The sequence below is a fragment of the Sipha flava genome, unplaced genomic scaffold (genome assembly GCF_003268045.1).
Source record: "Sipha flava isolate LNK unplaced genomic scaffold, YSA_version1 73_pilon_pilon, whole genome shotgun sequence".
Lineage (NCBI taxonomy): Eukaryota > Metazoa > Arthropoda > Insecta > Hemiptera > Aphididae > Sipha > Sipha flava.
In genome coordinates, this window is record NW_020273613.1 from 3,892,825 (window position 1) to 4,037,003 (window position 144,179).

Consider the following 144,179-nt stretch of genomic DNA (forward strand, 5'->3'; position numbering starts at 1 on the left):
GTTTTGGCTCGTAAAGTGGTTTTTCTTAGTTGATAAATTTTACCAAAAACTGATGCTGTTAATCTAATATAAAATAATTTATTTAAATTAGAAAGAATAAAAATTAAATTGTTATTTGTGGTTGATACTCTTAAAATAATAACAAAGTACCTATTATTAATTGAAACCAATCCTAAATATATTAGTACATTTCAAATAACAATACCCATACGCTTTTATTTTTATTTATAATTTATATTTTATTTATATGGATATTGGAGAAAATATATGATATAATTTTAATACATTATTTATATATTTTATTATGTACTTCGTTTTTAAAATTATAGATCGCATATTAATTTGGAAGTATATTGTATAAGCTTCCCCGTAAATTCGCTCTAATGCGAACAATATTATCATTTTTGTAACAAAACATTGATGTATATACTAATGTGGTAATTTTGGTAGTTAATCGGGAAGTACTAAAACTAATCTTCTCTTATTGGTCTAAAGGCATACAAAATATAGCATGCTCCAACAGCTTTAAGCAAAACAATTACAATATCTAAGTGTAAACAGTAAAACCACTTTCTAATGAATAATAATGTAAAATAATATAGTATCCAATAGAAGGAACCTTAATAGATTTTAATTATCTTGTTATGACGTGGTAGAGTCATCGATCTGTCTCTGAACGGCTGATTCCGGTTAAGCCACTCCTTCGATAATTAGTTCTAAGATGGGTAACTATACGGTAATTTCGCAAAGCCGTGCGTCCCTGATAGGAACGTAATACCGAAACTTTTAAAAATTATCGTCAATATTTTATTATTAAAATCTTCTATATCATAGCATAAAAAATATCCCTCTTTCCCTCTGTAAATAAAAATATAAGAAGTAGTTCTATACCCGTTCAAATGTTATAGCTGTATAATATGCATTTTTGAATTTTTTTTGGTAACCTACGATATCAGCAACTAATAATCAAATTAATTGTAGCTATATTTTTTTTAAATATTTTACTTCCATTACTTTCGTCCGATATTTACTGTAATATATAATATAAAAACCATTATGTCTTAAATCATGTTATAGTGTATAATATAATATACTGTATTATTTAAAGAATACTAAGAAATCGTTATTTTACTATATATAAGTTTTAAATTTATAAAATGATGATGCATTTGAAAAACAAAAATACAAAATAAAAAATACATTTTTAGATTTATTTTTCGTGTTGTAGTTTAATCCGTTTTAGATTAGCTTTTATGCTTTTATATTTGAGAAATATTAACATTTATATAATGAATTCCTGTTTTGTGAGATGTAACTAAATGTATATACAGCGAGCATAAATTAAAATAGCTGTATCACTGTATAACAGTAAAACAGCTTAAAAATTGATACTTGAATTCAATATCATATTACAAAATATTTTGCTCATAATATTCTTATAATATAATATTAATATATTGAGTTTTTATAAAATTCAAAGAAAATAAATAATTTACAATGTTCTTTTTGTAATTAATAATTAGGGCTCGGACTTAAATGCCCTAAAAATATCAAAAAAATGCTCTTTCAAAAAATACATTTATGACCTAAAAACTCTTAAAAATGCCCTAAAAATACCAAAAAAGGCATCATTTATTAAATAAATTCAAATTATTATTAAAAAATGAGTAAAAATGAAATTTTATTTACATTACACTACAAAAAATAAAAAAAAATTAAAATCAAAAATTGAATTAAAAATTAAATTACATTTTTGAATTGCACTGTACGATTAGTATTTCTTTTAAGTTTTACAATTTGAATGATCGACGGTTGTTTGCCAATAAGTTTTTATATACTGAAAATAACCTCTCAACATCAACTAAAGTTAGTCATAATACGAGAAATAGGTCAAAAATGTCCTAAAATATAAAAAAATGCATTAAAAACGTCAAAAAATGCAAAAAATGTTTGTGGGTAGAACACGGAGTACCAGAAACCAATTTGTAGCTTGGAAAGAGATAAGACATTCCAAAAAAAAAATGCAAATGCATTGAAATCCGAGCCCTAGTTATAATGTAGTCACTGGAACATTTTATATATATAAGAATTATCATAACATTATAACAGTATTCTTTTTTTACGTGAGATTATAAAGAGAGTTATATGATAATATTTAATAAGTGAGAATATTTATAATATAAGTATATAATTTATTGTACCTTTTCGTACAGGTAAAGACATTCAGACTCCTTAAGTTCTATATTATTTAAGAATTAATCAATTACATAATAATTTTTTATTAGAAAACCTAACACTGTAAATAATAACAATCTAATACTTATTAAATTAATTTATTTGAACTTTTTATATTTCTTAACAATTATTCCTATTAAAAAAAATGTATTGTTTTATAGGATAATTTCAATCTGTACAAGATTAATGCGTTACTTTCGACATATTTTGACTTTGTGAAAATCTATCGATTATTTTATATTTTACCGTAAATATTGGAAAATAATTGATTAACTATAATTTGAACTATAGGCGTTGTTTAACATAAATCTTAGACTGAAGTTTTATATTCAAGTTTTATATAAGTGCCACAGTACTAAATTATTTGGAGATTTTCTATCCAAAAAAAGTCAATGCAAAAAATATATCGATGAAAATCCATCTGTTTTAATACTTGTTTTTCACATGAATGTACTAGAGATCAGCACCGGCCGTTTTTTTTCGGCCTGATCCGGCCCAAAACTTAAACTTACAAACTCGTCGTCCAGATCCGGTCCATATTTTATTTTTTTTAAGTCTAGTCCAACAAGGCCCGTTTGTAATTTTTTTTTCAAAGTCCAACCCGACCATGCCCGTTTGTAAATAAAAATATACACCAACTATATTTCCTTTCAATATTGACTTAGCAGTCAAAAACATTTCATAAAGACAATAAATGTATTACAAAAAAAGTATGCTAAATTTTATTAAAATTTAAGTATAAAATTATTTATAGATATAGAATACATAATGTTACAAATTAAATTAATTAGTTTTAGTTTTGACTGACCCGGTCCAATGAATAATATTACGATCCCACCAATAACCAACCTGTAATATTTAAATTATGGCCCGGCCCGGACCAAGCCTGGTGTGGGTCGGGCTGGGTCGGGCTAGTCCTGCCCGTACTGATCTCTAGTATGCGCAAACATGTTTTTAGAGAAACATTTTAGTAATCTTTGAAAGCTCTAACCATTTTATATGAATGCATTTGTTTCACTACTATCAGAGTCTAAGATATTTAATCGATTCCAAATCATTAGTATTATATTAATCGTAAGCAATTTTTTTTTTTTTTTTTTGTTAATTTAAATACAATAAGTATTGTGTTCTGGTACCTAAATAAAACAATTAATATTTCAACAGCTGAACCATAAATAAAACACATTCTATTATCGAAATGTCTTTCGTGAAAATATATTAATATATAGGCCAGTACTCATATACATTTTTTATAATTACCGACAGTAAAAGTTATATTACAAAATTTTTAATCTTAAAACAAACTGAAATAAAAATATTCAAAAACATAATACAGTTTTATAATTAATATGTATTTATTATTATAAGTAATTCTGAAAAAATTAAACTATGTGACATATATTTATAATTTTGCATAATTTGATATTTTATAGTACACTTAAGTCCACTTGTTATAATAATTACAATAAGAAGCTTATAAATTAAACTTTATACATCTAATAGATACAAAAATATGTATCTTGTTATAAACTAATTAATAAACCATATACTATAATAAATAAATTTTAAAACAAATTATTGATTATCAACATAAAAATACATTTTTTTTTCATGGTTTAATACCTACAGGTCTTATTTAAATATTTTATTTTATTGATTGTTAAATTTTCTTATTTTTACTATACATTTTACAAGTTTATTTGTATTGTAAATTCAAACGATCCGATGTACTTGTATATTGAATAGTATGCAATAATTTTGTTGCTTATACCAAGATATTATTGTTCTAATACAAAAATTAGAAAAAAAACCGAAACCAAATCCTTCGAATATTAGCTTACGAAACAAATAGAGCTTAACAAATATTAAAATCCTTAAGAAATTTGTTTAATATTAACGAAATGTGTAATAGTCATTCAAAAAATCTTATCCACGCATGTAGACAGTTCAAATGTTAATGATTCTTTTTTAGCTTTAAATCGTTTATCTGTGTAGGTTTGCTTCCACAAATGTAACATTTTTTACTTGAGGTACTTGTTATTGAATCGCATACATGCGATATGTATACATATGTGATGTCGCGTCCCGCGTTGGCACGTAACAGTGAATATACGTCTTAATGGAAATACTATTTTATGAATAAATGTAAGACATTTTTTTATAAATATTAACTATAACTTCCCATTAACCTCCATCAACCTTTCCATACATTTCTAGTGAACATAAGATTAACATAGATGCTTTTAAATTATTTGCATTAGACATTGTTCAATTGTTAGCAAGTCTTTACTCATGGTATTATATGCATGCTAGCAAACAAAGTATAAGTACATGGTGTTAATAAAATAATATATGGAATATTTTTAGGAATATAATATAGTTATCGTATATATCTACTTTACATTTAAACAATTTATAATAAAATATAAGATTTCAAATGTCATCAAGGTTATACTATATATGTATAGGTATATACTTATATTTATTTATATATTTATGTATAATTTATTTAATACTTATATATATAGTTCATATTGTTAAAATACTATTTTTTTTGAAAATAATAATTTTTCTATATCGAGATAATTTACAAGCGCATAAACTAGTAAACATTTCTAAACAGCTGACAACTAGTTTTATGTTTACTAATTATTCTAAAAATGAAAAAATTGCGTAATTTTAAGCGGCACTCTTTAAAATTTAAAAAACTCAATAAATGTTTGTTATTTTTCTTTTATAGAGTATGTAAATTAATTGGAAAGTCAGTAGATATTACTCCTAATATAATGCAGATATTGAAGTTCCGTTTTTTAAATAGATAACTAATAATTAAATCTGGGCACTAACGCGTTAATAAGTTAAAAATTAAGTTAAAAGTTAAGTTAATTTAACTTATTTCATTACCGATAAATCAACTTAACTTATTAACTTAACTAATTTCCTTACAAATTAACTTGAAATTAACGTATTATTTTTTCATTTATACCAATTAAGTTAATTTTGATTTTCAAGACCAGAAAAATATTTTTGTAAAGTACAGCATTCGATAATAAGTTCATGGAATTTAAAAAAATATAAAAATAAAAGTTTCAAAGAATTTTTAGATGAGACCATAATGTTTATCTCGGTAAAAGTACTCAACCGTTTTCAGACTATTGAGTAAAAATATCCATCCATGAATTACATTACCGTTGTCATGAAAAGTGGCCGTAAATCTATATTATAAAAATAGGTACTAATTATCATTGACTAAATAATTCTTAATAATAATTTTATTCTATTATTATTAGCATTATTCCATAATTTATGATATTATTGAATATTATTGAATTTTAAAGAAATTTAATAGCTAATCAACATTTTAAGATGAATCTTTTATTGAGACTCAGTAGGTATTTTAATCTACCTGTCCATTGTATTGTTTTATTTGTTTAGATTTTAATAAAATAAAATAATAATATTATATATTTATTTTAATGTTTTGTATCAACTGTATACATTTATTGCTTATATAATTTTATAGTTACACTTTCAACTGCAGTAATTATTTTTAGTTTTCATACTGTTATTAAACATTAAAAAGCATACTTTTTTAAATTATACTCGTATTTATTATATGTGATTTATATGAAAAACGAATAAAAACAAACGGTACAAAAATTATCATAAATTTGACATTTGAGTGCTTAAAAACAATCCCAATAAAGAAATGTATATTTTTCTAATCTAATTAGAGTCTAATAAGATTTTTCTGCATTTTAATTATTGTTAGTGCTAAATAAGATTTGTTATAAATTGTTAAAACATATATATTTCACTTATATCAGTGCTAAATTTAAATATTTATTTATTTTTTTTTTTTAATTAACTTAACTTATTAATTGAAGTTAAGTTAAGTTAACGATCTTTTTTAACTTAATTGTTTACTTAATTGATTATAAACCCAATTAACTTAAATTAACTGAGTTAAAAAATATCATTAACTTGTCCAGCCTTGCTAATAATATATTAGGTAATGAAATATGCACAAATCATTACAATTTTTTTTCTATGAGTAACTTATAAGTAATTCTACAAAAAGTCTACTTTTAAAATATTTCAAACATTTTTTTTTTTTTTTGGCAGTTTTGAATTTTGGATTTATTTTAACCGTGGTAAAAGATGGGCTTTAAGTCACATATTATGTTAAAAAAACGGAACTTCAATATTTGCATTATATTAGGAGTAATTACACTACTGACTTTCCAATTAATTTACACACTGTATACAATAAAAATTAAAAATGTGAAAAAAAAATTGTTTAAACTTTTATATTATTCACGGGTTTTTTTTTTTCATTTTATATTAAAAATATTGGAAAAAAAAATTACGTATACTGTCAAAATTTTTTTTAAGTATAATCTACAATTTGATGAGATATATATCGAAGTAATGAAAATATTTATTAAAAATCTATACAGTACATTTAAATCCTTATTCTATACCTCCAATCGTCTCGATTTTCTACATCTATATAATATGATAATGTAATATAGTATTTGTAAAGATAATTATTTTATTAAAAAAATATACTAAAATAGAAGTCTAAAATATTGACTTTTAGCCGTATTAAATTACATTTAGACCACTATGCAGTTAGACTACTGTGTCACTCTTAAATAAAAATAAGTAAAAATTATATTTAATGTTTATATATGCAGCAAAAGTATGAAAAAAACACTAGAGAATTCGTAATTTGGCCGAGTATGTACAAATGATTTATGTGTTTTTTATCATTCCAAACTGAGACAATGTATAATAGTGATTCAATTCTTAACGTTAAATAGTATAATAACACGTATATGCATGCGGAACAATTATACTTTTCTTTACGTGAAATTTTGTGAAAGTCGAATTCGCACTGCTTGAAAGATTATTAGCCGAGATCAATATTGGTAGGAATTTATTTGAAATATGGCGTTGATGCAATGCAGGATATGACTGTTGCATAGAGATGTGTATACCTACGTGACTAACTGACTAACAAGTCAGTTAGACTATTATACCTACAGTAATTTGTGTCAGAATAGAAATTATTCACTTTAATATGGAAATATAAAACATTTCTATAATAGTTATTGTTCTACACATGTGTTTTATACACATAAGTCATTCAATATTTTCCATATAGTTTTACTTTAGAAAAAGGTCGTGAAAGTAAAAATGGAAATACAACGAATTGAAGTTTTAGAGTATGGATTCGAAAAATTCAAATTTAATATTAAAGTGTACATATAGAGCAAAATTTAGTATGTTTTAAAAATATAAAAAAAAATAATGTATATTTTACAGTTAAACTTGTTTTAAAATGTATATGCTCATGTTTGTTATTACACGGTATTCTGTAGTACAAAAAAATAAATAAATAAATAAATGAATAATGATTAGTAAATTGTTTCCATATTTAGACAATTAAATAGAGGATTTTTCGCTGAAAGGGAGACGATAGATCTATATAATTAATCCACAATTGCTTGAAATATTATCATTATTTTTTATGTAATTATTTTTAGATTATTATCGTGGCATACATTAAGACCAAATTTAATACATTTGATCTTTTTTTCACATGCGAAAATATTAATTTGAAAATTTGCCATTCCGTGTATAATCTATCCCTCCGACGAATGTTTACGACTAGTTGTTCACAACACGGTAAATATAATAATATTATTTTTTTTGACTTTTTGTTGTTAAAATAAAACACCTGACACAACATGAGTATTGTTATCAAGTCAGACTACCGTAAAAATCGAACGGAAATTATTTAGTGACACCGTTAAACTAGCCGAAAAATCACCGTTCATTACTTTCTGTCTATTTGAGTACAATAGAATTTTTTCAAGTAGCAAATACACTGTAGAATAACGCGTGTACCTACATAAAAACGCAAAACGTGAACAGTTGACCGTTTTAAAATGAACACCGCGTTAGGGCCACACACGCATAATATTATGTATACCAAAATAATATATGCAAAATTATTTATGATATCTATTATATATATTATAATTTTTACTATTTATGTATTGCGTTAAGGAATATTAAATATATATATGCAATACGAATACGTATAGGGCCATATTAAAGAGACGGTTCGGGCAGATAATACTCCCCCCTGAAATATTTAAAGGGGCGAAGGGGCGGCAATATTTTTATGGTGATTCTAAATAAAACCAAATCAACTATTTTGAATTCACAATGAAAAATTAATTATGAATAAATAAAATTATATAAAAATTAATGTTCTACTATAAAATCATTCATATTATTTAGAAGCGTACAAAATGTATATCTATTTAAAAGTATTTTATTTGACATGGTATTTTATTAAGATATAGGTATTGGTTTAATCTTGATTTGTGTGGGGACGGGACATTCAGACTTAAAAGTACTAAATTATTTAAGTGTACCACCATCAGCTAACATAGTAACTTAGTTTATATAAGTATAACTCAGTTATTATTTTGGATTTGATATTAATTATAAATATTGTATAATATTGTACTGAAATGAGGAAAATGAATTACTAATGGATTTTTAATGAATAGTTAGAGGCACTTATTTTCGGTTTTACACTTTAGGAAAGAGGGTTGGCAAAATATTGTCCCTGGGTGGTTAAATCTTTAATACAGCGCTGAATACGTATAGGTACCTATTTTCAAGAATTTATTTTTAACTATTTATAATCACCATTCATTTTTAAAATAAAGTTATTCAATCACATAATTTATATTATATTCCTGTGTAATATGATATATAAAATCATTTCCGTCGAAACGAAAATATAAACATTTTTATTTAAAATAATTCGTTAATTTTCGGTCCATTTACGTTAATATTGAAAGTTTGAGATTTTATTACGAGAATCATATCTCATCACGTCATTGCGGTTGTATTTGATCAGTCCATCAAGCATTGATGAAACGAATACAAATTCCGTAAATGCTAATTTGTTAAATTTTATTTCATTGATTACATTTCGACTTATTATAGATCGAATACCACTGTGATAACTGGAATATTATCCCCAGGTATTAATCTTGAGTAAAATGTCTTATTCTTATTAAAATATAATATTGGCTTACTACAAAGAAGTAGTTTCTATTGATTCACTTGAAAATGTGAGATTACGTCAGTGCTGTTATAATAAAAAAGTTTTATTTTTAAATAGTATAAAAAACCGCCGTAAAATACCTAGGTATATCTGAATTTTTCTTTTCACAAGTTGCCATACGGAATTAAAAAAAACACGTAAAAATATTTACTAATCAAAATTATTTAAAAGTTTCTGATATTTAAAATATGTCTAATCCTGTTGCGTGTATTTAAATATTACAAGCGAAATAAAAATAATAAACATTCAAGGTAATTAATCCATTTAAATTGTGGAAATTTGACAAGCATAACTACAAAAACGAATATTGAAACTTATTTCTGCTGATATAATGATTTACGCATGTAATGTATGTAATGCAGCGTTTCTACAGTATAATTGCTTTGTACCATCCACTAGTCAAGATCTTGACAAGATCCACAAGATCTCGACCATTTGCTAATGAGAAGAAAAACAGTTATACCGAGTCCACAGTATACATAATTATATATTATTTACATTTCGAAAGAAAACTAACACTCGACGACGTGCGGACGTAATATTACATATATAGATGTACTCTGCGGGCGTGGTGTATATTATATATACGAATATGTATCAAATTATATTATAATATCAATAAAAAACATAATCGATGTGGTCCGACGTGGTGTGTGTTTGCTCGAAAAATGAACGCTCAAAAATCGTTTTGAAGTCTTAATACATATATATACATTTGAAATACTTAGGCCAGTGTTTATTAATATTTGTTAATCTCGATCGTATATTCAATTTCCAATAAGTATACATAATTTTGGCTTCGTTTCTCGATAAATATAATAATATGCGTATGCTTATGTATTACTTGGATTATATTTCTTGCTCCGTTTGCGTGGTGAAAAAAAAATGAAATAAAACCTAAATCGAGTCACCTGTAAGTTTTAGAGAGCAGATTTATTTTAATTTTTTTTTTACATTTAGAAACACTTGAATCGGGTTCGACTCGGAATTCGGAGTGGCGGCCCCGAGGCGAACTACACCACGTGAATGAATCTTATACGTTCGAATATATACGTTGATCAGCCGAGAACCCGTTATAAAACCACGACACCAATCATGTCTTATAGGTACGCGCGCGCGTATACTTACGTATATATATATATATATATATATATACTCTTCGAAATGAACATATATAATAATATGATGAAGAGAAAAATCACAAACACAGACACACATGCGCGTATGATTATTTACCGGTTTCCGTATCTAATATTTTATTCGTACTTATATAGTATATGTCTTATACGCGAGCGTGAAGTTTTCTGCTCCTTCTTTCATCCTGTACCGCCGAGCGTCGTATCCTGCACTCCGAGAAAAGATATTACGACCGCGGCGATGTTGCGTGTGGTCTTCGTGCTCACGCATTAGGGTTATCTAGCTAGCCGTCGTCGACCACGCGTCGCGGCATTATATTGTAATAATATAACATAGGACTTTTATACAATAAATGCGTTGTATGCGTTATAATATATGCTTAGTAGTATTAAACATAACATTTATTATAATATATAAGGATTCGCCGCTGGCAGAACGCGTTGTAAAAACGACGTGCGTATAATATAGCAAGTTGAGGAAGCCGTGAACCAAAAAGAACCGAAAATAATTTTATTTGTAAACTATGAAGAAAAAAACGGGACCGATCGCGGAGTCGGGGTCACGCACCTGAGAAAAAATCTCATCGCCACGACGGTATTCTAATACTTCACGTCGACAGGTTTTCGTTAACAAACCGAATGCGTTTCGGCTTTTCGGTTTAAAATGTTATCATCGCAAAAATGTGTTATAATATAATATTATACTCTTTAAGCGACGTACTATTATTGCTATCGTATCGCGTGCAATTCTTTTCAACATGGCTTTTGGTGGCCTTCTCGTATATATATTAAAAATTGCTTAAATATGTATACATACATATCTTATGGAGTCCTATATGTAGTTAATAATTACGTACAGCGCACGGGTCCGGTCGTTGAAGTCTCCGCAGCTACGTGTGCGCATAGACGTGAGCATAATATCGTTACCGTGTATGATATTGCGTCATTGATTTTGTTCATCGTGTTATTCAGTAAATAGTATAATGCAGGTGTTATACATACATTGATGTCGAATTGTTTTAGACTTATTTTCGAAACTATTACTCAACGCACGCTTTCACGTGAAGAAATTCAACTTAACATCCCCTCCACGGTGCACAATTATAAATGCATTGATTAATCATTAATGCAATGACAAAGCAAATCTTTCTCCTTTGATAAAAATATAAAAACACCTTACGTTATGAGGATTTCCACGAAACGAAATGATTCATAAAACATTTAATGCACTTAATTTAAATTATCTATACTTTTACTATTCGTTTGTTTTATTTAGTACGATTATATATACTATAGTTATTGTTACCTCGTTGATTTATAAATTATTTGGTCTAAAATATAATAAGTAGAACATTTTAGAATTAGAACGATATAATTAGGTTCTACGTATTAAATACTGATATGTTGTTGATAAAATTGTTTTGAACTGCAAGACATTTGTATTGATAATATGATTTTTTAAGTCGTTAAAAAACATAGCGTATATACAATTCAAATATCACTTTTTCATTGACTGATCAGCATACAGCTAATACTGCGTTACACATTAGATTGAAATTTCGGAGTCAGGGAATCCTCAGAGGGGAGGGTAAATAGGGCAGATGCATGCCCATGGCTTTTTTTTCTCTTTACATGTTTGTTATTTATTATTTATATCACACTAGGAAAATGCATAAAAGTACATTGTAAAATCATATGTAAAGTACACTCTCACATAAAATGATCTAGAGACGTCACTGTTTGAGAAAATTTACTTATTTATGTGTATAGGTATTGTTACACTGTTATATACATAAGAAAGGCGCTATTAAAAAATCGCATTTTTTAAGTTCAAAACAGTTATGGACTTGAGGTTGGAACATGTATTTTTTCACTTTTTGGTTACCTAAAAAATATTTTATTATGTTATATATATTTGTTTAAATAATTACCGATTTAGATATATGTAAATTAATAGTATAGTCAAATAATAAATGTCATTAAAATATATGGTAATGTGTGCTTTTTCGAAACAATAATTGCTCTAATCTACAATAGTAAAATATATCTTCAGTAAGGTTTGACAATTCGGCAGCTATTATAATAATAAAGGATTAATAGTTCGAATATTGATCGTGAAATAGCACTACAATAACACTAAATTTGATATAAATATTATTTTTCACCAGGATACATTGAGTTATGCGCTCCGCGATGAACATAAGACCGTCAAAAAGTCAATATCACAGCGCAACGACTAATAGCTGACTATCCAATAATATATCCACGTATTATAAATATTATACTGATCGTTTTCAAGTGACTAAATCGTTTCGTCACAAAGTCCCATCACCAATGTGTGTTGGGAACGAATAAATAAATAAATAAATACAGCCGAATCACAGCAATCAGTGTCGAATAACCCGACCACTGCTGTGATCGTATGACGATTCGAACTTGTTGCAATCAATAATATATCATAAATATTTATGCTACTAGCAAGATTGATAATATAACGACGTACAGGTAAAACGCGGTACGAAATTTTTGTGATTTCTGACGGTCTCAGGAGGAAAACGAGGGTTAAGGGATGAGGGACGATTTGTACACCTGCAGTGGAATAGCTACAGGTGTGTATGCAATGTCCACATAAAATACGTCGCCGCCCAGTCAACTGTACGCGGTGTATGTGCACGTATTCGCTTGCGCGACCAATGCCACAGACCGTGCGATGATGTCGAACGATAAATAGTTTTAAGAACGCGCGACCTACGTGACGCAACGTAATACGTATGAACTTCGATGTGCAGAACCGATTGTCGCATAATAATACCATAATGTATCACGCGTTCGCGTCGGAACGGTTTCGGAATGTTAAAACGCGTCTAAATGACGCGTGATGGTTATCGCGGCCAAGGGCCGGATCTCGTGATATGATACAGGAGAAAGGGACTAATTTGTGTTTACGGAAAGGTGAAATATATAAATCTAGTAAATACATATGTATATTAGTTATTATAATATATTTTAAAATTAATAAGTTTTTTTTAGTAATTTGACCAATCTTCAGTCAAAGACATAATTATTAAGTATTTGTTACATAATATATAACACGTGCGACAGAAGGGGCTAATGCCACTTAGCACACCTTTTGGATCCGTACCTAATCGCGGCCATATATCATGGTAATCAGTAACCACGATGGATTGACACCGTAACCCGTACCTCATGGTAGCGGAATGCAAGGGTCGATGTTTTGACACGTCCGTATCACCGGTGCCGTAACTACCCTCCGTGGCACCCTTGACCAATTTTGTTTAAGCGCTATTATTTCATAGAAAACACTAATTTTAATTTAACTCAAATGCGTTCCCTTACTGCGCCCTTGGAAACTTCCCATTTCACCAACCTCTAGTTACGGCACTGCATAGCATCGTGACATTGTCCGTTTCCGTCTACATTGCGGATGCACGACGTATGCACACATAGGTATAAAAAATAATTTCGTTTTTTTTTTTTTTTGTAGTTCAAAAAATGATGGTCTTAAATGATAATCAGCCTAGTCGCGTGACTAAAACCTACTCAAAAATAGAGGCAAATTAACGCGAATACGGTTCCTCATTTCATACTTTCAAGTTATACCACTAGCCGGAATACCGAACCTTTTTTTTTATTCGCAAATGTTTTCCTCGGTGGAATCGTTGAACAAGACTTCTTTTTAACGAATTTTGTATCGAAATCAAACTTTGCAGTGTACAGTTTAACGCTTTATGGGCATTTTAATGAACATAAATAATACGAAATAATACTTCAACGAACTGTTCGACAATAATAAAAATCCCACTTGAGATTTGCTGGTTGAAACGTAATACGTACACAAGTTAGATATCGATAAAAAGAGTGAAAATGTCCTCGAAACACGTCACTTCCATCCTCCCTCCCCGCTGGAGTTGTCTCCAGATACTTCGTACTGCAGTGCACGGCACTTTTATATGCCGGCAAATACGAGTATGTTTACTGAAACGTACATAGAGTAGCTATCCAGCGATACCTATAAGGATGCCTCAGCGGTGCATGCATGATGTGGACTTGTCGGCGGCGGTGGTGGTGGTGGCATTTCGTGGACGGTGAGGGGGCAGGTGGATGTCGAACGGTGATACGACCGGACGAAGTGCGCGCCTCTCGGTCCAGCGGCGGTCACAAACGTTTCGCGCGGTCCGCCGACAACAGACGTCACTCTCCTCGTCCGATCCGAAGTGCGTTCGAGTGCATCGCAGTGCGCGTGTTCAATCTATTAACACATACACACACACACGCACACACACACACACACACACACACACATATTCATTATTTTTGTGCGTATAGTTCACGTGTACACGGTAAATCGTACGTACGTGAACTACGCAAAAACTTGAGTGCACTTCCGGGACACGTCCAGCAGCTTCATTTCCGATCCAGTGGACTAGTTTTCAAGTGCCGTTCTTCAGCGTCCCTCCGAGTAGGGGTGAGAAAACATGTGCCTGCCGACCAGCGACGAGCGTCGTCGCCGACCTGACCTCTGCTAAGTCTCCGGCTCCTCATCCTCCTCTTACTCAGCTACCCCCCGATTCTTGCCGGGTTGTCCGAAGACACACACACGCACGTTGATTACATACGCAACTTTTCACGTCGTCCGCAGACCGTCCGCGTACCATGACCCGACCGACACCCATTGTGATGTTGCTGCAATTGCTGTTGTGTGCGGCAACGCTCAGATCCGATGCGGTGGTGGCCCAGGACACAGATTCTCTGGCCAGCAGCTTTTTCTCAGGTAACCTCAGATCTATATATATATATGTCAAACGTATCACGTCACGCTACTCCACAAGACTGTACATAGATTTTTTTCGGGACAGGGACGATCTAAAATATGTTTGGTAATTTTAATCGATAACGAATTGAACTTTTGGCTTTGGTCGAAAAGATAATTAAATAGTAAGATTTAAAATTTTATTTGGATTCGAAAACGACCGTTTATATTTTGAAATTATTAAATACCTATATTAAAGAATTAAATACCTAAAAGAATATTAAATACCACTTATTAAAGAAATTTAGACGAAGGGGGAACCGCGGACTCCATGGAACTCGACTCGGATACGAAGAGTATGTCCGATTCGAAAAACAGCCGTGCACGAAACAATTTATTACATCGAAAATGAATCGAAATATTGAGAAGACTCGATGAATCAGTAAAAGATAAATTATTTTAAAATCGCTGTAAGTCTATCGATACTACCGTAAATGTCCGATTCCTATTATATCAGAAAGCACGAGTTGTTGAACCGAGTATAAACGTACCTAGTATCAAAGTTCAAGTCACGAGTCCCACGAAGGTGTCAACGGAAATATGTTACACTGATCAGCTGAGGACGCGCCACGGTCGATATGGATAACAATAGTGCGGTCGCCGAGTTGCGCGTTATCTCGAACTTTAACGAGTCCTCCGGAACCGCTTCTCCGGTCGCGGCGACCGCTGAAATAATTGTTTTCGATTTATTTTATTCTTTCATTCCACTGCGACTGAACGCGACACGTGCATAATGATGCGTAATTATTAAAACGCTGTAATCGTCGTTATGCGTGTGCCGTGTGAGTAGCCGCGCCGGAACGAGGACACGAGCACCGCGCGAGCGCGCGCGACCAGACGTAACGGTACCCAGCCGACTCGAAACAATCGACGCGCTGCGCGTGCGCGTACGAGAGTGTAAGCGCGAGCCGGTGCGAACGACGTGAAGAAATCGTTTGACCCCGATCAGCCGCCGTACACGTCCTCGCGGTTGTCGTCGCAGTACTCACTCGTTAGCGATCGAAACGCGTCCTGACCCCCCCTCCTCTCCCCACCGGACGTTTTTTCACGCCCATTTTTGCACGTACACATTACCGATGCGGTGTCATTATCAAGGCACGCACCACCGCCGACCAGTGGAGCGACCTTGCCGGTTACTGAACCCGAGACCGTCCAAAGTCGCGCCGCCGCCCCCAAAATCGTCTTGTCCGAGTCCCGTCGCGATCCGTCGTAATCCGTACGGTATTTGAATATCGTTCGGCCGGGTTTATTCTAAGGATTCTTACCTACTGCTCAAACACACTGAAAAGTTTGTTTTACGATATTTATTTGAATCATAATAATTACCACCTCCCCAAATAAATGGTACATTTATATTTTAGAATTTTCACTGTCTCGTGGTAAAATATTAAAAAAAATAAATAAATACGAATCTTTTCCGTTATACGTATACCACTATTTAAATTACAATTGTATTGATTAATCAATCATCGAAGTAGTAAAGATTGTAAATTCACATAATTATTACTTATTAGGTATTAGGTTAGGGTTTATAAGTTACAAAAGTTTCAAATACTCAGTAGAAATTCAATAATTCTATAAGGAAAATTATGTTTTTGTAAAGTGTCCCTATTCTTAAAGTCAAGGGTTAGAATTAGACCCGTCGTCCGGTACGAATCGGTTTTCCACGTTTTCGTCAACGTCCGTTCCGGCCGACGATGCTTGTTGATTTCCATCGACCGTCGACTTCCGTTGTGATAGAAACACAATCGGGCGAATCCGTTTTCGACCAAACCCTTCCCTTTTCGGCCGATTCACTTTTTGATGAAAACAAAAATTTATATAATAAATTTAAAATAATAAAATAATGATATATAACAGCATTTCCTAAACTTTGGTCCGCGAACCCCTAAGGGTCCGCACGTATACCAGAAGGGGTCCGCGAATGTAAATTAAAAATACACAAAGTACCTATCCATAAAAACTAAAATACTGATATAATATTTGTATTATATGGGAAATATATTGTCGAATTAGTCGTCGTTGAAAAGTAGTTAAATTTAGAGGCAGACTGATCGCGTTGGTTTATCGTTATTTATTATAAAAATATCTGCATTTAGTTCAAAAAGTAAAGCAATCAATTTAGTATTATTTGATATTATCATTTTAATTTTTATTTGTATTAAGGGGTCGGCGATAATTTTTATTATCTTTAAGGGGTCCGGCAGAGAAACATTTTGGGAAACGCTAATATATAATGTTTGATTATGATGGAAACTACTACCTATAATATATTAATGACGATTCAGGGTTCTACTCGCGTAACGACGTTTTAGGTTTACATACAGAGTATAATCCCATTTGAAACAATATCAAGGTTTGTACAAAAACTAGGTTAGGTTTAGACTATAATTCCCCTTGGGGCGAAGCCCCAATCCCCCGAAAAGTGCCACTATGTGGCACTCGAGTTTATAATTGGAGCCGGCAGACATAACGAGCGAAGTCCTAACATTTTTAAAATTAAAATTACGATTTTTCGAAAAAAAAAATGCAAAAAATTTTCATTACAATAAGAGATCAAAAATAGACACATAACATCGTTCTCTTTTATATTAATATTTTAATAATTATTAACAAAAATTGTACATCATTATTTTATTATTTTAAATTTATTATATGCATTTTTGTTTTGTCGAAAAGGGAATCTTTTTAACCTACTTTAAATTTGGTCGAAAAGTGAATTGGTCGAAAGGGAAGGGTACGTTTTTGATTGAAATATAGCCATGCCCACACAATCGAGTCGAATTGAATTTTATACGCGATCGTTCGGAAACCATTTGTTTCGACTTATCACATTATTTCCACTGCACAGTTAAGATATATGACTGATTGTTAAACGTTTTATTTTTTGGTTTTATCACTGTTAAGTTTCATCCCGTCCAATCCGCTTGTTGCAACCCGATTTGACATCGTTTTCGCTTTCACGTACGTGAACATATTGCACGTAGCGTAAAACGCACTCCGAGTTGTCGAGAAAACCGAGACACGTACATTGAAACCACTACGTTTCTCGTTCACAACCATTGCACGGTTTCTGAACACGTGCAGGTATACCGATGGTGAACAATAAAATATCGTTTGGAGAAGCTCGTGCAATTATCAAAGTGCGATATCATAGCTTACGGGTTCAGACTGGGGTGTCGATTTTAATTCACTTAGAAACATCTGTTGTAAGTCTAGTGAACTCAGTAGCCGAATACTGCCCACCGGTAGGGCTGAATAGCGCATACACAAAAAATATTGATGTTCAACTCAATCGCTGCATACGAATCATAACTGACACATTAAAGTCCACTCCAATGGCTTCCGGTTATAAGCAATATATATAGCTCTTCCACACCTACGTCACAGAAATGCGCTGATCAAGGAATGGATAAAATGCAACTTCGATTTGAGTCTACCTATACACAATTTTGCAAAATCCCTTCAAAACTCTCCAAGACTTAAATCACATAATCCACCATGGAAATCTGACATCATACTTTACATCACGGACTTCAATATGAACGATACATGGAAAAACAAATGGGCAACTTCAAAATTGGATGAGAAAAATTAATTAAAATAACCTACAGACAAGTTTTCTGGACACAGTCTCCCCAGGATGGACTACACTAAATCGCATTCGTACAGGATATAGTAGATGTGGATACCTGATGCATAAATGGAACGCAGTGCCATCCTCGAACTGCGAATGCGACTACCCATACCAGACCATTTCGCATCTACTAACTGAAGCCCCATCAGGAAATTTAACGGTGAACTCGAAGATATGTTCAATGCATCCCCAAAAGCTATTGAATGGATCAAAAATCTTGACATTAAACTATAGCCATCTGCAAAAAACATATATTCATTTACATTGTTGTTATTTTTATTGTTATGCACATTACTATTGTTATACTTATTGTTTTGCTGATAAAGCCTTATTAAGGTTCTATTCTATTAATTGTTATAATTTTCATAAACAGTATTACTTGTTTTTTGTTTTTTCCATATGAATAAATAATAAATAAAAGTACGAGAAATAATGACATGCTACAAAACCTGAGTCCAAATGTCCCAATGCGGACAGAAAAACGGTAGTTACCCACTATTTGTACGTACGTGAGGGACCGATTTGAACATTTTATAAGTGCTACACGCCTCAATCTCATTGTGGACACCAGTTCGCATAACAGTTTTCGGGAACTTTAGTCGACATATCTGATCTAAAATGAAATAAATTCGTGATTAACACACGGTCATAAAATATGTATATGTGGTCACGTACGTGTGGACGATTAGACAACGGGCGTAAGTAGTCTCTATCATATATTGTTTGAATTATCAAATCAAAACGTAATAATAAAAAAAATACCCGAGTTCACGAGTTTCTATCATAAACTATCATAGACACAATTTTAATTTGCCGGGTGCAACCAAATTCGCCATTTGCAGACCCATTGTGTTAATTTTTTACATCTTACAAGATTTGTTTATCTCGGCTTACGTATAAAAATAATTGTATTATTAATTACTTACTCCTATCTTGACTGCCGAGAGGGAGTTTTCTTTATAAAAAATAAATATTGAACAGTTTGATGGTAAATAAATAAATGAGCAATTAGAAAATACACGTTCGATAATTAGAAGTATATATATGTAGGATTTTCCTGTACGTATTATTGAATTTATATAATATTTTCGACTGTTGAGCAATTCATATATTATATAAATATAAGAAATACGTTGTAGGATATTAGAGAATGAGAGGGAGAGAGAGATAGTGACTTAATTACCTATATATTATTCTTAATAGGTGCGTACGACTCCGGGAAAAAACTATAACGGTTCTTGGCGGGTACAATATATAATAACGATTGAAACACGTATCATCTGTGTATACGGGTTGCGAAAGGACGAAATCTGCGGTTTGAAACGTTCGCCGCTGCGTGTACACACGGTCCCCGCGCAGTCACGTTGAACACAATTTATCCGGACGACTGTTGCTGCGTATAATTCATTAGAGTCCAATGGTGTGGAGGGGGACACCTCAATATATTGCGTTCTTTCGGCCGCACCATGAGTTTTCGTGACTGGACCATTTTTTAGGAGTAAAAAATTACACTTGGGTATCTCGAAAAATGAAGATGTTAATATTTCGAAACCTGTTTGCGATCGGAACCCGTTTCCGTTATGTTTTCCAGGTGTTACGTAGTATACTACACCGATTATTTGATTCACAAAACCAACCGTTATACACGGACGAGCTGATAGTAATAATATTATTATAAATACATAACGATCAATGTATACGCCGTAGCTGTGACGCCGTCGAGGGTTATGCTGAGTAAACGTGTTTGAATTCAATTGGATACGTGTGTAACGGATATGAGACAGTATAGACATTTTTTCGGAGTTCTGTTACTGTGATAAGAATAAAAACATTTATTTCCGTGTGCGCCGGGTGGGCAGACGTATGCCACGTGCGTTATTTGAACCGTGCAGCTCTCTCTTGCTCTGTGTCAATGCGTAGAGATCGCGATGAGAACAACATCTTCAATTGTGTAATGCGTGTGTAGCTACATTACCACGGTGTATATCACATACGTTGCTGCAGTTAGTGAAGCTGTTGTGGGCAGGTATCGCAGGGTCGCTGTTGGTAAAGGAAAATATCGCATTGTTATCCATTCGTCTATAGTCGAATAGTTTAAACCGCACTATGAAAGAGTAATCGCAATTCGGTTAATTACACCTGGGTCAAGGAAAGGTAATGGAACTGCACTCGATTTAAGAATTACAATTTTAATTTAAATGCATAACTAAAAATAGCTATTTTTTTTTTTTTACTATAAACGCTTACCCCAAGGTGATATAAAAATAATAGTCTTATACCCTAAGTACCTTGACATTTTTGACATTAGTTCTTCGTATGAAAAACCTAAGACCTCGTTTCGCGAGAAAATCGCTTATTTTTCTAATACATTCTGATTTAAAACGGTAATCCGTTAAAAGCACAATTATATCATTTTAGATAATTTATTACAATAGTATAAATATCACATTTTTTTTTTTTTTTTACCTAAGTGCACTTCGACCGTCAGCTGCAGTATTCGAATGCAGTTCGATCATGTTAACTTAGGTGAGAAGTGCAATAAGTTCGACTGATACGAGCCTTTTCTCTTGTCCCTTCTAAAACGATGCAACCAGATCGCAACCAACGGGGCAGTGGTTGAAGTTCTGCAGCGAGTTAACATGATACACGAGGATTTGATAAGGGACGAGGTTCGGAACGGGGAATGTTTTAACTGTTGAAATCATCGAAGAAACGGGAAAATCCTTGGCGGAAATACTGTCCCTGTCCAAAGCGCGCGGCTGTGTCACGGGTGCGCGTGTGCGCACGACGTGTGTGTACGCTACCGTCACCGCTACGTCAGTACCGTTACGGAAACGTGCGAGCAGCGCCGGACCGTTATACGCATTCGCACAATAAAGGGAATCATCGCACCGGTGTGTGACCCGGATACCTACTTGTGTTTTATTATTACTATTATTAATGTTGTTATTGTGTACACGGCACGGTATTGTTTACGTGCGTACGTCATATTATCGCCCGGATCGTATACCGTGGAGCCCTGGGTGGGGCCTGCCAGGGGTGGGCAAACGAAGTGCCGATGACCGGTGTACAGAAATATTATGCGGAAAAACAGATTAATACTAGGTCGCACGTACGCTGATGCGCCATCGCATTAACCGTCTGCCTCGTGTCGGGCAATGGTGATGATTAGGGTTCGAAAGTTATAGGAGTTGCATATTGTTTTGTATGCTCTCGATTTACAGCAGATCAAGCTAAAAATCCGAGCTGCACAATGTTAAGTTAAAAAATTGAAAACTAAAAATTCATATTTTGCATCATGTTTCGTTAATTTTAGAGAAAAAGTGCATATTTTATAATTTCTTTTTGTGCATATTTGCCTTTTTTGACTCCTATAACTTCCAAACCCTAGTGATGATACTATTATTTTGTTGATTCGTTTTACCGGCTGTCCTAGGAGATGGCATTATATTTTTACCCGTTTACCGTATTTTGACGGTTAATTAGGAGTATATTGTGCATCTGAAGTCACGGTTCGATTGTGAGTATGCCTCTGTTTCCCCGAATTCGTGGCCAAATAATAAAAAATAAAAAGTGAAACGTTTTTATAACATTAGAAGCAACATTTTTTCATGAATTACATTGTTAGTTATATTCTGTAGTTTTTTTTTTTTTTTTTTTTTTTATGTATAAATCAAATTATCTATTGCCCGATGTTAAATAAAGGTAAGTAATTAGGTAGCACAATAAAATGCATACTTTTCTACGATGAAAACCTATGGAGGTATTATTTTTATCGGCGTTGGACAAAAACAAATCAAAATAATGAATATAAAATGAAATCATAAGTAACTGATTATTTTCAAATAAATAAAAATATTTTATTCTAAATAGTTAGTTATAAATTAATTATTCTGAACAATTTATTTAAAATAATTAGTAAATATTATTGAATTTTTCTAGAACAAATTGATAATAACAGTATTATCTTTATAACAATAACGATAATAATAATAACAATTACCATGTCGATCAGGGCGTATCTGAGTTGGGTCCCAGATAATAGTTATTATAAAGATAGACAAATAATTGATTCCGATTATAAAAAACGATAACATACTAGTTCGATCCGATAACTCCGATAATAAAAGCTGTAACTTACAAGTATTGATACACTTGTTAATTTTAAAAAATTAATAGATCTAAGTTTGTAAAAGTTGGTTGTAAACTATGGTTTAGATTTGTACTAATATTGTACTTATCAAATTGTTTAATAATTTATTTTATTTATTTACCATATACCTATGTTCTAATTATTAATACATAGTAACTATGTATTAGAAACTTTAAAAAAAAAAAAACCATACCTGTATTCTAATATATAGATCACTGACAGTCCTAAGTTTATAAAAATGAGAAAGGAAATGTTTTATATTGTATGGATCAACTAGAGTAGTACTAGTAAAATCGGCAGGGACCCTGCCTAAACTACCTGAAAAACACTGGGACTTGACTAGATTAAAGAAGGGTCTTGGGGACCCAACTAGTAAACGCCGATCGATCACAATAGTAATAATAATTTTAATAATATTAATAATATCAAGTTATATCGGTTTTTATCTATAATAATAATAACATTAACGGCTTAATTTTTAATACCACGTAACATGTTATAAATACGATTTTAATAAATTGAAACTGTAAGTTGTGTACGAAACATTCAAGTTAAATATGATATAATTATGTAGGATAACGTATAAAAAATAATTAAATAACGAATAATCGAATAATGAATAAATTGTATGAATAATATAATGAATAATGAACAATGAACATTAATTAAAGAATAATATTTTTTTATAATAGTTATTCAAATAACGTCCGATTCTGTTTTAAAATTTGTTAAATAATGAATATTTTATCATACATTAAAATTAGTATAACGAATAAATATTTAATAACTTTAAGTTAACAAGAAAATACAGTTTCGAATATCACGAAAATTCGCACGACTCATAATATGCATTACTACATCGTTGAACACCTTGGCAGAGAGTTGTTTGTGCACATGCTCGTACGTTTGTGCCAATAAATTTTTTTTTTAGTGGAGTGACAAAACGGTTAAACCGTTCGCGGAAGAGTATGACGAACATGACCTGACCCGACTCCACCCATGGGCGCAACTTGAGCCCAAATAATGGGGGGTGCTAAAATTGCTGAAAATAAAACTAAATGGTATTTAATTGTAATTATTATATATAGATTATATGATATAGATCTGAAAAAAAAACAGGAGTGCTACATTTGAACTCAGGGGTACTAAAAACCCTATTTCGCCCCCCTAGTTGCGCCTATGACCCCACCTAATGGTCGATCTGTTCGCGGTCGACCAGAGCTAATAACTCGGTGGTGTTGAATGCGCGCACTGGAGCGAAGCGATACAGTTTAATTGCAAGTCGGCCGGAACACTTCACACGAGATGGACATAACGGATGTACCACGATAGAAAGACTGGACGAGAGTGCGGAACTATCGCGACACGTAAAATATAACAGCGGCCCACACGCATACGTGGTTCACACAGTGGATTCGAAGCTCATGATGGATTCGAAGACGACCGAAAAGCTGTGGAGACAGGGACAACGACGACATGACCACTGCCAGAGAAAAAACGGCCGGCGTCGGCTCGGTATAGGAACGCGAGAGCGAGGATGATGGTCGACGGCCAACGGCAAAGTTCGCGGATAAATTCGATAAGGACACAATAACGTATTGTGAATGAGCGTTTAATAACGATTTCTGACAAGATTAAAATCGAATAAAATTCAATCTCCTCGACTATTCGCATCCAGTAGAAGACGTCTAATCTACCCATACAATTATGACATATTTGTTCGTATGTGTGTATGAAAAATACATCGATTAAATTTACCAATGATTTTACTCGGTTAATACCATTTGCGAGTGTTATTTTAATGGCTAGTCGTTTAGAATAATCGTACAATAACTTTAGGCGTAGAATAACGGTTGTACATAGTTATAGGTTTATTGTACCGCAAGCGAACTCGAAGTAAGATCCGAAAATAACTGTAGGTATATAACGACCAGCTCACTATCATTTCTCTGCAATGTCTGTCACCCAGGGCCGTTTCAAGGCCATTCGGGGCCAGGTACAAATTAATTTGGGGACCCTTCGACCATAATAATAACATATGTTAAACAAAATACTCACTTAGCATAAAAATATTCTTGCAAACGTATTTTTCCAAACCTTAACCAATCAAACTCATCTAAATTCATGTACTACATTACTATCTTACATAATAAAATTGAATATGATTCGAATTATTTATAATTTAATTGCTCAATGTAATCGAACAAGTCGGTATACGCTCAATGACTTTAATCGCCGACACGCAGCGTGTAAAATTTCTCAGTGTAATCTAGGCTTTATTATTAATTATTACACATTAAGACTATAGGGGCTCCTTAAAAAATATACCAACAATGAGGTCTGGGGAAAAATGGTCCTGTTGCCCCCCCCCCTCTGAACGGCACTGATGTCACCTACAGTTCCGTTTGTATAAGGGATGTTGGTGTTCATAATCATTTTATAAAAAATACATGTTTCAATAACGTTGCGTGTTTGACTCCGACGCAGGTTTGTTGGACACGATTACGAGCACGGCAGACAGCAAAGACTGCCCGGGAGTTTGCGTTCACACGCTGGCTACGCTAATATGCTACGAAGTGCTGGAGAACGTCAAGTGTCCGAGCTCGACGATGAGGTGCTGCGTGGAACCACCCCCGCTGTCGGCCAACGGCACGACCTCCGTGGCCAACAAGGTGGACCAGACTACGCCGGCAGTGCAGTCTAGCGCTAGGCCGCAACAAGTGAGTGCAACAGCAGTCAACTGCTGCACATAGTCGAAGGGAAATAGTAAAATGTTCCTTTTGAACGTAATTGTCATGTGTACATCAATTGATTGCTTTTTCTTTTACCGTCGCAGGTCTCCTCCAGCAGCCAACAGTCGAGGCCGGTAGTGAACACATCGTCCGCGGACAATCCGGGTAAGAAGGTAAACCTAAAATAGTAAACGGGTGATCTCTCGGTCTCTTTCCACCCTCTCTTTTTCTTTTTCTCTCTCGTTGTCTGTAGTTTATTCGGCGTGATTTAATGTGATACTAACCATTTTCGTGTTTGTTTTCGTCTCTCGAAGGCATCGTCTGTCCGGGAGTTTGCGTAGCCGAGAAGATAGCCGACTACTGCGAGGCTGTGTTGAACGTGACGGAAATGTGCAAGACGGGCCTGCGGTGCTGTGTGTCCAAAGACGCGTTCGCCGGGGCTGAGCACTTGGTCGTACTGGACAGGAACTCGACCAGGATCAGCGTGAACAACGCGCCGCACCGGCCACCACCGCCGTCGTCCACGACGACCACGACCACGCCGGCCGCGCAGTCAGCGGTCGCTGCGTCCCCGCCCGTGGGCAGCAAACAGTGTCGGGGCGAGTGCGTAAGCGGGCTGTTCGCGTTGTTCTGCGACGACGTGGATGCCGATGCGTACTGTCCCGGCGACGACAGCAGTTGCTGTGTTTCTGCGCCCGCGGAAGGTCAACAGTCATCGCCATCGCCGTTGCCACCGCGACCGGCTACGCCGTCCAAGCAGCCACCGTCCCGGCCCGCGGCCACCACAACCACGACCGAGACCGGGCCGCCGTTGCCCAAGTGCCCCGGTTTCTGTCTACTGAACTTGATGGCCGCGTTCTGCGAACGGCCGTCCGTACTCGTGTCGTACACGTCCACGTGCAAACGCGGCTCCGTGTGCTGTGACAACACCAAAGCGGCCGCCCAGTCGGCGTCGCACGCGCAGAAACCCAAACCCCGGCCACCTGCGCCAACCACGACCACTACGACCGTGCCACCACCACCGCCCGATGGACGACCCGAGTGTCCCGGCTCGTGCATCGTCCCTTACCTGTCGTTCACGTGTTTCAGTGAGTTCAATTTTTTCGTTAATCAATAATATCATATATACAGTATAACTTAAATAACTATTGATTTATAAAAATAAATACATATGAATTTGTTATGCGACTTACATTCTAGAGATGTAAAATATTATTGAGAATACGCATATAAATATTTTCTTATGAATTGTATTATTTATTCAATGTCACAGCATAAATATTTTTAAATAATGATCTTTTCCGTTAAAACTGTTATTATTTTACACGAACACATTTTTCCTAATAAAAATCGTACACTATATCGTCAGCGTTAAATTGTTTCATTATATTTTTATACTCGATACGTCTTGTTTGCTAATAATTTATTAATAATAATAGTAATCGTACCGGAGGCCCGGAATATTTTTCACCATTTAAAACCGGCATACTCGACGGATTCAAATTCTGTGTAGGTCACTCACTGGGCTAATTTGAACCTATTGTTGTTCGAAAAATATAACGAGCTACTAAACGTGCAGGGTTATAAAAAAATAAAATAAAAAATAAATTTTTGAACGCGCTCAATGTGCGAAACCGTGACCGTATCCTCGCGGGTTCCATTAATCATTCGTACAACAATCTGCCCAGCACTTAAACATAAGTAAATACGTACGAAGAATGTTGGCTGTTAGGAAAACAATATTCTGAAGATAACGAGTGGTATACGTTTGAAGACGAATTAATCAGTGTAATCGTTTGGTGGCGGGTCAATTAACATTATGTCACGTGTCGTTTTATTTTCGTAAAAAAAAAAAAAAAACGCAATTTAATAATAAATTCTTGTGATCAGGAAACGCTGAAATGACGGACGTGTTCAAATGCCGTAAGCCCGGAACGCAGTGTTGCGCTTCGAAAACACAAATCCGTGAAGTGGTCGAACAGAAGACGGGCGTCGTAAACAACGGCGTTGTTACACAACAATCCACCCCACAGACCTATGGCGGATTTACGCACAGAAATGACACCGTACCACCGTTTAGGCCGCACGTACCCAGTTCGTTGCAAGTGTACACGCCGTCACCTAGTGAGTGCTTAATAAAATATACCTACATTTAGTCAAGTGTTGTTTAAGCAATTTTTCTACAAAAATTGTTTTTTAGCAATCTTTAAAATTATAATTTAAGCTTCATCAAAAATAGGAGATAAAAAAAAAAAAAAACTATCACTCTAATTTTCATTCGGCTATAACTTTTTTTTGCACTCTTTCCGTAATGATTTCCATCTTTTGTCTGTCGTAATACTTGATTATCAATTAATCATTTACTCGTATTAGTATTATTATGTATTACCAAACATATTAATGTTTAAGAGTTTTTTTTACATTATACTATAAATTAAAATGTAACAATTAAGATTTGAGTGTAAACCTGCAGGGGATTGTTATTTTAACACTTGTTTGATTTGAAAACAATTTTGGAAATACTTTGTCCTAGATTCAGCATGTATAGTCGTGTGAAAAAAAAAATTATCGCGTCAGTTGGTTCTTTCTCATTGATCGTTCGTTCCCAAATGTATTTTGTATAAAATATAATATATTCGTACGTCTTATGGGTTAAACCCTTCGAGCGAATAATAAATTGCATTTTAATTTTATTGATATAGACATTTTAAGTATCCAATGCTCACACGCATGGATAATCAATTTTTAATGCTGATTATTTTTTAAAGCAACTCATTTTACAGGATGTTTCACATAAAGATATTATGGTAATGAAATGTTTATGTTTAATTTATTTAAATGATACCTTGGCTTGTAATGGACATCTCGCGTGCACACATGTCGAACCGGCTTCTTTGCGATGTCTGCAACGATGTTAACGCGTGGTTTTATGATTGGAAGCCTAATTCAAAGTGGGGCACCTAAATAACGCCTGTTGGCGCAGTTTAATATTTAAAATAAATCTATGATGCAAGGAAATGTGTATGGTTAAACGTATTGTTTGGTTCGACACAACGTGTGCAGTCAGTTGCATCATTGTGAGTCACAAGTTCGATAACATGAAACGTTGTTTTTTTATAATATGTATGATTTTAAGGGAAATAAGTGAAATTGGTTTTACTGTTAAAATCATACTGCTCAAAAGTATGATCCACGTGGCTCAAAACAGTAGTTAAATAAAATTAGATAAATACAAAAAATTGAAATTAAATATAAAATTAGTGGAATGTGTTGGCAAAAATGATTTTTACTCAAATCCACTCGAAACGTATTAAATACACTAATCCCTTTTCTACGTACTTTATACATCATTCCGAATTATTTTCTACATTGAGCTATATTTCATCCGACATCGTCCTCCTACTCAATTTTTGTTTTTCCTCGGTCACGTCTTTCGACCGTTCACGACCATCCTCATTTGATTAATTTTTCCCTGATATATCTGTGTCATTCATATAAATATGCTTACGTAGTTCAGGTATAGGTTGCTTTGCAATTAAACAAGAGCTGTTACAATTTTTTAATTTTTTTTTTCGTATTCAATAAAATCGTATTTTTAGTGACCGACTATCCGATGAATCCGACGGTGTCCACGCTTACCACGACCAACGCGATACCGTCCAAACCATCGACGTACAGCAAATACGTGTGCGGCGTCAAAGGGACGTCTAGGACGCGGACGTCGAGGGTGGTTGGCGGCGAAGACGCGGACGCGGCCGAATGGTGTTGGCAAGTGGCGTTGATCAACTCGTTGAACCAATACCTTTGCGGCGGCGCGTTGATCGGCACCCAGTGGGTGTTGACGGCCGCTCATTGCGTTACCAAGTGAGTCGTGTTTCGTTCGTGTTCTATCATTTCAAAACTTTTCCGTGTTCATTTATCGTCCGAAATGTTTTCGCGTGCACGCTTCTGACCATGTGCGCGCCGGACAGACTCGATCGATCGAGAGAAATTGCACAACGATTGGCCCTCGACGTCGCCACTGGGCACACGAGTGCGCGTTTTTGCCCGAGTTGCGGCTGATCGGTGTGCACCACGCGCCGACCGCGTGTAACGTAGGCCACCAAACCGTGTTCCGCGGGACAATCTCAAGTCTGCAAGAGGCAAATGGATATATCGATAACAGTCATTGTGATAAACAGCAATCATGAATGTGGGTCTTCAAAAAATTTTTCGGACTATTGGTTTTTCAATAAATAATTGAAAAATCGAGTAAAAGTTGGAATCAGAGACATCGGGACTCCGCGAAACGAAAACTGTTTCCTAAATGTTTTCCGTGGTCATAAAATGTTGGGAACCGTTGATGTAGGCTATAGCTCGGTCCGGCGTACGCATTATCTATGGACATACGGTTCTGCGGCCGCCGTGTGGTAATATTACGGTATGCCGAAGACGACAGATTTGACATAATAACGCATCGGTTGGCTTTAAGCGCGCGAAAATAACAACCGACCATGAACGAACTACGAGATGATGAATTACAATTTAAAAAATACTCCCGCATAAGTATAGACTTATTTAATAACCTAGTTTGACAGCCCCCTCTCACCACTTACTGACTGAATTCTTACGATGATTATTATAATAATTATCATAAACATTATAACATCATACGTGATATCATTACGTATTTTCTTTTTCACTCGGTGCAACTGGATATTTACATCATATTTATTATAATAACAGCACTCGCGTATCATCGTTGCTTTACAACGGTTCTAATTATATTTTATAAAACCGTTTAAAAATTCGTATTGTACTCGCGTATCAAAATAACATAAGATTATTAATACATGTTGTACATACACATACCATTCTAAATTCCAATTCGGAACGCACCGCAACCTTTCAGTCTCTTTAATCCACGACTAGGCTTTCAAATTCAATTGTTAACTTGTACATATTATTTTCTTTATAACTTCGTCAAATATAAATTCGTTCCGCCGGTGGTAAACTAGTGCGGGGGTGCGCAGAGCAACTATTTTAATATTGTGAGCGTACGTAACAGTTAAAGTCTTATTATGTTAATACGATCAGTTGCATTGCACAAGTGCACAATGCATTTGACGCGTATTATAAAACTATACCTTAAAAAATGACACTGATCACTGATCGACAATCGTTTGCGAATCGCAGCATAGTGAGGTCCGGCGACGCGATCTACGTGCGAGTGGGTGACCACGACCTGACCAGGAAGTACGGCAGTCCGGGGGCACAGACGCTGCGCGTGGCCACCACGTACATACACCACAACCACAACTCGCAGACGCTGGACAACGACATCGCTCTGCTCAAACTACACGGCCAGGCCGAGCTCAAGGACGGCGTGTGCCTGGTGTGCCTTCCGGCCAGGGGCGTGAACCACGCAGCCGGCAAGAGGTGCACGGTCACCGGTTACGGGTACATGGGCGAGGCGGGCCCGATCCCATTGCGCATCCGCGAGGCCGAGATACCGGTGGTCAGTGACGCCGAGTGCATCCGCAAGATCAACGCAGTCACCGAGAAGATATTCATACTGCCGGCCAGCAGCTTCTGCGCGGGCGGCGAGGCGGGAAATGACGCGTGTCAGGTGAGCGATCCCTTCTCCCCGAGCGTAATCCTGGGAGCACGATGAGGGGAGGGGGAGGTGAAAAATGTTACTCCGGACGTTTCGTCCAAACGGCAAAGGTATTGTCTCGCTCCGCCTACTTTGGGCAGTGTTTGGAATACAATTTTCAACTGTAGTCATGGTCGTGTGCGATGGTACAGTATCGATAATGTCTCGGTGTGATGCGCGGTCCGGTTGGACGGTCATCGCTGTCTTACGTTACTATGCGATAATACACGAAATCGACAACGGTAGTCCGATTGAACAGCATTTTCCAAACTTTATTCCGCACGTATACCGGAGGGGATCCGCGAACGTAAATTAAAAATACTCAAAGTATTGTTTATTATCGTTTTTAATTTTTTTTCGTATTAAGGGGTCCGCGATAATTTTTAATATCTTTGAGCGGTCCAGCAAAGAAAAAGTTTGGGACACGGTGCAATAGAACATGGTATAAATGGGATGGGGACCAGGGAAAATAGTTTTCTCCGTTATGGGTTAGACGAATTAGATCAAAGGGTAAAATATGACAGTGGGATCGTGCACGCGTTTTCGAACCGTTTTCGACGGATTTATGCATGGAGCAGCAAAATATGTTTCGTTCGTATTCATTTGTTCCAACGGAATATCACTGATGGTACTTGGAATTTAAAAAATAAAGGAAGGAATATATAATAATTGTTCATGCTCAAACGCAATTTTACTGACTTTATGTGTACCCGACGATTGTTAATTCGTAACCGGTCAGGTTAATATAACTTACAAATATAATAACATTCCAGATTAAGCATTTATTTATTTCTATGTATAAACAGTTTGAACATTTATTTACATATTGATTTACTCTTATCAACCATTTATCATTTTTTTTATTATTTTATTTACAAAATATTGTGTCACGCCAATAATTTTGTTGCATATTCCCGTAAACCTAGTGTTCCTCAACTTGTCGGAAAACGATCATCAGACAGGTATGATATTATATGATGATACGAATGCAGATCCCTTTGTATTGTGACCGGCTGGTGATTGGCACTAGGAATGGGCAAAAACATAGATGTTTTGGGTCGATATATCGATGTTTCGACATCTATAATTTGTTTTCGATTAATCAATTAAACATCGATGTTTATGTTCGAAAAGTTCGAATTTTTTTTTTGTTTGTATTATTTTAGTATGCAGTATACAAACATTTTTATACAGTACACACATACAGTTATAATCAGGGCTCGTAAGTTCATGCACTAAAAAACGCATAAATAAACATGCAATAATGCACTAACATTTGATCAAATATGCATTAAAAATCCTTAACTATGCCCGAAAAAAAAAAAACGTTTAAGGATTTTTTAAAATAATAAAAATTATCCATTTATATTTTTAAAAGTTGTATCTTTTCTTCGGTTATATTTTATTAAAATTATAATTAATGAACACATGTTGCAACGAAAATAGATAGATTGCAATAAACACGTCAATAAGAGGAGAGTGGCAGTGGTACGCAATTACATTATTTTCGTGGTACTGCTTTTAACTTATAAAATTTAATGTCATTAAAAAATAAAAATATTGATAAAATACTAAGATTTTATAAACAAGTTTGGAAAAGTAAATAAGAATGAATTAAAACATTTATTGATCTAATTTTTTTTTGACTTCCGCAAAAAACGATTTCGCTGAATTTACATAAAATAATATGCGTTAATAACTCAGAAAAAATCAACTATATGCCAAATATGCCAATACATACAAAACATGCAAAAACATGCTCTATTGAACTTTAGATTTTTATTACCATTGTTATGAAACGGATTTCTATCTCAATTAGCATATTTTCCGATGTAGAAAAGAAAACATGCATATGCGTGAACTTATTATAAGTATTTAATATGATTTTAAAAAATATAAAATAAACAATGTTACTTTAAATCTTAAATGTATTATTTAATCAAGAAAAAAGTACACTATACAGATAATAAGGTATGCAACAGATGGCAGCTCTAGAGGGAAAAAAAATTGTTCGATATTTTTAAATTTCGATGTTCTTAAACATCAATGGTTTTTCACCGATACATAGAACACATCATTATTTTAAAAATCAATATATCGATACATCGAGTTCGATGTTCAAACAATTTTGCCTATCCCTAATTGGCACCGTAAATTATACAAATACGGGTTTCGAATATTTTGATGTTACATTTTTTCGACTGCGATAACGAATCATCGCGTCTTTTTTGCAGGGAGACGGCGGTGGACCTCTAGTGTGTCAAGACGATGGATTTTTCGAATTGGCTGGATTGGTGTCGTGGGGCTTTGGATGCGGCAGAATAGACGTGCCCGGTGTGTACGTGAAGGTGTCCTCGTTCATCGGTTGGATCAATCAAATCATCAGCGTAAACAATTTGTAATTTTGGACTGCAGAACGTTGAAGGGGAGGAAAAATGAGAACTACCGAAACTCGTCCGGATTCAGATCGCATATTCATCGATTATTTATTTATTTATTTATTATTTATTTTATATTATGCTTCTGCAGATTTAATAAAAACGATGAACATAATATGTTTCTGTTTAGATTCAAAATGTAATTTCACCGCAGTGATCTAAGATTAAAATTTAATTGTCAACAAAATAGCGTTATTATTACTGTTTTTGTATTAAAATATGTAATCTAAAAAAATATTTGCATGACTGGAATGACTTTAAAGACAAATATTATATGTCTAATTAAATTGGAGCAATTTGTAAATATGGAAAAAATACCACAGTTTTCATAAATTATAATTTAAGTGTAACTAATTAAAAAATGTCAGTGGCATTAAAACATTGTTCTACACTAATTGAATAATATTCGTTTATTATTATCGAATACTATTCAAATAAACAATAAATATTTTCTATCTGTTTGAAACAATACCTTTTTTTTAAAAAATGTTTTTACTGCATCTATTTAACGCCTTATTTAATTTATGTTTAAATAAATCGTTGTATTGGATTTATATTATAATTTAATGCTTGTAATAATTGTTTATTTAGACATTTTATGTTTTAGAAATATTAAGCAAAAATATAATAATGAAATACATTTTTACACTAAATTGAGCAATATGATATAGAATTTATACATACGAGTAACCTATGTGATATCATTTTTAGTATAAATTACGTATCGATATTTACCCAAGAGTATACAAACGTTGCCTAGAAATAGTTTTAAGTATTATTATTCATGCGGGATGAAATCGATAATTACACTATACACTTCATTATCACTATAGGTTATTCTGGATTACAAAATTATATCGTTAATTAATTGTGTAATTGTAAGACGTATCAACATGACTCAAATATATTATACCATTATACCATTATAGTATATCATGTACAATATACTATAGTTTATCTTTCACATAGTTTAATGTAGTACATCACATGGTGTATAAGTTTTATTTATTATTTTTGATTGCAAGGTTTTATTCGAAATTGAATAACGTCAATAAAACTTATAATTATAATGAAAATTATAGTCATTTTGTTCTGAATGTGGGTATAATAAAGGAGGAAATCAGGTTCACCACGAATATTAAGATTATTTGTTTAAAAATATTGATAATAATGTTATTCTAATCGTATCGAATTCAGATTTTTATTTAAAATAAATTTTGTTCCAAAAATTTAAAATGATAAAATGGACCGGAGATCTAGGTTAATTTTGCTACTTTTTAGTGGAGTCAGCGTTTATTAGTTGGGTCCATAAAAAAAAAACGTTTCCCTTCTCATTTTCACAGACTTAAAACTGTTAGTTATCTATAAATTAAAACACTGGTATGATTTTTAAACATTTTTTTTTTTAAAGTTTCTAATACATGGTATATAATTATTAATTGAAAATTAAAATACTGGTATATAATAAATAAAAAAATTAAATATTTATAAATTATAAAAAAAATTAAAAATGTACACAATGTATAAACATTTAAATGATAAAGCTTTTAGAAACTCAAATCTATTAATTTTATAACATTATCAAGTGTGTTAATACTTGTAAGTTACGGGTTTTATAGTCGTATTGGTCGGACCAAACTAATATGTTATGGTTTTTAAGGTCTGACCGAATTCGTATGTTATCGTTTGTATGATCGGACTCAATTAGTTCTTAATCATAAATATTATCTGGGATCCAACTCGGATACACCCAGTTGTGTCACTCCACTCGCAAATCGTAAGTCTGTTAATATTTTTAATTTGAAAGCGAAATTTATGGCATTTGAAAAACGATCATTATCGAAGTTACAAGAATCAATCAAAAAGACCGAGATTTTGCAGGGAAAACTTTATTTTATTAAAATAATTTTACCGATAGAAAATAATATTCAGTTTTTATATTTCATATTTTTTACAATTCTTGTAACTCATCGTTATAACACGTTCCATTTTAAATTACTTTTTCAATTTTTTATTATGAACAATTTAAATAAAATAATTTCGTGTACATATACGAGTACAATTCAAGTTTTCATACCTTTAATACACATTTATTACGAAACGTATCTTCGGTAGCTCCTAAAAAATTATTATAAATTGCTTTATAACACCTAGTGTAAAATATTATATTCAAAAAATTGTACGCCAACAGTTTTTGAAATTTGAGACCACTATTGGAATAACATATAAACAAGCTTGTGTTAACTATCCCTTTAATTTTTTTTACTATTCATTTTGAATTAGTTAAGATCACTCACTAAAATTAATATATTTTTCGAATAACAATAAATATAACTAAAATTAATAATTAACATATTTTACAACTTCGAATAATTCATAAAAACCGTTCAAAAACTAAAAATTTTTTAAAAAACGATTTAAATCAAAATTTTTGCGTAGCTCCAAAAAATTTCTTATCAATTTTTTTTTTCATACATACACATATAAATACTTTAATTGGTATTTAAAAACTGTACAGATTTGTAAAATGTAAAATTTTGTAAAATGTAGATAGACTTGATTTACTTTAGTTATTTACAGAAGGTCTCCAGACCAGTTTCGTTTCAGGCACAACTTGTAGAATTTTCCGGTAGAGTTATCAATAAGTTTTAAATAAAAATAAACTATAGTGTAAAGCGCGATTCACACTGATATGAAATGACACGACACGATAAAAATGTGTCCAATACACACATGACCGACATCGGCAAGACGGCAACGACAATAGTACTGTCGACGCGCAATATAATATAAAATCTGTTTCTATGTACTACCTCTATAATAATTATATTATTGTATAGTATAATATAATCTTTATATATATATATAAATCAAGCGTTCGACTTGTTTTTACGTAATTCATTCTGACATTTCTCAACAAATTATTATATAGGTACTCAATTATTAATAAAAAATAAAAATAATAATTTGAGTTATACAATAATTATGAGTACATAAAAATATATATATTTCAACTAAATTGATTCCGACAGGCACCGACAGACCAACATTTTTTTGCTCTTGTCGTGTCGTGTCGTGTCGTACCAGTGTGAATCGCGCTTTAGTCGGTCCTTATAGTACTATTGGTCACGTGTTCATTTATAAAATTGATTTTAATGTATTATAAAACAATTCAACAACTTGTTCAACCACGATGCTCATATTAACATCAATAAACAATAAGTCACATAGAAGTAAAAATACGAATTTGAAACAAATTAATCTGATCCTATTCAAAATCATTGTTGTTAAATAGAATCGAAACGCACAGAATCGAATTTGATGAATTCGGATGACCCTAAAGTGTGGTATAGTATTCCATGTATACAGTCCGCTGCGACCGATCGAAACTTTTTTTGAAAAATATAATGCATTATTATTTGTTGTTTGTCTTTCAGTATATATTACTTTCTCCAGAATTTAATAAAGTCGAAATAATTTTTAACCGATAGTCGTAAAATGAAATTTTTTTTACATTTTTACTATATAATAAGTACGAATTAAGTAGTAGGATTTGTATAAAGTGTATTCCTAGTTTCTTATACCACCGCAACGTTTTCCTTTCGCAAGGATAATAGGAAAGCATTTGATCCTGTCTGTCAATGCTCGACATATATTCATTATACTTTATTATGGAAAGAGGTTTCGATTTAATTATTCCTCTTCTATTAGTTATATTTACCAAATCGTGTGAATGTTCTGAAGATATTGCGATCACATCTCGTCTGTCTTTCCATTTTACCACACCAACTCCCTTTTCTGTATATTGACAAATTGTTTCACCTTTCTTCAATTTTTTATCATTTATAGTTTTAGGATTATTTTTTCTATTGGCTCGTAAAGTACCCGTATAGTATGTTTGTTTTTCTAATAAATAATGTGCTAATTTGACACTGTTATAATAGTTGACCATATAGATTGAATGGCCTTTGTAATAATAACCTTCCATTAGTTTTTCTACAACGTGTTTAATATGACTTAACTCTTCTGATGTACCAGTACCTTCTCCTGAATAAATTAGAACTCTATGAACCAACCCCCACGATTCCGTCATCATATACAACTTAATCCCGTATTTGTGTCTCTTATTTTTTATATACTGACGAAACATAAGTCTTCCTCTAAATAAAACCATAGATTCATCGATCGATAAATTTTTAGATGGTTGGTAAAGTTCTTCCATTGTTTTATTGAAATAATTTGTCATTTTGTCGATTTTATGTAAGCGACTTGTAGGATTATCATTTTGTCCTGGATTTTTGCAAAAATGTAGGACTCTGAGCAATAGCATAAATCGGTTACGACTCATAGTACTTCGAAAAATATAAAATTGAAAAGCTCATTGGTTTTCCAATAGTCTTCTAATCTATTTACGCGAATAGTACCAGTGTGAAATAAAAGAGCAATACATTTTTTCATTTCAACAACGTCTGTATTTTTCCAAGTTGAAATACGAGAATTAGACCGATCGCTGTTCAAAAAGACTTCAACTGCATATGAATTTGCCTCTTCAACTAAAAACTCCCAAAATGTGTTTGTAACAAATAAATTAAAATCAATTGGGTCGTTACCTTTAAGAAAAATTTTAAGTCCTGGTGTTTCAGAAAAAGGAATATCTATAACTTGAGGACGAAAAGTAGACCAGTTATAATTGTTTTCACAGCTAATTTATGGTGAAGCTAAATCTGTTTCAGTAAGCGATGCAGGCGATTGATTGGCAATATTTTGTTCAACTATATTATTTTGATCGCAATCGTCATCTGCAGAATCACCCTCGCCTAAACTATCACTCTCAGAATTAAAACCAAAATCTTCGTCTGACAATAGAAAATCTCCATTATTAATCATACTGAGTATTTCTTCATCAGTAAGAATAGAAGCCATTATACTATCACTATGTAGGATTAAAATGAACAATTTTAAATGTACTTAAAAAAAACACACAAAATAATATAAATTCTAGTGACTACGACTGACTACGAGAATGTACGCACGTTGAAGAATGACTGTCAAACATAAAAGATAAAACTGTGTAATATTTCAACAATAATAATTTGATATATGTGTATTATATATTAAGATAATAAATAATATCGACGAAAGTAATAATTAGGAAAAATATTCTATAAATAATTCGAAAAATGAATCCAACTATACCATTCAATTCTATACGGGCTATTGAATCTATTAATAAATAAATAAATAACATCCGATAAAAGCCGACCCGTGACAATATATTAAAAATGGTTAGTCTTGGTGTCAACAACGTATTGACAGCGGCAGTGAACGTAATATAGACAGTCCTAAGTCTGTTAAATGGAATGGAAAATGTTAATATAATGTAGTACTTACCAAAAAATATTCAGAAACTAGTGTAATACCTAAAAAGTTCAGGACCCAACTAGTGTAGTACCTATAAAAATCCGGGATCCAACTAGTACATTACCAACGATTAGCTCCTAGTATTCGGTACCCAACTCGGATGCTCCGAAAACGTTGATTACCCATAAAATCAGGTATTACCCGGATAAACTGGTACCCGGGTTTGTGGGTTTGTGTGGTATTACCCACATCAAATTAAGAACACTAATCTATATCATTCAATTAGTTTGCTGTAAATAATACATTCGAGTGTGCTACTTTCATAAGGTTTTTAACATTTTCGGTAAACAGAATAAATATTTTTAGCCAAAGTTAGCTGTATCGGTTTCAAAGTTAAAAAGTTTCTTTAATAAATAACAATTCACTGTGTCACTGTGATATTTAATAATTTATGATGAAATTTTGAATTAATATTTGATCTGTGGACTTCAGGGAAGATTTTTAGCTTAGTTTTAATCAAAAAACGTCTACAGTATCTATACGTTATACGTATTATGTATCTGCTAAAAAAAACAATTACAGAAAATAATGATAAGTACATAATATATTTAATTTATAAAAACTTTGCAGTCGTATGTAATATTACAATGGATTATTTATAATTTTTATATATTAGACTGTAGTATGAATATTAGAACATGATTCATGAAATTCGTTAAAGCTTATATAAATTCATATAATGACTTAAAATGATGTATATTTTTATGGTAAACGTATTACATTTTTTCCCCTACTAAGTTATCGTTACAACATTAATGTTTAATTATTTCAAGTATTATTAACTCACTTATATGAACATTTTTTTTAAAACTATAATTCATATATAAATTCATCACGCCATTTTACAATACATTTTTATAGTTTATAAAAAAACTATTTTTTTTTTTTTTTTGGTTTTTTATATATACAATCTGTAAATTAGTTTTACAATAAGAATATAAAAAAAAAACTAATAACTTTTTTATAGTTTTTGTAGTTTTAGCATTCTGTTGATAAATGTTGTGATATACTAGCAGAATACATTTATTTCTCTGATTCCCCTTGAACATAAATACAAATTTTCCTTGAATTTATGATATCAACGTATATATTTTTACTTTTTTGTGACGACTGTTGAATGTAACAAATAAAGAAATGACGAAAAAAAACGAAAATATGGTAAAGTATTAGCATAAATATTAAATGGTAACGCGTATGTGTTTATTGTTCGTATAATTAATCAACGACAACGTTTGAAAGGGAAAAATACAAGTTTAGGTCAATGCTAATATCGTTACAATTTCGTCTGTAGCATTTTAAAAACCGAAACATTAATTAGTAAATTAGTTAAATAATAAGTGAAAGCAAACTTTAATTATTTACTCTCTCACTATTATTATAGAACACAAAAAACAATAAACATATTCTTATTGTATGTACTCGTACTACTAATAGCTACTGCTATCTATCATCAAAGACTACGTGTTCATTAAACTAATTTGAACAGCTAATGTAGCTGTCAAATTTAGATAGATATACCCACGATTATTTAATATTTTTTGTATATAAATTTTTACCTCATCAAGTTGTTTTAAAAAATTACTTTTCTAATTAAAATTACTAATTTCTAAGCATAATAATAAATTATATTTTTTATTTATCTGTAAGTCGAAATATGAAAACGAAGGTTCTCCATACAAGGTTTTTAAGCTGGAATTGAAATTGAAAATACGTGAGTTGATGATTGAATTAAAATATTTTGGTTTTTGTTTAATTGTTTGTAATCTTTGATGGAACCCAAGGAAATTCGTAAAAAAAAAATAACGAGGAAATCGATTTGCCACTATATATTATCGTTTTCGAATGTTCGGAGTTGCGTTAGTATTATGGAGGAGCAATGATACTCGTAATATATCATGTTTATAAATTATTTTTTAAGTGGTGTGCGGATTTAAATCTTAAATAACCTAAATTCACAGTGAACAATAAAGTAAAAATTAAAAAATTAAAATTTAATCTAGCTTAACAATTTTATAAAGTGTAGCCATTTAGTGGTTTATTATGTGTGTTCAAATTCAAAAGTATATCTATATGCATGATTATTATAATATTTAACTATGAATTATATGTTTTTAATTTTAATAAAAGTGAAAAAAAATGATATTTTATGAAAAAAATTATATTCAATAATGGATTTTTAAATATTCACCGACAGACAGGGTCTGTATGTTTTCCGTTTTTCCGAGCATCTAATGCAGAACATGGGAAAATAACCACACCAACTTACATTGTATGACATATGCTATATTCGAATAAATCAAACGATAGAATTATGTGTGAGCACAAAGCAACTATTCGGAATTTGTTTTGTTTCTTAAGTTGATTTTTCATTGAACAGTATTATAATTTTAAATATAATTGTCATACATCCCGAATTCGCCAGGACACTACCGGTTTTGTGACTTATGATAAGTAATTAAGGGACAGTATCGCGAAAAGACCTCTCGGCATGCACCTGATTGAAGTTCATAGAGCAGAAAATACCGATTTTGACCACAATTGTCGAATAATAGGTATTGTCACGAACACGTGGTGACCAACGGAAACGAGTCGTACATTTTTAAATTCTCATTTCTATTAGCACTTCTTATACTCTTCGTGAGCAAAGAGAGAAAAGAAAAAAGCGATTTGAACACGTCCCCGGTGTAGTGTTTTTTTCAAAATCTGGAAGACATAAATTAATAGTTTTAAACGGAACCCATTCGATCGAGAAAAGAAATCGTAAGCCCTAACCTAACCTAGCCGGCGCAAGCGAACGGAAAACAATCCGGACCGTCGAGGATCTCGACCGGTGATGATACTCATACGATTTGAAGTTTCGAGTTCCGGCGGTGGAATCCGATTGCGCGTCCGAAACGGCGGCGACGTGATTAATTGTTGTTGTGATGGTAAACAGGACATGTTCGTTACTCGTGCGCGTCCAGAAGATGCCGCGTGTCTCGCGCCGCGCATCGTTCAGTGCTCCGGTTCGTCCGATCGCCGTGGGTGACCGGAATCAATCGTTTACCACTCGATGGGTGTCTGCACGAATCAATGCATTCATACGGCGTACACGCACGTTTTTTTCAATAAGACCACATCCGCGCATACGTACAGCGGATCTTATCGGCGACAGTGTTGTGGATCGTATGGATTTTCGTGAAAGTCAAACGAAACCGTGACCGCGCGGTATCGTAACCCAGCGCGACCTTTTTTCTGATCCACGACCCTCGAATCAATTTATTTCGACGAGGCGACCCGATTCCACCCCCTCCTTCTGGCCAACGTTATGCAAGCGTCTAACATACACTTACCTAATGCGTACAAGCATTTTGTTCGTATGAATCAAACAGTTCGGTTTAGGCAATTTTTGTAATCAATTTAATTTAATTAATCCAAAACATAAAAAAAAAAAACACAAAATTTGAGTTTTATAAAACTTAAATATATATTTTTATAAAAGAATACATATTTTACATATGTCTTTCATTTGGTGTCAAATGACAAAGCCCGCTGATCGTGTTCCACTGTTGTAATGATTGAGCACTTCACGTTAACATTCCGTCCGAGGGGAAGTAAACTACGCCTCGAAATGTACATACGTTTTCCGCAGAACGAAAAACTGCGTATTTTTCCGCAGCATGTACAATTACGGTAACCCGTTCCCGTCTCCAACGCATCTAATGCATCCGGTGCAATATCAACACCGATCGTGTATGATTAGTCGCATCGCGTTCTCGATGAGCCACAGACATTTACCGCATAGTTTTGAACGAGAAAACATCGTTGCTTTGTGGTCGGATGTTTATAAAATTACGTATTTTGTACTCCATTTCAGTTTGTCTTACTCAGTGCTAACCTAGAAACAAATTTGATTAATGTTCTTCAGAATCTTATATTTTTTAATATTTCAGTATATTTTTGATTTTTTTTTTTTTTTTTTTAAGTACAAATTACTGTAATTTTAAGTGCATAAGCATCTGAGCCCTAACTATTACAAAATACACGATACAAAATGTTTATTTAATATACCTACAACATTTGAATGAGCTAATGCTAATCATAATAAATAATTGTTGATCACATTCGAATTGAAGTATATAATTAATTCAAGCACAATGAATTGTATTAAATTTAATATTGCAACTGTCATTAATGAAATACGATAAATCAACATACGATATAGTATTTGAATATTTTCACTATCCAAATTGAAAAGAAAACATTTTAATTGCACACAAATGTCACTAGTCACATTATCAATGTAAAAACAATAAAATGTATGGTGTTCCTAACACAGGTTAACAAGTTTTTAACAGGCAAATATATAAATTTAATTAATTAATTAATTTTCACTATAAAGATACAACATTTCTAAAATATATTAATGTAAGCAATAAATTAATGAAGAACCGTAATTGTTAAAATTCAACGAGTCTGATTAGGATTTCAATCAATTTAATGTAATTCTTCCGTCAAATTAAAAAAATATTTTATTATATATTGACTAAATTCATTCAAAAGAGATAATAATTTTAATCGAATTTACATTAAGAAAAATAATAATTATCAAAATTGTAGCCGACGACTTTATTTCTTTAAAAATGGAAAATAATTAGAAACAATAAAAGAACATCTTTTTTATTGTCTTTTGTAAATATTCTTATTATTCTTCCTGCACATTAGATATAAATTAATCGTTTTGTATTTTTACTTTTTGCCAGTTTTTTTTATCTTATACCTTAGTTATTGTATGTTTCGTATATCATCAAACCTCAGTTTCTAACTAACGAATAGGTAAAAGTGAAACTCAATTGATACATCTTTATCATTATGAAATACATTGTTATTACTTTTTGTTGTGAAAAAAATAATAAAAACATTTTTATCTTTTCTGCGAGTCTAACAACTTTTATATTATATTAAATTCTATAGTAAATTTGAAAACATTTCATTAAATCTTTTTAGTGAAGCTTAATATAGCTATCTCAAACTTTCTAACTAATATTTTATATAGAGTGTTTTCTTAGTAGTTTAATAATTGATAGTAGAGTAGTAATTTAATAAATATTTCTTCTAGCTCGACCGTCTCTCACCCATTTGAGATAGTTAATCTTTGTGGTCAAAAATCTTTTTGAGTTAGGTATCTATAAACCATTTTTATGTATTCATCTTAACGTGTACTATTTCTGTGATATGCTAATAAAATAAAGTATTTCAATATGATATGTATATAAATGTATAGATTATGTACATGAAATATTAGAATATTCTAAAAATAACAATTACATTGTAGGTACTGTATATAGCATGAGTAAACTCCGAAGTTAATAAATTAATAAAATGAAAAATTATTTACTAATTAAATCACATGATTTATTATTTTTAATCTTAAAATATGTGATGAAAAATATTGAAACCTGAATAAAACCTCATCGAAAATAATATAGGTATCTTTATCGATTGTATTATAGTTTTGCAATAATTATATTAGTTAATTATATCAAAGGTATGTAAACTCCAATGCGTTTTGAAGTATACTATGATGCATCAACTGAATTCGATAACTATCATACTGTCATACAACTACGTTGCATTAATTCAAATGTAAATTACGAATTTTACGAAAGTATAGAGGTATACTACAATTGGTTAGGTTTATACATATTTAAATTATTAACAACAATTTATTTATTTATTTATTAAACGGGCGAGTCCAATTACATTGAAAATGTGGAACATATAAATAATAATTATAATATATACATAAATATGGTTATTGTGGAAGTACAATTTATGTTAAGTGATTAAATTACTAAATTATTAAGATAAAATTTAAAAGAAGCAACTGAATTACAAATAAAAACATCGATAAGTATTAAATTTATTTACATGTAGCATGAATCTAAATATAGGGGCATTCTTACTATATTTAACATATATACAACATATAACAATTAAAAAAATTCAATAGAATACGAAATGCATTTGAAAATCTATAGACTATATTTATTGTTTTATAAAAAATAACACACTGCGTGTCACTGCAATCACCACGTTTTATAAAATAATGATTCGGATGATAATTCACTTAAAAATGCATTGGTTAATGTTATAGTTATTGAAATGCATTATTTTATAAGAAAATAATACTTCCATTGTTTAAGGTTTTACATACTTATTCATAAATATTGGAAACCAAATTATACATTATTTAAATACAATTATAGGACTATTGTCTGAAACGGTACACAGACAGTATACTTTGGGATAATGCGATATAAATAGAAGTACCGTTCTCTGTCAATCCATCGATACGTCATCGTACGGATATTGAAGTTGGCGACCGGTTATTTACTGCAACTATACAGGTTTAAAAAAAATTTTCAAATTATCACGTTCGTTTGAACTGTAAGTGTCCGAGCTTATTAAAATTCTGAAATTTAATAATTTTCAATATTTCACTTGAATATTATCGATACGTAGAGCTTTATACGTGTAAACTAAATAATGATGTCGATTTGTCCAGTCTTGCAACTAAACTGTAAAACTTGTAAAACTGTAAGTATTAAATTTAACTCGTCTATTATATATTCGTTGAAACATTCAATCGATCAAAAAATCTTTCCTATCATACTGTACTAAACATCATGAAATATCGTTAATGACTTCATATTTTCCACATAATGAATTATTTTTATAATAAAACGTAATCATTCGAGAAACAAAAATATTTGTTATTACGTACTTATGTGTACTTGTACGGTTTTACGGTCACGACGATTTATACGTTCAAAACCAAATAATAATACACCTATTGAATATCAAAAATGTATAAATAATAAATTCAAACATCTAAAACTTGAAAACTTTTCGGTGCATACGATATACAATAAACGGTAAAATCAATTTAAAAAACTATTATGTTTAACTGTGGTGGTTTAATTCATCTAGAAACCGATCGCTGACTTAATTAAAACATAAATCGTATCATAATAGATTTTTTTTTTGTTAGAACAATAATTGTAAACTAATGAATTTAAAATTGATAATACAGTTTAAGGATAAAAAAATTATTTTTTTTTTTAAATAGAAAGAAAACAAAATAAAAATGATTTTATTTAAAATTAAAATCTATGGTATTTTTTTTTTTTTTTTTTTATAAAATGTATGTTTTATTTAGGAGTAGATATTATTGATTTCCAATAATTGTATATCATCGTTTACGCAAAAAATAACATAAATAGCAGAAATTAATATTTTAACAACATATCATTCCTTGGTATGATAATATATTATAACGTCATATTTACATACTTTATACCACATATAGTTTATAGTTATTTGTTTAAAATAAATAAGTATATAATTTCTTTTTTTTATTTCTTAGCGACAAAAAACTTTACATATTTTATTGTTATTATATCTGTATAATAATATAGGTATGTACAGGTATTAATACAATGTGATTCTCCAGTAAATTACCTCCCACAAATGCATTAAATTTATTACTTAAGGAAGCATAGAAAAAATTCTTGATCATAAAATAGGACGAAACTTGACATCGTACCTTGATAATGATACAAGAAATCTCATTAATATATGAGTATATGTAGATTGAATGTAATACTCTTCATTACCTGCACGAAAAAATATAAATAGTTCCTTGAAGAAGAGGAATTTTAAATTTTTCTTACATTTAAAACACCTAACTAAGGTAGGTTTAAGTAGACAGTCGCAGAATAATAAACCCTCAACGAGTCAACAATTATTTACAACTACATGTACATTTCATTTAAACAAAGTACAAACATTAATAATAAATTAAGCGAGTACACTGTTGCAAAGTAATTCAACTTATAGTGTATGATGATTATAAAAAAATAAATGTATGTGAATAACTTATTAATCATAATATTGCATACATTTATCTCATACAAGTCAATAATTATTTTCACGCGTACTTACATTATCAATTTAACAAAATAAAAAATTAAACATTCACAATATTTTTTTATTTAAATCTACATATACACTCTATTTTAGAATTTAATGAACGTTATAAAATTATAGTTGTTATACAAAACTAATAAACTCAAGCATATTAATCTCTATTAAAATCATTGTGCAATATTAGTTGTAAAAATATTTGATATTTAACAAAAAAAAATCGACCATTGTTTTATTTCTCCTTGGCTTTAAGTGATAAATAGGGTACTCCAATTTATTAATATTAATTTAGTAAACTATTGAGAATATATTAAATGTAGCAAGCTTATTTATAGTGTAATATAATAATCAAGAATAAAATAAATAGGTAATTTGAATTAAACTAAAACCAAAAAAAATACTTATTACTTTCACTTTATCAATTTCAAATATTTCGGCACAATAATTATTATATGTTCAAGAAATTAATAAATCAATGTCGGTAGGTTAAAAAAAATCTATTTTGGGATCTTTTACAATAGTTTATTTTTATGGTCATATTTGAAAAAACCGAACGCAAGCAGTTTAGAGTTTAATAATATATTCAATAATTAAATTAAATGACTAGAGGCATTTTAGCACAAAAAATGTTCAATATTCACGAACTCGTTTAACTAGATACAAACGGGCTAAAATAAATAATACTGAAATCGAATACTGAAATACTGTTAAATGTTTAAATCTATATAACGCATTGTCGAAGCTTTGATTGATTAACAAAATGTATTGGTGGGGGAAATCGTAGAAAGAAGAACAGTTCATTATAAAGTAACCAGTAGTCTGCTAAAAGACATAGTTCGTTATCACGGTAGTTTGTTAAATATTATTGTTTTACTTGTCGTTCGTTCAAGTCTTCCAAAATGACACATCGAAGAAGGTATGTATAGTAACTAAATCTATAAACAACGTTCACAAATGATCGCTTAAACAGTTTATTCAAATAAAATCATTATGATTGTTTTGGCTATATTTGAAAAATGTAATTCTTGTAGAAGTTACCTTTATATTGAAATGTTTAATAATTGATAATTTTTTTTTTTTGTTCATTTCGTACTATTAATATAATATTGAACAATAGTAATTAGAACAATAATAATTTTTTATTAAAATGTTATGTGTGTATATATATATAAAATATGTACGTGGTTATACTAACCAGCTGTATAGTAAAATTATCATTCAAATTTTTTTTTAATAGTAAGATATATTAATATTACTAAAAATTAATGTATTAAAGTTCTATTATTATTTTTAACTATGTTAGATATAAATAGACACAATAGATTTATTAAGCATACACTCAAAATTTATTTAGAAAAACCTTTTTTTACTTAAATAAATTGTATAATAAGTATAATACACTTTAAAACCAAACCAATAAAATAAAATATAGTTTCGATAAATGGTAAAATACGTCTGTTGTATGGAAGTAATTTATAAGCTTAAAATATATTCAAGAATCCTAATTCCATTTATTAGTCAAAAAGATCTATTGAATACTTTTAGAAGACCTTGACCTGCAATGCATGGTCGATGGTCATGAATCTTAGTAGGAAATAATTTCGTATTCAACGTTGACGAGACGTTTATGTTCCAAATTATAAAGAACGTATATTGGTCTCAAAAATGAGAGGTTTATTTAATATTCTATTCGGTGATGTAGTCTATAGAATTGTTACTTTACTCCATTTATTTTTATAACGATCAGGACTCACTACTTATTTTACTCTCAATATATTACAGGGAAAGTGATAAGCTTAAAAAAAAAAATTCTTTTGTCACATGTTCAACGAGTTGTGTACGAAAATACGACATTAGCAACAGCTAAGTTATCCGCAGTTCCAGTGAAAAAAGCATTCTCGTTCTTGTTTTACATTTTATTTTAATCCTTACCGAAACTATAAATTTATAAATATTTCATATAGATACAATTATAGAATGTTGTTACAGAAAGATAACTTATCTATACGGATTGATCTACCTACCACATCTTTCTGTTGGAAACCGCTTCTAGATGTACGTGAAGTTGGCCCCCCCTAAATCAAGCTAGTGACTCCAAACCTTCACAGGCATTTTGCAATTAATTTGCTATTATTTGCTATGAAGTTTTCAGAATTTGTATACCTATGATTTTTCTGGAAACTAATGTATGAAACTCTATATTCTACAAAGCCCTCCCCATCCGATTTTAAGCTATATAGTCATTTGAACTTATGATTAAAAAAAGCACCCCAATATTGTTTAATTAATATTATACTGATTTCATTTTTTTTTGCAAATAATTTGCATTTCAATAAAGATTCATAAAAAGTTTAAGCAGTGGTGGTACCACGATCTGTTATTGGAAGGATAAAAAAGACATATTGCTCATAGATTTTATTTTCAGGGAAGTGGGTTGTGCTAAAAAATTATTTTTGAATATTTTGACTTGATCTCTTTTTGATCCTTCCAATAACAGATCGTGGCACCACCACTGCTTAAACTTTTTTGAATCTGCATTGCAATGCAAATTATTTGCAAAAAAATAAAATGAAATCAGTATAATATTAATTAAACAATATTGGGGTGCTTTTTTTAATCATAGGTTCAAATAACTGTATAGCTTGAAATCGGATGGGGAGGGCTTTGTAGAATATAGAGTTTCATACATTAATTTCCAGAAAAATCATAGGTATACAAATTCTGAAAACTACATAGCAAATAATAGCAAATTAATTACAAAATTCCTGTGAAGTTTGGAGTCGCTAGCTTGAAATTGGGGGGCTGTCGTGAAGTTAGCCCCCGAATCAAAAATAGGTTTTTCCAAAAAAAATCGCGGATATGCAAATTCTGAAATCCACATAGTAAATTATAGTAAATTAATTGCAAAATGCCTGTAAAAGTTTGGAGTCGCTTGCTTGATTTAAGTGGGCCAACTCCATGTACATCGTTTCTAGTTCAAAATTAGTTTTTAATATGCATACGAAAAGCTTAATATAATTATTTATGGTTTATTGAAAATGTTAATTTTTTTTTATTTTTTTGAAAATATTATTGGGTGAAACGAAACTTTTACTTTATCATGGACGATCCGTTATTTCCCAACGTTAAGTATAAATTCTTTTGTTTTTAAGTATTCGTCGAATTAATAATATGTAGCACGGTGAATTATTGTGCCAAAGCCATAAAGTCTGATCGAATATCGGTATTTGATCGTTCTTCGCATTATTGTTTTTGTCGTTGTTGTTGTGCCAACCGTGTACGTTTATAACAGTATCCGAGGTCAAGTGAACTGTGAAGTGTCATCTTCCGGGATGTGTTGTTGACGGACGCGCGCACAAGAATAGGAAAATGCTAATCAGTTATGCCCTATAATTTGCGAATCCTTTGTAGGTCAGTCCGTTCAGGTCGTAGAACTTTACCATACGTACACGCGTACGGTTTTTTTTCCATCACAATTAAAGTTACGGTACTCCAAGTACGTGCTCGTGTACGAATCGCGCGCCGCGCCGGTGCACGCCATGAATATTAATTAATGTATGTCAACCAGAGCAGGCGTGTCTTGGGTGATTTTTTATTTTTATTATGTTCCCTTGTCGTTCCCAGACAAGAGTCGGTAATATCGCATCTTACCGGCGGTACAGTGACTCATCTGTACAGCGGACAATATAAGCGCGCATGCCGCCGACATCTCGCAGAGACGCGCGATACTGCCAAACGACCAGCACGCCGTACGATTGTCGGCCGAACGTCGTCGCGCGCGACCCGTCACTTCCGCGTCGAGCACAATAACATCGCGCGGGCCTCACGCCAGTTCTTCTGTTTTAGGCCCGTCATCGTCATGTTGTTCTTCGCCACGATCCTGTGCATCGTGACCTCGTTACCGGCGTCGATGAACAAACCACTGGTGGACCCGGGTAAGCCAACACGAATTAATTTTTATTTTTTTTTTTTATTTTTGCGCCGGAAAGATAATCGATTTTGTTCGACCCACGAAATCATCAAAATCCCCATAAAACTTATAAGGTGTACCGAATGCGTCATTTCATCAACGGTATCAATCACGTGCGATTTACTCAAGTGCTTTATTTCGGATCACGTAACTATTCAAACTATGCGTGGTTTGTTCATGTACAGGATTGTGCGAATTTCGAGTGGACGAACAATTAACTTTATGTTGTTCGATGGTTCGATTTGAAAACCGATTTTCTTACCATATGATGACATATAGTCATAATTAATAATTTTTATATTATCAATGAAATATAATAATGTTTTATAAAATTATTATTAAATAATTATATGTACATAGATTTGCATTTTTAACTGGAGAGATATCATTTTTGACATTTTTACTTGACTTTATCCAATAGCATTTATTATGAATTCGGATCAACGATATTAGATAATCTCAACCACCGGTGTAACGAATTGTCACCTATAAATTACATAATAATATGTAACTTAATTTATCTACTGTACTATCATTATTTGAATTGTTTTTATTTCAAGGGCTGTTCGTGATAACAGGTGTCGAAACATGTGGTTCCGATCTAGGATATTGTCTCTTAGGTAATGATTGCACCATGGACGATGATTTTTTACCCGATCCGTCGGGTAATTGTTCAGGTTTAAAACGTGCTTTCACTCCAGCCTCGCCCTTCGTCTGCTGCAAGTTGAGCAAAGGCTCGTTGAACTCGGGGCCATTAATGGTAGATTTTAATACCAAAACTTCCACCGAACCTAAGAACGAGTTGCACGGAATCGTAAAAAACGCCACTCCTGTCAAAGCAGTAGACGAGCTGAACATCGGTAAAAATGTGATTTCGATCTCGGCCATGGATAAGCAAGCGAGAAAAACTGCAAGAGAAAACGTAGATTCTTCGAAAATAGACAATGATCAGCTGGCGAAATTAAACCAAATCGAGTTGGTTGTAAAAAAGATCATCGAACAGTTAATAAACGAGACCGCGAATAGTATGAAAGTTGACGAGACGGTAATCGGTAGTTCTGAAGCGAAAATAGAAGAAAATACAATGATGAACGAGATTAAAGAAGACGAGAAAATGTTCGTCAACAACAGTGAATCAACAGAAACCGGTGCTGTGGATCAATTGGCGAGACCCGAAGAAACATTAGATGATGGGCAGTTTAAAACAGAAATATTTCCGGAGAACGGGGAAGACGGTGAAAGGGTTAATGAATCCGATAAGATTGAACCGGAGACAGAAGAGTCGGATATTGATGATGAATTCAAAGCGGAAAAAAACATTTGTCAAAAAACTTGTAAAAGCGAGGTAATATTTTTGGTAGAAAAAAAACCAATGTGCTACGGAACACTTTTAGACGACATATGGGTACTCACGTCTGCTACGTGCGCTTCCAGGTAAAGTGAAAAATCATAATCTAACGAAATATGTATTGCCATATAAATATAATATGTACGACTTATTCTCAACGATTTATGTATGTACCTATTAGATCAAATTATTTAACGTAAATAAAATACGTTTTAATGGTCATGAAAAAATATTGAATGGTTATTAATGAAATATTTTTTCACTGTATTACGAGAGGAACAGTTCCAACAAAAATCGAACACCAAAAGATATTTACCCTTATACCTACACTTATATAAAATTTAAAATACTTATCGGTTATAATAATAATTTATCGTTTGCAACTAAAAAAAATAATTTTATACTTTGATCTTTAGTCTTGTGTTTATGTACAACACATTGTAAGTTCGAAAATATTAATTAGTCAAACGTGATAATTCAACTTTTGCTAACCGCGTGTAATAGGTAATACTGATTATTTTAACATGCCGTTTTTGTTACGTACTTAATACTATAACATATTAATTTTTATCGATTGATTGGTTACAGGTTGAATAAAGCAGCTATTAGAAGAGTGGCTGTAAGCCGTAAGGACATAGGGGGAGCAACGCTGAGTATTTCAAACATTTTAGTGCACGAGAACTTCAAATCGCCAAAGTCCAAAACCCCACAGGAGAATAATGATTTAGGTATAGACTACAATATTGTTGTTCTTTGAACAACTTAATGATATTATAAGATTTATGACGCAAAAATGCGTTTATTCACGATTGTGTTGGAAACTGTTATTAGCGCTGGTCAGTTTGACCGTACCACTCGAAGGCCAAGAATGCACACCGTGTTTTGTTCAAAAAAAAAATAACGTCATTAATGAAGTATGTAAGACCAATCAGAACGCCTATCACAAGAACTTGATAAAATCAGGTTGGTCCAGTTTATGGTAATATTGAAAACAAAACGATATTCTTACTGTAAGACGATGTATACTATTTCAGCCGAAAACTGTGAAAGTCGCGTGCAATTGCGGGACATGATTAGCAATTCATATTTGATATTGCCGTGCAACAGCTGGAGGATGCAATACAACGTGAGTGTGTGCGCGTTTTGCTTACAGCAGGCGTTTGGCTCGTACAATATTATTATGTTAATTTTTAGAATAATTAAATTAGCACGTTTAAATTTTAATACATATAATATTATATTCAAAATGTTATACGACGTAAAATATTTTCCCAATTAATTGTTTCGACTTTCATGGTACCGATTTATCGTAAAAATAACAAACAATTAAAATGTACAGAAATGGTTATACGCCAAAAATATCCAACAAAATAGTTTACAAACGAACAATCGAATTAATCTGTTTTTATAACAAAAATAATGATTATATATATATATATATATATATATATATGTGTGTGTGTGTGTGTATGTATCTGTTAATTTATGGAAAAAAGCAGATAACCATAATACTCGTATATACGTTCTTTGAAATGTAAATAAGCAGATCAATAACTTTATAAGCTATTAAAAGGAAAGTTTAAGTATTACTTTTAGCACCGAAGAAACTGAAGGGATTACTTATGACTTATTTTAATATGTTACGTGAAGAGTAGTCTGTAATAAGAAATAATGAGAAAAGTAATATGGGTGTATAATAGTTAATACTGCAGTATTCCTGTACATGGAACGAAGTAGAGAAAGTAGCAAGTTGTAAAAAATAAAAAAACTATTGTAGAAAAAAAATATATGCATCATGTTGTAGATAGTTAAATTAAATAAAAATCGTTGGGTACAGCTTAATAATTGAAGGAATCGATATAAAAGCCAACATTAAAACAAAATAAATTAGTTATTACCGAAATCCAACTCAATTATAATTTAACGTTAAACCATCTAAGAAATTGTTAATCAACTAAATTCATCGGAAATTCAATTTGATATAACCAATTGTATGACAATGTTATTACCATGGCTCGAAACTTTAAGCTTTTGCATATTTGTCCAGAAAGTGCATATTGAAATTCTAATTCGATACAAATTAAATTTATAGTATGTGTATTTCAGGTATAAAAATTTTTGTTGCATAATTTTGCATATTTTGTTATTTTTTGTACCAATTCGTATATTTTGGGGTTAAGAACATTTATATGCATTTTTCATGGATTTAAAAAAATGTATAGTTTAATAAATTATTAGATATATGACAACCAAAATTCTAAGTTGATATCATTTGACAAAATAAATTAATTCATCAATGGCTATTATTTGTATTGCTTCGGTTCTCAATGCACTTAACAATAATATAATCTCTATAGTACCGAGAACTTGTAATAATGACCACCACCGACCCGTATTTATTTTTATACAAATTTGCCACTTTATTAATATTTTGTAACATGACATTAACAAATTGTATAACCATAAGTAATTCGTAAACAATTATGTTAAACCATTACGTTATCAGCTTATACACAATATTATTTCTGTTCGTTATAATAGTACATACATTTACATGCAAGCAACTTCATTGTACAGTGTACACTAGTCAATAGACAGTTTTTTATTTTTTAAGCAATTATTTTCCAATTTTTTACTGCATATTATATCGCATATTTTGATGTTTTTCTAAAGTATATTGTAGTACTTTTAGCACATAATGTTCCAATCCTTGGTTATTGCATTAAAATATAATGAGCATAATAAATAAATAAATATTTCATTCGTAAAACGTTTCGAATCGATTTTATATTTATTTTTGACATGATCATCTCTAACGATTGCCACCCGCATAAATTTGGAAATATACTTCCGTGAGATCAATAGTGTTAACGCGTCGTGCCTTTGGGTTGATCAAAGTCTATTGACTTCCATTAAATAAAAATATATTAGTATTTACTAGCTATATATTAACGTTGAGTGTTCTGTTATGTTATAATTATACGTGCCTTACCTATTATTTATTTTTAATATGTATACCACTTGTGCTTGGTTATGAAATTTAAACTTGTAAACAAATTACATATTATAGTAATTAATTAATTACATAAATTAATTACAATTTATACAATTTATTACAATACAATTTATTTAATTTAATTAATAATTACATAATATAAAAATGTCGTTACGAGACGGGTAATATAATGATATTATTTTAAGGTTATTGTGAGGTTAGGTATTGTGATATTTAGTCGACCACTCAAAATACTTGACCTATGATGAATACATTTACCGTGTTACGTCTGTTACATTCTATTACAACGTTATGAGATTTTTTTTAAAAAAAAAAAAACGTAATACCTAAAGTCAGTACTTGAAGTTTTCGTACTTTCTATACCAAACTTTAAATAAATGATTTTGTCTTGAGTAGCCCGACCTAACGAACTTTAACTCTGTAATAATTTAAATAATTATGATTTTTTTCATAGATAATAAGACAAATTAAAATGTACTTTTAATCGTTGATCATTTAATTCACTGTACTTTATATTATGTATATATTGTCTATATCAGTGGTCTTCAACCTTTTTCGACCTGCGACTCACTTTTCTTACTAAACATTTTTCGTGACCCATGTAAATTTCGATAGCCATGAAAGCCAAATAAAAAAGTTAAAATTATTTAATGTATGCCATATTAGAAGTGCTTTTATAACAAAATAAATCAAAATTGATATATTTTAGGTATTTAGGAAGTATTTAATTTTTAATACAAGTAATGATAAAAAAAAAAAAAAAATTACATGTAATGATACCGAAAAATGGATATGTTTTGATACACAAAAGAAATAAGTGCGATATTTGTTCCGGACTGTTTTCACACGAAATACCTCCACCTCAGCTCAATTTAACACAATGCAGTTTATAAATATATGAAATGTAAATGCGATTTATAAATTCAATCAACCTATCACTTCATTTGATTGTTTATTATTTTTTTCTTTTATTTGAAGATTGAGGCTTCAACAGCAAATATTATTAGCTATTAGATGTTACATATTTGATGAGTTAGGTGATTTTTTCTATTTTTTGTTTCGCTCGTTCGACTAATAAAACAAAACTGTGTTTGGATTTTGCAGCAAGAAGGGCGGCTGGGAAGTGGCCTGTGGTGTGATGGCAAGCTGGCCGGCGTCCAAACAGGTGTGGGCGTAGGGTCGTTGATTTATACACCGGTGCACGAGTACGCTACGTGGATATCCGATAACAAGAGGTAAAAAAAATACTCGTCACACGTTTCCGGGTACCGATTCAAATTGAGACCAAAAAAATCGCCATAATATAGTCGTATCTGAACTATATAAATTATTGTAAATACTACGTTCAATACATACTATAAATTATGGTTTTGGATCCGAAAAACGTGTGTAAAACTTGATTTTATAAGTTTCGTGTATGCGGTATTATAATATATAGGCAAACGTTAATATTATGGGTGTTATCTCCCGAATAAACGGCAATGAAAAGATAATATTAACGCACCAGATTATCACAAGTTGAACATTTTTACAGTAGTGATTTGGAATCTAATTAGACGATAGAACGTTCAAAATTCTATTTATGTTCCTCAAAAGTTAATAATAATCAAAAACAAAAATTGTTTACGAATAATTATTTATCAATAATAGAGTTATTATAAAATGTTCAGCTCTATACAATTTTGAAAAAAATCACTGAAACTAAAGCAATAATGCACTAAAATACTAAATAAAAGAACCAACTAAAATACCTTAAAAGAAACATCAATTTAATTTTTTAAAAGCCTGCAAAAATATAAACTGTCGAATTATTTTTGTTTCTATCTTATTTTTTTTGATTTAATTTTATTAATTAAATAAGTGGTTAAGCTTATTTTAAAATTTTTAATTATGCATAAAAATACGAATAAATGGAAAAGTATTTGAAAATGTTATTTTAATTTATATTATAATTTAAGACTGCTAAACTCTTCTTTAACACATTAATTAATATATTAAGAGATAGAACTGATTAAGCCACACCCATGGAAAACATAAAAATAAATATCGAACCTTTAAATATTTAAAATCTTTAGTTACGTTTATCTAGAATCTATTTTGTAATAATTATATTGATAATAACAAGAAATAAACTGAAAAGTGAAAAAAAATCAAAAAACAAAATACTATTTAAATTATTAATTATTCTACATGTTTATAGATAATAATTTAGCTTCCTTTTATACCAATAAAAAAAAAGTCAAATTCCTACAATATCCTAACTCCAGTTATAATATTTAGTTTAATATTTAGTGTTTTTATGCTTGTACGTTATTATCATATACGCAATTGATGTTGTAAACAATACGTTCGAAATATAATGTATAATGTACTTGCTAATACGCTAATGAAATATAAAAAGCTTTAATCATATTATAATGTGATAATTTTTTAGGATTGAAAGAAGATGAACAATAAATATCTGGTCACACACCCGTTGATCCGATGTAAAACAAGACTGTGCAACTATCAATAATATAATATTAAATGTATAGTTTATTTATTTATTTATCGTATCCATTACGCATATATTGTATACGAACTAAGTTATTATTATATTTTGACAAAATGTAATATGTGTAAATTTAATATAATTACAATTACTGACGCCCGAGATGTTTTGGTCGTTTCATTTTTAACTATCATATCTCGCCTGTCTTTCCATTACTAACATCCTGCGGGCCATATCGTAATCATTTCATTTCTAACGCATCAAAAGTAACAAAAGATCATTTCCAAGAAGGGGTTAACTTGCTAACGTACCAAGACAGTTATTATGTTTTTAAAGAACGAGTCTACGTTTGACGGGTTTGTGTAATACGTTGAACATTTTCTCGTGTCATGGTACGTCGGTTACCTGACAAAGAATATTATGAGGGTGGATCACAACGTTAGAAACCCAGACAGGGGTTCGTTGTCCTAATACTAACGCAATGATCGGACGAATAATGTACATTTTCGTTTCTAACATAATATTATTATAATTTTATACAAAACAGATTTTCTATAAATAAATAATATATAAAATCATATTTTATAACAATTTTATTTCATCAAAAGTTAATTTCAAAATATTATTTTTTCGTCAGACGATATTTTTTTTGCATACGTAAGATACTGAGTCTTAACGACCAACATACGCTATATTCGTAGGTAAATCAATTAAAATTTGTTCATAATATCGTATTTTATAAACACAAAAAAAAAAAAACGTCTATTAGCCTATGTCGCTTATGAGATTTTTTTTATTTATTAAAATATTTGAAATTTATTTTCACCTATAAAATGTTTAATTCGTTATAGATATATGTTTTAAATTATTAACTCAGCTATTATTAATTTTGCAATATAATATAATATTCTACAATTGATGTCAACTGTATCTACGTTTTGTTAATATTGTTTTTTAGAATATTATAAACATTAAGAAAATTATTTGAAAATTAAAAGTCGGTACTTAAAAAATGTTCACGGATTTTATCTCTATAAGGACTATGCAATATTATTTTATTATTTTTATTGAAATATGTATCATCATCCAAACACTTATAAATAGTATACCTATACTTAAGTTAAGTTGCAACATTCAACTTTAGTCATTCTGATTAATATTTATTACGTCCCACATGTTTACTAATTTAATATTCACAATCATGATTATTTTTCAGAATCATAAAATTCTGTGGTCACAACACTTTATTGATACTTACATTGAAGTTAAACTTTAAAACTAAGCATACGACACATTGACTACCAAATAGGAAGTCTTGAACCAACATAGGAAGCTTATATAATATAATAGGTAGCATAGTACGCAAGCAGATAATATCATGATAATAGCTTATTGAATTTTATCAAGTCCATCAACGTTTGAAATAAAACCGAATAAAATGATATGCTGACAACCCAAATTGACTATCACGTAGTCTACTTATTAAAAAGATTTGATCCGTATATACTAATGAACACGAGAATGATAGAATGTTCAAAAAATTTAATAGGTGTATTGTAGCACAACATTTCAAGGGTAATTTAAGTACATTTTCTGTCTTGGAACAAAAACAATGTACTACGAATTATTAATAACAATAAGTTTTTGAGAACTTTAAACGTGAATCGAAACAAAAATACTTATATATTTATTGTTTGTCATTGTGTAAAGTTATTATTTGTGGTGTTTTTCGCGACATCATAATTTATTTTAAAATCTTACGCCTGACTGTACTATTGTTTCGAAAACGATATTTAATGAGTTGTTATAAAAACGAAAGTCTTTCTCGTTTAGTCGTTTTTGTAACGTATAGCTGCAGTAAGTGTACAATAAAATAATCGATGCAATAATGTACGTCCATGATGATGCGGTGTGCTCCTCTACGCGATATTATACATGTAACTTCAGCGGACTTGCGGTGTAACTAAGGAAAGCGAGCACACAGTTTTGCGTGTAATTTATGTTTAATCATTTAGAGTAGTACAGCACTAGAATCGGGTCGCATCAGACGGCATCAGTACGGATGTTATTCAGAGGTATTAGCAGTTCATTAGTCTGCCGTCACTAATATCCGTTCTATTTATAACCGTTTGGAAAGCGAACGCGTTGTGGGCGAAGACTATTTCGGTAAAACTCGCCATAATAGATCGCGGATTACGGTAGGACAGCATACGGCTAGTACGAAAAATCCGGTCTTTTGGAATTCGGCATTCGTTGAAACTTGTTATTAAGACTCTCCTATTAATTACTACAGCTATGTCATTTGCAAATAATTGTATGTATATATTGGGTCGTTCGCCCAAATGAAGAACGCCCATATTAATCCAATGGATCTTTGTTTTATCCGGTTCTATGAAGTACCTAGTAATTATGATTTAGTTCGCTCATCGTTCAATGAACAAAATTAACGAAATTAACAAACTATATTAACTATTTAATTATCCGATCCAAACGAACCTAATCGTTCAATTAACCCTTTCAAGTGTAGAACAATACTTTAGATTACAGAGAATTAAATAACGGTTAATAAATAGAATTGTAAGAATTTGAATAGAAAATTCTGATTACAGGTCTAGAAATCTGGATTTCGTAGCTTGAAATCCGGAGAATGAAGTCCGGCATTTTCAAATTTTTGGTTCATTCAGTCGTGCAACGTCTGACGGAACCGTAGTAACTGGTAAATTTCGCTGTGTACAATAAAAACAAGATGAACACTAGTCCGAGGGTTTACGAAACTTAAGTCTTTATATGCTTAATCGGCAAATGTTTTCCTTAACCGTTTGATTTTTTAACGTTCCTAAAAATGTAAATGGCAAAACGTACACAGATAAAAGGTGTCGATGAAAAAAACAAAACATTGTCAGCTGTAATAATCTATCGACCTCGGGTGGAATAGTACCCATTGTTTATTTCTAACATTTCAACTGGTAAACGCCGAAAACGTACAATCGCTTTTGGATCACGGAGAGCTATACCCGTTGCAAAAAAAAATAATTTCAGACAGACAACTGGTGTTTCAAGTAAACAACGGCAACGGTCTTGAACGTTTCGATCGATAACATACTCGATTCGTGTACGTACTCGTGTGTGACGTCACCTCACCAGGCGCGTCCTTGCCCACGGTCGTCCGGGGGATTCACTTTCTTCCGAGCACACGTACACACGCGCGCACGCGCATCGGCTCTTTCTCCTTCTCGACGACAACGTTTTCCCCTCTCCCCTTTACCCCACCAGCGCACCACCCCACTCCCCTCGCCGGAAACCCGACCGATCGGTAGGAGGCGGGGGCGCGACGTTTACTCCCACGACACGGCGGCGGCGGCGGCGGAGGCTATAGAGATCCCGAGCGACGGCGCGACGCAGTGCCGCAGTATCCGCGGGTCCCGAAATACTTACGGTCCGCTCCGGTTCGCGTCTGTTATGTGCGTAAATCGTCCGCACCGCCACCACCACCACCAGCATCACTCTGCCATCGGGGACACGTTTGGAACATGTGGTCGAGATGCGTCCTGATACTTGGTTAGTCTCGGGTCGTATGTAAATAGTGGTATATGGACATGTAATGTATAGCGCAGCGTTTCTCAACCTGGGGCTCGAGACCGCCGGGGGGGTTTACGAACCCTTAGATGAGAGGTCGCGTACGTCGGGATCGATTGAACGATGATGTAGGAAAACAAAACATTTCATGAAAAATTAAAACATAACGATAAAAATGAAAAAGTTAGTTCGTAGTATAAATACACTATAAACTTCATTTAGCGATTAAAAAAACTCTCGTTTTTTTTCCGTTAATGATCAACGACGTAATACTCGTATATTTCGTAACTGGTAAAACAGATAAAAGCTTAAATCGGTTTTTATTACTAGGATATGAGAGGGTAAGTCGTGAGGCGACTAATTTTATTTTTTACCTGGTTTGGGGGTCGCGGCGTTAAGAAGGTTGAGAAACGCTGATGTACAGGTCGAATAAATAAATAAATGTATAGGACCGCTGAAGCACACGAGTGTACGCACGATCATTGGACAGGCAAACGGCGGGATCTCGACAAATCAGTACGGAACGGAGACGGATGCGATCCTTTTGAAAAGTTATCTTAGCCATTACCAATAACTCGAATAGTCCTCCGAACCACGCGATTCGTCGGACTGGTCTAGTGTCGTCCGCGATGCTGGGCACTCTGAATTGTCGAGATTCTGCTGCACCTGTTATAACATAAAATTGCGCGGTTATCGGGCCGCAACAGTAATCGCATATCGTTTCAACCGCTTTGCAAAAAGTACATTTATAAGTGTCACGTGAAGCCATTTGCTTTTGTAGAACGGAACAATAATATCCAACGGTGTAACGCGCGAAAAGCAAAAATTTCTAAAACAATCGACTTAATCGCACGCTTGAGCCGCCCTTTAAATCTCTTTGCGTATGAAATACAATTTTTTTATTCGTTTCGCAAATAGATTTTCAAATAAGTTTATCTGAAAATATAAATCTCGTTTTGTAATTTAATTAAAGTTTTCATCCTCAAGACGATAATTCGCTTCGGGAATATCAAACTAATCTTGGCTTAATATAGTAATTATCCACGACTTCAAATAATATGCCAAAGGAAAAGAGTTGTCTGATAAAATATTGTAAACCATTTTGGTATTCGATTGAAACACACTCGTTATTGTGATCGATCGATGTTTTAAAATAATAATGGTCGTATAAGTAATACATTTTGAGCTCTATGTAATAATAAAGAATAAAATGTATGCATTTAAAGTTAAAATTGTTATTATTAATTGTTTTTTACTGAATTTAAAAGACTTTAATAGTGGTACACTTAAAATTAATCGATTGAAATAAAATTATAAAACTATAGAAACAAATTATTAATAACAGTATTGTATAACTTAGGTTTATGAAATAAGCTTAGTTAAATAAAAAAAAAAGGATTCCTTGCTTTACACAAAATCTTAAATCAACTCAAAATGTTCAATTAATTTTGAAAATTTACGTTTGTGATCGTTTATAATTATTATATTATTTGTTCATTCGATTGATATTTATTAAGATTATTACAATACTAAATACGTTTATAATACAAGACAACATTATTCCAAACCTAGTATTCATGAAATAGGTTCAACAATTTACATTAAATATAGTCTACGCTTTACACGTAGATAGTTGTAGTGTAGGTAGGTACATAATACACTCGTGTATATTCAATAACCCAGAAATCAAAATCATAAGCGAGCCGAAGGTTCATTCGACCGTAAAGGATACATATGTTTTTAGACGCACCGTGGATTGAGTTCATTAGGCAATGAATGTATTCTAAAATTTTAGAAATTCTCCAGTGGAAGTAAAAGAAGTATCTATTATTGGTATAGAACGTGGTTCAATAATATGATCAATCGTTATTATACATCGCTTAAGGTATCCTCAATAGTTTATAATTTATAATAATATATTCACTAAAATGACAAATTTGTACCTACATCAAGTAACTGTTATGTTCGATAAAACACTGAATAAATATTTGAGGAAAATATAAAAATATCTAAAAAAACCTAGGTACAATCACTTATCGATTTCTAACGTTTATTAATATTTACTTTTTAAATAAATAGCAATAGCATAATTTTTCCTCGTTCCTGGATAAATATCCTTAATTGTTGGTCAACTATTTTAATATCTTAATTACCATATCGCGCTTGGTAGATTGGTAGACACAGTGTAAATAATTGATCGTAATTGCACGTCTCGTAAATGAAATTCGTTTCGTTGGAGACCAAAAGATTACCGATTAGTGTCTGTATATAGTGCATTTCTCTAGTCGTTTGACAACACAAAAAGTCCAGTACTAATTTCACCCATTATAATTTTTCATTTGTCGGCAGAATGGATGTGGTCCATTAAATAATTGTCTTCCGGTCATATCAAGTCGTAGGCTTCCCGTTAAAAGAGTAGGTACTCGAAAATAAAAAATTTTAAAAAAGTATGGCCCGTTATGTAAAACTGTACTTGTACCATGGGTGGCAAATCGTCTTCAAGTGATTCACAATTATTATTGGACTCGTTCAAGGGAAACGAGTGAATATGATTTTTTTTTGTTTTTTTTTTTTTTTTTTTTTGATAAATTTCACAATCAAAAACAATGGTCAATCACTTCGTCTAATACGGTTCATGTATTAAAGATTCATAAGAGTGGTGATTCGTTTAGCGGAATATCAATCTATTGTTCATATTTAATACTATCTATATTATTTAGTCAGTTTTTTTACAGTTTTTTTTTTCTTTTCAAACTGACCACTAAACCATTTAACTATTCATATTGAATGACTTCGAACGGTATTTTTGTTCCACAATTTAATACTTGAAAAAGTATAATATAAAATTATACATTCAGCAGTATAAACTTGTCGATATACCGACTGTGGAAAAATAACTATGAGGAAATAAAAATTCAAAAATACGTTAAACACCTGTGGACAGCTAATTAAGTTTATTCCAATGTAATCAATTTGTTACTGTATAACATACTATGATATTTTATCACATATTTCTAAATTTACTTATTAAAAAATACGTTGTCACGAATGCTAACTGTATCTTTATGTTGCTAATTACTCGTTTACGTTTTTCATCAAAATAACACGATTTAATTTGAATCCTCAACAGTAATATTTTAAAAAAATCAGCTTAATAGTTGTACCTATCCCTTTTTTCCGATAAATTTACGTTTCGTTTCAACGCAAGATAGTAGTATAATATTTATTTTATTTTAATAAGTGTTAGTAAACTATAGGATCTGAAATAATTAAAAACTGTATTGTACTTTATTTTCGATAGCTTGACTAACAATAGGGAAAACCAGTAAAATGTAAACTTTATAGTTAACAAAAAAATTAAAATCCTAATTTACATAAATTTATAGCATTAAAATAACATAACAATAATTATAGTTTAATTACAGTATTCGTTTGTAATGATTGTTCATCCAAATGGAAATAATTATATCATACTAAGTATTAATTACATTTGTACGCAAAGCTTAAACAAATTCATAGAATTAATTGGTACAGAGAAACGCGTATGCATGTATGTATGTATGTATGTGCTCTTTAATTACTTTAGATTTTTAACTGTATTTAATCGCATGAAAATATTGTATGCGTACATGTCTACAAAAGTATTCCGTATATCATTATAAATATGTACCTACCTCTATGTGCATTGATTTTCAACAAAAAAGAATCATTACATTTTCTAGCATGGTTAACAAAGTGTTAAAAATAAACAAATAAATAATAACAATAATAAATGATATTGTGATCAAACGTCATAGCGTGTAGTGTACAATCTAATCAGAACCGAGAGACTTATTAAAATCTTGATCAAAGAGGGAAAAACTTGTATTGTTAAAGAACTCTTATCTTCGTGTTTGATCATTAAGGATTGAAGGACTCTTTCTGAAAATTCAGAGGGCAAAACAGGCTCCTTGTGCGAAATACTCCATTCAGGATACGCTCGTTAACTAAATGTCTGGAATGTACCCGGAAATATTTAACGACCAACTGGTCCACGCATATTCAAATACCCAAACAATAATAATTGACCTACTTTCCGCGTTTTTTTTTTTTTTTTTTTTGTAATCTTTTTATGTTTTTGTGTTTAACGGTCGCCCTTTTGTTTCGGGTTGCAGCGAAAGCCAGACGAGACAATATAAATATGAATTTATGACAAGTCGAGCCCGCGTAGTGCTCCGGTTATCTGGCATTTCCGAACAGAGCTCGTGATGTACAATATTTGCAATTGAATAATTATTAAATAATTACGATTAAAATTACAATAGTGTCGACTTCAAAAACGCATTCTGACTAGCACGCGTGATTTACGAAACGATAGGGATCTGCTAATAATAATGAATTTTTATTTTATTTATTTATTTTTTAATTGTTATGATTACGAGAACAATAAAATGATACCCATAAGTACTGCGCAATATTACAATGATAACATATGATAATATGTACATACGCCAAATTAACTTGACCCGATTCTTCAAAGTTGTGTCACGGGTGAAACCGCGCGCATTGTTTAGATAGCGTCCTTTTTTTTTTTTTTTACCTCCGAACCGTTGCACAATAGTATAACACCACTACGTAATGAATCAACGAGAAGACCCACGACGTCTAAAAAATAATATGACATAATTTAAATTCAACGATTTCATGGACATTGTAATATCACAACGCTGTTGTCGGACAAAATCATAATCCGAACGTGTTTCGTCCAATGGCAGTTATTTTAATTCGTTGTTTATGTAACTATATATTTTAATTCGATTCTGAATAATTTTTTCCTGCTGTCGGAAATATTCCCAACGACTTGATTGGGTTATACATGATTTACTCGTACGCATCCTATAACGGCTATATTTTATATGTTCGATTTTTGGTTAGGGACACTTTTTATAAATACTTACATAACTATTACTGGCGCATTATTCGGATGTTTTACTTGAAAACGCAACCAGAAAAATTACTTATATTGGACTAAATATTCAACAAAATGTTAGTTCGTATAACCTGTTAATGTTGTGACATGAGTCTTATATTCATCGAACGACTGGAGTTTTTAGATATTTAGGTTTGGACGAAAGAATTTGAATAAGAATAAGTTACTTATGGTGCAATTGTATTACCTATTGATTTTCGGACGTTTTTTGTGTTTTATTTTTTTTTCGTTTTAATTCAGAACATTAGAAATAAGTATTATTCAATAATGAAATTGGAAATCTACGATCAGAAATATTTAAAAATGCAATTATAAAATATTTTTATCAAACTAAAACAACAACAAAAGTCATAAAACTGTAATTCAAAAAATGTATATATATATAATACCAGTACATATAAACCGTTAACATGGACGGATCATAAAACGATAAATATTTCATTTTAATATAACTGAATATTAGCAGTAAGAAAAAAACTGTCAAGAAAGTGTTATTTATTTTATTAAATAAATAGATTATTTATAGTTGAATTGAAGATACTTTTATTTATAATAAGCCTATACTGAGATATTATTTCAACAATATATATATATATATATTCGAATATAGTGACCGTTGTCCAATCGTACCACGTGACAAGTAATATTATTACTTACATTTTTTACTAACGTATTTTTTATGTGAATGGTTTTATTTTTTATGTAAGTAATCTACTTATTTTCTGAAATGCTATATTTTATTTTGATTACCTGTCTGAACCATCAACGATTTTATCGATTTCGACAAAATGTTATACAGTACCGTACTAAAATAAAAGTCATACAGTATTGTTATTCTTTTGTGATATCTACACGAACAATTTAAAATTAAATTCTAACCAAACTATTATATAATCGTATAAACATAAAAGTATGAAAGAGTACAAAATTAAATTCGTGTGAGTACATTTTAGGCTATTTATTCCAAAATATATGCCCAACATATAAAAAAATAAACAAATTGTTTATATATAGAAATAAATAAATGCTTAGCCTGGAATATTATTATATTTGTAAATTACGACCGGTTTCGAATTAAAAATTCATCATAACGTATATACAAAGTCAATAAAATCGCGTCTCTTAGACTCTTATTCTTTGAGTATAAAACATTTACTAATTTTTAATTATAATTTTTTATTATATTATTGTATTATTATTCAATAGTCGTAAACGTTTCGAAACATAATAATTATTGTTAACTTAAAACCGTGTTTTCTTTTTTACTCTTACCATCATATACGAAAAATGATGATAATAACTCAAATACAGTTTTGAACCACTGTATCGTAGTTTTGTACGTGTTTCGTTCAAACAATCGCGTACACCGCTGCGGCTATTAGCCCAAAGTAAAACCACTTAACATATACAGTTCCATTTGGAATAAAAACGACGATTGTTATGATGACACTGCACTCTAGCTCGATATTCCGACGAGTGCTATGTAAATACGAAAACAATACTAATACAAGTACGCAACAATGATTGTATTTACGGTGTATATTTATTATTGGATCAACTCCTGGACCCGGTTACGAAAAAGCCGTAAAATCACAAAACATAAATTAAACTCGTCCTTATACATTATAACATTATTGAAAAAAAAAAATAAATAAAAATCATACTAAAGCGCATATCTAAGGTTTTTCGGTCAATTTCTTTTACAGTATTAATAAGACCGATGCGACTATAAACCCACGACGTTGTGACGCGCGCGCGTTTGTGTCAAAGGTGGTCTCTTCCACGCTGGTGAAAGCGATTCATATACATTAATACTACACGTATATACATATAGAAGAAATAAACGCAAACGAATTAGAATACTTGTGTCCACATAAAATATAGGCAGTAAACATATACACGTATTGGGAGCAGAAAATAACATTATTCTTCGCTCGCTGTTATTATTAATTTTTTTCTTTCTCCGAAATAACATCATAGGCCGTATCGGAAATGCGACCACCACCGCCGATGCAGTTTCGTATATCTAGATTATTATTATTTATACATGCACATTTATTTTCGGCCGTCGATGATTCGACAGCCTCTAGGCGTTTTGCATGTACTCGTATATAGTAGAAACCACTTGGTACCGTGGTCGAGATCGGTCAGCAGATGCGCGTGCAATAAAAACCGCTGTTACGGCTGCGGCTACGTCACCCGAGGGATATTTTCACTGGTGCACGCGAGGTCCTCGAGGATCTAGGAGGAGAAATATAGGAAGAAGAAGAGGAAAAACAACGAGAAACGTGTTATTGTTTATAACCTCCAATTAATAATTTGTTCACCGCGATTATTCACGTCTGGTGCGCGCGCGTACACGTACCTACCCGCGGTGCGTGTATCTTGGTCACGACCTTCGAGTATCCGTGAACGGCCTTGTTGGGCCGATATGAGAGTCGATGCACGAGTCTCGCGGAGATAGAGAAAGAGAGAGAGAGAGAAATATTATAAATATGACGTATACTAGTTTTCTTTTTCGGAATACAGATATTAGTGTATACACACACAAAAACATATATATATATGTAAAAAAAACATAAGTATGAGTGTGTACATAAAAGTGCATAGATAAATGTGTATGTATGAGGGGGAAGGGAAGACAATTGATGAGTAGTTGCGCAGCATTACTGCAAAACGCGCGCGCGCACTGTTAGGTGGGCGGATGTATCTCCCGGATATTGTTTACTTCGACTTTCAGACATTCTCGTTTTCACCGGCGATCCAAACCGCATAATACGATAACATCGCTTTCAGCCGAAAAGAGATTTGAAAATCATGCGCATGAACGTTTTTATTGTTTTTCGTAGAATCGATTTTTTTTATTTTATTTCATCGTGTACCCGAGTGTACCGCAGAACGCGTGATGGAACTGGAGCAACGACGTCGAGTTAAATAACATTGATTCATAAAAATCATAATATTTGTTGCCGGAATAATTATTGTATTATACAACTTTCGGTTAAAATATTATTAAGTATTGTTACAGTTTCAATTATACGAGTATGTTTGCCAATCAAAACAACCGTGTTCAACAATACGTCCGCGAAATATTATAATTTTCGACCGGTAAAAGAAATGTTATGTATTATTCATATTAAAACTACACCATACGCTATCGTCTGCTATGGACGGCATACAGTTAACGTTGTTTTATTATTTTCGATAGAAGTACTGCTTCCTCACATGAATTAATTTACTCTTGATGTCGTATAACTCGCATAATAAAATCAATACATAATCGGTAGCGTATTTATAGGCACGTGCCTATATCGGCAAACTCGAAGATTGTATTTTAATATTAATTATAAATAAAAATTGTATAAATCTTAATAAATCACGTTTTAGAATTTAAATAAAATTTGTTCTGCATACTGTCCAATTAATATATAAATTTTATTGCCAATAATTAAACGATAATTCAGTTAGTACGATATATTATTTTAGTTATTAAGTGCGGAAAATTTCCACAGGCCTACACGTGGGAAACATGTATACACTCTCTATAATACGGTATAATTAAACTAAAATAATTCGTACTTAAAGATATAAAATATAACAGGGGTGGGCAACTGGCGGCCCGCGTACCGCATCCGGCCCGTGAACCTTTTTTATCTGGCCCGTAATATATTTTAAAATTACATCATACAATTTTAAAGTTTATCGTCTATGCTCTAACTTATCAATGTAATAATTGTTATCTAGTATTAAACATCGTTAAATGTCTAAATGTTATAAGTATGTATAAGTATGACTTTCAACCATAGCTGTTACCAAACTATTTAACTATATCAGTTTCTTCGTACCATTCGGATTATGCTATCGTGTGTGTTGAATTTATTATTTCCATATATATAAATTCTAATTAAAATTCATATTTTGAATAACCTATTATTTTTTTTTTCTATGCTTTGGCCCGCTATATTTAAATTTTCTAAAAATTGGCCCTCTAGTAACTTCGAGTTACCCATCCCTGAAATATAATAACAATAAAAATAATTAAAATAATCAATACAACAGACATAATCGTAATTTTGGTAAATTTTTCAAATTGATAATACATCTAAATAATTCATTTCAGTAATAAATATTACCTTTTAAATTTCGGAGAAAAAATGTGTTTCGTCATTTAAATAAATATTTGAATGCCAAACAAATTCGCCAATAGAAATCTTTGAGTCAATAGTAGATCTTTCATTGATGTACTTACAAGCCCTACACATCACGCATATTCAATGATGATTATAATAAGTCTATATAAAATATAGAAATAATATTAATAATAAGTAATACATTTACCTAATAAAATATATCAAATAGAATTTAATACTTTGTCGTCTGACACAAATACGAACGCATAACCACGTATTGTAAAATAATAAGTCCCAGACTATAACAATAGTATACCGCAATGTTTCTTGATAATATTTCTAGTGAACTATTTCTCATTTCCTACTTTATGGTCATTATCACTCGTATTATAACACCATATTATAACAGTTAGATTGCTAGTTATTGTAACCAAGTTCGATTGCGCGTATACCATAACATTTCTGCGATTGTGTTTGTACAATAAATTTCAAAAACTGATTTATGTACAAAGGTCTTGAAAAAATCGTTCTGTATTATATTATACTTTAATTTTAAATTAACATGTCATTCATCGTCTATTATAATACATTCATACCGGTTTTTTTTAGATCATTTTGGTTGTTCCATAATTTAAATTTACAAAACTTCTAGTAATTATTATTATTATTCTCTTTCTTCGGCATTCTCCTAGAACCATAATATTATATTTTAATGACAATAATTACTATACACATACTACATCCTTTAGGTTGCATTTTTTATTAGTTTTTGGATTTTTTTTTTATTTCCAAAAAAAATATTTTTTCATCGTTAAACCATTAAATAATTAAAAATGGTAATAGCATCGATATAATTGCAAAAATATCAATTTTTTAAGCTATAATATTTTATAAGTCTTTAAAGTATATTGTAATCGAAATAGTGATTTTTTATTTTTAATAAACTTAGTCCAATAAAAGAAGTATCCTCAAAATAGAGCGTATTTTTATAAATATTTCCTAATATAAAATACATCTTGTGTTTTTGAAGAAATCACCAGTATCACCTTGTCATTTTAGAAATTATTTTAATCAAATTGAATATTACAACTACTTAACTAATAACGTGTATTGAATATATAATCATATCTGTGTCATAATGCTATGTCAACGTTGATTTCATTTAATGATCACGTAGGAACGCGACTTTTATAATAACAATAACTAATTCAGCTTATGCGATTGCATCTAAACCTAATAGGATGTAGAATAATGTTATGTAACGTTAAAAAATGAATTATCTAATAAATATTATCGTTGGTTTATTTAATACTTAATTATGACTGAATACGAAACACGTGCAGAATACTAATATATTTCAGATAATTATCCAATTACTGAATTTGATTCAGAATTATTTTATTTATATAAACAATTTTCATATTTTTGCAAACAATAAATAACAGTTAATAACCATTCAAATAATTATTTAAAATGTATATTTTTTGACGATAAAATATAATATTTGATATTTTTTTTCAAATATTTCTTCAGTTTACGTTTGTATTATTTATATATATATACAAAGGTGGGCATTAACTAGTTAAAAAGCTAAAGTTAAGTTGAAAAGTTATTTTTTTTAAACTTTATAACTTAACTAGTTAGTTTATTTTCTAATAAACTTTTTAACTTAATTAGATTAACTGGCATTTGAAATAACTTAGTTTTTTACAGTTGATTTAAAAGGGATCTATCAAGTTAAAATTTTTTTAAGTTTTTCATTTATACGTAAATATTAATACAAAAAATTAAATAATCATGTTAAGTAAAATGGTCGTATACACTGTAAATCATATGTCATATAAGATTTTGTAGGTTGGGGGCTCATTTTTAGGTATTGGGTTCTGGATACAAAATGTTATGTATAAATAATTTTAACTATAAAGATAAATAAATATGGAAGTGAGTCGCCCCTTGATGTACATTGTACAATGTCAAAGTATTTTTCAAACACTTCAGCGCCACTGCTGTATATTATGATAACAAATTCAATATAATTGTTTATTATAATTTAGGAAATAAATCTTTCTGTAGAACGATGTTACTTTTTATGCGATCTACTTACTAATTAAAAAAGTAGATTAACTTTTTTTAAACTGAGTTAAGTTAATATTTTTTTTCTTATTAACTTATAACTTATTGACTTAAATTTATGAATTGTTAACTGTTAATTTTTAACTTATTGATCTTGTGTTCTCTTAACTTAACTCGAGTTAATTATTTTCATTAACTTGCCTACCTTTGTATATATATTTATATATATAACTCAAATTTCATTTACTCATTGAACGCTACATTTCAAAATAACAAAACTCAATGAAGTCGATGTATATCTAAATATGAAATATGAAAAGATTTTCAAAAATCACATTTTTAAGGTTCACCGAAACAATTTAAAGTAAGATGAATAATTTTTTTTATCAATTTTAAGTTACATAGGAAATATTTTATTTTCATTAAAACATTAATTTTAATACCTAATTATCAATTAATTATGCAAATTAATATACCATAAGTAAATAAAAATAAATATCATTGGAATATAAGATTATTGTGCTTTTTTTCAACCTATGATTTCTTAGGTTTAGGATTATTAATTCCTTTAATATAAAACCGTAAAATATCTCTTGGATGAGTTCGATCAATTCTGGTAACTTGTACGTATTGAAAGTGAAAATATTAAATTATTTTTTTATTTCGTAGGTATCTGTTCAGGCCCGTAGCCACGGGGGGGGGCGTTGCCCCCCCCTAAACCCAGTCATTGCCCCCCCTAAAAATATTAGAAAGATGTTTAGGTAGTTACGTATTTTATTGCTTATAACATTTTCATCGGTAATAGAATAGATCAAAAAAGTTTTTTTAGCCGTATAGTAGTATTTATTTCGGAAATTCCGGGCCATGACGACGATACTGACGTGTCACGACGACTGTTGGCAAATTGATTGCTAACGTTATCGTAATCGTAGCGCAATACTTTCCTATCAATTGACATTTTATTATAGAACACCTAAATATTCTTTCATTTTATCGCCGACTGCAGCAGTACACGTGTGTAAAATATGTTTCATTGTTAATTTATTTTGTAATTCATTGTGTTAATTTAATTAGATGTCAATGTAAATAAATTAAAAATTGCATTAATATTTAATACATTTATATATAATGCCCCCCCAAAAATTTGCTTTGCCCCTCCTGAAAATTTGGTCTGGCTACGGGCCTGTATCTGTTACTCTAGTTCAAATTAAAAAAAAATCGATGATTTGTAAACAAAAATTATCCGTTAACAGTAGGCTAAGCTTTTTAAGGTATTATTAAATATCCATATATGAATAAACGGATATAATTCGAACAACATTTGAAAAACGGTTATTAAAATGAAATTCTGAGATGATGATTATTATTGGCCAATCGATGGAAATGCGCGTATTGTTGAGAAATATTTTTGTTAACGAACACTATTTCTGATGTTTCCGAAATAACACGGGGTTAAACTTTGAATATATTAATTTTTCAAAAAAAAAAAAAAAACCCTTAATTTTTGTTAACTATTAGTGTTAACAATAGTGCAGCAATGATAAATAACACTATTGTATGACGTAACGTCATAAAAAAAAAAGAGAGAGAATAATAAAAATAATAGTATTACGAACAATGACGACACCCAAAGTTAAAGGAAGATATTGGTATTCCTCGTGATACAGTGACTAGTATTGTGCGTATGTCTAACAAGATATATAGGTTAATTTGATGTATATTATTAATAACGCAATAAACGACTTGTAATAAATGAGTGTTGTTTTTTTTTTCCAGGGATATGTTACTTAACCGTAAAAGCTGGTGTTGCAGTTCGTCAGACTGAAAACGGTTACTCACAAGGTAAATCCCAAATGATTCATCGATACACACACACACACACACACACACACACACACACACACCATACATATCACAATAGATAAATACCCATAATAATACTAATAATAATAATAATAATAATAATAATAATAATAACAGTAATAATAATCATAATAATACAGTGTTGATGAGTGTGTCATTATCCGATGCATCCGCATTTAGGTCATTATCACCCTGACGTACGGTAATTTAAAAAAAAAAAAAAAAACCGATTGCGTAACGCGTTGACCTCTAACACTTTCTCTCTAAACGCGTAAATATACACACAAACAACGTGGGAGAAAAACTTATGAGATGTAGAATTTTTATTTTTATTTTCCTTCCTCCGCACATAGCCATGTAACACGTACCTGAAGCGGATTGTCCCCGTGTACGCGTCGATTTTTTTCATACCGAGACAGTCTCGGATATGCAAGTTACGCAACAGGTGGCGCACGAACGCATGTGACGAAATTGCGTAACGGCGTGCACACGCGCGTTGGGAGCGAGAGAAAAGTAAAAAGCGAACACGTGTGAGAGGAAAAACAATTATGTTGATTTCGGCGTTCGTATAATATTACACACATGCAGGAACCGCGTTTCCGATTTTTACGTCGTCGTACTTTCTCCGCGCCCGCAAGTGTACCTATAGGTAACACTGTGCACGTATTATGTCCCATAGCAATATTTAGTCTTGTGGATGAGAATTTTTTTCTTTTTCTCATCAATTTTACTTGCATTTCTTGAACCCGTGTGGTTACTGCGATTCATTTCAACCCCGTCGTCGTCGTTACTACGATGCTCTGTTTTTAAATCGACTTTCCGGGGATCGAACTGGGAATTCGAATTTAAGATGGTCGACGAGAGTTCGAAATATCGAAGGAAAGAGAGAAATAATTCTAATTGAAAAGCGTTGAATATTTTTAGCATATGCTTACCGTTTATACATTTAGTTAATCGTTGATGGTACGTGGAAATGCTTAGGACAACATTTTTTTTTCATCGACTTCGACTGCCATGATAATTTTTTTTTTTTTTACATCGAGGAGCCACAATAACCCATGACTACTTATACTTTGCCACACCAATTTTTTAGATCGAATACGTTTTATTCGATTACGACAACTGTTTGCTTATCGTTGCTGAGACTGCATTGATGACGAATGATAAATTATACCCCTAGATTAATTACAGCAGTTAGGGAAATAATAAAATAAGCTTATGATCACATAAACCAAACGATAATATACTCTCGCCGTTGTTATTTTTCGATGCTAAAATTACATATTATGTTGTTATTTAACACACGAGCACGTAAGTTGAACCACATTGATACTTCTAATAATATTTTTTTGAGCTCGTGTTAAATCAATAAATTCGAATTGTAGTCTCATAATTTTCATTACTCTCGATTTATCGAGGTAAACAAAATACTAGTGTATTCTTCGAATCGTATGGGTTTTCTTGCGGGACCAAGCGTTTGGTTCGATATATAGAATGATATCGAATGATCCAGATTCTCAATGTTAGTGAATATCTCGACACACGGACGATTAGTATCATATAAACAGTACGATAAAGCACCCGGATACCGTTTGGTAAAATGGAAAGTACGTGAACGAGCGTGGGCGGCTTAATATATTTCCTTTAAAAATGCATTTCGATTTACATACAGTCCGTCGTCGGCCAGTGAAATACAATATTATTGTCGTATTACACACTGCGTGTGCGTGTGCGCGCGCGACTTGTGGTACCTACGTTCGAAATATTATGGTTACAAGTCCACTGTTCGCGTTCAATAGTTTGCTACAGTCAGTCGTGCACAATTTTCACTTTGACCAACCTATACGAATACGATTTCCTATCGCAGAGTTCAGTTTTATTACTGTACAGTATAAACGTAGGTTTAATAACTCGACATTTTTAACCTACACGTATTCATTTGTATTTTTGATTATTTTAAATTACAGTCGTTGAACTAGAAAGTGACTTCATATACTATATTGTATATACATATTATTTTACGTATATGCTGAATTTCGTGCGACAATGATAATAGTATTAATATATGCAGCAGATGCGACATGAAAATGAACTCAACATCACTACACGACGTTCAGGCCGCATTATTCTAAATACCAGCAATTATAGTGCGGCACGGAGCACAATCATAGTTGTACGTTTTTTTCACTTTCAAAATACTCTGAAAGTACTTGCTACTACGGATAATGGTTGAAAATTTCTTGAAAACATAGTTTTTGAGGGTATTATGTTAAATGTTGTTAAATTTTTCAATTCGTTATATAAAGTTAACGTGTTGAACTGCTGACAACAATAATTATGACTATGACTGTTTATTTATGTTGTAGTTTTCTGTTTCGGTTCAACATTTGTCGCAGTCGTAATGATTTTTATATAATAAAACTGTTTTTTCCTTCATAAGAACGCAATTTTTGCGCGTTTGCAATGAATCATTGGTTTTGAAATATTTAAAATAATAGTAACAATAAACCTTTTTATTAAACACTTTCTAACTACATTATACTAATGTTTCGAAAGAATGATTAACCACTAAGCGTATATATTTTTATCGGATCGCGTTGAGAGCGCACTTCTCGAAAACAATTAGGATTATACGGATAGAATAGGATACAAATTAATACTACGATCGTTTCTATATAAATTTACCACACTCATGTCGAGTCAAACTGTGTCATGATGAATGTTAACATGTTACGCATTCTATTTATGAGAGCAAACAGTAGCAATGAATGATCACCTGATGGAATGCATTTGAATAAATGATTTATTGACAACATTATAAGATACACGTACGAATATAGAATTTTTTTTTATATCATCAATCATTATAATATTAATTATCCTGAGACAATATTCAAATATTTTTGAAGAAAATATTATTGTGTTTTGTACATATATTATGTTATAATTGATTTTTTTGAGTTAAAATATAATATTTTGTATGAGAAAACATACTTTTTCCACCTACGTTGTTAAATAATGCGTTTAAAATGTTGTGTAAGTGATTTTAACGGATATTTGGTTTTTATGTCGTGTCGTAAGTAAATTTACACTCCTAAATATTACATAGATGTAATACCATGAACATTGAAATAGGTATTAGTCGGTTTAATGATTTTATTATTTTTAATGCAGCGATTTGTGAGAACATAATGTAACTGACTGTACTAATTAGTGTGGGTCGTTGTTGCTTTTTTTTTTTTTTAGAAAGAAAACGTACTACCACGCCTCAGATGCGACCAAACAAGTGAAAGTTTTTCAGGTGTAAATATTATTTCCGAGCTATATTATTCCAGTCGTACAAAATATAGTAATCTAAATATTATTTTAACCTATTCTTGAGAACAAATTTAAATCATTGCAATATTTCTCTATAATCCGCTATTTATATATTATATATTGAACATTTAATATTCTATTTTATTATAACTATAATTTTTTTTTTATTTACATTCAGGTACAAAAACATTTTGATATAATTGCATACGAACATAATATATCTGGTTGACTAAACAATGATGAAATCACATTAATATCATTTAATTTTACTGATTCCCGTATTCTTTTATACGATGTGATGCGATGTGATGCAAGTTAGAGATTATTATTTTGTACGTTATCGAAGTATCTTACTTATAATTCAAATTCTCATAAATCAATGTCAAGACGTTCCATCTCTGGATGGATTCTTCATTCAAGTCATCAGTCCCTTTTTATTTTATTTTATTTATTCTATTTCTACCTGTACAGCACTTATACTTATTGTGAAAATAATATATTTACAGACTGTATAATAAAAATAATAAAAAATAAAATAAAAAATTCTCATAAATATTATATTAATAGTAATACTAAAACATTATGAAAATATTTAACTGTTTTTTGAAAACAAGTTGTAATAAAAGTAGCTGAGAAAAATATGACAAAATATGATATTTATAAACTTTAACCTTAGCGTTCTGATCGATGTAAAAGATACGTTTAAGATTACGCAAATAATAATATGAAAGTTTATTTTATCATTGACATGATAAATATAATATAATGTATATGTACTTCAATTAAAATCGTTTTCCCTGACTATTAGGATACATTATTATGAGCACCCATATTATAGAAGTGAAATCAGAATTATTGCACCTGATAAGGAAGAAGGAGTACGTATATTATTATGTGCTTAAAAATCCTTTACCGTACCCTAAGTACGGTTTCTCGAGTGTAGATAATGAAATATATTACATAGATTAATTTCGCGATAAAACGCAAATATACAGAAAACTTTTGTTTACGACCGTTTTCTTATTTCATCCGCCGATCTAATGTCCTCACGGTTTAAACAAACACATATTTTCCTTATCGGCCATCGCAATTATCAAAACATGAAAGATGTATTATTATTATTATCTTGCAGACATACGTACGAGTATTGTACTGCTTGGACGGATAATAGTCGAGAATAGGAACAAAAAAACGAAATGGAAAAAAATAAATGTCCACAAAACCGTCCACGCGGAGAACTCTGATTAGCATTGGCGTGCGTTGTCCCGGTCTTGCTAATTTACATGTCAACATCGAACTAGGCCGACTACGATATCTTATCTACGATTGAATATACGCACACCGCACCGTCGATTTCCATCTAATTTTTCTATTCTCCATCGGTTTTGCGGTTACAACGACCGCCGCACTCCATAGGACGTCTGAAATCGTCTAATGTGCCCGTGTTGTATATACACGCCTGCGCACGTGTGTGTGTGTGTGTATGTGTGGGCGGGAGGGGGACGAAAACAGAGATAACTTTCTACGCGTGTCAAACGTAAAATGCTCGGTCGCTTGAATTATTTATTTTTATTTATAGTTATTATTATCTATTTTATTCTTGTTCTACCTCACATACACAATATTATCATCCGAATTTACAGCCGAAGTGAACACGAATCGTATATACAAACACCGGCGGTGTGGCGCCTACGTGTATGATATTATAATAATATAGTAATCTACACGTTTACGCATATAATTAGTATTACACGAAGCTTAAAAAAAAAGTTAAATAAAAAGTAACTCTCACTAAAACGATAAATTGGACGTTACATAGATCGAACGATTAATGGCTATTATGATGATGTCAACACGTCTCTCTCTAAACGTATGCAGGTATGTGTAACGAACGTAGCATATCACGTCCGATAAAATTGTACAGTAGATTATAATCGATGAGATTAATTAAAACCATAACTCTGTCGTCAAAATGTGTATGCGCATGCATGACTCGCAATGATATAATTGATGACTACAGATTTAAATATATTAAAAGTATTCCCGAACATTAAAACAGTAAATCAAATAATGGTAGGTTTTACGAAATATATAATGTACCATACTACCTGCAACACTGATATTATAAATTCTTAACGCAGTACTTAAAATATATAAACAGAATGTATTATAATATTATTTTATTAGTTTTCATTATAGAGACTTTAACGCGGAGCGTACTTATTCGTAAGATGATATTTTACTAAAACTATTTATAATTTAACAGCAAATCAATATAATATATAATAAATTACGAAAAGCGTAAATTTGATATTATATTCGTGCACTCTGTACATATTGGCACTTAAAATAGCAATATTTACATAACCAGCAGATTACATAAAAAATATTATTGAAGTAGATTTAGTCAACTAAAAATGTACGCGATAATCTGCAACAAATTCGGTAGGCTTTGCGGAACCACTTTTCAGTAGAAAATCGCCGTGAAATACATTGGATAAAATCGCTTTAATAAGGATGCTAACATTAACCTACACAAAGTTTAACTAAGATACGTTCAAAGAAAAACTAAAAAGTTCTTTATTTAATGATCGTAGAATTATATTTCTAGTATTATTACGAGTAAAAAAAGGAAAACCAAATATATTACTTCTGGTCAGGATTTTAGCATAACTTAATTTTATTCATAAAAAATGAAAAAGTTAAGAGTAAAAACTTAAATATAAATTAAAATAGTTAACTTCAAGTTATTAAAATAAAAATAATGAAACAACGATAAATAAAAAATAAGAAAATATATCCTCGATTAAATGACGCTCGAATCAAATTTCTTCGATAATTATATACTGTGTAATTAATTTTGGCGTTAAACATGTTTTATCATACGAAAAATCGGTAAAGCAAAAACAAGTATTGCTCTATTCGACGAGTGGCACGAGTGTGCAATACCCATCTACACCACTATTATTTTCGTTGCCAAAACGTATATATATATATATATATATATATATATATATATATATGAATAGGTTTCAGATTATTTACTGAGAATTAAATATTATTGAAAACCCGTCATGAAAACACAACTCGCCTATATGTTATGTGAAGCTGCGCTAAAAGTCGAGTGTAGGTACATAGCAATCACTTGACCGGAGATAATACCGTCATAAAAACGAATTTTAATCATTTTAAACAGTCGCATAGAGCAGTGTTTCTCAACATTTATACTAAAACGACCCATAATTTTCTTTGCGTTAGGTAGACGACAAAAAAAAACAGTATGCTTTAAAATAATAACATTACTAATCATTAATTCTAATACAAATGTTTATATTTTGATAGCTAAAATTTTTTTTTTTGTCATTAGTTTACAAACAGCGACCCATTAAAAATATTAAGTGCGACCCCATGTCGGGAAACGCATATCACAGAGCAGTGCTTCTCAACCTTTTTTGTTATAGGGACCCTTAAATTTAATGTAAAACTGTCAAGGATCCCCTAAATCAAAATCATTAATTATTTTTTCTTAATTATATACTAAATTTACATGCACCATTTCACACAAATAAATTATTAAAATGTAAAGAAAATAAATGTTTTTTAATATATTTTTAAAATGTAATCTTATATATAAAAAATATATATATATTTTCTTATATATATATATATATACATAAAACTTAAAACATATATAAACAAAAAATAATTGGTAATAATTATAAAGCATTATAAAAACATTTAGTAATAATGTTGATTTTTTTTTCAAACAAAGGTTAATAATAATAATCAGGGCTCATAACTTCTAGCATTTGCATATTTTTTTGAGAGGTCCTAGAGGTACCTATGTGAGCTATAAATTTGTTTCAGATAACCAAGAAGCTATATACGAAATTTGATGTTGCATATTTTTGCATATTTCGGAGTATAAGTGCTATTTTGCTTATTTTTGGATTATTGCATGATTTTTATCATTCATTTTTTTAAATTTTTTTTAGTAGCCTAAACATTTTTTCTTAAAAATAGCAAGTAATTATAGTCATATTAATTGTTCATATTAGTAATTAATTATTTTTCTTATATAACTTATATAATAATATCAGATAAACTATATTTACCTATACGAGTTTAGGCGACACGCGACATAGCGAGAGTGTACGCTCGAAACTTCGTAATCCCATCGATAAGGAAACCATTATAATTGTATATAATTGTAACTTGTACTGTAGTATTTTATTTTTATAGTTTCTAGGTATTCGGGTATTTCGATATCATTATCTAAATATTCCGATATCATCATTCTCAGATTATTTACAGAATATTTTTCGTTAACATTTTGTAATCGTTTCCGATTTTTCGAACTGTATGCATGCTAGTTCGTTTCGTGAATTCAGTATCTAAATTTTATTTTTTAATAATAGAAGCTAAAATAATAAAATAATATAATAAATAATAATAATTTTTGTATACAAACGTTTTTTTTGCATATTTTAGTATTTTTAGTGTATATTTAAGCGCTTATATGAACACTTTTTAGAGCATATTTAAGCGCTTATATAATAACCTTTTTTAGAGCTATAAGTTATGAGACCTGATAATAATAATAATAATAATAAAATGTGATTGTTAGTAAAGTGATGGTTGGGCTTCCATATTTTCGCATAACATATTTATGTGAAATGTGATATTTGAAATTGAAACAAGCAAATTCGCTTCTAAAGACTGCTTTGAAATGCATGATCTATGTTTGTTTTTTTATAACTTGAAGTTGTGAAAATGGTGTGTCACAAAAATATGTCGATGCGAAAGACATTAATATAAGTAAAGCGGCTTTCAAAATTACTGGATTCTCTTGCTGTCGTTTTAACCAAAATTCAGTAAATTCTTTTTCATTAAATTAGGTTTCAAGAATGGAGTCTTCTCTAATTTCAATTAATTGCTCTTTTGCGGTCCATGAAATATGATCGTATTTCAAAGAAATAGAAAATGATCTTTTTACCAAATCGTGTTCATTATATATTATATAATAATTAAATAACCGAAAATATTTTAAATGAAATAAATATTTCACGTCCCCTCACAGTCATATAACCTTGGTCCCCAGTTTGAGAAGCACTGTCGTAATGGACACGCGTAGCAATTGCAATTCGTCGTTGATTGCGCATCCACGAGGCATATTATATTTTTCACTCGATTTATTTCCACGCTCAAAAATAATTCGACCGTACACACGATAACATGCTTATAACATTATTTAAAATGGTACCTAACTGTTATAACAACTTGTTTATAGGCTTCTAAATAATAATTATGTCTACACATACGCTATAGGTATATATTATACATACTATAGCGGCGTATATTGGAGTAATCTTGTATTCGGAGGAAACGGTCAGCTGCTGACTAATTTCTGATGCTTCGAACTGCTCGGGGTCCGGATTTTCAGACTTGTATGACGTGTATATTGTAAAATTGTCTAATGATATATATGTACAAACAGGACCTAAATAAACGTAGACGACTTGTCTTAGACCATCAAAATCATAATACTTCTAGCCACGCATATAATAATTACATATTATTCAATTTCGAATAATTAGGTTCATCGCATTGCATCGGGTGCGTATAGTAATATATATTTATATTACGGTACAGGTGGACAAATCAGTCATTATAATACAATGCCTAGTTATTGAATACAACTCTAAAACTGATGTGGGCAATGTGAATATTAGAGTATTAGAGTGATATATTTTATAATTTATTTTAAGCACTGCTTCCTACGGGTTACAATAATTTTTATCAGTAGATAAAAATAATAGATACAAAATAAATAATTAATAAAAATAAAATATTCTCCTTTTTTTGTTAAAAATAAATTTATACAAGATAATATTATATGTATTTTGTTAACTTGGCACTTTTAGTACCGGCAATTGTATACAACGTCTAGTTTAAGTGAATAATTATCTACATTGCTTGAATAAATCGGACATTGCAAACTTTGTCCGGTCAATGTTTACAATGACCATTTATCCACTTGCACCGTAACATATGTATATATCATATACTACTATCGTCTCGACGCACTTTTGTATTCCGTTCCTACATAGATAAATGTAATACTTTTGCGGGATATAAAGAGTAGATTTCGGATCTATAACAAGTATTATTTACTACTAACGAATATAAAGACATAGGTAAACTCTATGCTCGTTCAACGCGTAGACGAATACTAATAATCAATGTACAGGTACAGGCTGTTTCACTTCAAACCGTTAATTTAAAATCTAATAAAATAAAATTAAACAACTACCTCGACCCTTGGCGAATCCAACTGTACATCCTGAACACAACTAGTTTTTTTTTTTTTTTTTAATGCATGTCCGTATAAATAGTATCCGTTTAAAATATATTTTCGTATTTTATGTCCGTGTGCAAAGCCTACGCGTCGTAAAAGATTATAGGAGAAAGATCAGAAAGATATATCATTAAATTGCTTATTGTGTCTATTACTATATGTTATATTTATTACTAAATAAAATAATAATAATACTATCAAAACGTATCCTAAACAAAAACAATAACATGTATGAACTACCAAGTAAATATTAATAACTATTATTTCCATTATTTAGAGTTATTAAAGAAGTTAATGGTTAGTTAATGGTTTTACAATGATGTTAATTTTTATTTTTGGTTGATCATTTTAGAACACTACAATTGATCTAATAAAAATATTGTTGTTGATGGTCAGATTTTTTAGAGAAAGATAGAGATCCCCGGAAGCTATTTTTTCGTTTTATAATATTTTACAATTACTGGTATATTTTATTTTATTTATTTATTAACATTTTTACGGGACAAGCCCTTTAACAAAGAAGATATAAAGTAATCTAGACATCCAAAAACATAAGAAAATAATAATTATACAGGTACAATATAAGTTTTGGTTAAAATTAAATGGTATGATATTCAAATTTTATAATATGAGAAAAAAAAAATATATATAATAATAATAATAATGTTTTTAACTTGAAAATAAAGACAAAGCTTTCATTCTAATACAATCACGAGACATAAAAAAAAAATCAACATCATTACGAATTAGGTTGCATAACGTAAGCGCTCTCGGAAAAAAAAGAATCGGTACAAATTTTTTTTTTAAAAAAGGGGACAAAAAATAAACTTGAGCTTCTAATTGAATAGTTATGAGTTACAATACCAATCTTACTTAACAATTCGGGACAATTAATATTATTATTTAGGAGATCATAAATAAATAATAAATCAGATATCTTACGTCTAACTTCGCATGGCTGAATACAAATTGAGTGTCTTACTAATGAGCTTGAATCTCTGGAGATCGGTAAATTTAAGCGAAAAGCAATTGATTTTAGGAATTTATATTGAACATTGTCAACCAGTTGAACGGTCGAATTTTGACTCCATATCAATGATCCAAATTCTAAGTTAGATCTAACAAGGGAGCAATAGAGGGTTTTTAGTACTTGAATATTTTTAAATTCTTTAGTATTTCTTAATATAAAACCAAGCATTTTAAATGCTTTATTGATAACTATGTTAATATTAGAAGTAAAAGACAAATTGGAGGAAAAAAAGTACACCTAAATCTCTAATTGAGTCCACTCGGTTAATAATAATATTATTAATCTTATAATTGAAAACTAAAGGATATTTTTTTTTAGTAAAAGAAATAACATTGCATTTATTAATATTTACTGGTAATAAATTTTCGTGACACCATGTGGAAAACCTATCTAAATTCTCTTGGAGAATAATTACATCATCCTGATTATTAATAATTGAGTAAAATTTAGTGTCATCAGCAAACATTAACACATTAACTGACGAATTAAAAAACAGATGGTAGATCATTAATAAAAAGAGTGAATAATAAAGGCCCCAAATGCGAACCTTGTGGAACTCCAGAGCAAACATGAATAACTTCTGAAAAAGAATGTAACAGTTTTACTGACTGGGTTCTATTAGTTATGTATGAATTTAACCATTTAAGGAAATTGCCGTGCAAACCAAAACTTTGAAGTTTAGATATAAGTAAATTATGGTTTATTCTATCAAAAGCTTTACTGAAATCAGTATAAACTGTATCAATTTGACATTATTATAACTTTATTGTATTTTATGAATGTTTAAATTTTTTAAAACTATTTTACTTATTTTGATTACAATTAAAAATAATTGCAATTTGTTAAAAGATAAATCAGTAAGTAGATATCCACCCCGCGGGAAAAATATTAAATTAGCCATTTTTTATGTCAAAATAGTTTTTTATCGTGTAAAATATCTATGAAATAGATGATATTAAAAATGTAAATTTCATTTTTTATTATAAATGTATGTGATACACGATATTTTTAGCAAACGTAATAATAATTAATAATATAAAATAAAACAACTCTGTTTTGAATTGTTTTTAAAATTCACTAACATCCACGTTTAAATTCTTCACACAGAAGCATATCCAATCTAATTCTCTGTTAGACCTTAAATACACCATACTATTTAATATTTTTTTATTCTTTCTTTCGTAGTATAATAATTCTAATGTTAACAAAATTAATATTCAACGTACGAATGAAAGAAAATAATATTACCATATGTCATAAACTCAAGAATGACTATATAATTATATTATTAGTTATTGTATTTCATTTTTCAATTCATAGATTGGTTGAATGATGAACACTTTTCTTCATTTTTCTCCATCCCGAGTGATATCCTTCAATTATCTTCTTTGAACCTTTTCCTGGGTTTAGACATGGGTCCATAGTTTATTTCGAATATGACTGACAGTAGTTCTTCTTTTTCCTGACACCCCTTCGATTTTTCCCACAACTATAGTCGTTGTACATATATTTTTTCTAATTAAATGTCTCATCCTCTTATTTCCTCTTTATATCTCCTCATTATGAACCCGTCAAAGAAATTTATATAATACTAAACGATAGACGTGTCATTTCATTTCAGCGTACGACTTCACCGGTAGGCAACAATATTATATAAATCGACCACCTAGACAAACCACACGAGATTCTTTCCATTTTCCTACGTCCGATAATCATAATGATGGTCAAGCCGAGTACAGTGACATCACCTACCCAGAAGGTAGGCACGTTAAATCGGGCAGACGTGCCAAGCTACCGTCAGAGTTCCAAGAAACTGTACCCGGGGAACAGACTGAATATCCGCCCGTCCCGGTCGGGTCGGAAGAAGCTAGATATTTATCACCACAAGCCATAGCCAAAATTTCGGAAACCCTTGGCGCTATCAACACCGTGGGTAGGTATCTGGTTAATTACACGAGGGGAACAACAGACGATAGGCTTGACAGTCCGCAGAATAATCCAGTAAGTAAGTACATCTTTGTAGCGAATATAATATATTATTATTATTATTATTATCATCATTATTATTATTATTACTATGTACACTTTTGATTCAAAATTAATGTAGACCATTAACCTGCTATAGAACGATCCAAATTTGGCGTCATCCCGTTTTTGATCACTGAAATAAATTTGTTTCCAAAAAAATAACAATGATTATTCATTCTGTTGCTGACAATCATCGTTTACATTTAAAATTTCTAGTTACTGCCGAGGTGATTTTTGCAGTATCGTTCCAACGTTTTAAAATTTCAAACGATTTAATTTTTCGAAACCCGATGTTTTAAAATTCATCTAATGACACAATTGTCATCGTATTCAATGTAATGACATGCGTTAATCGATATGGTTAAAAATGTCGAAGCGAAAATTTGATTATTGATTAAAAGAAAAATGTAATAAACAGAAAAAAAAACATATTACACCCAATTGATTCCCGTGCGTACTACATTATAATATTGCTATAATATAGTTTACGAATTTACTGATGTAGGAGAAGGTTTGCAGAAACAAGGTGACCTACCATCGGCCATATTCACCATCAGTAAGAACGTGCTCGGTCGAAACGTGACTGACATGGTAGTTAAGCCTCTTGTGAGCCTGGGCTCTGGCAAAGTGGTGTCGCAGGACAATAGACCGTGCTCCACGCCGGACGGTGCTCAGGGCAACTGCGAAGACCTTAGTAACTGTCCGCAGCTGTTGCTCAACTTAGGTCATCTTAGACAATCGATATGCTTTAAGAATCTATTTGTGCCAGGCGTGTGCTGCCCGAAAAAGACATCCGAACAACAGTGAGTAAACTTATTTATTATAAAATATCATCTATTCCGTATTATTATTATTTTTTTCAATTGGATTACAATACGAAATCGGGCCGCCGCCCGTTTCGATACAAACATTATTTCTGGCCGTTTATTATGTGCAACACAAAACGTAATAAAATACAATCAAGTGTATTGTATACGCAATATAATTGTATACTTTTTCGATAACTCTACAGTGATTAAAAATACTGTAAACCAATTTGAGCTCGTATTGGCTTCAATGGTACAATGGTACACGAAATGTAAGTGTTGGCACCTACTTACTATAAAGTAGGTTTAGAAAAATATTTGTTTTTCTCAATTTGATGATGTTTTTCAAATCATTATTCATCCACTTAAAATATCAAATATATAAACCTAAACCTAAATAAAACAATAGTTTTAATAATGGTCACTATCATACTTTTGACATTTAATTTTTATATTGCTTAATACATTTACATTTTATGAAACATATTAATTCAAATCCAATAATTTAATGAATAATTATAGTATTCAATATATATATGCTACACATAGTTTAACCATAAAATCAAAAATATATTGCACACATAAATCTTTTGATATTTGCACACAATGATTAAAAATACTGAAAATAAATTTAAACTTGTATTGCTGTGATACAACTAGTGATGGGCAAATACTCGGTAAATATAATTTCAGTTAAAATTCGGGTATTTACCCGATAAATTGGATAAATTTATTTTTAAATCTAAAATCAATCCATGGAAATCACAATACTTTTTTATGATTGTTTCCCGATTTTTTCATGTTTTTCCAAGACTGATGATTAGAGTATATAAATTATATTTATGAATTTTTGATTAATTTTATTCACTTTGGAAAATTTGAATATTTTATCATAGAAATTACATAGTACACTTTTATTGTCTTCACCGCGATGGTAATGCTTCCACACAGGATCTTTTACCCGACCCATGACTAAAAAATCTATTACTAAACTAAATAACATTTGACAAAAGAACTTGTATTGATCAGTTAATAGTAGTATAAATTGTAGCATTATTATAGAATAAATCTATTCTATAATCAATAGTTGTAGTATCAGTTATATGATATCGATACCTATCAGTAGTAAAAATAGAAATATATAGTTTGACCAGATTAAAAAAATATATATTTACCCAAATTTGTGGTAGGTAAATATTATAGTGGGTAAACACCCGATAAATATCCAAAATATTTTTCTACCCGACGGGTATTTACCTACGGCACATCAGTAGGTACAACGGAACATAAAATGTACGAAGTAGGTTTAGAAAAATACAAATATTTTATTCTCGATTTAATGATGTTTTGCATATTATTATTTATCAACTTAAAATAACTCAACTATAAAATCGAATTTGACTGAAAAAAAATAATAATAATAATAATATTAATCATGGCAATATTATAAATTTTTGACATTTAACTTTCGCGCATAGGGGCGGTGGGAGGTTTTACGGGACCTGAGAAGATTTTATTACGGGGCCCGTGAAATTTTTTTCGTGAAGCCTAAAAATATTTTATTGAACGCTCTAGTACTCGAATACCATATTTTTCTATTATACATAAATTATGTAAAAAATTTTTTTTATCTGTATGGATTTTATATTTTATCATCAAAGCGTCAACAATATATTATTATTATACTATTTATACTACAATAAAGACACTTACTAAACATAATATTGAAGTTAAAGATTAAAATACCATGTACATTTTCACGTGATAGGGAGAACTGTTATTTACTTTTAAAAACGATATTATATGGTAGGCTTATAAATTGTTTATTTCCATGAAAAGCGCGGGGCCATGGGCAGCTGTCCCTTCTGCCTGCCATTCCACCGGTGCTGTTCACGCAGATGAATTTGTATTCGATAAAACGTATTAATTCAATCCAATTTGTTAAGACAATATTTATAGTATATTCAATACAGTAATAATATAATATAGTGTATTCAATATATCGTATGAATAGCTATTATAAATATCAATGCGATTTTTGACCAAAAATTATTATTTCCCTATCAACCGCCTTATACTGTACAGTAATGATTAACAATTATTATTCGCGTATCACAGAGCACGAAACGTGTAACAATAACTACGTGATCTTTTATCGATTTTGTTTGTTTATTCATTAATTTTTTTTTTTTTTTTTGGAAAACGCCGATGGATATTTTTTCGTTTTATGAAAGTAAATAGATTGAAAAGGAAAAACGATTTTTAATAATATACATATATGTAGACACACACACACACACACACACACATACACACACTCATATATGTATATTATTCTTCTTTAAACCATTATCTCGCGTACGTTTGCCTTATTCATGCGTAAAACTTAATTGCCAGTGACCTTGCTCACACCGTCCACATTCACCGTGTTTTGGGCACGCACGCGCGCTTTCTTGCGAACTGTTGTTGACGCCGCGTGTCTACAGCGTGCACGACATGCCGAACATTACCGAAAGGATATTATTGTGTATACATAAAGAAAGGATATGGAGAGAGAGAGAGAGAGAGAGAAAGAGAGAGAGAGAAAAAAACAAAACTATTCGATTTATAACCGCCATTGCGCTCTATTTAACGCGTTTACCACGAATTTCATTTGTTTATCATTAACACGCCTATTTGTGCTCGCGCGCACGTGTTTCACTGCTGTTGGTACTGCTACTGCTGCTATTGCCACTGCTGTTGCCGCCGCTGCTCCTGCTGTCCGATCGTACATAGATTTTCACTTTTCATTTTCACAAAGACGGCACGAAAATGGCCGATATCTGAGGTCTGCACGTCGTCGTTATTATTGTTTGCGTGTTATAACCATACAAAAGGGGTACACAATGAAAATAATCCGAACGAATTAGGAAATGCCAACAACAATAACACACGTGCGTGCAATATTTACCTATACCATTTATGTACGTATTATTATGCGTCGTTTATACCGCTGCATCATGTAGGTGCGTAAGTGAAACCCTGCCCAGCGTGTTGTGCAAACACTTCCGGAGACTTTAACGCGATTTTCGTTTTCACCGTTAGATAATACAATATCGCAATAACGAAAAACGTCGCACGTCGTAATGATGTGCCGGCATTGCGTCTACTGTGGGATGCTAATGGCTACAGCGCGTTCGTATAAGACAACGAAACCTGTACGACGTTCCGTGCGGTTAAAATTTTAACGCGGACTTATAACCGTTCGAACGGAAATTAATTCGCTTGAGCGAAATCGCGACGCGTGGTAATTGCGCATCGTGATGTAGTCACTGTTTTAATGTTGTACAGCTATATTACAATCGATTTTCACGAAAGCGCGAATCTACGGTCAAGTCAATTATACATATTGGAGTTGCCTATTTATACACTTTTCAGTGTGTTTTAATGATATATCAACAATATTTAAGTACTTAAAAACGAATCGAAAATATGGTTAAGAGTGGTGATTACATTATAATTTAGTGTTTTTTTTTTTATTTTTATTTCAGTTAGGCAGTGAAATAATATTTTTCGACAACTTTCTACTTTTTTTTTTTTTACATGAATAAATAAATGAAGGATCGATAAGAAATAATGCTATTTTTAAAAAAAAATAGTAGTCCGTTAGATAAGTACACACATATATGTATAATAGGTTCATAAGAAACTATTAAAATCTATATTAGTTCACAAATTAGTTTTATTTATTGTAAACGTTTTAATATAATTGTACGATATTATTGCAAAAGTATAATATATTATACATAGTGAGTACCTAACTATAAATCGTTTATTCTAATCAATAACAAAAGTATTCGTTTTATAAAACCTAAATGTTGTTAAAAACTCATTATAATATTTTGGTGCTTATATTCACCAGGGTTGATTTAAATGTACAAAAAAAATAAAAATAAAATAATTTTCAAGTTAATATTTTTTAAAACAATATTAACATATAAATACATTTCTTAATCAATTTTTAATGAATCGTAACAGTTTCGATTTTTGGTATGCAAAACCATTTATTTTTGTTAACTTGAACTACCTCATTTAAGCTTTTTTTGATATGAATATTTTCCATTATTAAATCTTCTTTAAACATTTTTTCCCAAAAACCAACATATACAAACACAACAGTAGTCAATTATATTTATCAAATTATTGTTTTCCATATTAAATAACGCATATAATATGTTGTACAGTATTACAACATATTCTAAAATTTTCGACTGAAGATTGTTAAACAACTGCCTGTAATCTACCAACCAAAGATGGAACTAGGAATTTTTACGCCCGGGTAAAATGTTAAAATTACGTCCTATCCATAGCCTAATAAACAAATACTCAAATAAATTGTGTTCTTATAATCAATATACAATCGTACTTATTGAGTTTTACCCTAATATCAGTATTTAATGAAGTTAAAAATATCAAATTAGTTGTTAATAATTACGAAAATTACACCCTCTAAAATGTTACGCCTGGGGATAAATCCCCGACTTCCCCCCCCTAGATCCGGCCCTGCTACCAACTATCTAATTTGACCAATAACTGTTTACGATTATTGTAGATCTACTAATTGTTGTATCAATCGATACAGTAAAATTAACTAAACCGTTTAAATCAACATTAGTTTTACACCACGTGTATTGTTTCTTAATCTCACTCTTTTTATCAAGAAAAACTCTCACAACTGTACGTTTCTCCTTACACATTTTTCTAGATTGGCACCGGAGAAACCTTCGAAACCCGACCACTACATAGTGACACAATCCACGGTCACTAGACCACTGGCCATCAACACCCGACCACCATCAGCCACCAGACCACCGCCGGCCAATATCATCACGATGTCTACTAAAGCGCCGTTGCAGCTTGCGACTAAACCAACAATAAGCTCGTTGGTGACGTCCAATTCCATTGAAGAAGGTAAATATTGTTCGCTCTACGACGAAACACGATGTTTTTGCCATGGCACTTACTGCGGCCAAAGATGCGTGAAGGATATCGGTTATATATCGCTAACTTTCAACGTGCACATCTTATGAGGTAATAAATGAATAACCTATAGAACGTTTGAACATGTCCTGTTGTCTTACATCGCGCCGACGGAGTGTAGCGCTATCGCAATGTTGATTGTTATATTCGTTATCACAGTACGATAAATTACTCGTCGTAACAAATTATCCTAAATGCTAACGGTAGCTGTTATTATAATAATTTAATATTGTTCGTCATTAATTTCAATGCCGAACGTCACACTTGTCATACGCCAAATTACGATCTGAGAATACCAGTGATGAACCATATTTCAGCGACAGCTCAGTAAAATGTACTCGTATTATAGTATAGATTAAAATCAGTGGCGACTCGTGTGTACTGAAGAAGGGAGTGTGACGATACGAAAAAGTGTCTGTCTGTTCCTGTACCATTTATTCTTATTATTATCCAAATGCTAGTTTAAAACACACTCGATTAAATAAGACATTCACATAATCGACAATAATACAATTTCTAATCTCATAATCGAAAACCGTAATACAGCAGCTCAGTATTGATAGGTTGATACGCGTGCGGCGCATTCGTACTTATGGCATACGCACACGATAATCCTTGCGATCGCACTCAACAAAATTTATAAAATGATTATTTTGATTATTTGAAAACAACCATTTTAGTATTTTAAATATTAAATTAAAAAAAATTAGCTAATATTAATTTAATAAATTATTAATAGGTATACTATTACGATAAGAATTTATTTTCTTCTTTTAATAAATAGTAGTAGGGGGTGTAATCGTCCCGTCATCTGAGCCACGAGCCGCTACTGATTAAAAAACATTTCTATTACAGCATACGTACACATACATGTACGTAAATTCGATCTCTATGTCTATATAAAAATGTTTGCAAAAATTATATCGCATTTATTTGGTCGGCTTGATAAAACACACGTTGTTAAACGTTTTGTTGGAGCATGACATTAAATTTCCATTGTTCAGATAACTTAATTATAATGTTTCATTTCCGTTGTAAAACACGTATGGATAACGATTCGAATTCTACACGAGTACGCGTGTTTTTGGAAAATCGATGCAGCGGAACCGTGATAACTGAAATTGATTAATAATGTATACATTCAAATTTTGACAAAAGTTAAACATTTAACTGTCGACAATTTGAGACTTTTAAACACTCCATCTTGAATTCAAAAAACTGTAAGATAAACTAAAGGACGTTGTTTCAGAATCATCCTCAAAACATCGACCTTATTATTATTAAATCACGTTTTATCAAAACAATGTTCAGTAAACAAATGTGTACTAGATATCGGCCGTCAATATATTGAATATTCATGCAAATCGGACGTTAAATAAAAATAAGATTTGATCTGGTCGTAAGTCGATGTAAATGTTCATACGAAAGACTTAATGTTTTCGAGAAATTCAGATTAATGGGAAAACGTTTCCTCCAAGCCCTGTATCGAGTTTCAGAGGGTAGTAAACGGTCTATCGAGCTTTTGAAAATCCGACTTCACGCTATCGAAGACGCCCACCATACCGGAAAAAGTCGGAATCGACATATTTACCGTTATATTGCGTCTTTTTGCGTCCGCTCTTTTTTAACATTGCGTGTTGAACGTACGATTTCAAATTTTAGACTGCGGACGACCGGAAGTACCGAAATTCCGGGTGGTCGGAGGAGACGAGGCGTTGCCTGGTCGATGGCCTTGGATGGCCGCTATATTCTTGCATGGTCCACGGAGAACGGAGTTTTGGTGCGGAGGGTCGCTAATCGGGCCCAGACACATCCTGACGGCCGCGCATTGCACCAGAGACAACAGACAAATGCCGTGAGTTTCGTTTGCCAACAGCGTTCAATCGCGAACTACGCTCGTCGGCGGTTCGATTTGTGTTTGTTAATTTATTTTTATTATTATTATTTTTTTTTTTTGTTTCCGTTATCCCCTTCCATCTTACGCAGTTTTAACGCCAGACAGTTTACCGTGAGACTCGGTGACGTGGACCTGCGCAGAGACGACGAGCCCTCGTCCCCCGAAACATATTACGTGACCGAGGTGCGCGGACATCACAAATTCTCCCGGGTGGGCTTCTACAACGACATCGCGATACTCGTGCTAGACAGACCAGTGAAACGGAGTAAGTACGTTATACCGCTGTGTTTGCCGCCAAAAACTTCCAAGTCGGACACGTTCGTCGGCCAGAGTCCAACGGTGGTCGGATGGGGCACCACATACTACGGTAAATATCCGTCCGCCGCCAACGCTTCGGTGTTATTTTAAGATACAAACAATACCGTCGCACGGTTCTAAATGTTATGATGTTGTTTTTGCGCAGGCGGTAAAGAGAGCACGGTACAGAGACAAGTGGATCTGCCCGTGTGGAACAACAACGACTGCGACCGCACCTACTTTCAACCAATCAATGAAGATTTCATTTGCGCGGGGTTGAAAGAAGGAGGGAAAGACGCGTGTCAGGTACGGAGAAAAATACTTTGATTTTCATAAATTTTTTATCCAAGGTTTTCGTTGAATAACGGCGAGAACGCACTCGTGTTATTCCAGGGAGATTCCGGCGGTCCGCTAATGCTTAGAAAAGACGGCCGGTGGATGCAAATCGGTATCGTGTCGTTCGGAAATAAATGTGGAGAACCGGGATATCCGGGCGTCTACACCAGAGTCACTCGATATTTAGATTGGATTAACGATAACATGAATTAAATTATTAATTAAGAGTACTACATAAAAAAAAAAAAAAATTAAAAAAAATTAAATTGAAGTTCTATTGAAAATGCAATTTATAATATTAACGTTATAATATAATGCCTGTACGAAACCAATGTATATGTATTTTTCATAGACATTTACTGAAACGATTATTATACGGCATATACATGTATTTTCGGCTGACGCATTATTAACGTTAACAAAATAAAACTGTTCTATAAAAAACGTTATTTATCGTATTGTAAATAATATATACAAGAATAGAACTGATCATGTTTATGAAGTACTCAATAGCGAAGAAATATTTAATATTTACTATTTATTTATCGAAACGTAACCAAGACTATTAGATGTATAAGTGTAGTCTATAATCTGCATAATATTACGAGTTGTAAAATATTATAAATAAGCGATTGCAATTTAAATATAGTATTTTACCGCGAACATAAAATTACTTGCACTTTTAATCATTTTTATGATTTTTTTTAAAATTGTATTATTCGTATATTGTTGGATAATAATACAACCATTATTATTATTTATACATAATAAATATATTATTGTTATTTATGAGCTGAATTTTGAAATGTGTTTATATTTTGAAATTATTACGCAATGTACCAACTATTTAAAACCATTTAATTTTTCAATGTGTTCCATATGTCAAATAATATACGTATGGTATTGAATGTTTACGTAAACATTTAGATATATCACATATTTTAAATATTGTATACATTTTTAATGTACAAACATAAATAAAATAAATATTATTTTTTGTGCTATTTATTTACATAATTTTCGCTAGTGTAAATGCACTTAGAACCGTATCCTATCTACCGACAAGACAATCAATGAGTTAAAAATGTTTCTTCAACAAGTACATTTTTAAAATTAAATGTTAAAGTATTAACAATACCGTACCTATAGGTACACTATAGTGTAATTAGTACCCGATGCCAAAAATCATTTTTAATGCTCTCATCCCTCTACAAAATAATTTTGAACCTATAACTATAGCTAAGCTTAAACTATAATGAGACTACTTAAGAATATGGTGTTTTACGTAACTACTTATTTTGTATTTATTAAATTAATAAAAGAAATAATCAACGACTAAAGAACAATATAAGTAATATAAATGATTCTTCGACGCCATGTTTTCTCACTCTAGTCTACCTACTTGAACAAGTTACCCAAGTAATAAGTTTCTAGATTTAAATCTATAGTTTACGTTATACTAGACAAAATATGGTTCAATGATCTCACTCTTTCCAGATCTCTCGTAATCAAATTTAATCGATTACGCACTGGTTATCATCTTTTACCATGTTGCTTGCAAATCAAATCTTAATGATTCCCTTCCAATGGTGCAATTATCGGAAGTATTGGGTGTACAATTCACAGAAACCCCCGGTTTTGGGGAGCCTCGAGATCTATTCTGATATTACATTTTTTCCTTACAATATTTCTACTATAATCTGTTATATGCATATATTATGTTGTCTGTCTTAATATAATAACAATAAATAATAATATAAGTTTGGAATTTTCACATGGGCCTTTTATCGTCAAGTTGCGCCGCTGTTCCCTTCTCTGCACACTCCGTTTAGAAAAAAGAAATCTATATTCTATCTTATATTCTCTTTGACTGCCTTTCCTTGCCTACCAAATGCAATATCCTAATTAATTTCTCAATAACCCATTAAATACTTTTAGCATTTTAAATTTCAAAATCTGCTTTCATTTTGATTATTTCCTTCATTCACGAGACTAATTTCTGTATACAATATTTTATTGTTTTAATAATTTTATAAATGATTTATTATTATTAATTTATCATCTCGTCGATTTTGGAGTAAAAATAAATACCAATAAAAAATAAATTAGCAACACCGTTGATCTAGACAATGTGAATGATGTCGACTACGCGCGAGACTATGGCATTAAACGTGTTAAATATTTTGAATTAAATAATATGGTTAACTTTCAATAATTTTAGTTAGATTATGAAAACGCTTTTGGCGCCCCAGTGTGAATGGCACCCGGTGCACACCTCTTGCACCCCTAGGTACGGCCTTGAGTATTAATATTTATTAGAATGTTTTTTTTAACGAGAAACAAAATGTTTTTAAAAAAATGATTGATGTACTACCTAATAATTGATTATGATAACATTAACTATAAGTATATTAAATATTATAATTTGTTGTATACAATTCTCTGTCAATAAAAGTTAATAGTTCAATTTGCGACTAATGTACTCGTTTGAATTTAGCCGGTTTGATTTCTTAAAAGGACAAACATTTTTCAGAAAATACGCCAAAAGAAAAAAAAAATGCGAATTGATAATAACAAACGAGCGCATAATATTTTTCGATAAATGGCTTGTTTTTAATAAAAAATTGTCTTTAAGAACATACTGAAGAGTCTTTAATTCTTCCGATTCAGAGGACGAAAAATACGACTAACTCATATCGCAAAAAAAAAAACAAAAAAAAAAATACATCAAAGTGAAACCTTTCATTGACAGACACTCCCAACTCCGAACCTAAAAAAGTCAAAGCTTTATTTATAATGGTAAACAGATTTTCTCCGCTTTCAAACGATGACACCATGATGGGAAACATCGAAAACGATTCCATTTCCCACAATAATTTAACTCCATCCGATGACCAAAGTTATAAAAGAAAACTTCCACCCCCAATTTATTTCCGTGGTATCCTTGACTTTGTTGAAGTGCGCAATGAATTAATTAAACTAATCGGTACCGACACAATTATTTGTAAATCATCTACAAATGATTTAAAAATCCAAACATCCGACTCTAAGTATTACCGTGAAGTAATCCATTTTTTAAAAGATAGAAAAGCCCAATATCATACGTACCAACCACAGGAGGAAAAGGCCTTCCTAGTAGTGGTACAAAACCTTCACCCATCTACTCCAACAGTTGAATTCGAAATAGCAATCAAAGTAATCGGTTACACTGTCAGGCGAATTTCTAACGTTCTACAAAAAAACATCCAAAAATAAACTACCTATGTTCTTCGTCGACCTAGAGCCAGCCGAAATCAATAAGGACATTTTTGGAGTAACGTCACTACTCCACACAAAAATAAAAATCGAAGAACCACACAAACGTAAAGAAGTCATCCAGTGTCACAACTGTCAAGAATATGGTCACATAAGGAAATACTGCTCATACTCTCCCAGATGCATCCGCTGTGGAGGTCACTATCCTTCCTCTAGTTGCAATAAATCTTACGAGTCTCCTGCCAAGTGTGCCCTGTGTGAGGGTGACCATCCAGCAAACTACAAGGGATATTACATTTATAAGGACATCTAACGATTTCGCAAACCAAACTCTAACAATCATATTTCCCAAAACAACGTCATTAAAGGTCGTAACAGTCTAAATATTAGTAATTGTAAAGTCCCCTAGCAGAAAACACCCGACACTAACTCACCCCCTCGTACCTATACCCACGCAACATAGGGCTACATTCCCAACACAGAATCTAATGATAACTCACTGACAAATTTTCTATTCTATTTTTTCTAACTATTATTATAATATTTTAATCGTATTCCAATTGAATTCGTTCATTTAAATTTCACTTTGACTTGTGTAGTATGAAATGAACGATCAATTCATAGAAATATTTCTTCATCAATTACTAGAACTAAGTCAAATGTAGGACACAATGTATAGAATTCTTAGAATGTTTTGATTAATAATATATATATATATATAAATAATGATTCAAACTTTGCTCTTTGTTTTCTTAAGTTGGCCACATTGAAATATATAAAAGAACTTTAAGCCTTTAAACCACTATTGTAAAATAAAGAATAATAACAACAGTGAAAAAGGTTATAAAGCATTCATTGTTCGATAGGTTAGATTTCGATAAATCATCTTTAATAAAACTCAATATATATTTTACGTTTCAACTGTTACTTATATTTTGCTATTTCTACATCACACTTCTTGGTCACCTTTACGAATTTTTTTATTTTACTCTTCCTGTGCAGAAAAAATACATTAACTCAAATGGCATCGAATAATCAATTCGTGACATTTAATAATGGTGAAAAGTATCCAATTTTAGGACTTGGAACATGGAAGGTAAATACGATTATTATTTATTATTATCCATCTGTAGACATCTTTTACTATCAGAAGTGTAGCATTGTTCTGACTTTTGGGGGTGTCATGGTCGAATAGATTAGTGTTTAAATGCATAGCCATTGTTTCGAAATAAATCGCCGGCGGTTTCGGTTTAACAACTACAGTTCTGAGATAAGAAACCATCATCAGTCCACCACCCAGATATTTCAATATTTGTTTTCCTTTTGTATATCTACCACACGATATATTAAGTAAATGGGATAGTAACTTTGTTTGTCGAAGTTCTCTTAAAAAAAAAAAAAAAAATTAAATTAATCAAATTAAAATTTTAGCATTTTGGCAATTTAATATCAAACTTTTTTTTTATTATAATCAAATTACATAATATAATAAGTGATAACACAGGCTGAATAAATTGGCTTCATCCGAATTACATGCTATCTTTAAGAGTGGTCTGTTCGAATAGTATACCACAACTTAAAGGGATATAATGTCTAACCACAAGTTTATTTACTATACATTTATGTGCACAACTTAAACTTTATTTTGACTTAAACTCTTTATGATATGATAGTTACAACTAATTAGTTTCTAGATTGAAATATTTTTTATATTCTAGGAAAAATGTCCATAAATCAATATTTACATTTTATTTTATTTTTATAAACTACTGAACTATTATTTTTATTATTGTATATTGTTATATAAACGTTATAGAAATATAAAACAATCTCAATCGATTAAATTCATACGAGTAAATATTGAGCATTTTTAAAATACAAGTACTAATATTTAAAACAGATATTTGTATAGGTAAACAATAATAAGACAAAAATAAGAAAGGCGTTTAAAATAAAGTTAACATTTTATTAAACTGACTAGTACATCAAGAAAATACAATAACTCTTGAATATTTGATTGTATTTATTAGTAAATAACAATATAATATTGAAGTAAATAAATGTTTCTGTTTAATTATAGAAAATATCAATATACATTCACAACGTTTAAAGTAATTGCCAAAAATGATTAATACGTAAATACATTTTTTACACTTGATATTATTTAAATTAAGTACATTGTTAAACTGATTCGAAAAATTCATTATTTTTTTTTTTTTTTTATAACTAAAAAATACATTGTTATATTTGTTATATATAATTTAATTTATTTTAAAACACGGCACAGTGGTCAAAAAATTAAAAAAAAAGGAAAAAATGTTGAAAATGATTATTGGAATTAACTATTTTTAAAAGTTGATTTGTATTCTATATGAGAATGAACATTTAATCTAATAGCTATTAGTTTAATAGAACCACTTTTAGTGAAGATAATACATCGCTTAATGTTTGCGATAACAAGATATAGTATTTTTCGTACACTCACAAAACTCTAAGTACTCATTTCTTCCCGACATTTGTTCGAAGATATTTAATATTTAATCGACATATTTGGTACCAGTGGAAAGCTTATAAGGTAAGGAAAATAAATTTACTAAAATTTATATTTTTATTTACCTAGAACATATTATTTTAATTAGTTAAATTATATTTAAAATACGTTTTTATTGTACATAAAAATCTAAAATAGTCGTAGTTTTTAAAAAAAGTAGCGTGAAGTAGTGTGAGAGCGTAGGTTAAGTATAATTCTATAATTTGTCCTAAATAAGATTTCATAATTTCCAGCTGCCCGTATTTGCCCAATTTTTTATAAATAATTTTTGTTTAGAATTTGTTGAATGAAATGGAGTCAAAATTAACACACCGAGATTTATACTTCAAAATATTAGATTTAAAATCTAACAAAAATTATAAAGTTGAGGCCCTCTATGATTTTGTTCTATGTAAAGTGGATTATGTGAAAGAGCAATCTGAAAATTATCAAAGTGATTTGAAAAAAAAATTGCATATTTTTATGAACGAATTTGATAAACGATGGCAGAAATGCAATAGAACGAAAAATCGGTTTGACACAATTTTTGAAACGTGGCTAAACAAAAAATTTATTTTTTCTGAAGTTTCAAAAAGTTTACCAATGTTCCACGTAGGACGACCAAAGGTGCTTTTTTCTAAAGCGTGTGACAAGACAAAAAGGCATAAAACCCAGACATTGCGTACGTCGAACTCAACAGAAGAACTTGTTTATGCGGCACAGTTAAGTTTAAAAGAAACCGGAAATGTCGATGCTGCTAAATTATTAAAAGAAGCGACGTCTACTACTCCTACTCGTGCTTTGAACATTCAAAGGGCGTATACTGCATTTCAAAATGTTAAACCAGTTCAAATGTATTCTGAAGAAGATGCATTGGCATTAATTATAGATGCTAAACTCACCAAATCACAGTACACATTAATACGATTACAGGCAAAACAGAGAAATGCAAATATATATCCTGCATACAATAAAATACTCGAAGCGAAGTCCCAATGTTATCCCAAAAAAGACCAAGTATTAATTACAGAAATATCTGCGGAAGCAACTCTGCAATCGTTATTGAACCATACTGTACAACGAATATTTCAGTCTATTGAAAATTTATCAGCATACGAATTTAAAAATAATACAGTTGTTTTGCTTAGTAAGTGGGGATTGGACGGGTCATCAGGGCTGGCCCAATATAAACAAAAATTTAATGATGTCCAGAGTGCGAGTGATAGCAATATTTTTTTGACGTCTTTCGTTCCAATTCAAATTATTATGTATTCAGGTGAATCAAAAGAGGTATTAAAAGAATTTATTTGGAAAAATCCAAGAACATCTTCAACCAAATACTGCCGACCAATTCATATACAATTTCAAAAAGAAACGACCGAATTGATACAAAACGAAGTATCAAATATATCGAATCAAATTCAAAACTTGGTATCTTCAATAGTTAATTTGGGAAATGACGATTTTGTATCAGTAAAACATGAGCTTGTGTTAACTATGATCGATGGAAAAGTATGTAATGCTATATCAGATAATAAGTCGGCACAAAAATGTTATATATGTGGTGCAGGGCCAAAAGATATGAACAATTTAAATACGATAAAACAACGTCCAATTGATCCATCAACACTTTCATTTGGTTTATCATCCTTGCATGCTTGGATAAGGTTTTTTGAATGCCTCATTCATGTTGCGTATCGATTAGGTTTTAAAAAATGGCAAGCATGGGGAGATGACCAAGAAATGTTAAAGAAAAAGAAAAAGGAAATACAAACTAAGTTTAGACAAGAATTGGGTCTGTTGATTGATCAACCTCGTCCTGGAGGAAGTGGCACGACTAATGATGGTAACACGGCCAGACGATTTTTTTCTAATCCAGACGTATCATCTTCTATAACCGGTGTTGATAAAAATATCATAGTACGATTCAAAGTTATACTTGAAGTTATATCATCAGGTAAAAAAATTAAAGGTAATATAAAACAAAATAATGTCATTTAAAATAGTATCTTAGGTATTCTACTAGCTTAATAAAATAATTAATAAATAGGTAATGAATGCATAACCATTTAAAAAATATTAGTTTTCTTTATATTATTTTAGGAGTTGAATTCAATAATTATGCATTTGAGACAGCTCAATTATTCATTAGTAAATATCCATGGTTTTATCTACCAGCATCCGTTCACAAAATTTTGATTCACGGAACACAAATTGTTGAAAATGCCATATTGCCAATCGGTTTATTATCAGAAGAAGCACAGGAAGCTAGGAATAAGGATATGAAGAGGTTTAGGGAAAATAACACAGGAAAAATATCCAGAAAACATACAATGGAAGATTTATTTAATAACTTGCTCATTTCATCAGATCCACTTATTTCGAGTAGAAGAAAAAATTAGCAATAAAAAATCAACCACATTATGCGATGAAGCAAAACTGCTTGTATGTATTGTAGGAGAAAATAAAGAGGATTTTTACATTAATGAGGAAAATAGTGAAGACGAATTTATGGAGTACGAATAATTAAATTGAAAACAACTAGCATATTGTGAACATTTGTATATTAAAACGTAGACTAATATATAAAAAACTAATTCGTAATTAATTTACTGTAAATAACAATGAAATAAAATATTAAATACTTTTTATTATTTGCTTAAATCAAAATATAATAAAAATCACCATGAAAATATTTTTTTCCAACTTTTTTTTTTTATGGACCACTGTGCACGGCAATAGTATTAACTCATAGTAATAATATTATTTATAATATTTACTAAAATATTGAATTCGCTGACTGTTTGATTTGCGTTAAAAAATTCAAAACATCGAACTCCAAGCAGTACACTCTATCCATGCTCGATAATTAATAATCATAATACATACACATTGCCGTTAACAGTAAACATAAGAAATTTATAATTCTTTGCGTTCTGTTTATATTGTTATATTATTTCTTTTGTAGTCGGTTTTCATTCATCATATTTTGATTGCATCGTGTGTCAACAACACTACCGTGTACCTACGTAACTGTTATATACGTTTACGACACTTTGGACGAGTTAAAATATGAGTACCGATAGAATATTATTACAATGCACAACAGAACAATATAAGAATGTGTATGTATTGTGCGTAGAACATTAATCTTATGAGCCAAAATAGTTCATGTACTTCCTACTTTAGCGAATAAAATATTGAAATATCGGTTTAATTGTTGAATTGAACTATGATTTTAATTTAATATGGTATAACTGGCTAGAATTTCCAAAAAAATTTAACCTTTTCAGACCCCAAGGTCACTGTAGTGTACCTTATTTTCAATAATTCATTACGTAGCATCTTGTTAATAGATTAGTTTGAACAAGCGATAACGTTATTTTAGTATACATATAATCCGGTAAAAACCCGATTAAAATAGTATTAGAAAGAATAACAACCGATAAAAATGATAGTTTTAACTTAATTATAGATATAATATCGATAATTAAATTTCTACAATGATTTATTGCTTATCTGTTATATTGCACTTGATATGGTCAACGGTTTTTTTTTTCCTGATATTGAAGTTAGTAACGAATCTATACAAACGTTTTTCGTTGTCATGAATACAATTTTACGAGTTTTATATCAGTTAATATGGAGGTACATTATCGTGTACGGTAGGCCTCCATGACAAAAAAAAATCATATGATAATCCTATTATTATTTCGAGTTATTTTATGACTGCGTTTATATTGTTTATGGAAATCATTACCATATAAAGGTTTTATTTTCTGTATTGTTATAATAAAATAATATATAATCGAAATGTCGAAATTACGGTCCTCTGATATTTTAACGATACTGAACGCAGATGATTCAGAAATTGATAATTCGTCTGGTGATGAAATTGACGACTTTCCACACGAAGAGTTAGATAATCCTCGTGTCCGTATGTACTGAGAAAAAGATACTCGCGTACCTCTTGTTGCAGATAATATGACAAGAGATCGTTTTTTTTCAATTCGATCAAATATTCATTTTATTGATAATATGACAATACCACCAGGCAATAAAGATGTTTTTATAAAAGTTCGACCACTATACGATACAATTAAAAAAAAAATTCTCTTCCTATGGAGAGGAATATTTGTATTGACGAAAAAATGGTCCCTTTTAAAGGCCATTTATCAATAAAACAGTATATAAGAAATAAACCTAACCCATGGGGTATAAAAATTTTAGTACCATTTAAATGAAATAATATAATTTTACTATTTTAATTTTTTTTTATCGTTTTATAAATACTTAGGTAGGTACCAGTATTTTTGTAAATTATTATTTATTGCTATTATTATTTACAGTAAATTGGTTTTTTTTGTTAATTTTATATATTTTTTTATATATTTATTTGTATTGTTTTATACGTTTTAGGTACCTTTTAAAGTTATAATTAATGTGTAAATAAATTTAAATGTGTACAATTTACTACTCATATCACCAAATAAATATTGAAAACAACATTTTTTTTCTTTAAAAAAATGTGAGTGGGTCTGAAAAGGTTAAGTACATACTAAATAAATAATTATACGAATACACATATTTAATTTTTGTTACACATAACATTGGCAATTAAATTTAGAAAAATAATAGAAGAAATAATTTTGCTCCTTTTTTCGAGAATTAAGAGTGACACATCCACGAGTTTTTATGTTACTCCCAATAACTCTACAGCATTTAAAAACTTTGTATACACTTAGTTATAACATTAGATTGCTATTTCAAAATTTGTTAGTTCCATCTTATAAGAGATTCGTTTTAAGAAATTCTTACAGTATTACACATAACGTGATATAAATTGTAACGTTTCAGAAATTTTTTTCTTTACCTACGTTTAATGAGCTTTTATTAGAAGAATAATGCTCCCTTTCCGGTTAATCGAGGTTCCTTGTTAAAGAGGTCATTTTAGTATTTATACATATATTTTACTCATTCCTTCAAATAAAAAAAACGCTAAATGTGAACGTAATATACAATTATAATCCGTGTAGTCACAGGATAACACATGATAAAAATAAGAAAATTATTTGTTTATAATTATTAAAATAATAATAAATAATTTTATATATTTTCTAGTTTTAATTAAATACCATCTAGTATTACCCAATTGAATTACACAAACGACTTACCCTATACATTTTTCAGTCTACTTGTTTGAAAATCGCATACCTGTCTACTTGCTTATTTCCTTTCATAATGATGTCGTATAACGGATGATAAGAATAAACCACGAACACGTTTTTCATCAAATTTTAAGTGCAACATATCTGAACACTTTTCGTGATATTTGTTCCGTAACATATACCTGAGACAAAATAAATAATGATTAGTTCATTGCCAAGGGTCTTTTTGCTTTGGAGACAGTTGTCAAATGTGCGCCCGATCTACGCATATAGTTGTAGCGAACACGCTTGTGTACCGAACAATAAACAAAACGAAATATTAACATTTAAAGACTTTTTTGAACTAGCCCGTTTTCTAAACCGTGTTTTTCCTCCAATCACTTCAAAACCTCTTACATCTATGTCCTAGTATACTACCTATACTCTCTAAATCTTCACACTTCCAGACACGACCAAATTTTACAAGACAAAAGAATAGCTACCATGCAGCTCCAAATTTGCTGAGTAGTTGTCGACGAACGTAGCTCTTTAATATCCCTAACCTCGCAATTCGATTGCCTAATCTTCAACTACCGTACAGCTCCAAATATGAATTGAATTTTACCTCTAGACAGTTTGTTTCCGAATAATGTAGCTCTATAGTATTACAAACCTACCCATTAAACAGTCTAATTGCAAGCCACCACACGAGACGTCTTAGAGATCATTCACTTACCACCACGTCATGGACACCATGTGCAGCTCTATCCCTTCTCCACAAGAAAAAAATCTCACACTTTAGAATAAAACAATTGTAACAATTGTACAAAAATTGCGTTTAAAAAACGCAAACTTATTTGTAGGTCTTACTCTTTCAAATAAGTCATTTTAAACATCAACTTTTCGTCTCACGCGATGGCTCACTGATTTCAAGGATTTTTTTTTATTGCGCCTTGGTTATTTACTAGTATTTGAAAAATGTTGACTGAGAATATTATATTTTATAATTTCATAACCCATATATTATTATATAATTCAAAAATATTATAGGATTTTAGACGGCGCATCACATAGGCAATTCAAAGACTTCGTTGGTTTTTATTTTATGATAATATATTATGTATTAAAAATTCATTGCCAAGTAAATCATAACGTCATAAAATCTCGACTGAATGTGAAAAAATAAAGGAAGGAATAGATTGAGAAAAATTAGTCGTTTTACCTAGGGATTAATTATAATAGGAGAGGTTATCTAAAATAAGTTATTATTAGAAATAATTTAATGAATTTATTAATACATAAAATATTTTTATTTTAAATCGGTTTGAATATTTAAAATTGTGTATGGTTAATTCTTTTGAAACTGAATTAATGTGAATGTTATTTTAGATATTTAATATTCCGAAGTTTTTATTGTTATTAAAATTTATATTATGGTTATTTTCTAAAATATGTTTAACGAAATTTGAACTAGGGCAGTCTTTTTTTTTTATTTAAGTAACGAGTTGTTTTTATCATATTTTATAATTTTTATTTGTCGTACCTATTTAAAATTTATTATAATTATATTTAAGTGTATATACACTAGTGATGGGAAAAATCCGGATTTACTGTAAGCCCGGATTTTGGATTCTAAAATGCGGATTTTGCATTGCATCCGGATTTCGGATTTGAAAACATTGAATTAGTATTTTTCAAAAACTATTTACAGTAAATACAAAATAATTTAAGAATCTCATATACAAGTTTTTGTGTCATATTAAATATATAAGTCGGATATCATAAAATCAATTTTAGTTATTATTAGCTATATCTCCAATAATAATGGTACGTAAGACTTGAAGTGCTTACCAATTATTAAGATATCTCATTTAGACCACTATTATCTTGTCCGAGAATTAAAATAACGACTAAAAAGTGGTGTAATGAAAGTTATATAATTAGAATACAGAAATTTGCAATTATAAACCCAAATCTCAGATTTTGAGAATCAATAATCGTTTCGGATTTCAAAATTCGGAACCCGAATTTTCTAGCTTGAAACCCGAAATCCGAAATCCAAATTTGGCAGATTTTTGAAGAATCCGGATTTGATTCCAATTGGTGGGACCGATAGCGTAAAACAATATTACGCGTACACCGGTCACCCATATATAATGCGTACACTATATGTGATTTCACCACCGACCGACTATAGTGTATAAGTGTGTATATTTGTGTGTAGCTTCATCAGAATGGTTGGGTTCTCCGCAAAAATCTGACGAGCTACGTGGTGAAGTGGTATGTGTATATGTGTATTTTTGTGTTGATGTGTTATTTAAAACTAAGGAAAACGGGAGGTAACTAATAAATAATGATTAGGTATATGGTAATTCTGTTGCTGTTTATTTGTTACAAAACAATAATAAATAAGACAAATAAATAAATAAATAAATCACAGCAACAGATATAATTAAATAACAGTAAAATAAATAGCCTCTTTGGCTCAATATGTATAAAAAATAGTATAAAATTTGTGCCTATGTGATCAGCAATTTAAAATATAACAATAAAATAATAATTACAAATAATAAATAACTCACAGTTTTATACGGAGCGCAGACTGGCCAGTTGCTTACCTGTGTTATAGTTAAAATGAATAACAATAAATAATGATTTCGCCTATGACGGCACAACACAATTGTACTAATAATATTAATAAAATGTTATAATAAAAAATATAATACTAATTTGGCCTATAACGGTAATACTAAAAACAAAAAAAAAAAATGTGCCTATGGCGGCTACACAAAAAATAATTAAAAGTGGTCGATGTGAACACAACGACATTTCGTACGACAAGAAGCGACAAAAATAATAAGGGCACCAGGCCTTTACAATTATATAACTCACAAACATATAGACGGCAAACGATAACCGATAATAATTAAAAGTATAAACAATGATATGTGTGTGCGTGTACGTATCTGTTGAGTATCAGTGGTGAACCGAAATAGGCCGATGACCGTGAGATTGATTACGGCACGGCGGCAGGTACTGTGCGCGTAATATTATCTATGTATTTAAATTATTGTGTTAGTAGCGCAAATATTCTCCCCCTTTTGAAAATTATGATTTTCAAATTCGGGATTTTCCGTTTCTACTGGCAAACGGCATAATTTTACAACGGGTCTTTTCAGTGCATTGCCTTTTGATGTCTTCAATGTAACTACTCGTATAATCCCATCACTTCCCGGATGAGTTTTTAGTATTTTTCCTATTTTCCATTTCCCTGGTGTGACGCATTCTTCTTTGATGATAACAATATCTCCAATTTTCATTTGCTCAGTTTTAGCTAACCAATGTCCTCGAACTTGAAGTTGTGGTAAATATTCCCTTGACCAGCATTTCCAGAATGTCTGCATCAAGGTCTGTACATACCTTAATTTTCGTAATGTGTTGATATTTTTATTTGATAAATCAACTTCTGGGACTAGAAGCAATGGTCCACCAATTAGAAAATGTGCTGGCGTAATGGGCTCTAAATCTAGTGGATATGAACTTAACAGGGTCAATGGACGAGTTCAAACATGTCTCAATTTGACAGAATAAAGTCCCTAGTTCGTCTAATGTACGCCTAGCATCTTTAACTACTTTAGTCAGATGGTGCTTCACGCTTTTCACGGCACTTTCCCAAATTCCACCAAAATGTGGTGCTGCTGGAGGGTTAAAATGCCAATCTATTCCTTCTTTTGCTACACTTGCATCGACACTATGTAGATAGCTTACTAATTCTCGTTTAAATCCCACAAAATGTGTTGCATTGTCACTATATATTTTTGAACATTTACCTTTTCGTGCCATAAACCATCGTAGCGCTACAAAAATACATTGCTCGTAAAACCAACTACTGGCGCTAAATGTATTGCCCTAGTAACTAGACACACAAAAACTGCTATCCATGTCTTTATGCTTATAACACGGCGTATACCACTTCGAACTTCTAAGGGTCTCGCAAAATCAACTCCTGTTGTCTCAAATGGTCTGGTAGGCCATACTCTGGTACTTGGCAAGGTAGCCATGATTGGGTTTTCAAATTTAGGCTTGGCTCGTACACACGTAACACAACGCGATGCCATGGAACGCGCTATTGTTCTACCCTTTAGAGGCCAAAATCGAAGTCTTACTTCTACTAACAACAACTGGAGCCCTCCATGTAAAAGTATTTCATGATAGTATATAAAAATTAACTGCGGAACCTTATGACCAAATGGTAAAACCATCGGGTGTTTTTGTTCATTAGAAAGTGTTGAATGATGTAGTCTTTCTCCGATCACAATTAGATTGTCTGTACTGATAAATAGACATGGTCCTAGTATCTTACGGTTTTTTGGCAGTTCCTTACCAATGGTTAGCGCTTTAAGTTCCTATACAAATTCATCCTTTTGAGCACATCTTACCAACCATGATGCCACTGTTTAGCTCTTGTTATTTCTAGTGTTTGATTAACACGGTTAACTACAAATGTCTTTAATCGTGATGAATGGCTGTTAAGCTACCCTTATACTATCATTGAATCCGTCCACAAATAAATAGTTTCACACTTTATGCTCCAAGAGTCTGCTACCTTAGCTGCTAACTGAGCTAAGAGAAGTGCTTCACTTAGTTCTAGTCTTGGAATAGTTGCTGACTTGAGTGGTACTACTTTAGTTTTTTAACAAAGCAACCGTGAATGCCATATTCCTTGATGATCTGAACTCCGTATGTATATGCATACTCCATAAGCTTCTATTGATGCATCACAAAATCCATGCACTTCAAATTGGGCACCAGACTGGAACTTGCACTTATGTTGAATACAAAGTTCCTTAAGTAACTCCAGTCTAGAGTAATACTTTCTTTATTTTTCTTAGATATCTGCCTGTAGTGGCGCATCCCATTCAATTTTTTGCTGCCAGAGATATTAAAGAAAAATCTTTCCTTTGATGAGAGCTGGACCCAAGAATCCTAATGGATCGAACACTCTATTTAGTTCTGATAGCAACTTTCTCTTGGTCAGTATTACTCTATATGATGGCATCGAAATATTAAGCTTGAACTGATCGAGTGCTGGTTTCCAGCATAGTCCTAATGACTTAACAGTATCATCACCTAGATTCAAAGCGAAAAAAGGATCCTTTTGGCTCTCACTTATGTTGGCAATGAACAAATGCGAATTTGAACACCACTTTCTTAATAGTAGTTTTGCAGATTCTAAAATGGCTGTTATATGCCTTTGTTACTGCATACATTCTTTTATCTTATCACAGCCTGTCTTTAAATCATCCATGTAGAAGTCCCTGCTTATTACTTCTGCCACTTTTTGATTCTTTTTATCTACTTCTTCAGCAAGCATAATCAAACATTGCGTTGCCATAAAGGATGCGGGCGTTGTTCCATATGTAATTGTCAATAAATTGTAGGTTCAAAGCATTTCATTTGAAGTTACACGCCAAAGTATCCTTTGTAAGTGGCAATATTCTGGCACTACCATTATCTGCCGAAACATTTTTTAGTCATATCTTCTACGGTAATGGGTTGATTGAATATCTTTTTCATACATTTGGTTATTTTATTAAACTGTCGAATCACTATAGGTAGAGTATATATATTTTTTTAACTCTATCGTTTTGCTCGACTCAAGACTCTGAAGAGTTAAGAAATCCATTTGATTTAGTAACACCCGACACCCTTTCGACATATTTGATTCAATAACCAAAACATTTTCATCACGATACCTCATTGTCGATAACTTATACGTATTTTTCGGAGTCGAATAAAATTATGCTCTTATATCTTGCATTGAGTATGTTTAAAAATATGTAGCTCATCTGGATGTACCTGACCTTCCTGATGTGATAATGATCGCGAGAAAGGGCCGCGTTAACTAATACGTATAAATGATTAATTACACAGTGACAATAATAGAGCGAACTGTATGATAAATAATTAATTAAATAAATATATTTTAAGTAAATAAATAAGTAAATTTGTAGTGGACTGTATAATTTGATAAAATATGTTATGTAGCCTGATTGGCACAATGCAATAAATATAAATATAAATAATGGAAAAATAATAATATAAATATAAATAATAAAAAAATAATAATATATAAATATAAATAAATAATATGCGGCTCACACGGCACGCAATACAAAATTTAATACGTGGCCCACATGGCGCACGCAAAATAATAATTAAATTTATAATAATAATTTGCCTATGACGGCAAGGCTCGTCGGCCTTTATACAATAATAAAAATAAACAAATATGGTCGACCAATACTCACATCAGATGACTGTAATTGATGGCGGATTTTATCCCGACGCGACCGCACCAGATCTGTGACGAAAATTACCTATGACGGCACACCGCAGTGTTTAAAAATTATACAAAATAATAAATGTCACAGTCCGGTACGTGCGACCACCAAATCACAATCACCAACGAAGAATGCAATCAAAAAATGAATGTAATAAAAAAACGTGAAATTTACAAACACTGACAAACAATGAATTTCGGTGTGCACATCACGAAGACAGAAAAACGACAAACCGACTGTGCCGACGACATTCATCACGAAGGCTCTGGTCGCTGGACACCATAATGAAGATAAAATGCCTCAGTGCCACCACACAAAACTGAAAAACACTCGAAATTAATAAACTTTGTGGCAATGAGAGCATGACTTGAAACTTTTACTTTTAAAAAAACATAACCGAAAATTTTTCGAAAACTTGGAATTACGACATTTTCATGCGATGATAACAGCGCGATTACGTACCCGGCCGGTCATACACGGAGTCTTATCACCGTCGCCGACAAGGGCTGCGGATACGCAACGTACCGCTACGCATCGCACGAAAATGATAACATGAAACAAATTACAAAAACAATAATTAAAAAAATTACAACTAAACAATATTAACTCGTATGTTGAACTGTCTGATATGTTGTTCAAGCTTTAATTTATTAAAATCCGGTCATATACGAGTTTTACACTCACATACTCAGGGTTCCGAACAAATATTTACGATTTTCAGATTTTTACCTATAGATAGATGTCGTGTAAAATATACTAAGTTTTTGAAATGTTCAATAGTTTCTTTTGTAACTCTAACTTTTATCATTACAATTTTTTTTTTATTTTAGCATTGAAAATGAAAAGAAAAAAATTGAGGCGGAATAAGATAGTTATAATAAGTATAAGTATCTATAAGTAGGTTATATTACCTACTTAAAATTAGGGTTCACCTCGACGATTGCGTGATTAAATAATACTTTTGTGCATAGGCGTAACTAAGGTAAATTATATGGGGGAGGGGGCTAAAGCCCTAATATGAAAACTTAAGATAATCTGTAGATTACCCCTACTCTTATATACCATGTTAATATAGGTATTTTAGTTGGATTTACTGCAATGTGTCTTTTTGTATGTGACACTATTGTGAGTTAAGTTAAGCTGTTTGCAGTATGCCATGTATAGCATGGAATATTTATGGGGGAACTAATCCCCCTAGTTAATCCCCCCCTTGTTGTGTCTATGCCTTTGTACCTGTTTTATCAATGTTTCAAGAAAGAATTTTTGTATTAATAAATGTGATTGTAAAACAAATAAACTTTTTTATTTAAAATTCAACCAGTATAATTCAAAATAATGATGACTGTTCTTGCCGAAAAGTTCTTTAGAATTAATGTATATCATATATGGTATACATTAAATAGAAATACCTAATTAAGAGGGTGGCAAAATTGTCTTCCGTCCCGGACAGCCGATACTCACGCTTCACCACTGCCTTTAATAAGGCATACATATTTTAAATAAAGAACAATTGTTTGGATATTCAAAAGAAAAAAACCTGTTGTGAATAAACATATTATATTCGTACAATAATAAGCTTAAGCAGGGACGGATTAAGGTTTATGCGGCCCATAGGCTGAAATAAATTTACCAACTACTTTACGTATTGATATTTCACTTCTAAAAGTTAGTAAAAAAACCCCACGTCCTATATTACAAAAAAATGATCAATAATAAAGTAAAAACATAACACTAATAATTTATGTTTTCCTACTATATTATTAATAAATAAAACTCTAAATTTCTCAAACTCAACTCAAACATTTGCTATTTCATTTCGACCATTAAAATTTGCCGCCCTAGGCTTTAGCCTAAATAGCCTAAGCCGTAATATGGCCCTGAGCTTAAGCGTAGACCATTCTATAATTGCATAATAAAAAAAACCGAAATTATGTATGGGATAAAGAGGTTGAAAAACATAATTAAATTTATGTTGTAGCAGTTGATATTATTTATCTTAAACATTTTTTTGTTTATTTTTTCAAATCATTTTCCAGTGACAATTCAAAAAAAGTAGGTCGCAAAATTAGAGTATTATTATGATAATAGAAAAAATATACTCTATTTTAGAAAACAGTATGGAATTGAAAATGATATATTTTCATGTTTTAATGATGATTAATGATGATACAAGTCAAAATAGCTTCACAAAGAACTTGTATGAAAATTGAAAAGTCAAAAGAGGAAGTATTCGTAATCGTAATAATTTGGACCTCATCTAGAGATGTCGAAGCAAGGTTACTAACTTTTATTTGAAAAATAATTTCATACTTTAGTGAAATAATAAAAAAAAAAACTAATACAAGACGGATCCCAAAAAAAAGTCTCTTGTATAATATTGAAAACAACAATACATTGTCAAACCCGTAAAGGGTCTCTGTAAATCGCGTCCCATTTTAAATTGTTTGTTGAAACCGCGTTTCAGTAAATGATAGTAAGGATTGTTGACCAGTTGCCCCCTACGCCTAGGCGCGCCTGTTATCGAGATTTTAAAAATAGTAATGAGTCTCCATATTATATCATTATACTGTATATAAACTGTATTACACATTAAATAATTTTAAACAATAATATTCGTTAGTATTATTTTATGCTTTGTTGGAAATAATATGCAATGGCCGCCTGAACGTGTTTCAAGTAATAAACGTTTTCAAGTCAGACCGACGCGAAGTAGATGCTAATACTCATTCATCAAATTCATATGCAATTTATTGTTTTATAACAAAAAAAAAAATTAACAATTTATTTCGTATTTATTTCGAGTTCGATCGATTATTTTGTGTTTTATATTGTAACTATGCAGTCAAAACCAGGCGTAGTGGAAGAAGCTGTTAGAGTTGCGATCGACACGGGTTACAGGCACTTTGATTGTGCAATGTTTTACGGAAACGAACAAGAAATAGGAAATGCCATTAAACAGAAAATCGACGAAGGCGTGGTAGCTCGGGAGGATTTGTACATAACTAGTAAAGTAATCATATGTTTGAACTAAGCATGAATTAATAAAGATTTTTTTTTTTTCTAAAACAAAATTATTTTCCCTTCAGTTGTGGAATATCTTCCATCAACCCGAAATTGTTGAAACAGTGTTGAAAAAAAACTTTATCGGATTTACAAGTTGAATACTTGGATTTATACTTAATTCACTGGCCTATGGCTTTTAAAGTATGTAGATCGATTTTCAACAGTATGGGTACTTATAACAATATTGATGTTTGTATTGTGCAACGGTTGTGTAAATAAAAATAGGAAGGTGGATTAAATGATGATTTTATTCCCAAAGACGACGATGGTGCCACCATAGAAGGTAACGGCTCGTACATAGAAACATGGAAAGCAATGGAACAATTGGTAGAGAACGGCCTCGTCCGATCAATTGGTGTGTCGAACTTTAACAAAAGACAAATAGAAGACATATTGAGCGTCGCTACAGTGAAGCCGGTTAACAATCAAGTATGGCTTTTCAACGATTCGGTTGAGAACATATTTTTAACAATTATAATATATTTATGTTCAACTAATCATAAAACACGTCTTATTTATTATTCTAATAGGTTGAATGTCATCCATATTTAAACCAAAATCAGTTAAAGAAATATTGTGAAGAACAAGGTATCGTGCTAACGGCGTACAGTCCACTCGGAAGTCCGGATAACCCTTGGAAAAAACCAGAAGACCATTCTCTTTTAGAAGACCCGAAGATCATAGAAATCGCTGACAAGTACAGTAAAAGTGCTGCTCAAGTTATAATAAAATATCAAATTCAAAGGGGCGTTATGGTGATCCCGAAATCTGTGACCAAAAATCGGATCGAGTCAAACTTCGACGTGTGGGATTTTGAACTCGAACAAGAAGATATGGATCAGATTGATATTTACGATTGCGGTGCCCGTTTTGTGCATATGAAAGGGTATGGCGTACTAAGTTAAACTACTTACAATACATTTATGATTTATACATAAATGTATTGTATTTTCGTGTCTTGTATGATATGTTTGTATTGTAAAAATATTAATTTATATATTATTTTTTAGGAACATGCATTTTAAGGATTATCCATTTAACGACGAATACTGAATTATAATATGTTATAAATTATTAGTATATTACTATGTGTAATACTGAAAAGTTAATTTAATCCAAATTTTATTAGAAATTATTCAATTCATGAAATATTCGACATCGATTATAATAATTATTATAAAGTTTATTTAATATATTATTCCATTGATAGTAAGTAATAATAATAATTATTTACAATAATTATTATGAGTATACAAGAACTATACCTATAATGGGTAGTAATAAGCTGTTTTATACAAGTACCTGTTAGTACTATTGAAAGTAATATTGACATACGAAACAATTTAGATGAAACAGTGGATTTATTTTCAAAAATAAAAAATTAGTGAATACCCACTTATAGCTTGAGTAACTTTAAAATAAAATTGTAACAATATTTTTAAATGTTTGCATTCAATTTAGACATATAAACATTATTCTGTACAAAATGTAGATAGTACCCTATAAAATAAATGAAAACGTGCGAGCGAATCGAGTAGTTTTCTTCCAGTTGTATCTTATGATCAAAACTTATGCCACACCTCTTATCAAAAACTAAAATAGCGTCAATGATTGGATCACTTGAAAATCAGGTTGCTGGTGTATGTTATTTTTTGGTAGGTAGACATTCATACCTCTTACTATTTTACAAGTATTTCCACTTAACCAATTCCACCAAAACGTCAAGGTGGCTGTCATGTTCACCAAAAATGGACAGAATGTTTTGCATAAGCTTCTTAACAAAATGCTTATAATTTATAGGGGTTAATGAAAAAAAATGCATTCTTCCTCAAATGGAAAAATAATTCTACTCGTTACTGCACACCGAAATTCAGTCTTATTGGTATTTTGAAGTCCTTGGCGAAATAAAAAAAGTAGAATTTTAAGCTGATAAGGATAAATAATTTAAATTTTTTCTTAAATATTTTACTACACTTATATTTATTTTATACGATAAAAATTGTATTCTAAAAAAAGAAAAAAAAAGTTCACAAAAATCCGAGACCCTGTAATTACGGAGGGTCATAGACAGTTGTTCAGCCTACTTAATAATAAATATGACCCTGCCGAAATCGACTACATCGATCACCTAAAAACGAAAATATATACATATTTGATGCTTGTTCTATTCGTTAAATATAAATGGCTTTAAAGTTGAAAGGATGACCCATTTGGTAATTTTCCATTTAGTAGAGTAGGTAATCTAAAATACGATTTGATTAACTATATAATAAATTTATTGTGTTTTGTTCTACACTACGGGAGGAGATTCACGTAGGTATGTTAAAAGGGATACTCGAACCGCCTCCGAAATTTCGAAATAGTCAATGTATTTTATATGGTATTCCCATTCGCTCCGCTTAATTATTAAAAATGAATCTCAAAGCTGATAGAAAAAGTAAACATCCATAGTATGACAAGATATTATATTACAAGTAAACACAAATTTATCAGTCGTACAATACCTAATTTTTTTTTTTTTTTACGTGATTTATAAATACCATCAACTGTAGGTGACAAAATATTTTCATTGGGCAACATTTGTGTAGCCTAGTTAAGTAGATTAAAAAATACACTGGTGTATAGGGTCGGGTGCGATAAAAAATCATTTATTGATCATGTACTTGTTTTTGGCTAACTGCAAAGGGTTCGTGTGACGCGGACCCGTGCGGCAGCCGTTACCGAAACGGCAGTCGCCGACCGTGTCCTTATCTCTCTCATCAACCATCATTCCGCGACACGCCGTCCTCCCATCCATCACCGGACAGGGGACGCGAGCGGTCGCTACGACGTCCGACAGGTACCACCACGTAACCGTGCTGTTTTTCCGAGATCCTGTACCGAGACACAACTCACACGTTCTCGACTTACATTACTTTGTTCTATTGTGACATCTTTGTGCGGTGTATGTTGTTATTATTATTATTATTATTATTATTATTTCATTCTTTTCTTTAACTTTGTGTCTAAATATATATATATATATATATATATATTGTGTCACCACTATTCCGAAGTTGTTTTTTTTCGGTTATATACAATTTTTGCTCACCGCATCGCGACCGTGCACACACACCGTCACCTGTGTGCCGCGTCACGTGAATGTGAACGACGGCATCGTTGCTAGTGCTGCTGCAAAAAGGACGCAAAAACATCCTGTTTCGTATTGTCCTGTCGCCCTCCTGTGAGTACACACGTAAAAACCTATACGTGCATGTGCGATTAACTGCCAACTCTTTCATTTTCGGATGTTCCACGTTTTTAGTTATTTCACAGAACACTACTAAAACGTAGGGCATGTGTAGTTCATGAGCTAGTCGACTCAATGAGTCGACTCTTAAAAATGAATTGGACGAGTCGAATCAGTGTTACAAGAGTTGGCGACTCAGTGACTCACTGATTCAGTTGAACATACCACTCACAACTGTACTACTATAGATACACGACTCTCGACTCTCAATTCTCGACTCCCTTGATAACGATTTGCGAATCCAAACGAAAAATGTAATACTAACTTAAACAATAGTTCCCCTCGGATTTGTTTATTAACAGGGCTCAGAACTTCTAGCAAATTCATATTTTTCTTGATTCATCCTAGAACGTCCAAAGCAAGATACAAATATGTTTCAAACTATTTGGATATCATACACAAAATTTAATATTGCTTTTTTTTTGCATATTTACGGGTTTTATTGCTATTTTGCTAATTTAGGGTTTTAGTGCTATTTCTGGGTATATTTTCACATAATACAGGAAATAATCACATTTTGCTGATAATAATGATTTAATTAGTTTTAGTTTTAAAAATATTTGAATTATTGGAAATAAATAGAGATCATCAATTATTATTTTATTTTTTCATCGACAATTCGATGTACTAATAGTTAGTGACTAAATACAGTCATTTAATTATAAGTAAATTTTTACAAATATATTCAATTAATTTAATATTTTTGTTAAGTTTATAATTCAATCACTCCAAACGTCTACATGCCCAAATATTTGTAAAATTACATTTAATTTTTTTTTATAATAAATTTATAATTTTTTTCAACATAATGCATATTTTTTGATTTTTTTTGCTATTTATAGCGCATATTTTAGAGTTTTTAAGTGCATATTTAAGAGCTTAAAAATAAAATTTTTAGTGCTACAACTTCCGAGCCCTGGTTAGTAATATTTCCATTTTTTTTTTAAAACAAGATTTCTGTCTTTCTAAGAAAAATTCTTAACATTGTACGCTTATAGTCATAATTAGTTTCATATGCGATAAGCTATTCATTAATATGGACTGTGAACTTGTGAATCGAATCAAGAGTCGAGACTTGAAGAGTTGATTAGAGTAGTGGTAATCTTATTCAAACAAGGATTTGGGAGTCGACTCTTTGATTCAACTCATTACACTGAACTGAGTTGAAAGATTCAGTTCGGCAGAATGAGTTGGAATTCCCATCCCTACTAAAACGTTACGTGAACTTTTGATTCTGTTTTAATCATAGACCTATTAACTAATTAATTTAGTTAATAGGTCTATGGTTTTTATCGCGCTCAAGTCATCTTGCGCGTAAACGCATTACGCTGTCCAGTGTTGCTAATTTAAGCTAAGCGGCACCACTGACTAATATTATGTTGTTCATTTATTACATTATTGTTGTGAATAAGTTATTATTATTTGGTTCAAACGTTTCCGTGTAGGTGGATGGGTGTAGGTAATTAGGTAAACTTCGTTCCAGTTTAAACGGTCAAAAAAGACTCGGCACCACCGGTAGGGATAATCATAGATAATAGAATATTCTATTATCTAAAGGTATTACAGGGAGTCGGCTGTTTGTAGTATTTACTGTCCACCAGTGGTCTCCACTTAAGGTTTACAAATAATAAACGTATTACTTGTAAACCAGGGATTCTCAACTTTTTTTACTTAACGGCACACTTGATAATTTTAAAAATTTCCACAGCACACTTAAATAAATAATAATCAATATACATAATATCATAATTATATATAATGTACTATAAAATAATTATTTTAATATAATATATATAATACAAGTTTAATTTGACACATGAGACTGGTGTTTTTTACATAATTCCTCTAATACGGGTGAAACTGTTGAAACGATACAAACTGTTAAAGGATAATCAATGTCACCATTCCACGTAAATCCAAAACAGAAATAATTATCAACATAATTACGTTTAATTTTTAAATTTAAACTTTTATCACTTATTAAAGCTGATTGTTTAATTTTAAATTTCAATATTTAAATTGTTGTCATTTGCACTAACATCACTGTCATCTGTTAATTTATGCTTTTTTAAAAATCTATCCATTTTTAAATTTAACTTACAATATTTCTTGATCAAAATACCTATACAGTATAATGCGTAACAATTATACGCGCTCAATTTTCATTATAATGAGCATCGGCTATGTTTTCATGCAGTAATTTTAGTATGTGGTAAAAGTCAACGCAACTGCTTGTAATACCCGTATCGGATAGTATAGGATCCCATATAATATTATAGTTGTTTCATCAGAACATTTTATTATTTTTTATTTTCAAGGGAATTTTTAAGTCAATGCTATTATAAATATAAATTATAATTTTGATTATCAAATTTAGTTATGCTTAAAAAATTATAAAATTACAAAAATTATACGGCACACCTGAATAATTTCGTGGCACACTTGTGTGCCGCGGCACAGCGGTTGGGAATCCCTGCTGTAAACCTTAGTGCTTCACCTCGACGGAATGAAATAACAATAATAATATTTTTAAAAATAAAACACTTAATTTCGAACGTTGGCAACACCCAATCGGTGGTCTTCGTTCGGAATAAAAAAAAAAAAAAAAGGAGACCTTCGCCCATCCCCTCCCGGCACCAACCGAACCGAGCTGATAGCGAAACGGCTGCCGGCGCGCGATAATAATTATGATTAATAATAGTCTTACGCCCCTGAATATATATTTAAATAATAAATATCGTTTACGTGTACGCAAACGGTTGACTCGTCAAGAGCCTTATTCGTTGTCGTGACTCTTTCGTCTTCGTACGACTATTAGCTGTTCTGCCGCCGGTGAATTTGCGTTGAGCAACCATCTTCGCTCCCTCTTCTCTCTGCGAACATAATAAAAAAAGTTGTTTACTGACCGACCACGTCAGTGTTTCCCACCGTGGTGATCTCCACTGTTTGCGCTTTTCCCGTACGCAAATTCTCGTAACGCGATGGCTTCGAAGAATCAATTCGTCACGTTCAACAACGGCCTGAAATGTCCAATCTTGGGATTCGGAACTTGGAAGGTAATTAACCAAATGGGTTTGTTTGCCCCAGGTGCTATTGGTATAAAAGCGTTCTTAAACTTATGAGAAATAATTAAGTCATGAACCCACCCCGTATTTAAACGTACGTAAGGACGCTGCATTTTTATTTTAGCCCCGGGCGTCAAATTTCCTCAATCCAGCACTGGTAGCAGGTAGCTAGGCACGCGTAGAGTGTTGACCGTACATTGTTCTTATACAATGGACGAACCTCATCACTTTAATCCAATGTAATTTACCAGGCTCTGCAGTATCAAAAAAATGTAGATTCGATCAACAAAATATTCAATCTTGCCCAAATCAAATTCATATGCACAGGTGTTTTATTTACTTTTGCTTATTAGTCTAGAAATGTACCAAATGTAATAGTGTCTTGTTAATTTCTGGTGTATGTATACATAATGTATAAGTAAATTTGAAATTATTTTTTTATTTTTTTTTAGTTTAAATGTAATGAATACCTGATATGTATTTGATAATGTTGAATTAACAAACCATAAAATAATGCTTATTTTAACAACACAAATATTTTTATACATTTTAAACTAAAATGCTCATAATTTAATAAGGATTTGTAGCTACATTTTATATCACATTGTCTTTTGACCCGCCAAAACTGACTATATTTATTTTTTATATTTTTTTTAAAATAGTTAACTTAATTTGAGTTCTGAATATAATTCAATAAGTTTTGAATGTACTTATTCATAATTCTGATGTTTTCTAAACATTACTAAAACTATATTAACGTTCGCAGTCAAAGCCTGGTCAAGTCGAAGATGCAGTCAAAGTTGCCATTGATGCAGGATACAGACATATTGATTGTGCTATGGTATATGAAAATGAAAAAGAAGTTGGAAATGCTATTAAGCAAAAAATTGATGAAGGAGTTGTTAAACGTGAAAATTTATTTATTACTAGTAAAGTAAGGCTATAAAATATTTACTGATTTGCATAAAATAAAACTAATAAACATTATACTTTTAGTTGTGGAACATTTTTCATCAGCCAGATTATGTTGAAACAGTAATTAAAAAAACTTTATCTGATTTACAACTTGACTATTTGGATTTATACTTGATTCACTGGCCAATGGCTTTTAAAGTAGGTTTATAATAAAATACATTTTACATATTGATATTTGGATCATTAATTAATTACCATGGTATTAGGAAGGTAAATTAGAAGACGATTGGTTTCCAAAAACTGCTGAAGGAGTCACAATTGAAGGAACTGGTTCGTACATAGAAACATGGAAAGCAATGGAAAAATTGGTCCACCAAGGTCTTACCAAGTCAATTGGTATATCCAACTTCAATAAAAAACAAACAGAAGACATATTAAATATAGCTACAGTGAAGCCAGTGACTAATCAAGTTTGTATTTTAGATAATAAAACAAATATACATAAATTAAAATATTTTAGAAGTACTTACAATTTAATTAATTTAAATTAGGTTGAATGTCATCCGTACTTGAACCAAAAAAAATTAAAAGAATTTAGTGCTCAACATAATATTATTTTGACTGCTTATAGTCCCTTGGGATCTCCAGATAGACCTTGGGCTAAACCAGATGATCCATCACTTTTAGATGATCCAAAAATTTTAGCCATTGGTAAAAAATATAATAAAAGTGCTGCTCAAGTTTTGATTAAATATCAGATACAGAGAGGTATCATAGTTATTCCGAAATCTGTGACCAAAAGTCGCATTGAATCCAATTTTGATGTATGGGACTTTACATTGGAACAAAATGATATGCTAGAAATTGATACTTTTGATTGTAATGGCAGAGTTCTTCATCTTAATTGGAACACTTCAAATTAGTATTTGTTTTTTAAAAGTAAAATTAGTTTATAAATTTTAGTAGGTTAATTTTATTCAATTTTTTTTACTTTTTTTTTTTTCAGGAACAAAAAATTTAAGGATTACCCATTCCATGACGAATATTAATGGAAAACATTTTGAAAATTTGTTTATTTTATATATATATAATTTATCACATATAATTAATTTGAGGTGTTTCTATGTATTAGTATACATTAATATTGTTATAGTTACAAATATTTTTTTCGCAATAATTTTTTATACATTTTTAATACTAAATTATTAAAAACAGTATATTTTACATTGGGTTATAGTCTTATTAATTACTCATTATATATAATTAAAAGAAAAAAAATGAAAGCACTTATAAATGTATCCTTAGAAATAGTTAGAAATATAATTTTAACAACATTTGATGCTTCAATTAAAATATTGCATTTTATATTATTATTTTACTTATGTTGCGTAATGTATTAAATCTATTTCCTTATCTAAACAATTGACTAATTATCTTAATTCAAATAATTTTGGTTCAAATGTCAAAACAATTTTATTTATGTGGTTATAAATTGATTTGTTTTTTTTCAACCTCAAATTAATTTTCAATAAATATATTGTATTAATTAATTAACTGTTAAAATCTTGTTATAACTTACTATTTTACCCTTTGAAATGTCAGTAACATAGTTTCTGCTATTGTGGTATTGATATGTTGACTATATATTGTTATACCATTGGCTACAAATATTTATTTTTTTATTTATTATTAATTCAAATAGGCAATATAAATTTTCAATATATGTATAATGAGATAAATTTTACAGAAAAGAAAAAAAATATCGAAATCATAAAAATCTTATAATTTATGAATTAAAAAATAATAATTTTTTATATTAAATCTTATAATAAATTATAGGTACAAATTGGGTATTTATTTAGGCTAGGTGCCTTATAAAACAAAATAATTTTTATAATTATAAAAAACAATATAAGACAATCATGAAAATGAAATAAAACAATAAAACATATAAACAATATTCAAATGGTGGTAATTAAACAAATTGTTATAATAGTATAATATATATAATATAATAGCTATGGTGCTTGTTATCCATACACATCATATGATGAATGGGATTATTTCTACTGTAGTTGGGTTATGGAATGAGACAACAAAAGAAAAATTAGACCTAGTTGAGTGAGAAAGAACTTTAAAATATATTAGAGAGAAAAGAGCAGGAGCATTCACACGTCCATTAATCAGGTTTTGTAAAAATACCAAACTCTTATATCTGTTAGAGACGTGATTCCGAGTTCATTCATCACTGCGCTATAATCTTGTGGTGTATGGGTAATTTGTAAAATTAAAGATGCAGAAAAAAAAACGGCTCCAAACCTGGTGTATATGAGATGAGTCAGCAGCCATAAATTGATGTATTAAACTGTAATCAGTGCCGTAAAAAGTGCAGTTGGTGCAATGCACACGGGCTCCGGGTTTCGAACTATTTATTATGGGGCCTCAAAAGGTCAAATGCTTGGAAAAGGTATAGGTAATATAATTTTTTTGATTTCTTATTAGATGCTCAACAATATTTTTTAAAATACTAAACAATACCCTGCCCCACCCTCGTTACACCCATGACCAGTGCCGCAACTACACCAATTTGGGCCCGTGTGCAAATAAAATTAATGCCCCCTCCCCTCTGTCTTGAAAATTAATTTTTCCAAATTTGAAAACATACTTTGGATTTTTGCTCATACAAATATAAACAAAAATAAGGTTAACATAAGTAAAACACATACAGGTATATATTTACAAATAAATAAATGTAATAATTTGTAACCTTTTTTTAATTCATATTAAATATAAATAATTATCAACATTGTAGGTAACATATAAATTGAACACAGTAAACATTAACATTAACAGTCAATTAAAAAATTGAAAAAAAAACATCACTCACTTTAAAAAATTCATTTTTCTTGCCTTTTTGTTGGCAAAATTGTCAATTATATTTTCTATGTTAATATCATTTGTTTGTTGTCTTTCAATATTAAGCAAAGCTATACTTGAAAGTCTCTCTTGCCCGATGGAGTTCCGTAAGTAATTTTTGATAAGTTTAAGCTTTGAAAAGGATCTCTCAGCTGAAGCAGATGTCACTGGTATAGTCAAAAAAATTATAATACCGATAAATACATCAGGAAATATTGATGTCAGCTCTTCCTTAACAATAGTATCAGCTAAATCGTGAATTGTCATATTTTTTTAAATAGTTGGTTTGAAATTTGGAAGATAAATAGCCTTTAATTATAATAAGTTGACGAGTGAAATCAGAACTGATATCTTCTTTATATTTGTTAATAAAGTCATATGATGACTTAACAATCAATTCGTCAGACATTGATGTTAATATTTCAGGCATTAATATAATAAAATCATTACACACAGTTTTCATTCCTTTAAATCTAACTCTTAATTGTAATAGTGTTGTGTCTACAACTGGGTAAAATATAGTAACTCTAAAATTATCATCAGTTGTAGTAAGCCGGCGATCACTGTCTACTTCATCAAAATACTTTTTTGCATATCTTTGACGAGTTTCACTTAACTTGAAGGGTATATTCCACTTCATACATAATTCCCTTGAATCTTTTATTATTTGGTCATATTGATCCCGCAACTTTTCTATAATTAAAATAGCACTTTCTAATTGTGTTGATGCTTTTTGTAAGCTTAAATTAACTGATTGCATACTCTTTGATACCACTTGTAAGGATTTTAAAATAGGTTCCCATATACATAGAATAATTATAAATTCAGCATTTTCCATTTTTTTTTTTAAAGTTGTAGCCATATTTATTTCATCTTTTTTGGAACTTGAAAGCTGGATATTAGAAAGAGATTTCAAAACATCAACAAATCTGTGTTTTAATGAAAATAAAGCATTGTGTCTTGCTTCCCATCGAGTAGGACACACTTTTTTTAAAGTTATTTTATTTATTTTATTCCCGTACTCTTCACCAAAGGCTAGCTGAGCCCATCTTGGCGAACTTGAGCTAAAAAAATTGTAGATGTCTTGCACAGTATCAAAAAATGATTGTATTTTTCTAGTACTTTTAGCAGCATCACATAAAACCAAATTTATATTGTGAGAACAGCAATGAACAAATATAGCGTTAGGTACAATATCACAAATTTGTTTTTGAACGCCTGTTATTGAACCACTCATCACTGCTGCTCCGTCATATCCTTGACCGCGACATTTCATAATATTTAAATCCAATCTCATTAATGTATTTTTTAAAAGTTCTACATAATTTGCTGCACCATGATGGGATAGTAAATAAAAACCGAGAAACGACTCTTTGATTTGTATTTGTTTCTTTTCAAAATCTAATGTAGTATAACGAATTACAAGACTAACTTGGTCTTGTTTGGTTATGTCTTGAGTTGAGTCTAATATAACAGAAAAGAAACTACTAGATCTTATTTTATTACAAATTAAATGACGTAACTCTGTAGACAAAATGTCTAACAACTCGTTCTGAATAGACCAACTTAAATACTTAATTTTTTGATTTTCATCATTTAAAATATCATTTAGAATAGGATCAAACTCTGCGAGTAATCGAACTGTTCTTAAAAAGTTTCCTTCGGTGGCACATTTAATTTTTAGGCTTCCTTCATTCCCTCTTAAAGCACAATTTCCTGCTGTTATAGAAAGTATAATTTTTATCAACCTTTTCAATACATTCCTCCATTTCACTGCTTCATCAGTATATTGTTTTTCTAAACTAGCGTCAATGGTTTCATTTTTAACCCAAATGGAACGAATTTTGGCAGCATCCAAATGTTGAATAGATGATTCATGTCTTTGAATACTTTGTGACAAGTGATTCCAATCATTAATACCATAAATCCAATCCCACTTAAATTTGCCATAAGATCTATCAGCAAACAGCCAACATGATTCACAATACACACAGTCTAAGTTATAAGAATAACATAGCCAGGTTCTTGGAATTTTTGTACCAGATTTAGTTGTTAGAAAATAATAACTAGATGAAAAACGTTTACCATTATTATTTACTGGAAAGTTAATATCTGGCTTACAGGGTCCATATAAAATCAAACTTCTTATTAAATTTGCATCAGTAATAGTCCATGGAAATTTGGCTATGTCTGTTGGGAAATCATCTTGGAGATTCAGCATACTATTCAAATCTATAAGTTTTAAAATATTTATTATAATATAGCATAATATAAAAGTAATACATTTGTAATAATAGAAAAAAATCAAAAACAAATTATTAAAGTATATACATAATAATAATTAATAGTATAGAATAAAATAGAAATTTTTAAATCAAAAATATTAGGTATTAAAAAAAATTTAACAACATTAAAATATTATTAACATATGTACGTATTTGAGCTAGTGTATACCTGTAGAAGTGCTAATATCAGAAGAGTTATTATTTTCAGTGTATGTATTATTTGTGTCTTGTCCATCTTCTTTTGAGTTTAAAATACTTTTAAATTCATTTTCTGATATTTGTCCAACACTTTCAAGTCCCACATCATATTCCACAACTATAAAAACAAAATTAATTTAATTATATTAAGTGTAATGTAATTATAGAATTTGAATAGATTCTTAAAATCACAAACATAGGTATTAAAAAATATTTTACAATACTGAAATATTATTAACATATGTATAAATTTGAGCTAGTGTATACCTGTAGAAGTGCTAACATCAGAAGAGTTATTATTTTCAGTGTACGTATTAGTTGTGTCTTGTCCATCTTCTTTTGAGTCTAAAATATTCTTCAAATCATTTTTAGATATTTGTCCAACACTTTCAAGTTCCACATCACATTCTACAACTATTAAACCAAAATTAATTTTAGGTACCTACAATAATAGTATATCGAGTAATATAAATACATTTGAAGTTTTTGAGTTTTTTTCCATCTAATTTCAATTTTAACCCTTTTATTTAAATTAAGTAGGTCAAAAAAAGAGTCTCACGGACCATGATATAGGTATGAATTATGAATATTGCAGTCAAGTTGTTAATAAATACCTAGATTAAATAACAAAATTTCAATCATCTATAATATATATATATATCTATTAAATAATTTAACATTTTAACATCTTGTTAGTCAACAATATTTATTCATGAAATAATTTTGTACTTACCATTGTTATGTTGACTGCTTTCAAAAAAATTATTTATCTTCTGATTGGTTTTTAAAATATTACACTGTAATTGGTGTTTTTTTTTTTCTTTTAGCAGCTCCACTTAAAGCTTTTGGCGGCATGATTTATTGTAGACGTAAATAAAATTAAATAAATGGATAGCTTATTGTCAATTGACCGAATATAAAACATAGACTGTCGAAGATCCCGCATTTTCAACGAGCGTCGTCGTCGTGCAATATAAAAGCGAGCCCGATCGCGGTTTTCCCGCGTGGCACATAACAAAAATAAATAACAATACCTAATTGAGATGCGTCACACACTCATACTATATGGCTATATAGGCCGGTCAAAATACGCGTTCCTTCGCATGACGCGCTTTAATCAATTGCAACCAAACTATTTTTAATTTATGTTATACGGGTCGCAAAAGAAACGTTAATATACGATAACGTTGTGTACAAGACAAAATCGATCTATTGTCCAATCATTATTAATTATTATTATATTATTATTATAACAAAATCGTTTTATTTTCTTTCTTTCTACATATTTTTCAATTTTTATCATTGGGCCCCCCATTATAGGTTGGGGCCCTGGGCCCGTGTGTTTAACACACGCAACACACCCGGTTATTGCGGCACTGCCCATGACTATATTGTATATTTAATCAAAGTACATGTACATTAATGCATTAGTTTATATTCATTTATAGTAATATTGATAATATTGATCTAACTTAACACGGGGAATAATTTTATTTTATAAATGTACAAACGTAATTTTAACATAAATAGGTATTTTATAAAAATTAAAAATTGTTTAAATAATATTTAACTTAGGAGGGAAACAAAATAATAAGTTTGCCCCCCCTCAATCATTTTTTCTAGAGGGACAATCGCTCCATCGTGCCCAAAACTTCGTACAACAAAACTGATATATTATTATTATATTTATTATGTCATATAACAAATAAATATTTTTCTTATTACATAACATCGTGTTAATAATCTGTAATTACTATTTGTTAACAACCGAGGAAATATCATCTGATTCATCGAGTAATATTTGTGTAGTGTATGTGTTTAACGAACAATCACAAGTTGTAAATAAGATTTACTAATTTGTTGTATTGTCATTAGGGTTATCCAAAATATGTATTAAAGTGTTCATCATGATCAAATTCAAAAGGGAATCAAAAGTCTAACAGTATTTACGGTTGGTATGAAACTTACAACTTTGTTTGACCGCGTCGATTACAAAATCAAAACATAATTCTGATGATATTCAAAATTAACAGTCGATGTGTCTACAGACGTGTGTGGTCGTGTATTCTATAATAAACCGCATAGACCAATATTATTATTGGTAATGTGTTATAAAAATATTCTCTTAAACTTTTTTTATTGTTTATATTTGTAGAGGGATAGCATAAAAATTGAGACGGATTATTGAAAGTGCGTGCGCGAGTGTGCTTTAGATTAGATTAGATTAGATAAAAATACAATGATTTAAGTGAATTTATATTTTATTGTTAATAATTAACAACTCATATCTAAACTACTTTGTCTACCTTAGTAATATATTATCATTTATTTAAATATGTTGTTGTGAGCCACTGGATTAGTCCATTGAAAATATTCCGCCAAAACGGTTATTCGGTAGTGCGGGGTCCGTGAAATAATTAATATCCAATGTTATTATATTTTCTTTATTGAGTCGTAATTAGTTAATTATAAATAAGGTTTACTTAGCACTACTTAATAAATACTTGAAACTAATATTCGGTTGAGTATAAGATCGAAAACATGACTAACTACGCATTACTCGAGTCGGTCGTTCGACGGCTGTCTCTAAATACGTGGTCAGCATGAAGAGGGGTTCATAACAGTGGAGTATACGGAAAATATTTTCGGGAGGGACTACTATGGACAGAGTTAAATTACCACTGATATCTAAGAATTACTAACAAGACACAGTAGGTATTTATCTACATTTCATTTACAGGATGTCCCAAAAAGATTTGACGTTGGATGCAAATTCTAAATAAGCATATAGCACCATTAAAATATAACAAACATTTAAAATAATTTTCAAGTTTTTTAAAACATTTCGGGGGGGGTTTAGCTCCTTATGTACCTCCCTTATATATGCCACTGGATCATAATAATGTCTAAGTATGATAAATTATTTTATATAAAGGTACCTACTTCTATATTATTAATTATTCTTACTTAATAATTATTATATAAAATATATGTATAGTTGTAATTATATTTAATAAACATAAATAGGTTCTTATACCTACGTGTCAAAAATTAATTAGATAAAATTTAAATTAATTTAAACGTACCTATTGAATTCAATAACAGACATCAGATGCAGGCCCGTATTTAAAAATTTGGCGCCCCTGGGCATATTATTTATGCTCCCCCCCCAAAAAAATAAATAATAATAATATAACACTTATTATTTCGTTCATAATGGAAATTTTTTAACATTAAAATATAACGTATAAATGGAAATTGTTTAATATTTTTTTAATTAACAAATTAAGCAAATTATAACTTAAAACAGACAATTTACTTTTTTTTTTTAATTGATAAATTATAATATAATAAAAATTCCAATTTTTTTTTTTTGAATTTTCAAATTATAACATAATAAAACATATTATTTTTTTTTTTCATTAGGTACCTAACCTACTTTATTTTTAAAATTAATTTTGCTAAAATATTTTTCCGCCCCTGAGTATGTGCTTACACGTGCCCCCCTCTAAATACGAGCCTGATCAGATGGAATTGTGGAGCTAAAAGATCGGGATGCCATAATTACTTCGAAAAATTCTGTGTGAAAGTGTTCTGGTTTAACCAGTGATGTATTACTAAAATAAATCATGGGTATACGCCTTATTTCATGTATTAGTAACTATCATTTGGTAGGAACCAAACATTTTTTTTCTCGTTTCACTCGAACTATATTCACTTTACTTGTATTCACTTAAAATCTGATGGAATATTATACTTTTGTATTTATTCTATAATATTTCTATATGCTAAACAAATGAACTAATTATATTATTAAGTGGTTATTGATTTTTAATTTAACCACTCTTCATATCTCTATCTATTTTAAAGTTAGAAAGCACGTGTTTATAGTATAAATTTATAATGACCTACAAAAAAATTTAATAAAAATAATAGATCATGGTTACTTTTTTTTTACGTCAGTATTCTCCAAAGACTTGTTTTGTTTTCACTATTCGGATCTACATCTGGGTGACATAATTTACTTCTATTGTCTACTGTTGATCTATGATTTATCATCAACGAATTCACATAGTCTTTGGGATCCCACTTTTCTAATGAGAACTTGTTAAATGAAAAAAAATTTGAATTTTTCATAAAAAAAAAAAAAAAAAATAGAAAAATAATAATATATCCGATACCGAATCACGTCATAAATATAACCAAAAGTTTTACTATTTATATTTGTCAAATTACAAGCAATACGCTAGATACGATTGTATACCAGCGTATCATCAATTTCTCATAATCTATACTCCATGGATAAAAAATGCGATATTGGGTACACGCCGTATACCCCCGTATATCCTCTAATACACCACTGGGTTTAAGTTAGAGTTGCCATAAATTAATTTATAAGACGTAACCGGAACAATACAAACACAATGTTGTGTAATATACTTTTTATATAACTTTTAATATATTGAGAAGATCAGTGGTGTATAGGTACAAGGGGGGGCATGTGGATTTTAGATCTCTCCCTAGGCCTTTTTTTAAATGTTACAAAATAATGTTTTTAGTGTGAGGGCGTTAGAAACGTAAAAAAAAAAAATAATGATGTTTGCATATAATCCCCCCCAAACAAAAGTTATGTATACGCCACTGAAGAGGACCATTAATGGCCGGCAATATAATATTTAAAAAATTGTTTGTAAAATAAAATATATTATATATTTATAAGTGTGAATTACAAATTATGTTTTTATTATTTCTTGTTAATCGATGATTACAATTTAAAATGTAATTTGAGATAAAATGGTTGAAATTAAAAATTAAACAATACTAAATTTCTTCTAAACGGCCAATCCGGGACATATGGACGTCCCGAAAACATTTTTCGGGACATCGGGACGCGAAGTCCAAAACCGGGGACAATCCCGGTTTTCCGGGACGTATAGCAACCCTAGGTTTAAGTAAATGATAACATACATTCTAAACCCTATAAAAATGAATGTAGGCAGTTTGTTTAAATACTTTGCTTAGGGTTTGAAATATCCTTGCTACGCCACAGACTACTTCTAAATATGAAAAAAGTATCCTATTGGTCATAGTTGTTAAAATAATATTTTATTTTTACGCTTCTGCAATAAAATTCTGATTTTTTATTAGGTAATCAAACATTTTATACGTTATTTAGATGAATGGAATAATAATACAAAAAACAATTTCTTTGACAATAACACATATTTTTGTTTAAAAGTTAAAAACTTTAAGTTTTTAAAGTCAGCAAAGTTAATTTAAGCACCTATAATCGATACATATTATTTTATTATTTACATATTGTAATAAGTATTATTTATTACAGTTAGTGTCCGAAGGATCGCTAAACTTAAGATAAGCCGGGTAATCACAAGTTTAGTCAATTAAATTATTGGCTAATGACATTTTGGATTTTAGTCACCAATACAGATAGATGAATTTAGCACTAGCAAATACAATTAAAATTATCCAACTGCTGTTGGCTAATGACTAAAAAACATTAGCCATCCAATTAAAACTAAATTTAAATTTGTATTGATATCTTGAGTACAATGAAAAACATTGAATGATTTTAGTTATCATTAGGAGGTTAAGATTTTCAAAAATGTTGTCATAAAAGTGGTTATATAAATGTAAAAGTTTAACTGTATTATGTAATTTAAGATTCCATAATAATTTAATGGGTAGTAATAAATAAATAAACTAATTAATTAATCTACTCAAATTTTTAAATTGAATTGTTTGTATGATTTATATCATTAAATTATTTTTTTTGATAATGTTATTTATTTATTATTCATGTGCAGTTGGATAATGTTAATTATTGGTGAATATGGTACAAAATGTTGATATTAATCTATAGCATTGGCTGAACTTGTGATTAATTAGCTGATCTTAAGTTTAGACATTTTTTAGATATTAACTTTTATGTATAAAGTTTAGTACATACTATAACTGTAATTATTATATTTAAAGTAAATAACTCTAGTGATTCAGTTGAAGGTGTTTGAATATAGAAAAGCTTGATTATTTGATTTATATGGCTTATTATGGTTCTATATTTATTGCAAGGTAATCCAAAATGATCATTGAACATAAAGAAAATAAAAACAATTTTAATATTTACTTGAAAAAATGAAAAAATATTAAATTACGTACAACTAGAATTTAATCTATTGAGTCCTTTAGATTAAAAAATTTGAGATATGAATATACAATTAGCTTATTTAAAGGTAATATTAATATTGGGTGACTTTCAACAAACAAATAAATATAAAATTCACATTTATTCTCAAGTCTGATAATCATATAACTGTAAATCATTAAATTTAACCTATTCAACCATTCAGTTTTATAATTTACTCAATGATAGACATGGATTATTAATAATTATTAGGGTTCTGGACTTATTGCACATAAATTGTAGGAAATAAGCATGCAAATATGAAATTAAAATAACCAAAATATGCGCAAAAACATGCAACTGAATATTTTTATATTTTTTTAATAACAATTAAAAAATTTGAATTATTTATTTAAATTTAGACAATATTTTTAATCAATATTTTTTTTACAACAATAACACTATAAACATTATATTATTGTGTAAGTTCAATTTAATTTTCTTCATATTTCCTTATAATGAAAAATACAAACTGAATATTAATTTTCCTTTTAGATTCTCTAAATGATATATGGTGACTGATAGAATACACAGAAATAATTAGGTATTTTCCTTGTTTCCTTATTCCGACTCATTCTATGATTAGGTATATTGACCAATGCATGAAACTAAAAAAAATAAATGTAAAATGTATTTGATTAACATCAAACGAAAACTGTGTAAATATGTTATAAAGAACAATTCAATTGCCAAAATAGTCAAATATGCGTTTCGCTCAGAAAATGGCGAAATATGTAATAACATGCAATTAACATTTTGTATTTCAATCCGTTATGACTTAAAACAAATGTATATCTTACTTAGACTATTATATAATCATTATTAAACAATATGCAAATGCAACAAGTCTCAAACCCTAATAATTATAATACTGAATTTTTTTAGTTATACATTTTCATTAAATCATTTTAAATATATCTCAAGCTGTGTTTAAATTGTTTTGAATAGTTGTCCTCCATGATGATTCCATTTTCTACTAGAAAACTGATTAAATCTATAAAAATAATAATTATTTAAAAATTTTACTCAATATGGTGAAATAAAAACTAAGAATTAATTTTTAACCTGTATGATAGATTTTGTAAGGTCTGTTGTCTTTTATTGTATCTACCAATAGTCTTAAACACTTTAATTGTTAGTACTTTGCAGACATTTTCAGTGATGGGAATCTTCTGGAAAATAAGAGTAAACATTCAGATATACTTTACATCAGGTATGCAGGTATTTGAGTAAAAGAAAATGTATAATACAAAAGTATTATATACTAACCTAGTTATATTATTGTTCACATGTTCATCTCACAATGAGAGGTAAATTAATGTACTATTCTGTCCAATGTTTTTTCAATTATACTATTTTGTCAAAATAATGCAATTTAATATTAATATTGTAAGATACAACAGGATTTGATGAGAAAAACCTATCTTAATTTTGCTTGGTGATATATTTGTCATAGCATGTCATTGGTCTTAACATCTTGTTCAAAACATTCTGAATAGCTAAAGAGTAATAATCATAGTATGAAATATTGCATAATTGATAACACTAAAATGTCAACTTACACTTTAATGGCCATTGTTTTCTTCTTGTAGTACATGAATCTTAAATTGTCTTTTACCAGTTCTGACATTCTGTACTCCAACAGTTTGTATAAAGCTATATTGACTGTTTTGGACAGTATGTAGCAATTCTGGACCTTAATAAAAATTTAAACAATTAAAATAATTTCTCACTTATAATAAACAATGAAACACATAATATCTAAACAGAACTTTAAAAACTGTAGACCCTGTAAAATATGTATTTTATTCAACTGAGCATAAACACAATATATTTTAAATAAAAAACCAAAATAAAATGTATTATTTAGATTAATGGTATTGCTTTACAACCGTCTTTCCTATACTTGAGTACATAAGTAACCGTATAACAAATTAATAATAAAATATTCAATAATAGAAGTCTACATCATCAGAATCTGTAAGCTATTTTGACATAATATTTTAGACAATTATTATTTAAACAAGACATGCTTATCGCAAACATTTCACTATGATAACAGTGACCGGGTTATTGATAACAAAAATAAAATGATTATGTGATTGTCGACTAGCTCTAGCCACCAGAGGATACCGCTGTAGCCATCGGGCAATTCTTATAAAAAATATTATGTTTTTAGCATAGAGGTAAGGTCTATGGCTATCAACAGTTCTTATTTTGAATCGCATACGAGTGATCATCGTTATTGGTTTGGGCAGATCAATCGAGGTTTTGCGGTTTGCTCGAATAAAGAAGTAACATTATTTCGTGATCATGTATGTATGTTTTTTCCCAGCACTAAAAAGTAAATTTAACCAAATTTTAGAAACACTTTTTTTTTAGAAAAACTACAACCACACTTATTACAATCTTACGATAACATTACGTTTCCGATGGGTGCCAAAGAGTTGGTTTAATATTTTTTTTGTTGCTAGTTGCTAGTCGAAAAATATACTCGGGCAATACTATTTACTGTATTTTCATTGTTACGCTGTTTGTGAGGTTAATGCAATATGAAATTGGTATTCGTTTAAAATATGTACTATCTAGTTGTTTGTACAGTATTTTTTTTTTTTTTTTTTTTTTTGGTATTCAATTCATAGATTGGTCTACAATAAATGTTCTACCCATGATTCTCTGTCTTGTGCTTTATCTTTGAGCTATTTGTATAAATCTATTGTATTAAATCAATTTAATATCTATGGACGTGAGTGAACGATCGTGTATATGCTTTCGATCGATTTTTTACACGTGCATTGGTAGTGGATTTTAAATTTTTTTACATTATTATTTTCTACTTTACATTATACTTCAACAATTATTCTTATAAATACTTATTACGATTACTCATTAAATAGGATTAGTGATAGTGGTGATGGTGGTGATAGTTTCTTCCTTCGGATTGATCGTAAAAAGGAAACTGAAAGTCGACCGGGTTCGACGAAAGAGATTAATAGAGTTTGACACTTGTCAGCATTCCGAACAAGAAATCCCAGAAAATGTGGAAGACATATGGTCGTTCATTGATATAATGAGCCACTACTTAACGAAAGACGCGTGTACATCGATAACATGCCCTCCTCCACATAGATTTTTACCGTAGTTTTATAAGTTTTTTCGAGATACTCAACGATTTTTATTTTCTCTTTTCACGACGTACAGTTATCGTAGGTGGGTAGGGATGTCAAAAAAACATAGATGTTTTAAGCTGAAAAATCGATGTTCAATATCGATGGTTAAGTTTCGATATTTTGCATCGATGTGTCACGTTTACCGATGTTTTTATTTCAATGTTTACTTTATCTCCGATGTTCAAGGATATTACACAAAATATTTTTAAAATTTTTCGTTTGCAAACAATAAAATATAGATATACGTATAATTATCATTTAATATAACCGTGGTTAATAAAATAAGTCAAACTAATTGTATCTTGATCTTAATTCATAATAATATAGTCTTATCGCTAGAAAAATAATATAATAGCCTTGTATTTCTATAATACCTAATTATAGATTCAAACTAAAATGTTTCCCAAAAATAAATAAATGAAACCGGTTATGTGGAAAATCGGTATCAAATTTAATTTTTTTAAACAATTTGACGATCAATTTTAACTTCGATATGAATGACATTATTGGTTTCAATTTAAATATATAAATATATAAAACATTTTGTTATAATTTACGAATTTATTATGATTATATTTGACTGTGAACTGTATTTATTAAATTTTAATTTAATTTTCTTACACAATATTTTTATTTTTTTAATCTTTCTAATAAATAAGTAAATTAATTGAGTTGGTAGTTTATGTTTAAATTTTAAATGTTTATAATTAATTTAGCTTGTGGGCTATGGCAAAGAATAATAATTTTTGTCCTATAAGATGTATGATTGTTTTTTTAAAAAACATCTATGTTTTTCTAAGTACATCGAGTTCTTGACTTTGGTGGTTTTTTAATTTATCGATATTGTTACTATCAATGTTTCGTAATAAATATATCGATACATCGATAGATCGATGTTCACAAAAAAATTGCCATCCCTAATCGTGGAACATAATAACTACTAGAAACTAGCCCTAATCGGTCGGTATTATAATCGTTCTCACCTTAATTTAATAAAATTATCCCGGGCCGCGCGGCTGGCTCAAATAAGCGGCCGCGGCGGGCGGTATCGCACTTGAGCAGATACAGTAGAGAATTGGATACACGGTCGACCGTGACCACTTTACCAGCGGACATTTGTGTAAATGCGCCGGAAAGGTTTGTACGAATGTTGGCCTTGAAAAGGGCTGTTTTTAGTGTCGACAAATAGGTCCACGAATTGCGGAGTCCCGCGTGTAAATGCCGGTGAAGCCGGATTCGTGTTTGTTTTTCACGGCTGTAGTTGCCGCACTGTACAGTCGTTGAGGTTGCTGTCGCCGTATTCGAGATCGCCGTGAACGCCGCAATTGCCTTCGTTGTATTTGTCGCAATTATCGTTGTTAACGTTATAGTCGTCGTAATCGTCGCAGTCGTCGTCGCCGTTATCTCTGCCGCCGTTGTCGTCGTAATCTCTGCAATCGTCGTCGTAATTGCCGTCGAGTGCTTCTATTCTTCTTATCTTTTGGATGTTGATTGTTGTGAATGGAAGAATGGAGTGTCGATGCTCTTGCTTTGCTTTACTTTGATTGTTTTACACGGTTTCAAACGCTTAGCTTCTGCCAGTGAGAATCATTGGGACTGAAGTGTTGCTAACTAAATACGCTCATGGGCTTACTTATGTTGGACTTGGAAGTCAGAAGTCAATAGGACGGTTAATGTACCTATTTCTGGGTGGTTGCGATTCTTCTGCTGATGTCGGAGATTTGATTGTGTGGAGAATGGATGATTTGAGTTTTGACGGAGTTGGCATGTTGATTTATCATTAGTCTTTGATGGGTAGAATGTCGGTAGAGTTACGAATGGTTTTCTTGTTCACGAACCAAGGTTGACCGGAAATTTGTCAGAGAGATGTTTATTGAAGCCTTTCAAGTTTAGATCAGTTGGTCGAAGAAATGTTGGATACCCAGATGGGAGAAGCATATGTGGCTATAGGGTGGATATAGATTTTATAGATAAAGCATTTAGTGCTGATGGTAAGGTTTGGGCTGGATAGTACAGGGTATAGAAAGTATTTGACTGCTTTTGCTTTATTGACTGCGGCGACGACGTGTTTTGCGAAGCTTAGTTTTCTATCAACGTGTACGCCAAGGTATTTCATTGAATTCGACTACTCAATGCCAATGTTTTTGAGTTTGGGCTGAAGGGAAGTGACAGTGGATTTGTGCGAAAACAAAATCTCGGTTTTTTGTATGGATTAACCGTGATTCGCTAGTTGTGGAACCATTTTTCAGTGATGTTAAGCTGAAGTTGAAGTTATTTGGTGGCAGCGTCATTGGAAGTGCTGGTGGCATAGAACATAGTGTCGTCGACGAAGAGTGCAGTTTGGCAATTAGGGTGAGTTGGCATGTCGATGACGTAAAGACAAAAAAGATGTGGAGAAAGGCAAGAGCCTTGAGGCATGCCTGCAAATATTTTGCGAGAGGAGGAATATTTGCCTTCAACTTTAATGTGGAGCTTCTGTCAGTGAGAAAAGAACCGATGACGGTGATGAGATCGTTGGGCACTGCAAGGTCGATCAATTTGCAAATAAGGCCGTCGTGCCAGACCTTATCGAATGCTTTTTCCACATCAAGGAGGATTGCTGTAGTCTTTTTTCTTCGGTTGAGATATAGTGATATGTCGTCGATGACTCTCAGAAGTTGAGTAGAAGTGCTGTGGGTACTTCGGAAGTCGTGTTGATCAGGACGAATTTAATGGTCCGGAGATGCGTATCTCCAGCACGGCCATTAACCAATTATTTTAAAATTGAAATTCAACTTATACAGTAATATGTCCTTTTTTTTTGTATAATTTTGTACAACCAAAAAAAAAAAAAAATTGTGTATATCCCTCCAAACCCTAGAATACCCGATTTTTTTATGGTCATCACATTTTATACTGTGCCTACTACCTATAATAGCCACAATGCTGAACAGTTATACCGTAATACTAAAATAATGTGACATAAGTTAATAATAAATTAATAATAGGTATCATTAAACCGAGTTTTATTTTCCCCCGTACTATGCCTCTCTATAGTAAATGGTGGATTTTTTGGAATTAAAAACTATTAAATATGCGCTGTAAATAGCATGAAAAATAAAAAATATGCATTTAACTGTAATTTTACAAATTTTTGGGCTTATAGGTGTCTGTACTGGTTAAATTATAAACTGCTAACAAAAATGTTAAATTAATTAAATTTATTTGGAAAAGTGTACTTATAATTAAATTATTTCATATAAAATCGGAAATTACCTTCGATTATTAAAATGTTTTATAGTCTAATGCAATGATACAATAAGGGAATAACAATGACGTCGCTAACTATTAATATATCAAATTGTCGATGAAAACCTAAAATAATATTTGATGAGGTCTATTATTATCCCTTATTATTATTTATTTTATTAAAATAATTTTATTAGTCCTTTATTATTTTTCTTGTCAGCATTTTGTTTTGAAATTAGGCTATTTTTAGAATTAATTTCAATAAAATTTTTAATATGGGGTCAAATATTGCCACTAACTTTGCAATTGCTAAAAATCACCTATTTTTGAAGAAGAGTCTTCAAATGAATAACAACTTTAATTTCTATATTCTCTAAATGATAAATCCTATTTTGCAAGTACTAAAATTACAGAAACAATTCTTTCAAGAACTTGTCGTCTAGTTTCAATATATTATTATTTTTTTTTTAATTGTTAAAATATAAATCCATTGATTTTGAAGAACAAAGCTACTAAATAAACATCAATTGCTAATTTGTGATTTTTATCTATTTCGTGTTTTTCTACACTTTTGTAAATATGTTACATTAACTGAAATTCCAATCACCCAATTTACTGATCGATTGGTAGCAAAAACCATACATTTAGAACAATACATATTATTATTAGATAAATTATAAATTAACCATTTACGCTGAATAACTTCTATATTATCTTTATATTCTATGAATCTATAATATGCCTTAGATGGATTAAAACATATTAAAGGACCAGTATGTTGTATTGGATGGTTGTTGACAAAATCGATTTTATTGAGAAATACTATTTTTATCAACCGAAAAAAAATAGTAATATTACACAGGTAAAATTAAGATTTAGTTCAACGATTTAACTATCCTAGGACAATACATCCATTAAATAATATAGTATAATCTTTGAACTGAGAGTTTTTTGAAAATTAATTTTTACAGTAAATAAAAAATTGGTCTTTCTATTTGTTTCAAATCTTATTGATGTTATTTTCCATCGAGTGTTTTTTTTCATTGTGAAATATAATATATTTGATTATATTTATGGGCCCATCATGGTCACAGGTTATTTATTATCCGACCGTAATTACATAAGAGTTACTACGGCGTTATTATAGAGGTTTTTCGTTACTTTTATCGCTTACTAAATACCATAATACAATACCTATGCTAATATTAGGTATCTATGTATTATGTATACATGTAGAATATAATTTGGAATAGTTATTTAATTATTATATTAATATTTTGTGTAATTTTATAAATGGAACTTGGAGTATACAGAGTGATTTTATTGTTATTATTAAACAATCAACATTCATTATTACAGTCAGTTTGTGTAATTGAAAATATTATTTTTAAAAAATTGAATTAAATTACTAAAAATTACTTATTATTATACATTACACAGTATTTTGACAAATAAATCACTCTTAGTTTTTATTATTTATAATTTAAATTTTAATAATTAACTTTTGTTTTTTTATTTAAAAATCAATTACAGGTTCGAAATTTAAATTAAAAGCATTTATTTGTGTAGGTAATTATGTAAACAAATAAAAAAATTGTTTTTTTCAAAAACACTTAAAATAATTGAGTGAATTAAACAAATGAAAACAGTCTATGTTATAAAAAGTAATTCTGTAAATTTATTATAGTATTCAAAATATTAGTTACATAATATTATTACTGTTTATTAAATTCAAACTTCATTATTTTGTGTACTTTTTTTGACATGTCGAAATTAAATTGAAATTTTAACAAATTTTAATAATTTTGTATTTAACTTGATTTTTCTATACTAATTTGATATATTAAATTGAAAAAAATTGGTTAAGTTACTATGGCTTACATGAAACCTGATGGTACTTTTTCTGTGAATATTCTTTTTCTTCTTATATTATTTTATTTTTTTGCTTATCGTTAGGTAGTTGACTCAATTTTTTCAGTCGTTATGCGTGAAATATAGTGAAATCAATCTTATTGACTCATCAAACCTTCCTGAACATTAATTAGGCTGGGGTCTGATATTTTGCGACAAAAGTTTCGGACAGTTACGTTGAGAGATCTGTTTTGACATACTTTGTTGCGTAGTATATTTTCTGAGATGCTTTCTACCGAAAACTTTCAATAAGTTTCATACGGTTTACTAGTTAGACAAACTTGAAAACTTATTAAAGATAGATTTTCAAACAATGGGAGTATCAGATGGTTAATTAATAATAGTGACGTTTGAGTTAATTATTCGTTGTAGAAAAATAATGTCGGATTAGTATAATTTTAGTATGATATGTGAAAACATAAGAATTCAAGTTTATGAATTGCACAACATAAATATTACTGGTATGTGGTCTAAAAGTACCACCTTTTGAAATATTGTAAGTGGGGCTCTATAATTTAATTCTAAAAGTAAGTGTTTCGTATTTTAACTGATGTTGCTCAAATAAAATGTAATTCATTCTAAAATATTTAGAATAATTAATTAAATTAATATTTATATTATGTTTCATAATAGAAAAAAAATAAAACTATGATTATCTGAGAAAAATAAATAAGATTTTAGGAAAACATATTCATTAGGACTAATATACTACATTATTAAGTAAAAAATTAAAACTATGTTTCTTTAATTATTTATACATTATAATTTATAAAATATACCTACACGTTTTGTTA

At 30.8% G+C, this 144,179-nt stretch overlaps 6 protein-coding genes and 1 long non-coding RNA gene across 10 annotated transcripts; 5 read left to right on the top strand and 2 right to left on the bottom strand.

Moving 5' to 3' along the window:
* The first annotated feature begins 14,680 nt into the window (after window positions 1-14,680).
* LOC112692325 (protein masquerade) lies at window positions 14,681-34,068 on the top strand. The gene is made up of 8 exons (XM_025566956.1): window positions 14,681-15,319; window positions 25,636-25,868; window positions 25,985-26,045; window positions 26,195-26,968; window positions 27,771-28,004; window positions 29,480-29,744; window positions 31,056-31,488; window positions 33,750-34,068. The coding sequence occupies exons 1-8, from the start codon at window positions 15,202-15,204 to the stop codon at window positions 33,915-33,917; spliced, it is 2,286 nt and encodes a 761-aa protein (XP_025422741.1). The 5' UTR covers window positions 14,681-15,201; the 3' UTR covers window positions 33,918-34,068.
* A 14,104-nt stretch (window positions 34,069-48,172) lies between these two features.
* On the top strand, window positions 48,173-58,331 carry LOC112692327. Of its 2 annotated transcripts, XM_025566958.1 has the most exons (8): window positions 48,173-48,258; window positions 51,189-51,277; window positions 51,873-52,746; window positions 53,249-53,388; window positions 53,492-53,623; window positions 53,695-53,786; window positions 56,781-56,911; window positions 58,111-58,331. In XM_025566958.1, exons 1-8 carry the CDS (start codon window positions 48,242-48,244, stop codon window positions 58,124-58,126), a joined length of 1,491 nt encoding a protein of 496 aa, XP_025422743.1. In that variant the 5' UTR covers window positions 48,173-48,241; the 3' UTR covers window positions 58,127-58,331. The 2 variants fall into 2 exon arrangements, with proteins under 2 accessions (XP_025422743.1, XP_025422742.1); XM_025566957.1 differs by lacking the exon at window positions 48,173-48,258 and having other exon boundaries at window positions 50,792-51,277.
* Window positions 58,332-61,555: 3,224 nt separating this feature from the next.
* LOC112692328 (proclotting enzyme-like) lies at window positions 61,556-96,116 on the top strand. 2 transcript variants are annotated; one of them, XM_025566959.1, is made up of 9 exons: window positions 61,556-61,725; window positions 74,692-74,757; window positions 87,106-87,489; window positions 88,012-88,315; window positions 93,063-93,268; window positions 95,000-95,192; window positions 95,324-95,601; window positions 95,698-95,837; window positions 95,925-96,116. In XM_025566959.1, exons 1-9 carry the CDS (start codon window positions 61,698-61,700, stop codon window positions 96,078-96,080), a joined length of 1,755 nt encoding a protein of 584 aa, XP_025422744.1. In that variant the 5' UTR covers window positions 61,556-61,697; the 3' UTR covers window positions 96,081-96,116. The 2 variants fall into 2 exon arrangements, with proteins under 2 accessions (XP_025422744.1, XP_025422745.1); XM_025566960.1 differs by having other exon boundaries at window positions 88,018-88,315.
* Window positions 96,117-100,071: 3,955 nt separating this feature from the next.
* Window positions 100,072-117,306, top strand: LOC112692329 (alcohol dehydrogenase [NADP(+)]-like). The gene is given in 7 exon segments (XM_025566962.1): window positions 100,072-100,218; window positions 115,986-116,153; window positions 116,230-116,274; window positions 116,276-116,347; window positions 116,432-116,635; window positions 116,737-117,092; window positions 117,217-117,306. Coding segments are annotated over 7 exon segments (963 nt in total). The 5' UTR covers window positions 100,072-100,143; the 3' UTR covers window positions 117,260-117,306.
* A 4,838-nt stretch (window positions 117,307-122,144) lies between these two features.
* Window positions 122,145-124,601, top strand: LOC112692364 (aldose reductase-like). The gene is made up of 6 exons (XM_025567019.1): window positions 122,145-122,551; window positions 123,327-123,494; window positions 123,557-123,673; window positions 123,742-123,945; window positions 124,027-124,382; window positions 124,482-124,601. Exons 1-6 carry the CDS (start codon window positions 122,477-122,479, stop codon window positions 124,522-124,524), a joined length of 963 nt encoding a protein of 320 aa, XP_025422804.1. The 5' UTR covers window positions 122,145-122,476; the 3' UTR covers window positions 124,525-124,601.
* A 1,635-nt stretch (window positions 124,602-126,236) lies between these two features.
* Window positions 126,237-129,315, bottom strand: LOC112692362 (zinc finger MYM-type protein 1-like). Its single transcript, XM_025567018.1, has 3 exons — window positions 129,142-129,315; window positions 128,846-128,992; window positions 126,237-128,623 (listed from the first exon to the last, which is right to left on the bottom strand). The coding sequence occupies exon 3, from the start codon at window positions 128,610-128,612 to the stop codon at window positions 126,636-126,638; it is 1,977 nt and encodes a 658-aa protein (XP_025422803.1). The 5' UTR covers window positions 128,613-128,623; window positions 128,846-128,992; window positions 129,142-129,315; the 3' UTR covers window positions 126,237-126,635.
* Window positions 129,316-135,500: 6,185 nt separating this feature from the next.
* Window positions 135,501-137,110, bottom strand: LOC112692347. 2 transcript variants are annotated; one of them, XR_003149409.1, is made up of 6 exons: window positions 136,849-137,110; window positions 136,639-136,772; window positions 136,346-136,575; window positions 136,142-136,248; window positions 135,968-136,070; window positions 135,501-135,684 (listed from the first exon to the last, which is right to left on the bottom strand). It is a non-coding gene; the product is annotated as an uncharacterized LOC112692347 (long non-coding RNA). The 2 variants fall into 2 exon arrangements; XR_003149408.1 differs by having other exon boundaries at window positions 136,639-137,109.
* Window positions 137,111-144,179: the final 7,069 nt, after the last annotated feature.

Excerpts from the sequence above, each read along its gene's own strand:
- LOC112692364 (XM_025567019.1), top strand. The coding sequence starts at position 122,477 with ATGGCTTCGAAGAATCAATTCGTCACGTTCAACAACGGCCTGAAATGT. Across the intron at positions 123,674-123,741 it reads ACTGGCCAATGGCTTTTAAA|GAAGGTAAATTAGAAGACGA; the intron begins GTAGGTTTATAA and ends CCATGGTATTAG. Across the intron at positions 123,946-124,026 it reads TGAAGCCAGTGACTAATCAA|GTTGAATGTCATCCGTACTT; the intron begins GTTTGTATTTTA and ends AATTTAAATTAG.
- LOC112692327 (XM_025566957.1), top strand. The coding sequence starts at position 50,896 with ATGTATGTCAACCAGAGCAGGCGTGTCTTGGGTGATTTTTTATTTTTA. Across the intron at positions 51,278-51,872 it reads CAAACCACTGGTGGACCCGG|GGCTGTTCGTGATAACAGGT; the intron begins GTAAGCCAACAC and ends TTTTATTTCAAG. Across the intron at positions 53,787-56,780 it reads GCTGGAGGATGCAATACAAC|CAAGAAGGGCGGCTGGGAAG; the intron begins GTGAGTGTGTGC and ends TGGATTTTGCAG.
- LOC112692362 (XM_025567018.1), bottom strand. The coding sequence starts at position 128,612 with ATGCTGAATCTCCAAGATGATTTCCCAACAGACATAGCCAAATTTCCA.
- LOC112692328 (XM_025566959.1), top strand. The coding sequence starts at position 61,698 with ATGTGGTCGAGATGCGTCCTGATACTTG. Across the intron at positions 74,758-87,105 it reads TGAAAACGGTTACTCACAAG|CGTACGACTTCACCGGTAGG; the intron begins GTAAATCCCAAA and ends ATTTCATTTCAG. Across the intron at positions 88,316-93,062 it reads AAAAAGACATCCGAACAACA|ATTGGCACCGGAGAAACCTT; the intron begins GTGAGTAAACTT and ends ACATTTTTCTAG.
- LOC112692325 (XM_025566956.1), top strand. The coding sequence starts at position 15,202 with ATGACCCGACCGACACCCATTGTGATGTTGCTGCAATTGCTGTTGTGT. Across the intron at positions 26,046-26,194 it reads ATCGTCCGCGGACAATCCGG|GCATCGTCTGTCCGGGAGTT; the intron begins GTAAGAAGGTAA and ends CGTCTCTCGAAG. Across the intron at positions 31,489-33,749 it reads CGGGAAATGACGCGTGTCAG|GGAGACGGCGGTGGACCTCT; the intron begins GTGAGCGATCCC and ends TCTTTTTTGCAG.